The sequence below is a fragment of the Narcine bancroftii genome, chromosome 10 (assembly GCF_036971445.1).
Source record: "Narcine bancroftii isolate sNarBan1 chromosome 10, sNarBan1.hap1, whole genome shotgun sequence".
In the NCBI taxonomy this organism is placed as follows: Eukaryota; Metazoa; Chordata; class Chondrichthyes; order Torpediniformes; family Narcinidae; genus Narcine; species Narcine bancroftii.
In genome coordinates this window covers 77,429,603-77,568,884 of record NC_091478.1, presented here as the reverse complement: position 1 = coordinate 77,568,884, position 139,282 = coordinate 77,429,603, and the positions used below count along the sequence as shown (strand labels likewise).

The 139,282-nt window shown below is 40.8% G+C and overlaps 1 protein-coding gene and 1 long non-coding RNA gene across 4 annotated transcripts; one reads left to right on the top strand and one right to left on the bottom strand.

Annotated features, from left to right (window-relative positions):
- Window positions 1-1,137: 1,137 nt before the first annotated feature.
- LOC138744804 (uncharacterized) lies at window positions 1,138-4,712 on the bottom strand. Its single transcript, XR_011345768.1, has 2 exons — window positions 4,305-4,712; window positions 1,138-1,515 (listed from the first exon to the last, which is right to left on the bottom strand). It is a non-coding gene; the product is annotated as an uncharacterized lncRNA (long non-coding RNA).
- Window positions 4,713-19,106: 14,394 nt separating this feature from the next.
- On the top strand, window positions 19,107-96,485 carry pard6a (par-6 family cell polarity regulator alpha). Of its 3 annotated transcripts, none has more exons than XM_069901495.1 (4): window positions 19,107-19,328; window positions 19,941-20,163; window positions 82,455-82,478; window positions 93,522-96,485. In XM_069901495.1, the coding sequence occupies exons 1-4, from the start codon at window positions 19,128-19,130 to the stop codon at window positions 94,355-94,357; spliced, it is 1,284 nt and encodes a 427-aa protein (XP_069757596.1). In that variant the 5' UTR covers window positions 19,107-19,127; the 3' UTR covers window positions 94,358-96,485. The 3 variants fall into 3 exon arrangements, with proteins under 3 accessions (XP_069757596.1, XP_069757597.1, XP_069757598.1); XM_069901497.1 differs by lacking the exon at window positions 19,107-19,328 and adding an exon at window positions 19,483-19,575; XM_069901496.1 differs by lacking the exon at window positions 82,455-82,478 and having other exon boundaries at window positions 19,109-19,328.
- The last annotated feature ends 42,797 nt before the right edge of the window (window positions 96,486-139,282 follow it).

The window sequence follows — 139,282 nt, the reverse complement described above, 5'->3', positions numbered from 1 at the left end:
CCATTGGAAAAAGTAACGTATAGTTTACGGGTTTAAAATTGTGAATTCTGCGGCCATGCTGTGGTGGTGTTGTCCATGGTATTTAATTAATTATGTTTTTTTGTGGCTTGTACCTCCTTTCTTTCTTTCTTCTTTTTTTTCTTCTTTCTTTCTTGGGGGTTAGGTCTGGGTGGGAGGACAAGGATAGGGATGGGGGATGGGTAGGGGGGGGTGGTTAGAGGGTTAGGGTGGTAAGGGGAGATTTAAATATCATGTATTTTTATTATGTTTGTAATGCTTATCTCTTTGATTGTATGTATCATGGTTTTTATATTTTAAATAAAATATTCAAAATAAAATCCTTAAGTTTCAAAATGCCATCTCAGGCACAAGCTCACAATCATGGCAAAAAAACTGTAACCGTGAAGTATTAGCACATTGGTATTGAATGATTGCTAGAAATATGCATTGTTGCCATATTATGATATGAATAGCAATGCCGTTCCCCAACACACACATTTGACCATGCATTCAGAAGCAGCCAGGACATTCAGCAACCCCTATGGTAGTTACTGGCTTGTTTCTTTTTGCTGTTTTCAAGTTTTTGGTTCCTTCTAGAGCTGTGTCAGGGAGTAATAATATGACAGGTGTTGAAGAATCCTTTGCCGATTATTCTGCTTGATTTGTTGTAAAAAAATTGGTTGGACTCTTGGAGGATCATTAGACATGTTGTGAGGTACAGCCAGTGTGATTTTGATAAGAATTATGTTTGTTGTCCCAAGATCAATGCAAAGCTTGAGAAAAATCACTGTAGTTTCCACTGTGGAAAGAGAAACAGTAAATGTTTCAGATTTGAGACTCTTAGTCAAAACTGCTCTGATAAAGATGCAGGTTGCAAACTGAATAGGGGTATGAATGAATGAACAAATGAGTGGGTGGATGAATCATCCTTTAGATAACACAATTTTTGCTTTGAGAATTGATATAATATTGAATGTCGGCATGTGATTACCACTAGTCATACAGTTTCTAAAGCCACTATTTACTTCTCTTGCTGTCTGGTTGGATGAGGCTCTTTCTTGGAAAAAGTACAGCATAATGGTAGTTAAAACACAAAAATGTTGGAGGAAAGCAGTAGGTCTCGCAAGGTCCAGAGAATCAGAGCCAGAATCAGAATTTATTGTCATGAACAAGTCACGAAATGTGTTATATTGCAGCAGCTGTAAATCAAAATAGTGCACGAAAAGGCAGAGTCTTTGGTTCATTGATCATTCAGGAATCTGATGGCGGCGGGAAAGAAGCTGTCGTTGTGCTGCTGGGAGCTCGTCTTCAGGCTCTTGTACCATTTTCCTGATGGTAACAGAGTGAAGAGGGTGTGGCCTGGGTGGTGGTGGGGGGGGGGGGGGGTGCGTTCCTGCTTTTCTACAGACACCGCCTCTTGTAGATGTCCTCGATGGAGTGAAATTTGGTGGCCGGATGTTGCAGGCCAAGTTAATAACCCTCTGTAGCTTTTCCTTGTCCTGAGCTTTGGCACCTCTGTACCAAACAGTGATAAAGATAAAGGGTAAGGAGGTAAAGATTTTTTTTAACCAAAAATAGACTTCATTCATAATAAAATATTTACAAAGAAAAATATTCAAAGTCTCTTCCCAAGCTTAGTTTCATATCCATACATTTCCATCATTGAACATTGTTACATTAATTTCTATTTACACCATTGCCACCTTGTCATGACTCCTCCCACTGTTGTTAGAGGGGCTTCACCTCAGGTTCACCCCCTCGATGACGGCAACAAAAGATTCCAGACCAGTCATTCCCAAAGGGAATAACACCTTGGGGAGGGTTAAAAAAACATTGGGGGGGGCACAGACTGAAATCGTGAAATAATGTTTTTTATGTAGAAGGTAGGAGAGAAGTATGAAATAAACCAACTAAACTTATTTGCTTCACAGGGGAGGCCCATAAAGTTCTAAAGGGTCCAAGCCTAAAAAAGTTGAGAACAGCTGCTCTAGACTGTGGTCCTTCCCCACAGCACCCTCATGTTAGCTGCCCCAAGCCTCAGTGTGTCCCTCAGCATACATTCCTGCAGCCTGGAATGAGCAAGCCAGCAGCATTCCTGCACTGATATTTCTCTCCAGAATGAAGGACCATCACCTTCCCAAGATCATGTTCTATTGCGAGCTCTCCACTGGCCACCGAGACAGAGGTGCACCAAAGAAGAGGTACAAGGACTGCCTAAAGAAATCTCTTGGTGCCTGCCACATTGACCACCACCAGTGGGTTGATATCGCCTCCAATCGTGCATCTTGGCGCCTCACAGTTCGGCGGGCAGCAACCTCCTTTGAAGAAGACCGCAGAGCCCACCTCACTGACAAAAGACAAAGGAGGAAAAACCCAACACCCAACCCCAACCCACCAATTTTCCCTTGCAACTGCTGGAACCGTGTCTGCCTGTCCCGCATCGGACTTGTCAGCCACAAACGAGTCTGCAGCTGACGTGGACATTACCCCTCCATAAATCTTCATCCGCGAAGCCAAGCCAAAGAAAGAAGAGCCACAGGTTTCGGGCAGACTAAAGTGCATCTTCCAGCAGTTTTGGATGTCTGACCAACATTTCAGGCCTTAGCCCTTCATCAAGATGTGAGTAAAAAGTAGGCAAGGGGAGGGGTGTGGCTCTGTGAATCCAGAGCTAGAGGAAAGGAGACAGAAGGAAAGGGAGAGAGAGAATGAGAACTAGAGGGAAGGAGACAAAGAGGTGAAACACTAAAGTCTGCAGATGCTGTGTAGTAAAACACACACAAAATGCTAGAGAAACTCAGCCTATCTTACAGCATCCATAGGAGATAAAGCTATATTACTGACATTTTGGGCTCGAGCACTTCCTCAAGGGAAAGACAGAGATGGGGGGTGGGCAAATGGAAACTAAAGAAGTCAATGTTAATGCCATCTGGTTGGAGAGCACTCAGGGTGGAAAATGAGGTGTTCCTCCAATTTTTGGGTTGTCTCAGACTGGCAGTGAATGAGACTATGGATAAAGATGTTGGGAAGGGAATGCAGTGGAGAATTGAAATGGGTGGCCACTGGGAGATCCACACTATTGTTATGTACAGACTGAAAGTGTTCAGTGAAGTGATCTCCCAGTCTGTGTCCAGTCTCTCTGATGTAGAGGAGAGCACAACAGGAACACTAGCTGCAGTAGATGATCACTACCAATTTGACATTTGCCAGCTGGAACAGAAGTTATTGAGATGAGGTATTTTCCTTCAACAAACAAAACTTGTCCTCACCCTCAATAACTTCTCCTTTGACTCATCCCACTTCCTCTAAGTCAAAGTGGTAGCCATAGGTACCCACATGGCTCCCAGCTATACTTGCCTATTTGCTGGCTACAACCCTACACAGGCAAGGCTCCTCAACTCTTCCTCTGCTCCACTGACGACTACATAGGTACTGCCTCATGTATCCATGAGGAGCTTGTCAATTTTATCCATTTTGCTGCCAACTTTAACCCAATCTCAAATTCACTTGGTCCATCTCTAGCAATGTTCGGCTATTTCCAGATCTCTGTCTCCATCCCCAGATATCCACCAATACCCTCATATCTGCTCTGGCACCCTCCACCCCCATGCACAACAAGGACAGGATTCTCCTTGTCCCCACTAGCCTCCGAATCTAATATATCATCCTCCGTAATTTCCGCCACCTAATACACGATCCCACCACAGACACTTCTTCCCTTCTCCTCCCCTCTTTGCCTACCACAGGGACCACTCCTTCCTTCCCTCCAACTGCTCCCTTGGCACCTGCCCCTGTGACCACAGGAAATGCCCTCACGTGCTCCCTCACCACCATTTGGGGCCCCAAATAGTCCTTCCAAGTGAAGCAACTATACACTTGTAAATCTGAAAGGGTCATCAACTGCATTTGGTGCTCCCATTGTGATCTCCTCTACATCGGAGAAATTGGACACAGACTGGGAGATTGCTTTGCTGATGACCTTTGCTCGGTCTGCTGCAATAGCATGGATTTCCAAGTGGGAATACATTTCAATTCTCTGTCCCATTCACATGCTGACATCTCTGTCCATGGTCTCCTGCACTGCCAGACTGAGACCACATGAAAAATGGAGGAACAACACATCATATTCTGTCTGGGCACCCTCCAACCAGATGACATTAACATTGACTTCTCCAATTCCTGTTAGCCCCCTCTCCCCCATTTCTTTCCTTTCCTCCTTTCCTCTAGCTCTCTTTAGGCACTTTCAAGCAGAGAAAACACCCGTCTGTAAAGGCGGAGGTTCTTCACCCTTACACCTAAAGACTTACCTCTCTCAATGCACCATGGCCGACTCCGAGGCACGGATTCCAACCCTTCTCGGAGGAAGGATATAGGTGGCTGGTTAGGGGCGGGTTGATGATGCCGTCAGCCCGTGACCCATCTCCCCACTCACTCCTCTCCCTCCATGACCCCCTCAAAGCAGGGGCAACGGGTGTCAGGCAGCAGGGAACAGCGGGAGCCAGCAGGGCAGCGGGGGCCGGTGGGAGCCGTTGGGGCAGTGGGGGCTGATGGAAGCAGTCGGGGAGGTCGGTGTGGGCTGTGACAGCTTCACCGGGTTGCTTCGGTCTTCGCAGGGCCACTCTCTGCGGTTGAAAATGCAGCAGTCCAATGGGCATCTTTCCTACCCATAATCCCCCATGCAGCTGGAACTGTTCTGAGAAACACAGAGCAATTGCTCTGCCATATATTTATGATAGGTGGCACTACGTCACCAGTCGCCCCGCCTCTAAGTTTCCAATCCACTCTTGTAGCCGGCCTCCAGACGGAGGACTGACATGAAATGCCTTTAATATCTCTCTCTCTCTCTCTCTCTCTCTCTCTCTCTCCCTCTCCCTCTCTCCACCCCCCCTCCCCCACCCCTTTCCCTCTGTCTCCTTCCCTCCAGCTTTGCATTCACAGAGATGCTCCTTCCCTGTTAAAGTTGTGCTTCAGTCAGGGTACAAAAAGGTACAATAACAAACCACAAAGTCCAAAACACAGTCTTTATTGAAGTCACGCCAGCAGGAACGAGGGGTACCAGTGGTGGGTAGTCAGAGTCACCTCATTAGTACTGTTTGGTCTCATTCAAAGAATAGTCACAGAGTGCAATATTTAAGACATTTTCCTACATACAAATTGGATAACATTCCTTTGAAGGTATTGCTACAGATTATGTTTTACATTTTGCATATCCTCTTCCTAAAGACAGGGAAATGATTTGTTGTTGGACATTTAATCTCATGTACCAGTTATAATTAAGATCATCCTTCTGGTATACAAAAAAGTCAACAGAAGTCTGGAAGGGTCACTCACAGTACATATCAGTATCTCCCTGATTTCTGGTTTTCAATTTACTCATGTAAATGGCTAGTTTCAAAGTAATCTTAGATTCTTGAAGTTGACAATGGTAACCAAAACTTCAGCACTGAACCAATGCCATTCAGGGACTGAGTGGTTCTGGACACTTATTGCAGTCTTTAGATCTCGTCTAACAGGTAACAGTCAGTTAGCACTATTGGGTTAAAGAGATCAGACAGAGGCATTAGGATATAGCTCAGTGGAAGAGGTGAGAATGGATTCCTGTCTGGAATGTCCTTGGTTACTCTCTCTCTCTCTCTCTCTCTCTCTCTCTCTCTCTCTCTCTCCTCTCTCTCTCTCTCTCTCTCCCAGCTTACTGGCAAAGTCCATGTGGTGGTTTCTTCATCATAATTCCCGAACTAGATATTCTGTAACTAATATTCTACATTCTCTCCTTTTTATCTTGACCATGATAACAAAAAAGGTCTTTGGAGAAAACTTGGACAGCATTAAAACAGTAAATCTACAAGGGTAGCTAGGTAGCTGGGAGCATGTTTTTTTAATCCATTGCTAAAGCACTGTGCAAAAGGATAGGTGTAGCAGTCAGGCATTTCACTCCAATTTTATGTAAGTACTCTTTTTGCATGTGGTTCACCCATTTAGTGATGTTGTCAGACCTCTACGTACAGGAGCCTTGCTTGACCTATAATTTTAAGGTCTCCCCACGACCAGCAGGAATAAAATCAAGGTCCATTGTCACAGTACGGATGGCAACCATCTCTGCTGACAGCTGAAAAACCACCTTCCCAGCTACTTGAGAGTCCATTAGCCGTTTCATTAGCCAATAGCCCCCCCCAATGCTGAGTCGGCAAATCAGCTCTTAGGATGCCTTTGTTGTACCATCCCAGGGGAACAAAATCATAAAGACCTGTTCCATCCTAGAGATACCTCTCTTCGTTCTGAACATGGTTACCTCTGGCCAATCAGAGTATTAGTGTAGCTTCTGTACGTGAGCCATAAGGGGAACCACATAACCTAATTGTCAATTGGTAGTCAGCCGTGGATATGTCCTATGTCAAAACATTGTATACAGTGGTTTGCCATCAACTTTGGTATGGTTATGTATCTGTCGGTCCCAAAAGATGTCCTGTTACTCAGCTGTCCTCCACATGTTTGTCCTGACTTTGACTTGTCTGTGCTCTGTTTAGTCTTAAAAATCCATTATCATTCACCCCAAATTTCTCTTTCAGTCATGACTCCAATTTTCTGTTCACATATCAAGACAACAAAAAGTCACAACAGTAAAGTTCTTATGTTAGAATAAAAAGTCTTTAGGTTTTAGCTGGGTCATTTTTCTTCAGTCTGTTTGGCATATCCAGTGAGGGAGTCCTTCAAGCTTTACTGCAGTCAGTGTTGTTTAACAGTACCTGCAATGGCCATTCCTCACTGAATTCTCAATTTCCTCTGATCCCATTTCCTCATGAGGATGTAATTTTCAGATTCGACGTTAGGATATTCACCACTTTGATTCTGTTGGATTACCCTCCTTTAGGTGGACTTGATGTACCTGTGAATGCACCACTTGAAGAAGTCTTAGTCAGAATACTCGAATATTTTCTCATGTTATCGCCTAATGATAATAAATTCATCCGCATTGGTGGTGCTGGCTTCGCTCCCCAAAGTGTCTGTGGACCATCTCTGCAGCAGATAGCCCCAACTTAACTGGTAGTGTCACTCGCATTTTAGCCAATTTTAGCCCTGTTTCTTTAGTCATTTTTCCCCTTTTAATTTTTAATGTTCTATTCGCACATTCCACTATTCCTGCTGCCTGGGTTTGATGGGAGTAGTGGAATTATTGCAGGTTCCCCAATTCCTTATTTAATTCTTTATTTATCTCAGTTACAAAGTGAGGACTATTATCTGTGTTTAGTACTTAATGTAATCCATAGCAAGGAATTATTTCCCTTGATAAATTTTAAACTAATTGTGAAAGCACTATCATTTTACCGATTAAAGCAACAAAATTTACAGCAATATACTCTCAATAATTCAGTAAACTCAGATTATAAACACAAAAAAAAGGGCCTCACGACAAGAGGAACATCTCTTCTGGCATAGTGTCCCTTTATCGACATTGTTTTATTGGCATGCAGCATTTTTTGTTATTTTTTTCCATCTGCTTCACTAAAATTTTGGAAGCTACCATGTCTGTAGTGATGTATTTACAGTAATAATTATCATTCCCTCCTTGCCAATGTGGGTCTAATTGTTCATATAAGCAAGGAGCAAAGATATCAGGTACTGTACACATGTTTGGCTGGCATAATTTATAATCGAATATCGGGATGTGGGGGCACAAGCCCTCTATTCCCATGGTAGGTTCTTAGTGGCAGAGGCGCCCCTCTGCTGTAAGAAAGCAGCTTTTAATTTTCTAACTGTCCCAGTTGTCCAGAAACTTGCTGTCTGCCTACTCACTTGGGTATCTTTGTCTCTGTTAGTGAGTTGCTGCATTTCAATGGGATGGAAATTTTTAGGCATTCTCTGTTAATTTTCAATTTAACCAATTATTGATTGATTTTCCTTTCAGTTTGTAGAAATACTAGGTTAATTTATGATTGAGATTAAAGAGTCCTCAGCTTAAAGTGAATTGGAGTGTTTAAAGGATGGTTTGAAAATGAATATTCTGAGTTAAAAAGATAACAGTAAAAATGTAAACTGCAGTAAGAATTTTGAAGCGCTGTCACACATATATGGCTCATTCCAAACCACTTGTTAATATCCTTTATTTGGGATATAATTTGCCTCTAAGGTATTTCCTGAAAGGCTTTTGAACCATCAAATGCTACAGCATGCAGTTAGATATGAAATGAAAAAAGAACCAAGTTTAAGTTGTCCTCAATGGTGTCCAGTCAGAAGATGGGGTGTGTTCTGATTTGCAGGTGACCTTTTTCAGCTGCTTCGCTCACTTCCCTTTAACATCATTCATGGAATAGCGCAGCACAGGACAGTCTAATTCCACTTAGCAGGAAAAATTTAGGGTAAGATACCGAAGTATCCTATTCCGAATAGTCAAGTATTGTTATTGAATGGGGTGAAACACCATTTCCGAATAGGTTAAATAGACCAGGTTGGTTACACAACCCATTGCCCAAAATGATACTCAAATGTCAGAACGTAACCTTCCACTACCAGCCTCTGAGATATTTGTGTGGGCCAAACCTTCCACAGCAGTTGTAAGGTATCTTTTTCATCTGCGTACTGACATTCGCAGTTGGCAGGACAGGATTATAGACTATCCCTGTCGTCAACCCCATAGTCAATGGTCAGGCATCATAATTTAGGAACCTCCTCCTGTTCAAATAGGTTAAATAGACCAGTTGATGCAACAACCAATTGCTCAAAAATTATACCCAAGTGTAGGTGATAGCCTTGCACGTATACTTGCAATCGGCAGAACAGTTTGCTCTCAAATCACAATCACAATTCTTCTTAATTTAACACTGTGTCTTGGACTATGTGTGTGGTTCTTTTTCTCTTAGCAGGGAAACAGATCAACCTTGTATGAGGGACCACAATGCTATCCTGGGTCAGTGAAGGAATTCGGGCTCAAGGGTCCCGAAGGTGCACTGCTGCTCCGTCTGATGTCCCAGTGCCCTTACAACATATGTGGTGATCTTCCCAGTGAGAGATTGCCGACTATGCTCATGTTGAAGTCACGCTTCTGTCAGGGTACAAAAATGTACAGTAACAAACCACAAAGTCCAAAACACAGTCTTTATTGAGTCACGCCAGCGGGAATGAGGGGTAGCAGTGGTGGGTAGACGGAATCACCTCACTAGTACTAGTTGAATCTCATTCATAGAACACAGTCACATGATATAATATTTAAGGAATATTTTTGCATACAAATTGGATAACATTTCTTTGAAGGTATTGCTACAGCTTATGTTTTACAATTTGCATATCCTCTTCCTAAAGACAGGGAAATGATTTGTTGTTGGTCATTTAATCTCATGTACCAGTTATAATTAATACAAAAAAGTCAACAGAAGTCTGGAAGGGTCACTCACAGTACATATCAGTATCTCCCTGATTTCTGGTTTTCAATTTACTCATGTAAATGGCTAGTTTCATAGTAATCTTAGATTCTTGAAGTTGACAATGGTAACCAAAACTTCAGCACTGAACCAATGCCATTCAGGGACTGAGTGGTTCTGGACACTTATTGCAGTCTTTAGATCTCGTCTAACAGGTAACAGTCAGTTAGCACTATTGGGTTAAAGAGATCAGACAGGCATTAGGATATAGCTCAGTAGAAGAGGTGAGAATTGATTCCTGTCTGGAATGTCCTTGATTACTCTCTCTCTCCCAGCTTACTGGCAAAGTCCGTGTAATGGTTCCTTCATCATAATTCCCATGACTAGATATTCTATAGCTAATATTCTACATCCCCAATTAATTCCTACCTTTCCTCTCCTGTCCTATCCATGTCCAATTCTCGCCTTTTGCCTGTTTGCCGGTGCTCCTCCTCCCCCAGCCCTTTTATTCAGATGCCCACCTGCTTTTTGCTCATACCAGGCCCAAAATGTTGGTTATATATCCTTACCTCCTATGGATGTTGCAAGACCTGCTGAGTTCCTTGGCATTATAGTGTTTTTATTGCAATCACAGCATCTGCAGACTTTGGTGTTTCACACAAAGCATTTTGATGATCATCTTTTGTTTGAATGAGAAGGGTAAAAACAATGGTGCCTTTGAGAGACATTAAATGGTTGTGATTGAAAATGTTTTTAGTACTTCCTTTAAATCACACTTCCTCAAAAGTTGCAGTACTATATAGAATTTGACAGAGTCAAATATATATTCAGGCCATTACTCTGAATCCATAAATGCAATATATCTGTCTGTCTGGATTATTGGTGTTCTAGACAAATGAAAAGAATTGTCACTGGGCTGGAATTATTGCTTGGCTTTTAATCTCCTGCCATCATAATGCCATTAGCTCTGTCAATGCCCAATTAGTTAACAGCAGCCTATTCATCTGCTAGCTTCAATTCTTTCTTCTGGACCTCAGGCAGCAAACAGGATTAATGGTCCTTTGGAAAGGCAGCAACTGACTAATCAGTCTTGATAAAGGGTTCAAACCCAAAACAAAACGATTTCTATCTGTGGATGCCCTATCTACAGCAATTCTTTGGCTGCTTCACATTCCTGCATCTGCAGCGTTTGTGTTTCACCAACTCACCAGAGCTGGCTAGATCAGCTTTGACAAGGCAGACCTTGTCTGGCCAATTTGATTGAATTTTTTGGAGGTTATGACGTATATAGATAAGGGCAGTGTACGAGATGTGATGTACATGGATGTCAATGAGGTCTTTGACGAGACTGGTCCAAAAGGTTAGGACCGATTGGATCCAAAAATGGCTTTGTGAAAAGAGATGGGGAGCGATAGTGAGGATTGTTTTTGTGATTGGATGGCTGGTGTTCCATAAGGATTAGTGGCGGGATATTTGCTGTTTGTAATATACAGAAATGGTGGAGACATAATTAGTTAGTTCACAGATGATGTGAAGATTGGTGGAGTTGTTGATAGCATAGAGGACAGTCTTAGGTTACATCATGATATTTATGTGTTGGTGAAATAGCCTGAGAAATGTCAAATGGAATTTTAATTCAAATAAATCTGAGGTAATGCAGTTTGAGGATTTATTAATGAGGCTAAGACATATATAATAAATAGTAGGGTCTGAAGGAATACTGAGGAACAGAAGGACCTTGGTGCATCCATGAAGATGCCAGCACCATTAGACAATGTGAATAAAACAATATTAGTCAGGGCATTGAATACAGGAACAGGTAGGTTATGTTTCAACTTCAGCTGAAGTACTGGTCCCCATACAATCAGAAAGATATGATAGAAGTGGAGAGGACGAAGATTTGCCAGGATGGAGCATTTCACCCATAAGGAGAATTTGGAGAGACTCGGTCTGCTTTCCCTGGAGCGGAGGGGAAATGATTAATCTATGTAAAGTTCTGAGGTGTATAAATTCAGTAGACTGCAGGAAGCTTATCCCCATACCAGAGGTAGAAGAAACTAGAGGACATAGATTAATGCATTTGGACATAGACAATGGGGTAGAGATTTAGAAGGAATTGATCACCCCAGAATATGTTGAGTGCTTTGAATGCACTGTGGGGCAAGAGATGGAAGCAGAACTGCTAATGGCTGTCTATGACATGTAATTTGCCAAGGCATGGAAAGCTACAGGCCAAGTGCTGGAATATAAGATTAATATAGATGGTTGACCATTGGTAGGCATGGATGTGATGGGCCAAATGGCCTTTTGTCATGCTGTTTATCTCTATTACAATGATTAAACACTTGCAAGATGAATGAGATCAGAAACTCAAAGTCCAGAAACTCAGTGGAATTTATACCTTGTTCAATATTTACAGGCGAGGGCGTGTGTTGGGATAGAACCAGAACCATTTGTTAACTTTTCAGTTTTTATTCAGTGAGTCTGATAATGGTGAATGTGGTCTATTTTTAAAGCAATTATACAGCACCTTTCACAAGATCAGCATGACCCAAAATAAACTTGTACTTTTGAAGTGGATGCGTTACTTTTCTCTTCTGCAGTTCCATGGGGTCAAAGATGACTTGCATCCACTCACATTCTATAGGTTCCAAGGCCACAGACTCTGCCATTCTTTTCCTGAATAGCAGGTGTTTGTGAATGATCTTTGCTGTGCTCTTGTCTCTAAGACACAAAGCACTTAATGCCTTCCTTTTTAACTTCGCTGGCCAAGGATTTCAGTTGGGTGGCAACGGAGACTTCGAGCTTATCCTTGAAGCATTTTCTCCATGCTGGAACTCCACCGCTGAAGAGAGCTGGGTCTCTGGTAGGGCAGGTGATGTCACAGCTCACCAATGAAGTAAGTTGACGTTGCTGAGAGCCTCTATGTTGGGGATTTTTTTTAGACACACTGCACGGTAACAGGCCCTTTTAGCCCACGAACCCATGCCACCCAATTACACCCATTTGACCACGACACCGGTACATTTTGAATGGTGGGAAGAAACTGGAGCCCCCAGAGGAAACCCATGCAGAAACAATGAGAACATACAAACTCTTTGCAGACTTCATGGAATTCAAAACCCAGTGCCAATCGCTGGCAGTGTAACAGTATTGCGCTACCGCTATGACAACCCCCCTGTAAAAATTTCTTTCACTAATTTGGCTTTCCTGTTGATGGGTTTGGCAGATTTTATGAAGACAGTGATGGTGTAATTTCTCCAGTTACCTTCATATCTCTGCTGCAAATTATCAACGTTTCAAAAACCTAGAGAATCAGGGATCACAACTGCTGATTACATCATGAACTTTCTGATGGGTTGGAGGTCTTTATTCACTGCATTTTTCAGTCAGCTGAGGGTTGTTCTAGCTCAATGCAAATGGAAAATGGTGGTGGATTTCAGCATTTGCCTTTACCAAATGATGGTTTTCGAGAATGATACGTTTTCTGAGGATTGAGAACAGAATTTTGCAAAGGGATCAGATTGCTACAAGGCATTTTTCTTTTAACTGTTTGCTGTAAGTCCCATCATTTGTACATTTCATGAGCGGCACAGTTAGGATAATGGTTAGCGCAACACTATCACAGCGCTAACGACCCGAATTTGAATCTAACACTGTTGGTAAGGTGTTTCTAAGTTCTCCCTGAGTCTGTGTGGGGTTTCCTCCGGTTTCCTCCCACCCTTCAAAATGTACAGGGGTTGTAGGTTGATTGGTGTATTGGAAGGGGCACAGGAAGGACCTGTTATTCAGTGCTGTACATCTAATTAAAGAAAAATAGAGTCAAAATCATGACGTGCATCAGATTTGCTATGTGCAAATACCCAGACATTATCTGTGTACCATGACGCAATGGCTGGCATGGGGTGATCTTAGCCTGGTGGAGATATCAAAGATATTAATCTGTAGATTAACTCCACTCCAGTGGGAAGCTATAGCAGTATTGCAGTAAGGAAGACTGAGAAGAGGATTGGAGCAGTGATCCCAGGCTGCACTGGAACTGGACCTCACCCAGAGCCCAGCAGATGAAGGGAAGGGACAAGCACTCCCAAGTCCCTCTGCACAACAGAACGCTGCAATCTTTCACCATTTAATTAATAATCTAATCCACCATTTTTTTCTTCAAAGGTGAATAATTTTGCAGATACAAACATTTATAATACACCTGCCAGACCCTTGCCCAATTATTTCACCTGCGGACTCTCGTCATCCTCTGTGCAATTTGGTTTTCCTCTAAATTTAGGGTCATCAGCAAACTTAGATAAACTACACGATCCCCTCTTCCATATCAGTAATGTATATCTTGAACAATTGCAGTCCCAGCACCAAACCCTGTGGCACTCTGCTCACCACTGGTTGCCAACCAGAGAAATACCTATTTATCCCAACTCTTTGCCTTGATTTGGTTAACCAATCCTCTATAGATGTTAATACTTTACCCCAAAATCTATGCATCTTAATCTTATGGATATCTTTTATGTGGCATCTTACTGAATGCCTTCAGGAAATCCAAGTATAAAACATGTACCTGTTCCCCTCTATCCACAATCCACTCATTAGTTCTTCAAAGATCTCCAGTAAATTTGTGAAATATGACCTGCATTTCGTGAATCCATGCTCTGTCTATCCAGATATCTTGCTATTTTGTCCTTGCTATTTTAAGAATTTTCCCAACTACAGACATTAAGCTAACTGGCTTAAGACTACATCTTTACCTGCCTTCTGCCTCCATCTGTTGTTAAGTGGTGGCGTGACATCTGCTGTCTTTCAATCTGCCAGGACCTCCGCAGACTCCAGATAATTTTTGTAAATTACCACAAGGGCATCAACTTTCGACATACCTTTCAGTCCACTGGGCTGCATTCCATCAGGACCAAGGGACCTACCTACCTTCAGATCCACTAATTTGCTCAGAACTACTCTTTAGTTATAGTGATTGTATCGAGGTCCCCACCTCCCATTGCATCCCCAACACCACTAAGGCACATTAGAGTTGTTTCCACTGTGAATACTATAAGTATTAATTCAATGCCTCAGCCATTACTACATTACCTAACTTTTTTTTTGTAATGCTTTATTGTACTATGAACCATATCAACCAATATATTTACAGATGGATCTCTTTAAATATTCACAATGACATTTTCTCTTTTCCCCCCATCCCTCCCTTCCCACCTCCCTCCAAAAACAGTAAATATTGAACATATAAAATACAATAAAATAATATCTTTATACAAAAGGAATACAAACAAAAAAGACATTTCATCTACTTATACACATTAAATCTGATCATGTTTATCTTCTTATCATTTTTGGTGGTGGTGGTCCGAGGCCTGCTCTTTCTGTTATGTTCCATATGTGGTTCCCAGGTTTTTTCAAACATTGCAACTTTGTCTTTTAAATTATATGTGAATTTTTTTTCCAATGGGATACACTTAAACTTGGTTATATATTCCGTTAATGTTTATAATCATATAGTCCAATGTGGCCATTTTATATCTTTATTTTCACTTCTTTTCCACCTCTTCACCACCTCCATCCCCTTTTTTTCCATTACTATTTTTAAGTTTTCCTTTTTAATCTCAATATATGACAACGCACTTATGACATGAAATACCCCAACAATCCCCACAAGCAATAACCCTTTAACCCCAAATGAACCTCCCCTCCTTGGATTGCCCCTTGTCCCTTGACAGCAACCACAACTCCCCTTTCCATTCGGTTTGTGAACTTACTCGCAAGCGTCAACCGATTTCGCTGTGACCATTATTCTCCCCCCGAGAAAACTATTTTCCTATACATATAACAAAGCTCTCTCTTTTTTTATTCCCCTTCTCTTATCCATCTTTAATTCTTTATATATACATAATCTTTACTTTATATTTTTGTATATTTTCTTGCTGGTCTTCCTTCTTGTCACTCTTCCTTCTCTCTTCTCCTGTCCTGCAAATGTTCAGCAAATTCTTGGGCTTTCTTTGGGTCCAAGAACAGTCTATTCCATTCCCCAGGAATAAATACTTTGAGTACTGCTGGATGTCTTAATATAAAGTTATAACCTTTCTTCCATAAGATTGTTTTCGCCGTGTTGAATTCCTTCCTCTTCTTTAAAAGTTCGAAGCTTATGACCGGGTAAAAAAATATTTTTTGTCCCTTATATTCCAACGGCTTATTGTCTTCTCTAACCTTCTTTCTTGCATGCTCCAGTATGTTTTCTCTTGTCGTATATCTTAGAAGTTTTACCAATATGGATCTCGGTTTTGATGTGCTGGCGCTTTTGGTACTAGTGCTCTATGCGCCCTTTCAATTTCTATTTCTTCATGTGAATCTGTCATTCCCAGCACCTTCGGGATCCACTCTTTTATAAATTGCTTCGTATCTGACCCTTCTTTGCCTTCTTTCAGTCCCACTATTTTTATGTGGTTTCACCTACTGTAATTTTCCAATACGTCAATTTTTTGTGGCAATAAATTTTGTCTCTCTTTAATTTTTTTTCACTCTCTTCCAACTTCCCTCTTAAATCATTTATCTCCATTTCTACAGCAGCTTCTCATTCCTCCACATTTTGTACTCTTTTCCCTATTTCAGTCATGACCAACTCTAAGCTTTGGATTCTGTCTTCAGCTCTTTTCATTTTTCTTTTGATTGAAAATGTTTGATTGAACTAAATTCTAATGATAGCCATTCTTTTAATGACCTCATTTGTTCTTTGAAAAAGGTTTTATCTAAACTTTGTCCTTCTATTTTACCTTCTTCTTTCCTTTGAAATTCTTGGTCTTCTTCCTCCTCTTCTTCTGTGTCTGTATCTATGTCTGTGTCAAATTCTTCTCTTCTCTGTATCTGTATATCTTCATCCTTCTCTGGTGAGCTGCTTCTGTATCCTTGCTGGACCTCCAGCTGCTGTGTCTCCTGCTGTTGGGCCTCCTGCTGCAGGTTGACCTGTTGTTGGGCCTCCCACTGCAGGTTGACCCGCTGCTGGGCCTCCTGCCACAGGTTGTCCCCCTGCCGGTTGCCCCGTTGCCGCTCACCTTCTTCCAGCTCTTCATTCTCTTTCTCACCACTCTTCTTTTCTTTTTTTCTTGCTTACTTCCCCCAGCCGAACGCCCCGATACTGGGCGTCTCTCAGCTGGCTGCTCCGCAGCTGGCCACTCTTCAGCTGAGTCCCCCTCCCGCTGGCATTAACCTTTTCTTTTACATGCGCAGTTGCCCACCTCTTCTTGGCTCTGAAAGCCATTTTTGAAGTCTGCCGGTCGGGAGGTCACCGCACCTTTGGGGACTCACCAACATCAGAGATCAGCCACTCCTCTCCATGGTGGTTCTCTGCTCCGACGTCAGGTAAGGCCTTTTTCTTTCTTCTCCAGTGATTTTCCTTCTTCCCTTTTCTCTGTTATTCTTACTTTTTCTCTTTTAGGTGCCATCTTATGTCTCTTCTCTTCCTGTATTTTATGTTTATTGAGCTCTGTTTTTTCAAACTATTTTTTTCTTTTCTCTGGAGAGGGCTGGTTCCACTCGACCAGCCACTACTCCATCACGTGCCTCCCCCCCCCCCCCCCCACATTACCTAATATTTATGAAAAATCTTCCTGGGGACCCATGTTTACCTTAGGTATCCTTTTCCACTTCATATAATTATAAAATCTTTTACTATCTGTTTTTATATGTTATATTAGTTTAGTTTCATAATTTATCTTACCTTTAATGTTGCTTCATGGTTCTTTGTTGCTTTTTAAAGTTTTTCCAATTTTCCAATCATCCATTTTCCCACTACTCTTGCCGACTTTGCACCCATGAGCTTTTATTTTAATGGTGTCCTTTTTTAAAAAAAATTATCCAAGACTGGCTCTCCCTACCCTTGCTGTCCTTATTTTTTAACTGGAGTATACTTTTATTCAACACTGTGAAAAATCTCTTTGAAAGACTTCCACTGTTTTTCAACCTGCCTTATAACCTGTGTTCCCAGTCTCTGCTAGCTAACTCCTCTCTCATTCCATTGTCATCTTCTTTGTTTTGGCAATAAACACTGGTTTTAGATCATACTGTTGCACCATCCATCAGTGTGAGAAACTCCTCGTACTTTTCAGTCAGAACGTATTTCAAAGAGGACCCACCTGGTAGAGGATGGCACACAGACTGGAAAAAGAGAAGTGCTTGGATATCATATTCTCCTCAGCTATTCATTAGCCATCTTTCTACCTGAATCTTGATGAGAAACAACATTAGACATCTATATTTCAGTAACGACATCCTCACTGGATTTGTAGCCCAGCTCCAACCACAATTTAAAACTTACTGCAAAACAGAGACCACTTTGCCAGTAACTATCAAGGTCAATGTGACCACAAGGACTCTGGACGTTTTCAAGGTAGTGACGGCTTTTTAGTATTTCTGACCTTCCCTAGAAGTATTTCAAAATTATTACAAATGAAATATACCATTATAAACTATAAAACATTCCACACATAAATAAATACCTTGCACACGATTTAAGAGCAGATTGCCATGTGTAAATGGCAGGGAATCGAAGTGAGTTCCTAATCCACCACTGCGCTGTGCAAATTTCCATGCAACATTGTGCTGGATATTTTCATGTATATTTACATTGTGCACCTTATGTTGACCCCAACTCTTTAAAAAAAAAGTTCTGTGTGGTACAGTAAATGAACGTTTGGTACCATCCAGATTGTTAGAGATATTTGGTGGGATGACAATTGAAGATAATTTCAGATCTCAGCTTGCGACTGAGTCAATTGAATTTCTTGCGGAACTACATCCAGTTGCTCAGGGTCCGATCTTTGAAATTGAACTCCTCAGATATCTCCTCCCACTGTCTTTAAGATGTGACGCTGGAGGGTTCCCTAACCCTCTGTTGATACTGGATGCATCATCTCTCCACCTCCCTCCAAGGAGGGCTCCAGGCAGCAGCATGGAATTTTTTGTCTTCTCGACAATAAACCTCCACCTTCTGCAACCATACTAAATCTTTATTTTTATTATAACTTTTCGGTTGGAAGTGCTACTAGAAGTTTAAGAAATATCAGCGAGTTTCAAATAATATTGGTCACTCATGGAATTGGACCCTGTCAAGTCGTGAGGCTAACAGCAGGTCCGTTAACTCTGATTAATACAACCTACAGGCTGCACGGTTTGGTTTTGAAATCGAAGGGGCACAGATAGGTTCATGGGTGAGGGTGGTGGTATGATTAACTCTTAGTGCCTTAATAACATTGCTCTTTGAAGCTAGTTGTTTTGTGCAGACATGGTGATGAATTTTGCTTGAACAAGTCTCTGGTTTGCATGTTGGTCATTGTGCACGGTTTTTATTTTCCACTGCCAATAGGCGGTAATTCTACCTCGCCTGCAGGAAAAAAGAATCCGGAGGTTGTATGTGATGTCATATTTGTACTCTGACAATAAATCTGAAATTTGTACGTTAAGTAGTTTGAAATGCTTCAGAAGGGCGTGACGAAATTACATCAATGCAATTTTCCTTTTGATGATTATTGAAGGGCGAAGTAAAATGATCTGAACCTGTTCTCCGTTCTTTACGCGTACCTGGAGGACGACTGAGATGCAATTCATTCTTTCCAAATGATACAATAATCGCGTTCCACTGTTCACTGTTGCCATCGTTACTGACAGCAACATTCCAGATGACATCACGGTGACACCTGTCTCGATCCCGCCCCCGCTGCCACCAGCAGCCATTCATTAATTTCAAGAGGCGGGAGTCGTCAATGGCGTATGACGTCGCAGGGAACGGTGGGTCAGTGTTGTTCTTGCAGGAGTCAGTCCTGGGCTGGAATAGTGCAGATACCTGCAGTGGAGTTTCGGTGGTACATGGTTCACTATTACAGCGGGGAGCACAGAGAGAGGGAGACCATGTCCAAGCACCACAGGACGCCCGCCAGAAATATGGACAATCTTATCGAAGTAAAAAGCAAGGTAGAGTTTATGAATTGCTTTACATATTATATAACTTGGTTTCCTTCTATGCTGTTATAAAGCCCCATCTTATCCCTGAGGGTTTCGTTGCCATAAACGTGAGATGGTTTGGATTATGTAACAATGCAACAAAACGGCTCCAGGTTCAAAGCATTGCTCGCTGTTTTGGATGTTGTCCAGACACTGCGTGTGTTATCTCCGTAAATGCGTACGGATTACGGTTGCCTGCGCCGCACTGTTCCTTGGGGTGAATTGATCCGTTATTGATGGAAACAACCCTCACCTTGTTTTTAAAAAAAACATTCAAGGCGTTTAAAATGTGGCGGATTTTGTGACTGCGGCTCTTTTTACATTTGTATCCATTTCCTTTCGGCACCCGAAGCGCGATGCCTGCTTCTCGGCATCATAATTCTGATTATTGGCTGTTAATATTGGAGCCATATTTAATGATATTACGTGTTACAAGGAATTTAGAAGGTCGCTTCTGGGATAAGAGATTTTTATAACCTACCTTTTTATAAAACTATAATTTTAATACACTGGAAGCTAGTCTGGCTACGTATGTTCAAAAATACAGGTGATGCAAACTCTTCATTTTCCCCCCCAACGCAGTTCGATGCTGAATTCCGAAGATTTGCTCTGAAGCGTTCCAACATTGGAGGTTTTCAGGAATTTTACCAGCTGATTCAAGCCGTCCATCAGATCCCGTACGTGGACGTCTTGTTGGGATATACCGACATCCACGGGGATCTGCTGCCCATCAACAACGATGACAATTATCACAAAGCGCTCTCGTCTGCCAACCCTTTGCTGCGAGTCATCATTCAGAGACGGGGTAAGTGCAAACCACGACGAGGAGCAGACCTTTTCACATCCCGTAACGATCACTCCAAGCTGCGAATGACGCAGAGCCCGATAATGCTTTGGCATTTTTAACGCGAGTTCTCAAACCGCGTGAGTAGTCGCGGTTCTCCAAGTGCTCGGTACTGTAATGCGACATAACCACTTTAGTCGAAATGGACCTTGCCATCCAACTCACGTCCCCACTCTGCAAGCAATCCGATTAATCTACGCATTTTCCCGGATAAATGAATGGCGTTGGCGCGGAGTCACTTATAATGAGTGGTGTTTTGAGCAAAATATTTCTCCATTATTCATGTCACCTTTTTCAAATCTATATTTAGCAGAAACAAGGCACAGTGACTCATCGCTACTGGTGCCAGAAATGGAAGCTTAATGGCTGTAAATTACAGACTGAGCAATTAATTTAAGGCTGATTCTAGTTTGATTTGCATTGATTAGATATTGTGGTCCACACTATTTTCTTAGAAACGCCATTGATTGGCTAGATTAACTGTCCTAAAGATTGCCCACATTCAAACTATTGAATTCTCAACCCACATTTAAAGTACTGGACTTCATAAAGCCTAAGTTGTCAATCTTGGGGTGGGGGGGGGGGGGGGGGTGGGTGGATGGGTGAAGAAATAAAATTAGAATAAGATGGACAGTTCTGAAAATGGGTGGTACAAAAGCTTTTTGAAATTTACATCGGCAAAGAGACCTTTTTGGCAGATTTGCAATGCACTGATTATACCCTCCCCTGGATTGCAGAGGATGGAGGAAATGATAACACTCCACAGAAACCAATTTTCGTGTGGGGAAGCAAACTTGTGAAACAACTAACAGAACCCCCAACCAGATCTTCTCTTCTTCCCCCCTTTCTCCTCGTCTTCCCCCCTTTCTCCTCGTCTTCCCCCCTTTCTCCTCGTCTTCCCCCCTTTCTCCTCGTCTTCCCCCCTTTCTCCTCGTCTTCCCCCCTTTCTCCTCGTCTTCCCCCCTTTCTCCTCGTCTTCCCCCCTTTCTCCTCGTCTTCCCCCCTTTCTCCTCGTCTTCCCCCCTTTCTCCTCGTCTTCCCCCCTTCTCCTCGTCTTCCCCCCTTTCTCCTCGTCTTCCCCCCTTTCTCCTCGTCTTCCCCCCTTTCTCCTCGTCTTCCCCCCTTTCTCCTCGTCTTCCCCCCTTTCTCCTCGTCTTCCCCCCTTTCTCCTCGTCTTCCCCCCTTTCTCCTCGTCTTCCCCCCTTTCTCCTCGTCTTCCCCCCTTTCTCCTCGTCTTCCCCCCTTTCTCCTCGTCTTCCCCCCTTTCTCCTCGTCTTCCCCCCTTTCTCCTCGTCTTCCCCCCTTTCTCCTCGTCTTCCCCCCTTTCTCCTCGTCTTCCCCCCTTTCTCCTCGTCTTCCCCCCTTTCTCCTCGTCTTCCCCCCTTTCTCCTCGTCTTCCCCCCTTTCTCCTCGTCTTCCCCCCTTTCTCCTCGTCTTCCCCCCTTTCTCCTCGTCTTCCCCCCTTTCTCCTCGTCTTCCCCCCTTTCTCCTCGTCTTCCCCCCTTTCTCCTCGTCTTCCCCCCTTTCTCCTCGTCTTCCCCCCTTTCTCCTCGTCTTCCCCCCTTTCTCCTCGTCTTCCCCCCTTTCTCCTCGTCTTCCCCCCTTTCTCCTCGTCTTCCCCCCTTTCTCCTCGTCTTCCCCCCTTTCTCCTCGTCTTCCCCCTTTCTCCTCGTCTTCCCCCCTTTCTCCTCGTCTTCCCCCCTTTCTCCTCGTCTTCCCCCCTTTCTCCTCGTCTTCCCCCCTTTCTCCTCGTCTTCCCCCCTTTCTCCTCGTCTTCCCCCCTTTCTCCTCGTCTTCCCCCCTTTCTCCTCGTCTTCCCCCCTTTCTCCTCGTCTTCCCCCCTTTCTCCTCGTCTTCCCCCCTTTCTCCTCGTCTTCCCCCCTTTCTCCTCGTCTTCCCCCCTTTCTCCTCGTCTTCCCCCCTTTCTCCTCGTCTTCCCCCCTTTCTCCTCGTCTTCCCCCCTTTCTCCTCGTCTTCCCCCCTTTCTCCTCGTCTTCCCCCCTTTCTCCTCGTCTTCCCCCCTTTCTCCTCGTCTTCCCCCCTTTCTCCTCGTCTTCCCCCTTTCTCCTCGTCTTCCCCCCTTTCTCCTCGTCTTCCCCCCTTTCTCCTCGTCTTCCCCCCTTTCTCCTCGTCTTCCCCCCTTTCTCCTCGTCTTCCCCCCTTTCTCCTCGTCTTCCCCCCTTTCTCCTCGTCTTCCCCCCTTTCTCCTCGTCTTCCCCCCTTTCTCCTCGTCTTCCCCCCTTTCTCCTCGTCTTCCCCCCTTTCTCCTCGTCTTCCCCCCTTTCTCCTCGTCTTCCCCCCTTTCTCCTCGTCTTCCCCCCTTTCTCCTCGTCTTCCCCCCTTTCTCCTCGTCTTCCCCCCTTTCTCCTCGTCTTCCCCCCTTTCTCCTCGTCTTCCCCCCTTTCTCCTCGTCTTCCCCCCTTTCTCCTCGTCTTCCCCCCTTTCTCCTCGTCTTCCCCCCTTTCTCCTCGTCTTCCCCCCTTTCTCCTCGTCTTCCCCCCTTTCTCCTCGTCTTCCCCCCTTTCTCCTCGTCTTCCCCCTTTCTCCTCGTCTTCCCCCCTTTCTCCTCGTCTTCCCCCCTTTCTCCTCGTCTTCCCCCCTTTCTCCTCGTCTTCCCCCCTTTCTCCTCGTCTTCCCCCCTTTCTCCTCGTCTTCCCCCCTTTCTCCTCGTCTTCCCCCCTTTCTCCTCGTCTTCCCCCCTTTCTCCTCGTCTTCCCCCCTTTCTCCTCGTCTTCCCCCCTTTCTCCTCGTCTTCCCCCCTTTCTCCTCGTCTTCCCCCCTTTCTCCTCGTCTTCCCCCCTTTCTCCTCGTCTTCCCCCCTTTCTCCTCGTCTTCCCCCCTTTCTCCTCGTCTTCCCCCCTTTCTCCTCGTCTTCCCCCCTTTCTCCTCGTCTTCCCCCCTTTCTCCTCGTCTTCCCCCCCCTTTCTCCTCGTCTTCCCCCCCCTTTCTCCTCGTCTTCCCCCCCCTTTCTCCTCGTCTTCCCCCCCTTTCTCCTCGTCTTCCCCCCCTTTCTCCTCGTCTTCCCCCCCTTTCTCCTCGTCTTCCCCCCCCTTTCTCCTCGTCTTCCCCCCCCTTTCTCCTCGTCTTCCCCCCCCTTTCTCCTCGTCTTCCCCCCCTTTCTCCTCGTCTTCCCCCCCTTTCTCCTCGTCTTCCCCCCCCTTTCTCCTCGTCTTCCCCCCCCTTTCTCCTCGTCTTCCCCCCCCTTTCTCCTCGTCTTCCCCCCCCTTTCTCCTCGTCTTCCCCCCCCTTTCTCCTCGTCTTCCCCCCCCTTTCTCCTCGTCTTCCCCCCCCTTTCTCCTCGTCTTCCCCCCCCTTTCTCCTCGTCTTCCCCCCCCTTTCTCCTCGTCTTCCCCCCCCTTTCTCCTCGTCTTCCCCCCCCTTCTCCTCGTCTTCCCCCCCTTCTCCTCGTCTTCCCCCCCTTTCTCCTCGTCTTCCCCCCCTTTCTCCTCGTCTTCCCCCCCTTTCTCCTCGTCTTCCCCCCCTTTCTCCTCGTCTTCCCCCCCTTCGGGACGGGCACGCCGAAATGTAAAATGCTTCGCAGCTTGCTAAGTCATAGTAAGCTGAAGAAATGAATCTGAGTTCATTAGTGTATTGTGCATTGAATCAATGGTTTTTATACTTTCTTTCCACTCACATACCACTTTAAGTAATCCTATGGCATTGCATTAAATGATTTGGGATATTTCTCTTTTGAAATGTGCTGTAGGTGTTGTGTTACTCCTGGGGTGGGCAATTAATTGCATGAGGTGCACTGGTGAGTGTAGTTCATCTTTCAAATTGTAAGTGATCAAGTGCAATGTTTGCTGATTATGCAAGGAGTCACAAGCTTGCTAACTTCTGACCTTTTAAAAGCCAAATGCACTCTGTCTTCAAGTAATTCAATTAGCTAATGTAGCAACACAGTAGACATAAAATTAGTCGGGAGGAATGATTTATTGTGTATGACTGAATTTCTTGATGGTTTCCAGATTAAATGCACTCTTCTCCTTCCCCACTTTGCACCAATTTGCAAAAGCTGAATGGCAGACAGTATAAAATGTCCAAAGTAGGAATGGGTCCACAGGCCTAAAAATCATACCTTGTGTTCTTTTTACAATATTTTTATTGAGTTTAACAAAAACCCTTTACACAAGCTATATTATCGATAACATGTATCATATGCATATCACATCAATTGTAAATTAGTAACGTTACTAATTATTATATGTTCAGGACATCTAATTCTATAATTATTAAAGTTAAATCGTAACTTGTGCTATGTCCAAAAATAATATTGAATCCAAAAATTATACAAATAATACATGTAAAATTCCCTTGTATGTGATATTTTGTACTTCTCTGTGATCACGTTGTTCTGTAATTTAAACCTTTTATTTATTAGTCTTAATATTTGCCTTGTGCTCTAAATGTCATCAGAGTTTGTTTTTAGAAATGGACCAAATTAGAAATGAATAGACTAGAAAATCTTGTGGGGAACCAAAAAATTAGATCTATTTCTGGCATACATCCACAACAGGGAAACAAAAGATGTTGTGAAGGTTAATATGAAGTACATCCATTATGGGAAAAACTCCACAAGCGGTGGATCCCTTGTTGGTTTTAAATGTTTATTTGGATTAATGGATCTGTCATTGAGGGTTAGCCCACCTTGATGTGATTCCTTTTAGTTATCCACCGACAGATTTCCAATCTTTTGTCATTGGTTTGCACATAAAACTCTGGTAAGGAGTCAGTTTAAAATACTGTAATCAATGTAAAACTCTCATTGCCACATGGGAAACTTGAAACTACAAAATTTAGCTGCACTGACCTGACAATTGGATTTAGATGATCTCATATGTAGACTGTCCAGTGAACAATTGTTTATCTGAATTATCCATGACATCAATATAATTTCCCAGTCTGGTCTGTATTTCTGGCTTTTGTGGCTCAGTTGTTCACCAAATAAACTCATTGATGTGTCGATTTGTATTTTCATACAGTATTACCACTTTTCCTATAGACTATCAGTATTTCTTGAATGTAGGATGTCAGTTTAGCTCTAGAATTGGGTGTTCATGGATGTATCTGTTAAACATAAGAATGTCCCCATGAGAGCTTTTTACAAAACAGGGTTTTCCCCAAATGGTGCCTTTAATAGGCCTGAAAGGCAGGGACAAGTAATCACTATCATGAAACAAGAAATCTATTGGCCAAAGAACATGGTAAAATGTCACATTCAGCACATTATTGGCCAGATAAGTGATAATTTGATAACTAATTTGCTTTTCCTTTTAAAACAGTATGGGAATTTGGCTGAGGCAGGATGGATTTTAGTTTCACATTTATCCAAAAATGATTCCTCCACTAATACATTTGTATTTCTTAATGTTGAGGTTGTAAATTCTTAGGTCAGGTACTTTTCTGTTTGAGAATGGGGTTAAGGCATTCCAGACTTGAGATGCTTATGCATAGCCGGTGGTAGTTTTGCAAATACAAGGTGATAACTTTTTAAAAAAAAAAATGCAAGCAGTTTTTTTTCCTTGAATCTTGGTGATGTCATCAACAATACAACAAAAAAGGTTGCTGCTCTTTATATTTGATTGCACTACTTCTTGGTTTGTGAAGTGATGTTCATTAGATTAAGTGACCTCTGTTAACGTGTCTCAAACCTGACCTTGTGACATTCGAAAAAATTCCTTGTGGCATATAACAGAATTCCTGGAAATTTTTACTTGTCCGGTTACTATTCAGTCAGTGCCATATAATTTGCATCATTCAATTGTTTATTGTCTTGTATATGAGATGCAGGAAAAACTTGTTTGTATGTTATCCAAGCAAGTCAACCTATGCAGAATACAATTGGTAGTGCAAGAATAAAACCAAAAGTGTATGGATAGTGTTACAGTAAAACAAAGGTGCAGGTGTTAAAGTAGAAAATACAGTTAAATAGTATGAGGCACGGATCCAAGATGGTAGAATTGGTTACAATGAAAGTAAGGAGAGGATCTGCTAGGAGGAACTTGCATAAAGTTGTCTTACTCTGGCACCATCAGTTATTTTAATCTTGGCACTAATAGGACACTCTTTTTGGATTCTATTTAGCAATAGAACTCCCAAGGAATCTATTTGTAGGAATGCTGGTGTAATTATTTTCGCTTGCAAATCAAATTGGAGGCTTCAGAATAAGATGCTTCATGTTAAATGATGAAAATTACTAGTGGCAAAGTGAAGAATAATGGCACATTTGTAAATTTTGTTCAAATGTGGTTCGTTCATTGAGCAGAATATTTTCTGCATCTTCATGTTGGCAACAGTAAAACCCCATCTAAATGGGGTAGGAGCTTGCCATTTTTGCTATTCACACTGGACCAATGTTGACTGGTTTTCTGCACCAGGTGGTGAGTGCTGAGAATTAAATTGAGCAATTCTATTATCATCAAAATGGCAAGGGAACTATTATGCTTTTTTAAATTTTTCTGGTTACAACATTTAGAGAGGTAGAAATAATTAGTGGAGTAAGAGCCTGACAAGCAGTGTGAAATTTGGAAGTGAAATAGTTTCCAGGTTCAGTTCCAGCAAAATAAGGCTCACAACTTAGCAAGATTTCAGTGGTCACATTGACTATCTACTGCATGGGCTAATTCTGTACAAAATGCAACTTGAAATATCACAGTGTGGAGTAATTTGGCATGACTTTTGAAAAACAATTCAAAGCTATTTTGGAGACACACAGGAGAATGTAGATACTGGACTCTGAAGCCAAATATACTCCACTCAAGTCACTGAGCGGCTAAAGCAGCAGCAGTGGGAGAAAAATGATTGGTGGCTTTTTTCTTCTCTCCCCTGCGCACCCCCCACCCTCCAGAGCAGTGCCAATAAAGGGGTTTGGCTTGAAAGGTTGACATTTCTTTTTCTCCCACTGGTACTTGACATGCTGAGTTCTAACAGCAGAGCTATTTTTGTTTCTGATATTGTATATCTTCACTGTGGGGCAAAGGAAACGTTGCATGGCTGATTGAATGTCATGCATATCTTGTGTAACACATTGATTTGCTTGACCATTATTTGCAAAGAGTGTGTGGAGAAGGATACAATAGCTTTGTCACAGTTCATCCCAATGGCAGCAAGACAGGACACTCTAATTTATGGGCTGTATCTGGGTTGAGTCTGAAATCCAGAATTGTTGGAAGACCATCAATTTGGTGAAAGACTTACATTAGTCTGCCCAAAACCTGCTGGTCTTTCGGCACCGAGATCTTGGTGAGTGAATGTTGCCAACTGGGTCCTTCCAGGCTGAAGGAATACGTGCTGAGGGATGCACTGGGGCTTGGCACAGCCAACGTGAAGGTGTTGTGGGGTAGGACCATAGTTTAGAGTCCTCCCATTACCAGGCATTGAGGGGCTGAGACCCAAGGGAAGTCCCTGAACCAACAGAGGGGAGAAATGACAAGGTGCAACAGTGGTGGTCATGGGGCATTGAGAGAACAAATGTAACAATGTACATTGATTAGAATGTATAGATATGATTGACATTGTGAGTGTAAAAAGATGAACTCTTTTATTGTTTGTAATTTTTTTTACTAGACAAGGCAAGTCTATAAAATGTGTATAAATTACAAGATGCCATGGGGTGGTAACAGGGTATTTGAGAGAACAATGTAAAGGAATGTATCGATATGACTGACACTACAAACAGTACAATGTAAAAAGTCTTGAATGGTTTTCTTTTGTAAATAATTTATTGTGAATAATAATACTTTTTGGGTGGGGGGGGGGGTTAAGATAATATCCACGCACTAAAACAAGTCTTGATCCATGGGGGAAGAGGAATAAATCCATGTTCAAGTGGGGGCTGATTTAGATTTGTGAAGCAAGTAAACCCTTTTGCTTAAGCTTGCAAGTACAAGTCACAAGATTGTTCTTGGTATCTCCAAGTTTGTTTTACAGAGCTAATTTTTTTTAGACCTTGATGGGAAGGGAATGGGAAACAAATATAACCACCTGAACAGAACATAATGCACTTCCACAGTAAATGTATTTGTACATGTGGAATGAACAATATTTCACAAGACCTGTCTGTTTTAATTTTAGGCAACAAACACCAGAAGATCTATTCTTGCTCTTCTGTAATTTTGTATTCAATGCAAGAAAGACATCTCTGGAACAGCCATTATCAATGGGGGACCTGGGGAGGGGGTGGGGTGGGGGGGGGGGAAGCACACTTGAGTAAAAGCTTTGTTTTCTTTTTCACCTCCCATTACATTTTTTTGTGTGGTTGATGGGATAGAAGTATGGAAGAAACCAAAACTTGACTGCTTCACAAGGAAAGGGGGCCCATAAACTGACCACCGTAGTAAGGGGGCCATTGCCAAAAAAAAGTTTGGGAATGGCTGCTCTAGAGCTATTAATTACAAGACGGTCTTTGTCGCTGCAAAGTTTGAATGAAAATCTGGTGGAATGTGGTTTGTGCTTGGGATTTGTTTTTGACCAAGTTAATGGCAAACCGACTAGTTCATAAAGTTCTCTTCCATTTAGTTATCTGAATATGCCTTGCATCAATATTTGCTTTCCTTGATTGTTAAGGGGCAACCCAGCTTGTGTGTTCTAAAATTTACCATGGATGCAGGGTTACTGATAGAATGGGAGGCACCTTGCTTGTCTTCTAATGGGCTATAATGTTAATCCTTTCTGTGGCAGAATTGTTGCTCTGTAAGCAGTGGTCAAGCCACATTCCATTAATCTTCATGGATGTGGCTGATAGTCCTCTCACTTGAGGCAGACTGGATGTTTCTGTTCCACAGTGCAATACCCGATAATTAACCACCAATCTATTGAATGCAGTACTGATGTAGCGTTGCCAATGTATACATTAACCTGTGGGTTTATTGAGCATTGCATGGATATAAGATCCCTTGGCATTGTTTTGAAGAACTAATGTCTTGCCCAACGTGATTATAAAATAAGTGTAAACACAAGTGCTGGAGAAACTCAGCAGATCAAGCAGCATTCATAGGAAACAAAAGAGAACCTTCATATTGAACTGCCAATTTACTGGTTAGCCAATTATCTGATTCAAAATGCCATTTTTGCTATTCACACTGGACCAATGTTGACTGGTTTTCTGCACCCTTTCACACTCACCACCTGGCATCACAGAGCAAAGGGGGCGAATATCCCCACTAATTGGACCTGCCATCTCCCCTGTCCCTTTCACACTAGGCGAACTGGAACGGCAATTCAAAACAAATTGGTGATGATACACTCTTCCTAGGTGGTTCATCCCTGGGGCAATCTGTCGCCTGCATGCTGGTTTGCACGTTAACCAGTAGATTGGTGGTTAATTATCGGGTTAAAGTGCCAGCGTGAATGGGGATAATGTTTTGGCCTTGTGCCAGCCTTCGTCCAGTGGGGAAAGAAAAACTGGTAAACACCTGAATAAAAAGGTGAGGTTGGGCAAGGAGGGAGAAGCACGGTTTAACCAGAAGAGGTAATAAGTTGAACCATTTAGGAGGGTAGAAACTGAGCAAAGTAGGGGGAGAATGCAGAGGTCTAAGAAGGGTAGTTCTCTGATGGAAAGGAAGAGGGGGTGCGGAAATTGGAGAAATCGTAGGAGAAGAAAGACTGGAAAGGGGCCAGGGTTAATGGAAATTGGATAGTTGATATTGATGCCTTTCTAGTTGGAGACCATGGAGATTGAATTATATAAGGCATTGGTCCTGCAATTTATGGGTGGCCTTGATTGGCCAGATGCAAGTGTGTCATTGGTGTGGAGAATTGTAATGATTGACTATTGGGAAGCGCTTGCTATTGCAGAGGCAGAGCAAAGATACTTAAACAATTTCTCAGTCTCCCAGATGGAGAGTGAGCTGCAGTGGAAGCCCTGGATGCAGTGAATGACCCCTCCAGATTTGCAAGTGAAGTGTGGCTTTGCTGGGAAGGACTGTTTGGGCCCCTAAATAGAGACAAGGGAGGAGGTGTAGGTGCAAGTGTACACTTGGGGTAACAGGGATAGGTAACGAGGGGGTGTTTGGTGGGGAGGGGTGACTGGATGAGGGAATCCCAGAAGGAGCAATCCCTTCCAGAGGCCATAATTGGGTGATTTTTTTTTTAAATGCCTCTTCAAAATTGCGAATGCAGATATTCCCCCAAAATGTTGAGTGAACTATTGACTTTCAGAGGAAAGACATTAAAAAATGTTTATTGACTGTCATACTTAAATTTATCTCAAGAAGTTTAAAAATAATTTTAATTGGATCTGTAATAGTGTTTATTCAGCCTTGAGTCTGATCATTCTACCATTGGTAACTGGCTCAGATTACTAAAGCTCCTGCCTTCTAATCTATTTGCACATTTTAAAGTGTTCAACTCTTTGGTCATCTGCCATATTTCCTGTTGATTCAGTGTTTACACTGCTGAGAAAGGCCTTGAGGCATTCTATATTAAGGGCACAAAGTAACCAAGGTGCACAATATGGTCAATTGTTACATACAGATCTGTACTGAGTTTTGCATTAACTTTTTTTCGTGTCATGTACAGTATAAGATCAGCATTGTCTGCAGGGATGCTCCCAGTTGATCTAAAATTTCAACCTATTCTTGTCACTCATAACTCTTTTCTCCTTTTGCCCTCTGTCCAATTGTTGTCCCACCGATATTTGATTCTGCTGATGCCCTCTGAAGATTTCAACAAGGTTATCTTGGCTGCAGCAAGTTTGCTTTCATCATAGTGTCCATTCCCTGTACATATTCATTCACATAGTATGGCCTGTGAAATCTTTCCTAATTCATTGAATGAGCCAAGCCAATCATTGCCTTGAGTCTTTGGAGGAGACACAGAATATCCTCTCTGTCATAGTCTATTCTTTCTGTGGCCTTCCTCCCAATTTCCACCTGGAAGGTTTTTTTTCTAGTGGTCCATTGCTGGACTCATCCCTTTTTAAATGTCTCTATCTTGGATCCTGAGGAGTATGTTAACAAATAGAATCTGCTATAAGCCCACAGATGCTCACTGGTACCTTGACTACACCAGCATTCTGAATACTACATTCATTTATCTCTTTATCACAACTGTTCTAAGGATGCCTCCAATATGTGTGCCTTTGATTTCTCTTCATTTTTCCCATCTCCATTGTTGGCTGGTGTCTTAACCACACCTGTATCCTTCTGTGGGTGGGAAGAGAAGTACTGAGAGTAAGGTTAAATACAAGGTTGGGAAAATTCTATTCTATCAACCTCCTTCTACAGAGTGGTTAAGTCACCTGGAACTAGACATTTTTGCTCTTGGTGTAAGATCCTTGACCTGAAGAGTATCTTTAGCTTCAAAGATACTGCCTTGAGTATTTTGTGCATTTACTTGAAATCGATTAAAATACTTGTAGTTTTGAATTCTGATGAGTATTTCTGCTGTATACAAACACAGTAAATTTTTGACTGCTGAACTATCTGAACCTTGTCTTTTTTTTAATGAGTACTTCCTGTGGAAGCCCCTCCTCTCCTTAGTGACTATTGGGGAGATTGTATTTTGCTCCATCCGATGTATTTAATCTGTCTGCTACAATGGTGGAACACTGAGCTAGAAGATGAGGGTTGAATGTACTTCAAATGTCCCTTACTGTTGTTGCCAGCTACCATTGTTAAGAGTTTGTTCATTGGCTTGTATGGGAGTCACTGGCCTAGAGTAACAAGGCAATTTTATATATTAACATTCTCATTCCCTTACTTAAGGTTTGAATTATTTAAATATTCCTGATCATCAGACATTTTAAACTGCTCAAAGGCCTTTTCTCTCTGAATGTCCTTTTCTCTCTGACTAGTCAGGGTAATCTGCAGTGGTGTCATGTGTAGCATGTCTCAACCTGCTCTTTCATGAGATTACTCTTTGTGGGGATGTCTAGTATGTTTGCTGTGCCCCTGTTACCAGATCAGTGAGCATGGCAGCATGTTTGGACAGTGGTCTGAATTAATTACAATCTGGCCAATAGAGTCAAGGCTGCCACTTCTTTTTCAGGGACTAACTGCACCAGCTACAAAGCCAGGGGATGAGAAAATTTGGCAGCCTTACAAAAATTAATGCCATGGAATTTTTGATTGTTCCTGGGGTAGATGAAGGTTTGGTTTAACATCTTCTCTGAAAGGGTGTTGAAACCTTGGTGTCAAATCTCTGGAGTGGAATTTGAACCCTTAGCTCGAAGTCTGTGGCATGAGTTATGCAGAATCCCAAGAGGTTCATTTTCCTTTCAATTAAAAACCAATTATACTGTTTTGTAAAGATTTGTGATAGTACAGACCTATCACCAATGTATACAGTTACAGTATCTAGAGTGTAATGACTGTGCTTACAGCGATTGGCTGAGAGCTTAGCCACGCCTACTGTCTGGGCCTTAAAGGGTTGTGTCCCTAGCCAGGTCGGATCATTCCGGACTGGTCGGCCACCTTTTGCTAATAAAAGCCTTGGTTTGGATCAACAAATCTTTGGTTCTTTCGACGAGCTCTATAAGATTGCAGTGGTTTTTTCTTTCCCCCCCAGCCAGTTTTTTTGGTTCCTTCCAGCACAAGTCACATTTGCATCTATTTGGCCACCAAACTCCAAAGATGTCCACCATCCTAATTTGCATCTGCAAATTTGCTGTAACTTCAAATCTTGTGGAATAATCCAATTCATTTTTAAAAATAAAGAGAGATTTAGTGGCTTGAAGAATAAAGGCAGATTGAGAAACAATGCCCTAGAAGGATTTGATCAGTTTAAAACTATTGTCCAGCAAATTGTCCATGTATGAGGGTGATAAATAAAAACCTGCCTTTTTGAACTGTGTTTTGTTGGCCATTTAAAAATTTCTATAAAATTATAAAATACTTCTTGGTACTGTAGTTAACTATTCATGTTTGTTACACAAGTAACAATATAATAAATAATGTTATTATTCAAAACTTGTTTTTTTATTTTCTGGGGTGACTTCATGAATCTGCTTGCCACAAGAAGCAAAATATTAATTACTGTAAAACCTGTTACCCGGAATTCAAGCCACCGGCCACCTCGAGCAAATGGCAAAAAAAGTGGAAAGTAAATAAATATTTATTTAAAAATAAACAAGAATAAATAAAAGTTTAGAATTGTAAATGTTCTCCGAAGTAACACAAACCTTTGGCAAACGTTCTGCCAGTGGAGTGCCCTGGTTGCTCCCTGCCCGCAGCAGATGCCTGAACAAAGTTACCCAATGTAGGCAGTGTAGAAGTGGTGAACATATGAAATTTAGAGGGTGTAAAATGGGATGAAGGAAAGGAGTATGTGATTGCATTAAAAACTGATAGCAGTACTATATCAATACAAATACTGCTGAAATTGAATTTAGTTCTTCCCAGGGTGACGATAGCAAATACCAGAAGACATCTGTTTAATGTGAATGGAGGAAAGTCTAAGGGAGATGCCAGAGGTATTTTTTGTTTATAATGGAGTGTGGTGGATGTCTGGAATGCATTGCTGGAGGTGGTGGAGGAGGCTGGTACAATAGAGACCATCAAAGTATCTTGCACATATGGAGCAAAATGGAGGTTATGGGTGTGAGGTAGGGAAAATTGTTGTGGAGTAGGTTAACCTTGTGGGCTGAAATGCCTTGCTGTAATGTTCTAGGAGTTGGAGAACTGGAGAAGGTAATGGCTATTTTGACTTTGTTCAGTTTGGGCTTTAGTCCTTTTTTTGTAAGATTTTAACTTGGTGCCAAGTTAAATTCTTGTTATAATTTTCTCTTAAAAGATGCCATTTTAAGAGTTTCTATTATTTAACCCAGTGACAACTCAAGTTTTCATTGCAAAGAAAGCAATGTTTTTAAATTGTTTGGACACAAATAGATTTGTAAAGACATTTTTGGGTGGAGTTTAAACTAGTAACTCAAATTGCCATGAACTCTGAATTGATTATTGTACTGAATGTGACTTGTCTCTACTGACTCATTCCTTGGGCAGTTGATGTGTGCATTCTACTGCATCATAGCTCTTGTAGTTCCGTCACTGTTTAAAAAAAAATGCACGCCACAAGAAGGTGTGGTCTGTTCCTAATTTTAGCTGGCAAATGATTGCTTGTTTATGACTGTATATTGAGCAACAGCATTGTTTTAGATATTTCTAAAGTTGCTGCTCTGACTAGTACATTTAGGAATGGAAATTCCAGAAGTTCTTGTATTCGGGTATGTGTGTGGGTGGGAAGGGGGGGGGGGGGGGAGGATGGCAAGTTAATAGAATAAAAAGGATTAAGAAAGAATATTAACTGAATCCAGTCAAGTGCGCTGCCTAAATATTAGGACGTTGATTTTTAGTTTGTTTATTGAAGTTTTTTTTTGTTGCTTGTATCCCAGTGGACTGGGTCGAAGTCACCTGTGGCTGGGAATTCCCTGCTCTTGTGGGCTTAACTTCACTCTACAAACTGAAGTGTGGTCACTTGTGCTCAACTAGAGACTTTTTTAAAATCTGGCAAATCCCACTCATTTTAATGGGATTAGTGATCTTGACAAGAGAAAAATGGGCTTGTTTTTCTTAAATACAGGAAAATATGTTCTCCGATGTGGCAATTCTATGCCAGGGCTTCAACACCATGTTTCCTCATCTGGAATGTTGGATGTTAGATCAAACTTCTACATGAGCACGGTGGAAAGGAAAGTACACTAGTTTAGTGCCAGCCTGGTTCGGCAATTCAAGTGCCTCACAATGTAGAAGTTAGCAAACGTAGCCAGGACCTCTGGCTTTACCTCAGGAAGGCAGCCGACATTATAAAGCCCACCCAACATGTGGTCTTGGCCTCTTCCCCCTGCTACCTTCTGGTATAAGATGCAGAGGCCTGAAAACTTCCACCTCTGGGCTTTAAGAACAGTTTCTTTCCAACATCTGTCAGACTTTTGAGCCTCTCCTTAATGCACAAATCATAGTCTGGTCTGACCACACCAAAGGACTGTCTGGACTATTGCAAGTCACTTTTTTTTGCACTTGCGTTATTGCAAATATTTATTACCAATGTGTGCATTTATTGTCTCTTAATTTATTTCATTTCACTTACCATTGTAGGTTTTTCTTTACAAGTACCTGTTTGGCTGCAGCAAGTAAGAATTTTTGTGATCCATGTACATTGCACAATGTGTATTCTGACAAAATTGTCATTTGAATAATATTTCCAAGTGTGTCCCTAGGGTTGGTGTCTCAGGTTGCTGGTTGTGGCTTGTTCTACTTTTGTGAGATGTCTCACTGTGGTAGGGAATGTTGGCTCAGTGGACTGAATGTACAAGATCCAGCCAGCTGTGTAAAAGATGAATTTTCCATTGGCTGATCAAATGAAATGTTGGCAAAATCTAATTTTTCCCCTTTTTTCTCCCATCAACCTTTGCATGTGATGGGGGAAAAAGTGATTATTTTTGGTTTTCAAGCCAATGTGAGTGTCCTATACAATCTCATGTTGTTAATTGTGTATAACACTTTAAAACAAAAAAATAAGCTTTTTGTCAGTCCTTTTAAGCTGTTTCAGGAAAAAACCATAATCAGTAGGTAACAAACCTCCATCTCGCCTTACTTTTTAATTCTGTTCTACCTCTAGTAACATTTAAAGCAAAAGTTGTACACCTGTTGTCATTGCTTATTTTTATATATCTACAATCTACTTTGGTGTAGATTCTTTACTGTTAGATTAAATTACTTTGTTTTATCCAATCTCTCAATAAAAGGAATTTCTTGCAGTCTGAAGTGTATTGGAAGCCATTACCACTGTTTCCTCCAGGTTTAGATGTAGTGACTGTTCTCGAGCTCAGTTTATTGACTGAAGTGTATGGGTTAGACTAGACTAATTTAATAATCCAGACTCTGCACAAAGCATGACTTCAACAGCTGGGTTGTCAAGGGCCACCAAATGAATAATAAGAGCACGAAGCCCAGACAATATCTGTTCTGGAAGTTTTATTGTTTAGACGCAAATGTACATTGTCCTTTCTAACTGTAATAGGTTTGATATTGTGTTTGTAGCATCTATGTGGGGGGGGGGGGGAGGAATTTTTTTGAAAGCATCATTGGTGAGGAAGAAAATAAAGCTTAAGAACCATAGTCCATGGTGGTGATGTTGAGAAGATTGATCAAGTGTTTGGTCAGAGGGGTTTTTCAGAGGAATTGGAAGCCTGGGGGAAATTCCAAAGTGTTAAAAGTGTGTCTAGTAGTAATGGTTAAAAAGAAATGGCTACTCACATGAATCAAAGGGTGCAGGCCACATAGTGGTTAAGTTAACTGATGGAAGTCTGGATCTTAATTCAGAGACGAGAGATTGAAACAGGAAGATGGAGAATATTTATTCAAGTAATTAAAAAAACAACATAACTATGAAACTATTGAATAGTTTTTAAAAAAAAAAAAAATCTGCTTCTCTAAGTGTACTTCAGGAAAGAAATCTGCCATCTTTACAAAATCTGGCCTGACTAGAGTATCCCCCGCATCTGTCCAAATCAATATAGTCAGGCGGCGTTGACTTGGATTGATACAGGAGATGCTCCAGGTAGGAAATGTCAGTAGAGAAAGAAAATAAGTTTAATAATTCTGGCTAGCAACTCTTCAGCATAAGATTTCATCTTCACCTTAACTGCTTCAGTTTTGGATCAATTTGAAATGGAGAATAAAAGCCACCATTCTAGTAATATTCACCTGTCAAAAGATGCCAAAGCATTGGGATGGAGACTTGGATTTTAATTTAAGGATGACCGTGGGAAGGCAAAGCTCTTGGAGAGAATTGAAATTGCACCATATAGATTTTCTAAGATTGAAGTGTGGCAGAATCTGGAATTTATTAAACAGAGATGGAATAGTTTGCTTTTTGCAGGGAAGAAGCTTAGGATGATATTTGACTGGCAGATGAGATTGTAAGTGACAGAAAATGGCACTGTTGTGGATAGATATGACAGGATTGAAGTTGAGCTGTAATGGTTTGTATTGTGATAGAGGAAATGCGGACAGTCCCCTCTCCTGGCCAAATAAACATTTTGCTAGTTTTCCACTGCATAAGCTGGTTACAAGCTCGATCACAGTGGATGCTCACCATGGTCGCTAACAAAATGTGCATGCAGATGAAAAAGGTGACCATAATACCCAAGTCTTAAACATTATCTGCACATGAACCAAAATGACCCACGTTAATGTTGACTACAAAATAGGAAAACAGATTTAAAAGAAACTTTGCATTTGAACTTTTTTGTGACGATTGAGATATCGTGTCCTGATAATTTATCTACTTGATCCTTGAAATTGATGTTTATCCTAAAGCTGAATGAGATTAAGTCCCAAAATATTTTTTCGGGATGTAAAAGTTTTGAATGTTTTTATTTTGAACCCCCCCCCCCCCCAAACCTTTTTTAATTTTAATACAAGTTCCTGTCCTTCTATTTGTATGAGTCTTACTAGCTGAGCATACAAAATACAACCTGGCAACATCCTTGGGTCACATAGCTTCTGAGCAGACCAACAGTGATCTCTGAAGGAACATTTGTGGCCATAGTATAATTTCTGGTTTTTCAGCAATTACAATTATCTCAAGTAGAATAAATTATTATGAATATCAAAAGTTGCTTGATGGTTACCTGTGAAAGTTCTATTTATGGGGAAGGAACAGGCCATTGTAACTTGGAAGTGGAAAGTCACTATGGGGTGGGGGGGGGGGGAATGACTAAAAATGTTTTCTTAGTGGCCAGTTATCAACCTATTTGTGTTTGGGATATGGGAAGAAATCTGAGCCCCCGAGGAAACCCAAGTATTAATGGAGAACTCTGCACAGATAGCACCCCGCATTCAGAATTGAATATGGGGTGCTGTAATTCTAGGGCAGCAGGTCTAACTACTGTGCCCTAAAAAAGAATATAGTAAATCTGGGGTGGTGTGATTTTATTTTTTGATACTCTGGAATTCCGAGATGAAGTTTACCTATATTTAGCTGCGCTTGGTGGGTCACGTCTCCAGAATGGGGGACTATCGCCTTCCCAAGATCATGTTATATGGTGAGCTCTCCACTGGCCATCGAGACAGAGGTGCACCAAAGAAGAGGTACAAGGACTGCTTAAAGAAATCTCTTGGTGCCTGGCACATTGACCACCACCAGTGGGCTGATGTCGCCTCCAACCGTGCATCTTGGCGCCTCACAGTTCGGCGGGCAGCAACCTCCTATGAAGAAGACCGCAGAGCCCACCTCACTGACAAAAGACAAAGGAGGAAAAACCCAACACCCAACCCCAACCCACCAATTTTCCCTTGCAACCGCAGCAACTGTGCCTGGCTGTCCCGCATCAGACTTGTCAGTCACCAACGAGCCTGCAGCAGACGTGGAGATACCCCTCCATAAATCTTCGTCCGCGAAGCCAAGCCAAAGATATTTAGTACATGATGCTGGAACTTCCTTGAATATGGAAGACCTGAAATGCTTGTGAAAGCTTTAACCCAATTATGTTCCCATTTAATCAAAGGAGGATTGTTTGCAGGTATAATGTTTTTAACACTTCGTTGGCTTAAAGCAGTGGTACTCGACCTTTTTTCCCCACTCACATATCACTTTAAGTAATCCCATACTAACCACAGAACACTGATGGCAGAATCACTGCTGTAGGTCTCATTTTCACACATTGTTTACATGCCAAACAATTGTACACAATGATTGATTTTTGATGCCGATTCATTTAATTATCTTTCTGTTATTAATAGTATGTCTAATGAATTTTATTTTCTGACAACTTGACTGCCTGAGAAACTGTCAGTATATAACTTTGTCTTCTGTGCAGTTGTCTCTTCACTATTGGCTTCAACCATGGACTAGTCTGGTTAATGGGTAAAGGCAAGGAGCACTGCTAAATGCTAGACTTCTGCCAGCAAGCTGTGTTTAACTTTGTGATCTGGAAAAATGCCATTGCAATCTTGTTGGTAAGATAACTAGCTTTATTGGAAAGATAATTTTTCATGCAAATATTTAGAATTCCTTCGTTGTACTTGAAGTATTTGGGTTGAAAATCCTGAATGCTGGAGTGTACTATTGTTCCATTTTAAAAACTCTTGCTATATTTTAAATATCTTTATTGCAGACAAAGACTAAAATAAATTGGAAAGTGTATATAAAGTTGGTAAAAATGCAACCTATAACAAATGAGCATTACTTTTTGGTATATTAATTTTTTTTGTTTTTTGGAAACTAGGACCGTGTGTTGTTTAGAAGAAGAGTATCAGGGTTTAGAAGCCAATCAAGTTGTGTCATTGTTGGAAAACTGCTTGAAAGAATTTGGGTAGTTAAATCTTGTTCAAGGAAAGGCATGAGAATTTGACAGCAGAGCAGTAGGGACTGGAGATGAAGATGCCTTGTTGATGAATACCGAAAATTCCTTTGCTTCTGGACATTTTCAATTATAAAAATATTCTATTGTGTTTTGTGTCCAATTTGGACGTCTTCATATTGCCTCAGTCGAACCCCATCCAAATATTTTTTGTCCCAATAATTAACTTTTTTGTTGTGTATACATACACCTGAATAGACAACACTGCATTACATTAATTGAGTATGAGTATATTGGCTGCTTGAGACACCATCCTTGCTTCTGAGGTGTTTGGCTCTTGCCTCTCGATCATGTGTCATGGGTAGGTCGCAAAAATTAATTATGGAGGGGATGAGATTTTAAAAATTATCTTGTGAATCTTTCATTTGTAATTTCAAGTCAAAGACAATGTTCCGATAGGATAGGGTATCCTATCATTAATGATTCCTCTAATATAATAGGATTGGTTGGACTTGCTTGCAAATCACCATGCTTGCCTTTTGTGAGCTGAGACTTGTTCAGGATCTTGAGATTCCAGAAACGTGCTTACTGTTAAGCAGACAAAACCTCTTTAGCCTTCCTAAAATGTCCTATTCCCTAGTACAGTTCCAGGATGTAGAGAACCTGTAGCATCCGCAACTTCCTCATTTCTTTTCATGGCTCTGAAGACTTGAGTGATGAAAATCTTAATAAATCATTATCATCCTCTCGTGCTTCTGAAGAATGCTTGCAAAAACATTTTAAATAGTTTGTTTTTCTTTTGGTCTGGTGAAGGGTGCTTTTATTGTGTTGTTTCTTTTTAAATACAAACTCAATCCATTAGTTTTCATGCTTACTATGAGCCACCTTCATCTAATGCAATTTTCCTGCCTCACTTTCTCTGTATTGCCTACATCACACCATCATTTATTTGCTTCCTTTGGTGATTTGTGCATTAGCTACTTGGAATACTTCCTATACTGAACTAGCTTTGCTGTGGTTAATTAACTTCTCATTCCTTCAGAGTTATCTTAATTAACACTGACTCTGGTGCAACTCCTCTCTGATGTGGTATTGGGTGTTAAATACCTAAAAGGGAAAAGGTCAGGCTAGGATATATATTGGTCTTGGAATACGATTTGTTATCTCAAGGCGGTCTAATTCTAGTTTATTACTCATCGCTAAATTTGACGTAGTTTGTAGTATTATTAATAATGGGTCAATCAAGCTCTTCAACATGTTTGACAAATTAATTGGCGTTGCAGCTCAATCTGTTCTGGATCTCAAAAGTAAAATATTATGTGTATACTGATTATTTCTTCCTTCTCTGTTATTGTATATTAGCAATTCCTTTGAGTCCTGTACCTTGTGATATGACATTTCCAGTGCTTCATCACCAGTTTAAGTTTATTATCATCTGACTGTACCAGACAGTGTTTCTCTGGACCACTTTGTACACCAACTTAATAATCGCAGATATACATAAAGATAATTTAAAATGAATATAGAAATATCTTGGATGATGTGACTTGCATAAATCACTAAAGCCTGCAGGAAGAAGCTATTTCCCAGCCTGGCAGTCCTGTTTTTGATGCTCCTGCATCACTTTCTTCATGATAGTGAGTCAAGATGCTGTGTGCTGAATGGAAAAGGTTCTTTCCATCTTTCTCAACCATGTCTCACATCACGTGTCAGTCACAAAGATTGATTATTTTGGGGAAGTTTTTTGTTTCAATCATCTGATGTGGATCCTTTAGCTCTGGTTTTGTTTTCTTGGCAAAGTGAAAAGGCTCATGGTAGAACCAACACTTCATGGGTGAAACATTAACTTGCCTTTTGGTTTCTCTTCTGTCTACATGTTTATTCTGTTGATAGTTAGTGGTTTTGTTTTCTTGGCAAAGTGAAAAGGCTCATGGTAGAACCAACACTTCAAGGGTGAAACATTAACTTGCCTTTTGGTTTCTCTTCTGTCTATATGTTTATTTTGTTGATAGTTTAGTGTATGTAAATGGATGCATTGAAACTCCTGGATAAAATATGCCTGAGATGATGGTGTTCTGCTTGGGTCATTAGTTTTGACTCACTTGAAGAAGGGCTCTATTTATTAAAATCAATTTAAGGTTATCATTTGAATTCTTCAGTTCAGTCTTTGAACTTTTTGTAAATTTCATTTTGGGGAAGAAATGTGAACAATTTCTGCTTCCACGTTATTTGATGTATTTACAAACATTTCAATGCAGGACATGCTGATCATTGCTGTTTAATTTCTGTGCATAAATTGTGTACCTAATGGGATTTTTTGAGTCCACTTCCTTTTTGTTCAGTAAGTGCAATATTGTACATTTTGGCCAATTAAAGAGCAAATACACCTGTTAGACTACTGTTGTTGCAACCTCCTGGTAAATCGCTGATGTTTTTAATTATCATGTGCTGCAAGATGTGCTTCATTGGTCTGCTGTCTTAGAGAAACCTTTGCGCAAATGGAAAACATTATCCATTTAAACAGGCAAGATTTGAGTGAACTTCATAATATGCAGCTGTGATCTTCCTGTAGTGGAACAGATGTGATTTCATGTTATGGGGTTGAGACTAGTTTTCAATTTGAGACACCAAAGGTGCTTTTTTTTTTCAGCTGTGAGGAAATCTGTTTTTAATATAACTCTGGCCTTTATACTATGCCTTAGTTAAATCAATTTAGTATTTATTAATTGGTATAATTGGAATATGGTGAGTGAAGGATTTGGGGCACTGATTTCACAAATCCTAATCTCTTGGTGAATTTCTACATCTCTGGTATTGTGGCATAGCCCAGGTCTGGTGATGGTCAGTGAATGCCATATAATGTTGGTTTACACAACAGCAAAACCAGCAGTTTTGAGGATGTTTAAGGGATGTAGGAAGATTGTCCAATCTCATCAAATGGGATTATTTATGGTCACTTAAGAGTATGGGTAGGATTTCATGTCTGCTCTAAATAATTGAAGTAACCATCTGGATTTTGTATCTAATTCTATACTGACTTGTATTTTTTTAAAATCATAATTGTATCAGAACAGGAAGAGGCTATTAATTTCCACTAGATGCCTGCAAGAGCAAACCATGCAGCCCCACCTGGCCTTTTGGAGAATTTTAAGTATTAATCGAGACCCCTTTTTTCAAATTGACATTTAAATTTGCTTCCACCATCCTGTGAGGGAGCTTTAATTTCAAAATATTTGCAGAAATTACGGCATGATCAGCTAATGTTCTTTACCTTTTTATTGTACCATCAGGTCAGTACATGGGTCATGTTATAAACCAATGCATTACTTATAAAGTACCAATGACATTCAAGTGGCCTCTCTTGAACAGTGCACCCATAGTGTTTGAAAAGTTGTCGTAGCCAGACATGCAATTTTTATTTAAATGGAAAGATAATACCCCATCTACACGTGCACAGGGGCTAAACGATATTACTGTCTTAAATCTAGAAAAAAATTATATATGCTATCGAGGATTCAAATAGTAAATTCCAAAAGGCTTGGGGCTCATTTATGATCGTAATCTTAAGATTTCGTGTTGTTCTGGATTTTTGCGCTGTGTCCCTCTCCAAGATTCATACATGTCAATTTGAACCTTTTTGAAATTTTTTTTGGTGGTATTAAGAATGTTCCTTGCATTTCTTAATTATATCCCATTTCTAATTTTGTTGTACATTGTATAATTGTTCCATTCAATTGTTTACGCTTTAAATAACAATAAAAATATTTGAAAAAGAAAATCTGTTGTGTAGGGCTCAGCACCTCAATATCAGAACCATACTCTTCAAAGTTCTCATGTTAACTGCTCTCTGCTTCAATGTATTTGTATAGCCTGCAATGTGCCAGTTGACAGCATTCACTTATTGGCTTCTTGATAATCCAGTTTTGTCTGATCAAAGAGCAGTGGCAGATAACTACCACCTGGAACCCAGGCTGAACTTTGGTAAGGCCCCCCAATCTTGCCAAACCACCCCCACCACCCCTCGCACATTCTAAATTTATCCTGCGGGTATGTACTTGGGATGTGTATGTTATGCTCACCGATGGCAGGGTAGAATTGATGGGCTGGGTGGCAATAGCCTAGTAGAGAGGGATGCAGTTGAAGGGGAGGGGTTGGTCCGGTAATGGAATTCCTTGGTGCTGGCACCTCATTGCCAGGCTCTGACACTGATGGCCACCCATGTAACCAGTTCGGCCATGTTGGCATTTTATTCTCTGAGCCTTCTGGATCGTGTTCGGAGAAATAACTGGAGACTAGAAACAGCTGGGTACAAATCAGGCATTGGCGAATTTTTAAGATGCAATCTTTTATATAATCTTTTATTAAACTTGTATTTCTATTTCCTCATGATTCCGTGGCCTTGCCTTTCCTCTAATTAACATCAAATAAAAGAGAACGCTCTGTCTAAGGTACGCTTTTGGTCGTGCCTTGACAACACAATTGAAAGCTGCTCAGTCGATTGATTCAGATTTATTGAATCATAACTTCCACACTGAAAATACAGATGTATTTCTGTTTTGTTGGGAGACTTGCAAGAATAAGGTTATTTTTATGAAGCATGTTAACTTGGGACACTGCTGGGATGTAAGAGGCTCTTGGGGAATAGTGAGGTGACTGCATTTTGCATTGAAAGGTGATGACTTTACCCCTGTCTTTGTGACAAAACGTAGACTGAGACAGTCGTGAAATTCAAGTTGTCCCCTTCCTCTGGTCTCTTCCCCCCCCATGCCCTTGGGACACAAACTCAGCCTATTCGCTATTGGCCTCTCAGTCAATAACCCAACTCCACCCACTAGACCCACCTTCCTACCAAACTTTTAGATTTTTAATGTCTCTCTGACTGAATTGGATGTTTAAATATCTAAAAGTTTGGTGGGAAGGTGGAGGATTGCACACACTGCCAATCTTTATGCCACCATGAGCATCAACCCAGCAATGGTGAGACGTTGACTCTGGCTCACAGTCCCTGTTTCAGCCGTATAGCAAGTAAACAATAAACTGAGGTGAGGCTACCCTTTACTGAGTAGACAGGAGCCTGGGGGCTTGGGTCCCTTTACCCTCTGGGCCCCGAAGCTTCAGCATCCTCGGCCTAATGGTTAATCCGCTACTGTCAAAGGGAACCTTTTGCTTTGATGATCATCCAGAAACAATTGATATAAAGGAATAAACTGGCATCCTCTGACTTTGAGACATAAATGGCCCTGCTTGTGAAACGAAATTTCATTCTCTTGGCATTGACCCACAGATCACACAAACGGTGAAATCATATGGATAGAGACACAAACTGCAGCTCTTGAATCTTGAGCAAACGGAGACGTTGGAATGATTCGGTGGGTCGAGCAGTCTCCATGGAGAGAAATGGACAGTCAATGTTTTTATTAAAACTCGAGAAGAAACTTGACCCCAAACGTTGTCCAGTTCTCTTTGTAGATACAGCCTGATCTGCTCAGTCTCTCCAGGTTCTCTTTGCTTGTGCAAGTAGTAACCAGGAATAATTGTTCTTGGAGGCTGATTTGAAAGACTGGCCAGAAGAATTTCCTGCAGCTTTTCAGATGAAGCTATGGATTATTTCCCTCTGTGTAAGTCATTGTATAAAAGTCCCATTATGGCAGATTGATTGTAACACTTCAGCACTGCAGTGAAGTAAAAGATTAATATTTCTGCTAGTCTGCAGTACTTACAACTTGGCTGTTTAAACAAAAATGCTACTACTGCATGGTGATGGTGCTCACAATTGATTAAAGACTAAGAAGATTAAAACGAGGGGGAGGGGAGGGAGAAAGAATTTTCTTTGGGTAAAGAAACAACCATTCAAGTGGCTATGCATTCATCCCAGAAGAAACCTAGTGATCTTTTTCATGTAGACTTGTAAGGTGCATAAGATTTCTGCAAGTGTAGTGACGATCTTTCAAACAACTGGATTATTTTGTACTTGCAATTATTTACTAAAACGAGATGTTGAGTAATTTAAAGTACTTGGCGGCATTCATATGCTTAATAAAATAAACTAGTTTGTCAAAGCCCTTGGAAGAACCACTTTCCTGAGTCCAAGCAGAATATTAACCCAGAGTATGTCATCGGTGACCGAGCATTAGCCGACTCCAAGATCTTGTGATCGGAGAGCCCTGCCCCTTTTCCCCAATGTACATTGTTGCTGAAGTTCTGTTCAAGAGTATTCGTGTGCATAATTAACTTGACATCACAATTGCAGAGTGGCCAATCACCTTAAAGAACTGAATGCAGGGAAAAAATCTTCATACTCAAAAGATTGACATATTTAATAACGTGCTTAAGGTAAAAGCTATAAACCAATGTCCCTTTGAATGATGTGCAGTGTGTTTTATTTCTTAAAACACTTCTGAAAATTTGTGTGACTCCATGTAGCATAGGCTGAGGTTTTCGGCTTGGTAGAAGATGAAATTGAGCTGACAAATGTAAGTGACTTATTTGCGGTGGTGAATTAAACACCAATAGTTTCGCTTCTCACCGCAGAGCCTGGGCCATAGCCTTTTTAAGTCGTGCTGTTTTAGAGTCGAGCCAGGCTTATCATCTGATTGTTCAAGTACAACCCAACGAAACCGTGTTCTCCAGTTCTCAAGGTAAAACACTCAGATACAACCAGACGTAACTTGCATACAGACAAACTACATATGCAGGACAAGTATTTCATTTGGACAAATAAATGTTGTTTCGTGAATGTGAGAGTCTCAGATGGTTAGTGTGGAGCAGTTCCTTGGGTCCTTCACCATTCTCACTGCCTGTGAGAAGAAGCTGTTCTTCAGCCTGGTGGTGCTGGCTTTGATCCTCCTGTATCTCTTCTCTGAGGGGAAGGGGTCCTCGATTTTTGTGTGCCCACTTCAAACAATGAAAACTGGTCATTCTGCCCAATGCTCACCTTAACCAAAAAGTACCCCCCACACTTGTCTCATCTGCCAGCATTTGGCCCATAGTCCTCTAATCCTATCCTATCCATGTATCTTTTTAAGCATTGCAATATATCTGCCTCAATCACCACCAAGCCATTCCATGCACCAACCATTCTCTATGCAAAAACAAAAATTACTCAAGTTCCTGTACAATCTCTCCTCACCTCCCTCCTCCCCACACCCTCCACCTTTTTCCTGTTCTCGGGTTACCAATTTTTCCTACTCTGGGCAAAGGGCTCTCTGTTTTTATCTGATCTATTCCCTTCAGGATTTTGTATACCTCTAGGATATCACCCCTTGCACTCCAAGGAATGAAGCATTAACTTGTTCAACCTTTCCCTGTAGCTTGGACCCCTGAGTCCTGGCAGCATTCTTCAATCTTCTCTGCACCCTTTCCAGCATAATTCCATCTTTCCTATAGCCTGGTAACCAAAACTGAACACTATACTCCAAATGGGACCCCACTAACGTCTAGTGCAGTCACAGCATAATCTCCCAACTTAATACCCTGACTGATGAATTTTGATTTCTCTTTTAAAGAGGTGACCAAGAGGATGTTCAAGGGCAGACTGGTAGACTTTGTCTATGAGGACATTTGTAAAGCGTTTGATCAAGTCCATGTGGTTGGCTGTAGGGAAAGTTTCAAGCATTTGTGCTTCAGAGTGAGATAGCCAATAGGATACAAAATTGGCCTGGTGAGGGGAGGTAGATTGTGGTAGTACAGGGTTAATTTTCTTATTGGAATTTGATCAGTGGTGTCCTGCAGGAATCGGTGCTAGGTCCCCATTTGAGAATTTGGATTGCATGATTGAGGTTACCTGATGACACCAAAATTGGGAACATATTTGGTAGTTTATACATCTTGGTGTAACCAAAGGAAACTTTTTTTTAATCAACTGAAAAAGTGGACAAAGGAATAATATTGGACTCTGAACACTATTTAATCTCATTTCAAATAAATAACAAGTCCCTGGGGAATGTTATTGGAGACCATTCCCTGAAAGGTGGGAACATTGGGTGGTGAGTCAGCATTGTGATGTACTTGCCTGTATTGGCCAAAACATTGAGTACAAGAATTGGGATGACCAGTTACAGATGTACAAAACATTGGTCAGACGGCACGTGTGCATTGTAATGTGTATAGTTCTTGTCGCATGCCACAAAACTGATTAATCTTGATGGGGTGCAGAAAAAATTAACAAAGATGTTAAGTGAACTTGTGTTGTAGATCCATATGATCAACTGGGTGAGTTTTTTTTTCTGGAGTAAATGAGGCTAAGAAATGGACTGATAGAGTTGCATAAAATTATGAGGCATGGGTAGGGTATATAGCCAGTCTAAACCAGAGGCTGTAGGTTTGAGGTGATAGATAGGAAGTTCAAAGAGGATCTGAGAGATAAAAATCTTAACATAGAACAATACAACACAGTACAGGCTCTTTGGCCCTCGATGTTGTTTCAACCCATATATTCTTAAAGGACTAAACCCTCCATATCCCATAGTTAATCCATGTGTCTGTCTAAAGCCCCTTGAGGCACCAATACCTTTTTCCTGGTGGAAAACAGAACAGATCATGTGCTGAGTGGTGTGAATCCTTGATGATTGCTGCTGTTCTATGATGGCAGTGTTCCATTTAGATTTTCTTGTTGGTAGGGAGAGATTTGCCTGTGATGTACTAGGCAGTGTCCACTAGCTTTGCATGGTTTCTGCTCAGATATTGGTGCCCCCAATCCAGGTTGTGTGATGCAGCTGGTCACCACACTTTCCACTAAATATCTGTAGAAATTTGCCAAGGTTTTCCATGACATACTGAACCTCCCTAAATTCCTGAGAAAGTAGAGGTGATGGTATTCTTTCGTCACTGACATTGGTATATTGGGTCCAAGAAAGATGCTCTGAATTATTGACTCCCAGGTATTTAAATTTGCTCACCTCTGATTTTCCCTCCTCCCCAACTGATCACTGGATTGTACACCTCTGGTTTTCCCTTCCTAAGTCTACAATCGGCTCCTTGATTTTGGAAACATTGGTGCAAGGTTGTTGTTGTTGTTGATGCACCATCCATCCAAGTTTTCAATCTCCCTCCTGTCTGCTGACTCGTCTCCCCTTTTCATCAGCAAATTTGTAAGTGTTGTCATTACCAACCCATGTAGTCATAGGTATAGAGCAAAGGGCTAAGGTCATGTTGTCATTACCAACCCATGTAGTCATAGGTGTAGAGCAAAGGGCTAAGGTCATGTTGTCATTACCAACCCATGTAGTCATAGGTGTAGAGCAAAGGGCTAAGGTCATGTTGTCATTACCAACCCATGTAGTCATAGGTGTAGAGCAAAGGGCTAAGGTCATGTTGTCATTACCAACCCATGTAGTCATAGGTGTAGAGCAAAGGGCTAAGGTCATGTTGTCATTACCAACCCATGTAGTCATAGGTGTAGAGCAAAGGGCTAAGGTCATGTTGTCATTACCAACCCATGTAGTCATAGGTGTAGAGCAAAGGGCTAAGGTCATGTTGTCATTACCAACCCATGTAGTCATAGGTGTAGAGCAAAGGGCTAAGGTCATGTTGTCATTACCAACCCATGTAGTCATAGGTGTAGAGCAAAGGGCTAAGGTCACGTTGTCATTACCAACCCATGTAGTCATAGGTGTAGAGCAAAGGGCTAAGGTCACGTTGTCATTACCAACCCATGTAGTCATAGGTGTAGAGCAAAGGGCTAAGGTCACGTTGTCATTACCAACCCATGCAGTCATAGGTGTAGAGCAAAGGGCTAAGGTCGTGTTGTCATTACCAACCCATGCATTCATAGGTGTAGAGCAAAGGACTAAGGTCGTGTTGTCATTACCAACCCATGCAGTCATAGGTGTAGAGCAAAGGACTAAGGTCGTGTTGTCATTACCAACCCATGCAGTCATAGGTGTAGAGCAAAGGGCTAAGGTCGTGTTGTCATTACCAACCCATGTAGTCATAGGTGTAGAGCAAAGGACTAAGGTCGTGTTGTCATTACCAACCCATGCAGTCATAGGTATAGAGCAAACAGCTAAGGTCACAACCCTGTGGTACTCTAGTACTGATGGATTGTACAGGAGATGTTCTCCTCAATCCTCACTGATTGTGGTCTGGAGATGATGAAATCCACGATCCAATTACACTGTAGTAAGGAGGCCCAGACTTGGAGTTTGCTGATCAGTTTTCAGGGGATGATGGTGTTGAATGCTGACCTGAAGCATCCTGATGTATGTGTCTTTGCTTTCCAGGTGTTCCAAGGTTTTGTGTAGAGCCAGAGAGATGGTGCCTGCCATTGACCTGTCACTGCTTAGAAAAGAGCTGATGTGCTTCAACACCAGCCTCTCAAAACACTTCATTGTTTAATGGTCTTTAGGCAGGTTACCACACTCTTCTTGGGCACCAGTACAATTGACATGTTTAAAACAAGTGAGTACCACACCTTGCCAGAGTAAGGTGTTGAAGATATCTGTGAATACATCGACAAGTTGGTCAGCACAAGTTTTTAATACTTGACTGGGTATGGTGTCCGGACTGGATGTTTTCCTTGGATTCACTTATCTGAAGGCAGCCTGCGCATCATTCTTGGATACTGACCGGTTAGGATCATTGGGGATATGATGGTGCACAATGGTTCTACCTTATTCTGGTGGTCAAATCAGGTGTAGAAAGAATTGTTCATCTGGGGGTGAACCTTGCCTGTCTCTGGATTTGGCTTTGTAGCAGGTTGTGTCATTTCAGCCCTGCAGGAGCTGTCTGGTATCCTTTGATGGAAACTTGAGGTCAGTATTAATGCCATCTGGTTAGAGAGCAGGAGTGGTCTTCCAATTTACAGGTGGCCCCACTCCTGTGCTGACATGTCTCCCTCTGGCCTTGTGCACTGCAAAATTGGAGGAGCAACACCTAATGTGTATTCCATCTGGGCACTCTTCAATGGAAGAACATTAATATAGACTTCTCCAGTTTCTGTTAGGCCTATCCCTCTTTCCCCATCTCTTTCCTCTAGCTTTCCCCCACTTCCCTCTCCATTGAGAGCTATCCCTTTCACTTCTCAGCATTTATCTTGTTTTCTCTCACCCATATCCACCTATGACCTCTTGCCCATGCTCCTCCCCCTGCCCCTCTCACCACCATATTATTTGGCCCCCTGCCTACATTTTGATTACACCTTGATGAAGGGCTTCAAGCCCAAAACGTTAGTTATCTATCTTTGCTAGATAAAGAATGCTGGGTAATTTGCTAAACTAAATGCCTGTGATCTGTTGGATTGTTAATGTATGGAATGTGGAAGTACGCCATTAGGCAGGCGAACTGGCCCCACTTGTCATGCCCGCGGTGGGGCAGCCGGCCAAAATGGCACCATCAGGGGTTTCCTCCCGACCTCTGCACCGGGCTCAGAAGCCTGCGTTTGGGGACCCACGTGATGCCCTGGTGACATCGGGGCCCCCAGCATGGTTCTCAGCCGGGTCCGGCTGGGACTATAAGACCAGCCAGGCAACCTGCAATAAATCAATTTTTGCTCACTGAACTCAACCTGTCTGGTTGTGTGATCCTTCAGTTAGCAGTGTAGCTGCTGCTACAGGAACTCCTATATGCTTGAACAACATTGCAGATGAGAGCAAATAACTGAAATAGTGTCTTGCATTGACTTTGCTCATTTCTGATTTCTTCTGCTGCAAAAGACCCTTGAGACTCCTGTAATTTTCATGCACATACGGTGAAGGCATCCCATTAATTATGGCTGTTGGCAGCAGCTGCCCTGTAAACAGTTCTTCATGATTTAATAAATAGTCCATTTCTAGTTTGAATAAATTGAGTGATATTTTCATGCACATGAGCTGCAAGTTACCACTGGATTGGTCTCCAGCAACTAGAAACACCAAACTGTGAGCAAGCATAATTTTGTCAGGATGTGTCTGGTGGCAGTTATAATCTTCCTTTTCATGTCTTTGAACTTTTTAAAAAAAGTGATAAATCAGGATGACCAATTTGACAATTTTGTTTGAAATAATGGTGGGTTGCTCATATTTTGTTGTCTAGGGCTGAAATGGCATTTGCTGTCATACTGTCACCAGATGTTTGATTTAGCAGAACCCCTCCACAGGGATCTTGTGGGTTGAGCAAATTAGAATAAATCTTCCGAATTTTAAAGCAAACATTAGAGAATAGGGGAAAGAAGATGGGATGAAGAATTGGCATTGGCTAAAGGGCAGACATTTGAACTTTTCCCCTCTTCCTGAAGGCAGATCTCTACGAGAATGCAATGGCATGGATACAAGCTGCATTCTTTAACCTTGCCAAATGCTTTTCACTGGCAGGCACTGATTATACTTTGCAACAGCCCAGTCTTGTCCTCTGTCATTCACAAATACATCCCTTTTGAGATGACCAACAATCAGAAGCATGGAGCAAAATTCAAAAGTGCTGTTTGGTACCATTGGATCTATGTGCTTGTACCAAACCAGGAATGCTCGTAAGCCACCTCTTTGGAATGAATAATAATCTGCTTTTACTTTGTTGCACTGGTTAATGGTGAATACTTCAGTATACAAAATTTATTCAGCTATTACTTTTGGTTTTTTAAATTATAAATTTAGACATACAGCACAGTAACAGGCCTTTTCAGCCCACAAGTCCATGCTGCCCAATTGCACACAATTGACCTACAACCCCTGTATATTTTGAAGGGTTGGAGGAAACTGGAGCCCCTGGGGAAAACCAATGCAGGCATGGAGAGATCGTACAAACTCCTTAGATAAAGTAAGGAATTTCTAGCATTGTGTTCCCCACATTACAAAATTGCAAGCTGTACTGTGCAAATAAAATCTGATGGTTTAAAATGTAACTTTGTTTTAGATGGGAATGTGTTCCCATTACAGATTTGAGCCTCTGACAAACACCACTGATGGGTACAAATATCAGGACTTTCAGGGCTTTGTGCCAGATAGCAGATTGACAGCTACTCATTTTCCAGGAGCCCTTCCATGTGTTCCAAATCTGTCTTGTTGCTCCATATACTAATCTGCTTTGTGATTTCAGATGGGTACTGGAAGATTTTTTTTAATTGGAGTTGAGGGAGGGGAGTAACCTCCTCCTTCAAAATCAATAGATGTACAAATATGTCCACATCCTTTTTCCTCCCACTGTTCTGCAAGAACTTGAGAGGCCCTGCTTATTTTGAAGCCTACCACTCCGATCCAGTGGATCGGATAGCCATTGCAACATTATCTCACTTCTCAGCATAATGAGACAAAGTTAAATTATTTAGAGCCTAACATGATCTGGAGTTGTTCATCTTCATAAATCATGCACAAGAGGTCTTGGACATGCAAGTTTATAAAGAATTGGAAATCTCCAGTATCATGGCTGAGATCAAATTTTTAATTCTATTAGAATGAGAAATGGGTTAATTGGATTGAGTGGTTAATTAGAGGTAATGTAGGCAGATGGCTGTTTTATCAAAATGTTAAGTTCAGTGACTTGTGGCTATCCACTTTATTATTTGCAATAAATATTCGTGTGCGGTGTCTCTTGTTCTAATTCTCTCCAGCCTATAACCCATCTTTGGATTCTGAATGGGCTGGCCCAAAGACAGCAGATGAAGGTAATGAACGGAGCTTATTTGACTGAAGTTTAGTGACTAGTGGTGTTTGGCAGGTATCTTCTCTGGGACTCGTGCCCTTTGATCTTTATAAATGACCAATGAGGAAGCAGAAGAGTAGATTACTATGTTTTCAGATAACCCAAAGTTTGGATGTTTTGTGGATAGCGTAGAGGGTTATCATTAGGCTACAACATGATGTAGACTTCGGTAAGGAAGTGTAGATGGGTTTCTATTTGGAAAAGAATGAAATATTACACTTGAGAAGATTGAATCTGAAAGCAGGGTACAAGGGTAATGGCAGAAATCTTTGTGTGGTGGAACAGGAGCATCTTGGGGTCCAAGTGCATAGTCCTCAAAGTTGCTGTGTAAGTTGATAGGGTGGCTAGGAAGGTGTATGATGTGTTGGCCTTCTTGAGTTAGGGGATTGAATTCAAGAGTCACAAGGTAATGTTGCAGCTCTATAAAACTCTTGTTAGACCGCACACAGCATTGTGTTTGGTTCTGATCGCCTCATTATTGGAAGAATGTGGAAGTTTTAGGAAAGATGCAGAGGAGATTTACAGGATGTTGCCATGATTAGAGAGCATGACTTGTGAGGAAAGGTTGAGTGAGCTAGAGCTTTTCTTTTGGGGCTATGGAGGATGAGAGATGACTTTAGAGGTGTATAAGATTTCCTTCCCCCCCCCCCCCAACCCCAACTACTGGTGACAATGGCCAATATCAGTGGAAGTGTGTTTTAAAGTGAAAGTTTAGAGGAAATGTCAGAGGTAGGTTGGGTTGTTTTTTTTTTTAAGTGGTGGGTACCTGGAATTAGCTGCTGAGTGTAGTAGGTGAGGCTGATAAAATAGGGATATTTAAGAAATGTAAGAAAAGTGGGGGGTTATGGACTGTGGAAGAGTCATAGGTAGGTTTATATAGGACAGCTCAATCTTGTTGGGGGGAGGGAAGCGTGTACTATGCTATACTGTTCTATGACAATATTTCAACATGCATTTAAAAGTGCAGTAATAAAGTGAATGGGTCCTTCCTGTTTGCTCTCTCAGCCCATAATTTTATATACTAATTAAGTCTCCCCATGGCTTACTTGTTCAAAGGTAAACAACTCTAATTATTTCAATGTTTCTCTGTTGCGATAATTTTTCACTACTGTCAACAAGTTTGTAAATTTCCCCTGTGCCATACCCTTTAATGTAGTTATATCTGTCCTATAATATGGTGACTAAATATATTTCTGGCTGTATCCTAATCTCCCTGCTCTTATTTATAAAAATGATCAAGCATTAGTGGGACACAGCCCGGATCTTCCTCGTGGCTTTTTAAACCACTTTTCATATAAACCTGTCTTTTAAGAACCTGTGGACATGAGCTCCAAGACTCCTCACTTTACACCATTCAGTAATTTGCTGTATCTTTTTCCCCTGGTGCACCTCCCAAAAGCATTAGTTTATTTTGTCCAATTGATCAGATAGCCTAAATATTTCTTCAATATCAAATATGTGGTCATTTTTAAAAAAAAATATATCCCTGGAAACAGAGGCTCTGATAGCATTTGTCTTGAAAACCAGTTTGTCCCTCGCTGGGACCTCATTTCTTTTGAGGGGTGTGGGGCAAAGTGGCGACTCTGTCTTCCTTGTGGTAGTTAAAGAATTTCATGCATGTTGCATTCCAAATGTAGTATTATGTGACAACAGAGATATTTAAAATTGAGGGTGCTAAACAGAGTAAATGTAGGTAGGCTTTTTCCACTGAGGGTAGGTGAGATGCAAACCAGAGGACCTGGGTTCAGGGTGAAAAGGGGAAAAGTTTAGAGGGAACATGGGAAACTTCTTCACACAGAGAGTGGTGGGAGTGTGGATCGAGCTGCCAGCTGAAGCAGTGAATGTGGGCACAATTTTAAAGAATTTGGACAGGTACAATACATGGGAAAGGTATGGAGAGCTATGGACTGGGTGTAAGTCGGTGGGACTAGGGAGAATAATAGTCCAGCACGGTCTAGAAAAGCGGAAGGAACTTTCTGTGCTGTATGGTTCTAATCTGGAACTTTCCACATGAAAGTTTTTGTAGTGTACCTTGGAATGAATCTTAGTTTTGGTTGAATAATTCTCATTCATTGGCTGAAATTCTTGGAATTTTTTTTGGGCATTGGGATTAGCTACGCTCCTGATCTTTGTCTGTGAAATTCACTCAACAACAAATACAGCACTTTTCTTGGTAATGCTTTGTTTAAAATCAGTCTTTTGGAGCACGAGCTAAGCCAGGAAAAATAATGACCATGAATAGTAATGAATTGTTTAAAATCCCAACTGACCCATTAATCCACTGAAGAAAAATCTTGCATCTACCAGATTATGGTCTCTGGTGGCCCTCTGTTCCATGCTTATTGCTACCTGATGCCACCTCAGATGCTGGAGAGTGAACAGGATGTTTCACACTTACAAGACTTTTCTCTTTCTGGCTTGTAACAAAAGCATGTTCTGTCTTCATCTTGATCTCCTTGGGTTTCATTTTTGGTGTTTGTTTTTAATTCTCCCCACTCAACCTTCCAGCTTTTTTCAGGACATCATCACAGCATTTTCTTGCTTTGGGTTGATTCTCGCCTTCCCATATCAGCTCTTTGCTTTTAATCATTTTTTTCCTTTTTTCTCCTCAGCCACTTTCATTTGAGTTGTAAACGTTTGATAGATTCCATTTACAGAATTAGCTTTTATGTAGGAATGTACTTGATTAAAATGTGTTGATTCTAGAGTTTTTACTGAACCTGCTTTTTAATCTCTTGAAGAAATAACCTTTTGGTACTAAATCAGTTATGTATCTCAATCTTTACAACATAGTACACCGTCTGACCTGCTGAGTTTTTCCAGCGTTGCATTTTTACTTCATGGTGTCTGCAAACTTTCATGTTTTATTATTTGCTGCATGGTATCTATTATAAACTGCACACTTGCCATTAGTGGGATTTTCCTGAAAGCATTTAGTGGGATTTTCCTGAAAGCATTTAGTGGGATTTTCCTGAAAGCATTTAGTGGGATTTTCCTGAAAGCATTTAGTGGGATTTTCCTGAAAGCATTTAGTGGGATTTTCCTGAAAGCATTTAGTGGGATTTTCCTGAAAGCATTTAGTGGGATTTTCCTGAAAGCATTTCTTTGCATACATTTTTAGTCTTCTAAAGTAATTCCCTTGGTGTCAGTGCTGCATAATTGCTCAGCAAAAGGAGGTGTAAGGTGCTCCTTCTCTCCGATAGCCTATAGGTCACCCTTGGGCAAGGTGTAGGACCTGTTTGAGGGCCACAAACTGGAATTTGTGGTTGTAAAAATAAAAACAGTGGGCAAATGCATCTACTGGATTTTCTATCCTGATTGGACACTGTAACTGAAGGTGTCGGGAAACCACTTCAGCATTTTTTCCCTCATGTATAATCATGAACTCCATATCGACTACGGTCTCAGCTCAATAAAGGATCCTTCACCGAAGGGGAACAGGGCAGGCAACAACTACAATTCGGAAAGTCAGATTGTGAGCGATGGAAAGACATAATCGCCCATACTGAACGGCAAGGCACCTGAAATGTAAGTAATTCCAAAGCCTTGTAAGTAGCTGTATGTTGCTGCTTATCATGTCTGCCGAGCCCTTCAAGGTATGAGCAAAATATGGGTAGGCAACATAAACCAACATTTCAGCCTCGAGTCCTTCAAGGTATGAGCAAAATGTAGACAGGTGCCCGAACCTCTGGCTACATAGAGTACATTGTTTGACCTGCTGAGTTTCTCCAGCAATGAGTTCTTACTTCAATCACGGTGTCTGCAGATTTTTGTTTTACCTGGGTCAATACAGTAGAATAATACAGTACAGAAACAGGCCCCTTGGCCTTTCTAGGCTGTGTCAGTTGTTATTTTCATTTTGGGGCTACCAGTGTAGATTTTTTAATCTGTCAATGACCCTGTTAGTGAAAGACAGCAATATAGTGGCATATTGAAAATATAGAGAAAATACAAATGCGATATCATCCTAATTTCCAGAGCTTTCAAAATTTGATCCACCCAAATGGAAAATTCTGAATTAGAACATAATAAAATGAATGTATTTTTTTTTAAACCTGAATTAAAACTATTGAGCAAAACAAGAATTACTAATGTGAACTACCCAAGTATTGTGGGGAACATTTAAAGATGGGTAACCATTTGCATTCCTCTCAATCTTGTATATCTCTGAAGATGCAAGACATCTCTCAATTGCTTGGAAGTAATTTTATCTTGGAGGATCTGGGCTCAAATTCCATTCATGCATTAATCAAGTGGGGTTTTGAACAAATTTATTGAGTGGCCCAGTTTGTGATTTGTGGGTGTTCATCAAGAATTGTCAGAATATACTGCTGGACATGCATTTTATTTTGGCTTTGGCATGCAGAATCTAAGGCAATAATAAGCTGCTATTAATGCAGCTGTGTTCCATCTCCAGTGACCTGGGATTGATTCAGACCTTGGTGTTTTAATGTTCTTGTTGATAGGTTAATTGGGACAAATTGGCCATAGTTGTACAGGAACATTTGATAATGTAGGTCTCAGGAAATAAGCAAGAGAAGGTGATTAGGATTACACTGAGAACCAGCATGGACTCTGGGCTGAATCGTGGCCTCATTTGTCAAAATATGAGGGGCAGGAAAATAAAAATAATGGATTTCTCACTTAGTTTTGCTCATCCATTACTTCTCCTTGCTGTGCTTGGACATACCCGCAATCTGTGAAATTCAGTTTGTATCTGCAAGAAATGTTCCTGCACCTGTTATTGAAACTCTTGCAAGATGTGTGAAGATTAACTAGCTGAAACAAGATTTTTCCAATTCCATCAATGCTGCAGTAAGTAATCAGGAGGATGATTTTGGGCCACTGCCAATCCTCCATAATGCTCACTAGTGCAACTGTTGGAATTGATGTGAAGATGAAGGACTGCAGTTCTGTATGAATAGAGAATCCCCATTAAACTCTGTGTGCAATTGTCCACCAGCAGAATCAGCCAATACAACCTCTGAAAGCAATGGGTTCCTCTATCCATTTACAGGCTCTTGCACTCTGTACCACTCTCGTGTACCATATTGCTGCTGTACAACCTTCAGTTTCTTGTCAGTGAATCCAAATCTCATATTTGCAGCACAAAATTTTAAGAAAAGACATAATTCCTGAAGAAACAGAGATCAAGAGTATCTTCTTGAATAAGGTTGTTGAGTTGGAAATCTGTCTGTTCTCAATGGATGTACACATTTCTGGCTCATGCAGATGAGCATTGACTACACATGGCCAATAAATGACCCTGAACAAACTTTTCAAAGTAAAATGAGAAAATGGAGTTCCAATTTGCAACACTTTTTAAAAGAGATGCAAAAGTGAGCAGTTCAAAATGTACCTGTTCTCCTATTTGCTTCTCTCTTCACACAGTTGATCCCTGTGTGGATATAGTGGGATATCCCAATATAAGATGCATTGGAGGTTGATGTATTCTCCTGCAACATCAGATGGTTCTGACTGGAGAAAGAAACTGATGAGGTGTTGGAAACTTGCTTTAACAAAAAAATTAGATTCAGGAAGAATTACAACCTTGTAATCCATTTAAGCTTCGATTGTGGTTGTTATCTACACAAGTGTATCTGTTCCAATGCTTTGCAGGAACTTTATCATTGCTGGGGAAGATACCAGTCCAGCCAATACCAGTTTTATTGGAATAGTGATCTGAGGAATTTTTTAAAGTGACATTCAAGCCAACAGTATGTACCTGGAAATGTGTTTAAACTGCACAAAATATTTCAAACATGTATTAAACAGTTGATATGTAAAACAAAATTAACCCACGTGTGGACTGCTTTATTAAAGTATTAAGCATCTTTAACTTACTGAGCTTTGGTTACAGATTATACCAGGAAACCACTAAACATCAATTTTTAATCTCAATTGAATTACATTTTTATGAAGCAGTCAGTCTCATTTTGTAATCTAGTTTTGGTCATCTTTTCTATTCTTGTCTCACAGTTCAAGTTTTCTTAGTCTGCAGTCTGTCCTCAAGTAGTTGTCTTTTGGATTTTCTGGCTTCCAAACCTTATTGGGGAAACTTTTGACCTCTTTGCTCATATTTGGGCCTAGCCAAGGTTGCACCATAGTGGATGCAGATGATCATTTGATTAAACCAACTCTGGTTTATTGTAAAAACACAATGCTGGAGAATGTCTGGTCAAACAGTACTTTGTATACCATTGTTTCGGGTTTGACCCTTCAAGGTATGAGTAAAATGTAGGCAGGTGCCTGAAGATAAAGATGCATAACCAATGTTTTGGGCCTGTGGCTGGCACATTTTGCTCATATCTTGATGAAGGGCTTAAGCCTGAAATGGTTATGTATCTTTGTTTCCTCTATGAAGTACTGTACATTGTTTGACCTACTGAGTTTCTCCTCTCCAACATTGTTTTTACTTCAATCGGTGTCTGCAGACGTTCATGTTTTACTTTTGTGGTTTGTTGACTTCTTATCACATCTATCTCCATTATTATTGAAGACAAATGATTAACGCGTTCCTACTATTGAGATCCAAGACCTGTATTCGCATGGCTATCATATCCTGCTGGTGTTCATTCTTCCTGTCAACTCTTAAATTTTTTAACCATTTGATTTTAAAATGTTACCTAGATTTTGGTTTTGTAGTAGGATAATCATGGGGAAAAGAAAGTGGATCTTTAGTTGCCAAGGACATTTGGCATTTGAGGCAGTCATACCTCACACCTACTAGTCCATGCAGACCAAATTGGCATTCTTGGCTAATCCCATTAGCCTGCATCCTATCCTTCTAAAGCTTTCCTATCCATATTTGTCCAAATTGCTTTTGAATCTTGCAATTGTACCAATTTCTATAATTTCATCTGGCAGCTTGTTCCAGATGCAGGCTGTCCTCTGAGTGGAAAAAGTTGACCCTTGGATCCCTCTTTTTAATTGTTCTCCTCTTGCCATAAACCTATGCCTTCTACAATGTGGGGAGAGGGGGAGGGAAACACTGAGCATTCACTTTATTCATGCTGCTCATTAAATTATAAGCCTTTTGAGGTCACCCCTGTGCTCCAGGGAATAACAATCCACCCTCTCCCATTACTCAACCCTCCAGTCATTGTCATTCTGCACAGTGCCTGTCTGTATCCATCATCAAATGCCTGTTTGTATTCATTCCATTTTATCCTCCTGATTTTTTTTCAAATTCAAATCCACTTCCCGTAGAGTCTGCCATTTACAGTAGCTAAAGAGCCTACCAACCTTCACAGCTTTCGGACATGGGAGGAAACCGTACAAACCCGAGTTGGTCAGAAGAAAAATATACCAACCTCTACAGATCAGAATTGAACTGGGTCACTGGAGCTGTGAGATTGGATCAGAGTAAATGACAGTTCAATAAGTAACAATTGTATTTGCCCTCTCGTTTGAGGGGCTATTTTGTGGTTTATATTCATTTTTAATTTGAATATTATTGGTATTAAATATGACTTTTTTATCTTCTGGATTTCTTGATGTCTGATTGAAATTTTGTTTTTAAAAATCCCCTTGAAGGAATTATTTTGATTTTTGGGAAGGAGAATCACACAGAATGTGCTGCGCTGAATCAATTGCTGGTAATCTGCACCCAAGTGACTAACTTCCCAAATAAAACTCGTAAGTCTGCAGACACCATAGCTGAAGTAAAAACACAATGCTGGAGAAACTCAGCAGGGTCCAACTGAGTACTTCATACTGCAAAGATAAAAATACATAACCAGCATTTTAGGCTTGAGCCCTTCATCAAGGTGTGAGCAAAACCTTTCCATCATCTGCAGACTTCGTCAAGAATATGATGAAATAGTTTCCACTTTTCTGAAAAAGGGCAGCTTTTAACAATGTAACACTGCCATCCAAAATGGCTCAGCCTGTGGAATTGTTCACACCTCAAAGATCCTCTCTGTCCAGGACTGTTCCTGGGATCTGAGGTGATTTTTCTTCAACTCTAATTCAGAGGGGACCAATCAGGAAAATCCACCCCTTTACCCCACAGGTGGGGCGGGGGGGTGGGGGGGTGTTGGAGCAGGTGGAGGTAGTGAGCTCCTTCCATGGTTTTCACAGGGCTTGTGTGCTGCCACCATATGGATTGAAGGTTCTTGATGCCATTCCGAAAGCTGCTCTTGCACCTTGAGCAACAGCGGACCAGAGAATCCCAGGAGGCAGTGGGGCTGCTGCAATTCATTTAGAATCTTTCAGCACATTCTTAAATTTTTTCCTGATTGCCTGGCTATCTTTTGCCAAAACCGAGCTCAGGATAGTAAATCTGTCTTGGATGTATGGTTATGGACATGGTTACAACATGGCCTGCCCACCATAAATTGTGTAACTAGGGCTCACCACGCATTGTACCACCATAGTCACCGTTTCTTATAAATCTCAGCACTGATAGCCTTTCCTTCCAATCACCATCTTCACACTGTGGGACTTGGTCTTTCTCCGCATCACCCCCTCCACCTGACCCCTCTCCCGCTCTGCGGTGTGAGACTCTTCTTCCTCCACCTGACCCCTCTCCCGCTCTGCGCTGTGAGACTCTTCTTCCTCCACCTGACCCCTCTCCCGCTCTGTGCTCTGGGACTCGTCTTCCTCCACCTGACCCCTTTGTTTTCCTTGCCCCTCTCTCTGTTTTTCTGGCATCTGCCAATCTGCTGCCTCTGTGCTTTCCCATATGCCTTGTTCACCAGTCCCACATGGGGTCCTGTCCTCTTTACATTAGTTCCTGTTCAGCTCCGAATCATGGGTCCTCTACTGGCATCACCTACGGCTCCTAGAACGCTTCCACCAGCGTTGTCTCCACTCCATCCTCAACATTCATTGGAGCGACTTCATCCCTAACATCGAAGTACTCGAGATGGCAGAGGCCGACAGCATCGAATCCACGCTGCTGAAGATCCAACTGCGCTGGGTAGGTCACGTCTCCAGAATGGAAGAACATCGCCTTCCAAAGATCGTGTTATATGGCAAGCTCTCCACTGGCCACCGTGACAGAGGTGCACCAAAGAAGAGGTACAAGGACTGCCTAAAGAAATCTCTTGGTGCCTGCCACATTGACCAATGCCAGTGGGCTGATATCGCCTCAAACTGTGCATCTTGGCGCCTCACAGTTCGGCGGGCAGCAACCTCCTTTGAAGAAGACCGCAGAGCCCACCTCACTGACAAAAGACAAAGGAGGAAAACCCAACCCCAACCAACCAATTTTCCCATGCAACTGCTGCAACCGTGTCTGCCTGTCCCACATCGGACTTGTCAGCCACAAACGAGCCTGCAGCTGACGTGGACATTTACCCCTCCATAAATCTTCGTCTGCGAAGCCAAGCCAAAGAAAGAAAGAAAGAGAGAATATCACCAGTCTTGATAAGGGGTGTTGACCATTCATTTTTGATACTGCTTGACCTGCTGAATTCTTACAGCACACTGCATTTAGCATTGTTTTTTTTTATTTCTGGATCCAGCAGATGGAGTGATCTTTTGGCTTCTTGGGAGTTGCTTTTGGGTTTTTTTTTGTACCCTGTTCCACAACCAAACTGCCAGTGAGGCAGACGTTCCAACCTTGAATGTTTTGTTTAGATACCTACTGGTTGAACTTCCATATCACATTATTTCTTTCAATTCAAGACCTCTCCTTTAATGTGTGAAACATTAGGAATGTTGAGGTTATTTTTTGGGGAGGATAGAAACATTTGTTCCTGGTCACCAGACTGAATAGACTGGTGTTATTTTTTTAACTGACCTTTTGATGCTTCCTAATATCCATTCCCATTGATTCCAGTAAAAATCTTTTGCTTCTGGCTCTGGAGGGACTCTCATTTGCTTCTCTTTCCCCTATTATTAACAGTGGTGGGCAATGTTCCTGGCTACTCTTTCTTTGCCTTGAGGCAGGCAAAAGTTCAAAGTATATTTTTAATGTATTTTTATGTGACAATAAAAGGAATCTCAAACCTTGGATCTAGCAGTATTTCATTTATCCGAGTGGGATCATTGACTTGCATGAAAATTGTAAATGGTTTAGTTTTTCAATTGATCACAAACCATTTTTACAAGAATTGATTTTAATATTTAAACCATTTCCCATATCCAATCAGACCTATTTTGGAAATAGTTGGAAAGACTTCCTGATGCCACAAAAGGTCATCTGGGTGGTCATGAATTTGATCTCATCTGCTGTCTGTGGACTGGCCTAACTCGTGGAGTGGCTGTGGCAGCGATGCCTCCAACTTCCTCTCCCCTGCAGAGCTGTGACGTGTTAATGCAGCCCTGGGCATCATGTGAAATGCAGATTGTGTTGGGCACATTTTGTCCCCAATTATTGGGAAGGAAAGTGTGAATGTCTAAACTTGAAACTGGATTCCCTTGAAGATTTCCTTTTTGAATTTGCTCACTATTAGGAAGGAAATAATATCTTGGAATGGGGAAAACGCAGGAGTGGCATTACGGATACTTTAGATTATTTTGCCCAATTTTGATAAAACAGCTACCATTTGGACTGGAGCCTTGGCAGGATTAAAATCTGGCAGAGGGTTTCAGTGCACTAACAAGTAGTATATTGGATTATTTGTTCTCTGAGACAGGGAGTGCATCAATTCCAAATATTCAGTTGGTAAATCAAAAGGTATTGCTGGAATGAATAATTCCAACCAGTCATTCCTCATTCTTTACTACCTGAATGCCTTTTTGTAAATTTATTCTTTTCATTATTACTGGGTAATGTACCTGCCTGATTGCTCATGACAAATGATGCACTGATAATTGGATCAAGTGATCCATCGCTCTGTATTGAATGGAATGTGGTGTCAGGTTCCACAAGTTGTACATCCTGTAACGACACTGGTTACCTTGCAATAGCTGGATTCTTTGTCAAAAGTTGTTTACTTTCACACTGCCTCCATTCTCATCTCTATCAATTGTCTCTGACAATACTGTACGTGGAATGATTGTTTATTAAGAGTTTAAAATAGAATTAGAATTATAGAGATGTGCAAAAAAAAAACAAATTAGAGGGCTGAACTCAAGAACCAGCCACCTCTCCAAGGGTTGTTTTTAACTATTAAAATTGTGTAGTAATTACAGGTGTCTGGAAATATTTGGAACTTGCTGTCAAATGTCCAATGTATCACTGCAAGGTATTGTTTCCCAATAGACATTTCCCAACTGACCCTGAGGCAGTGGTGATGGGCTTGCATGGCTTGAGCGGGTTTTTCTGATGAAGGTACTCCAGAATGGAGTCTGCATTTTCCATACCAGATGGTTAATTTTTGGGGGGGGGTCCTTGCTCAAAAAAATCATTGCTTTGGAACCTACTGGTGTGCAACCATGGAGTTGTCACTGTGCATCAAATGGGCACGACATATCTGCAAATGATATATTGATGCTGAGTGAATAAATGTACCAATGAAATGGGCTGCTTGGATGGCATCAAGTTTGTGCTCCCTGGTTGAGCGCAGCCTCGTGTTTGAATGGCTATTAGACTTCTGAGTCTTTTGGTGCAATATAATGACTCCTGCTATGACCTTAATGGAGGAGATCTCAGTGACGAAGCTGACAATAGTTGATTTGACCTGATGAACTGTAGTGAATGGAGTTAACTTTCATATAAGTATTTTCAGTATTAATGGAGAGTTTTTTTCCTCTATCTCAATAACTTCTGCTTTACCAGGACTACTTGAAGCCACATCTGATCAAATGCGGCTTTCATGTCAGATAATCACTCTTTTCACCTCTGGAATTCTGTTCCTGTCCATGTTCCAACTAAGGATGTAAAGGGATCGGGAGCATGGCAGATCTCAACAGAGTATAATTTGGTAGATGACTAAATTCACATTCATTGACAACTCTTTTCATTACTTCATTATATCGATAGGACTGCATTGGATTTATAAAGATTTAATATCTATGCAGAGTGGAATATACCTTTGTCTCCTATGGACGTTGAAAGAATGGCTGAGTTTCTCCAGCATCACGGTGTGTCTTTATTAAAATCTTCTAGTCAGTGTACTTTATTTTGCTTTTACGATATTTAAGATGTTCAATGGAGCTGCATCTGGTTTCCTTGCCAGATTTGATGTTGTCCTCAAACTACATGTAATAGTTTAAACTGAGGTCCTCTGCTGTTGGATCTGGACTGTAGCACTGACGTTAAGAGCTAGTCACATCTTGACCCAGGTCATTCCAGAACAAGGCCAGCTGTGATATTTGTCTATTAATGTTGAAAGTTGTCCACAACTGTGCTGCTTAGTCCATAGCAAATGAGATAGAAAATAGCAGCCTTTGTGAGGAAGGAGCCTAGGGAACTGATTGTACTTGCAGTTGTTAAGTAAGTAAACTGTTAACCTGATTAATGTGGTGCAGCACTTTGATTTACTACGTAGGTTTCCATTCAGAATGGCAGGGTGGACATTTGATATGTTATCTGGTACCTAGACTGACCCAATGTCATGTGTCTAGTTTTGAGTTCTGATGTGATTAGTTATGATTAGATAACTTTTAGATGGTTTAAAAATAGACTTGTAGATGTGTTGTTCCATGTGGGTTGGAGTGGGTAAAGATAGATCACTTTTTTAAGAAGAATACAAGTGGCCTTAATGAACTGTGTAGCAATATAGCAGTACCATGATCACCATTAATTTTCATAGGTTTTCATCCTGGATTGCTTTATTAACAGCATTTTAAGTTCTGTCTTTATCTTGATTGTAAATTTGTCTATCTATGTTACCTCCCAGTAACCATGGATCTAGCTAATGATCTGATTTATATTTGATCGGAGTCGGTACTAGATTTTTTTCATTAAGCATCTGACACCTGTTTTGCTTGAGCAAATTGGAAAGACTAGCAGAAGGGTCCTAGGTAGTTAGGGTTGGGATGAAAGTCTGCTCTGACTCTGTACATTGCCCTTTCCATTGCAATTAATGTTTTAATTGTTTATCATTGTTGCATGTACCAAGAATGCAGTGAAAACTTGCTATCCAGTCAAGTTGGCCCATTCTTTTTGGCAAGTAATGCAATGATATAACAAAATTCACAATGTAGTGTTAAAATAAGTCAAAGTATAACCTTACAAAGATAACGCACAGGTATATAGAAAAGTACACTTAAACAGTGCAAGAGCGCCATCTTTGACCAATGAGAGGTCCATTGAAAAGTCTGATAATGGGGGAAAAAAATTGTCCTTGAAGCTGGAGGCTTGATTTCAAGCTTGTTTCTGCTGTTGTACACAAGAAGGGAGAAAAGGTATGCCCAGAATGGGACAGGACTTTCAAAATGTTCATTGCTTTCTTGAGTCAGTCGGAGGTGTAGTTAGTCAGTGGAAGGGATGATGGTTTGTGTGATGGCCTGATCTGCTTTCTCATTTCTTTGCTGCTTCTTGCCATCTTGAGCTGAGCAATTCCTGTACCATGTGGTGATGCAACTAGAAATATTTTTAATTTTTTTTTAATCTATTACACCATGAATCGTATCAATAACAATATTTACAAGTGTTCATTATTAAAATATACACCGTGACATTTCCTTTTTTAAATTAGAAATAATTTTGGTGATAAGCAGACTGTGAGCTATTTAATACATCTTAAGGAATTTTTAATTCACTTTTTCATTTGTGAACATGTGAAAAAGAATAGTCAAACAATGTTACCGTCACCTGAATATTCCAAGAAAAAGGAATAATTGCACTGACCATGTGCCAGATAGGAATATAGTTAGTCCTAATTGGGGGAGAACTCCTTTGCATATATTTAAGAAATTCTTGCAGTTTTATCATTTAATTGGTGCAGTTTTGCTGTGATTCCCGGCATGATAAAGAAAAGTTATCAAAAAGAGGTCTAATGTGATTCTATTTATTTTGGATAGTATCTGGGACTATGGGTAGTTCGGTTTTCTCCATGGCTTAATGGGTTCAGTGTAATCCTGCTCTCAGAAGGCTTTTAATAACAGGATTGAAATTTGTGTAGTGATTGCTTTTGGATATTGGCATTATGTACATTTTTTTTGTCGTCTTTTCAAGAAAGCATTATTGTCTTCAACAGAGCTGAGAATCCAGGATGATCTGGTTTTGTAGGTCATAAGGTGACTGAGGCCAATGCCTAAACTATAAATGTCCCCCTGTGGTAGCTAATGTAGTGGGTGGGAATTTAGTTTGAGGTGGTTTTCTTTCTACTTCTGTGTGCTCTTCATGTGTAGCATAGTATTTTGTCATCCTGAATGATCAGTTTTAAACAGGTCATTTAATTAATTTCTCTCTGTGTAGTAATCTTCCACAGGAGAAATGCCTTTGTATTGGAAGTGGCATGCCAATCAGTGAAGCCACCTGAGTGATTTAGGGCCTCGACGTTGGCCCGTGAGAATGCTAGTGTTGGATTGTTTATTCCAATGAATTTGGAGGATCTTGCAGTGAATGCTGATTATTCCAGTTCCTTGAGATGCCTGCTTCAGGTAATCCAAGTCTCCAAAGATCACTGCTACCTGAGCCCTATGCCCTACCCAATTGACCAAAGACTCAGCTAGTGCATTGAAAGCATTGGTAAATTTCATTGATACCTACCTTTACAGACAGGTGCTTCTGAGTCTCTGGGGAAATGGTCCACATTTTCCACTGTTCTGTTGTGAACATTTTGTCGGTGGGCAATGTGATGCTTGGTGCTGCAGGAGTAAAAACAATGCATCAGGCTGTCTGAATTTTAAGCTATGTGAATTTATAGTCACTGCAAACAACCTTCCTGACAAAACGCATCTTCCTAATTAAACTAATCCGTTGAAGAAAAAGTAATTCCCATGACATCTATTAGCTGATGGAGACTTGTAATGTGGTATCAGCAGGTGATAAAACTGACCTTTTTTTTTTTGGATCTAGAGTCCAAAATTGTAAAAGATCTCATTTAATGTTTGTGATAGTACAGATTCTATCACCAATGTGTATATGTACAGATGGTCGTGTAGGATGACTGTGATTGGCTGAGAGTGTAGCCATACCTACTGGCAGGTCTTAAAGGATTGCTCCAAGTCAGACCAGGACATTCTGGACTGGTCGACCTACTTGTGATGTGTTCCAGTCTTTTAGTTAATAAAAGCCTTGGTTTGGATTAATAAAAGCCTTGGTTTGGATCAACAAGATTTTGGTTCTTTCGACACGCACTACCATGTTGTTTTTCCTGCGTGCGCTGCTTGCTGTCTTACAGCAAGAAGCAAGCCAAAAGTGACATTCTCAAATAGCTGCTGTGATTTGTTCTTTTAGACTGACACTAGGGACAACATTTACATGAGCCAAAGTTGTAATTTGCTTTTCCCAGAAAAGAATAAAGCTTCAGAAGGAAAAAAATTGCCTTTGAAATTAAAGACCAGCAATTGAGATTCTCTGAAGGCTCTGCAGGTGAATTCTTGAGGGGGTGGTGAAGTAGAAGAATGCCTGGGAAATTCCAGAACAACCAAGCTGTCTGCTAGCAGCCGTAGAAGAAAGAGAGTAAGGAACATGCTAGCAACTGTTTGGGAGACCATAGTGTTGGATTTTCATCAGGGCGATGGGTCAGGCTAAATTGTGTGGCTTGGCCTAGGATGATAGCAACAGAAAGGAATTGACTTGTTGTCTGGAAGTGTTGGTTAGGCCTTTCCAATGAAGGTTTTGTGCTCAGTCAATTCCTTGATGTTAGCTGAACATTTTGAGATTATTGTCATATACATAAGTACATTGTACAGATGCTCCAAAATTCCTCATTTGCTACAGGCAAATGGTAGGATTCACCAAATACAATGGTATAAATTGAACTACCACAATATCTCAAGGCAAAAGGACAATCCCTGGTATCTAGAATTTGAGCAACCAACAAAATAATTATGCAAAGTAAATAGGTAAAAAAAATACCAAAGTCTAAAATTGGCGCAGCTCACTGTTTGCCAATCACACAACACATAATCTCTAGCAACTGGAAAATTCACTTATCCAGCATCTACTAGTCCCCATGGGTGGCCAATACCTGGAGTTTTACTTTAAATATAAAAGGAGATATGAAAATTTATAGTTGCATTAGTGCAAGAAAAAAAGTGTCATTTCAATAATACAAGTCTTTTGGTGGTTCCAGAGTAATTGTGGTTAGGAAGTATGGAAAGATTCAAGAACCTAATGGCTGTGGGGAAAGTTCTTAAACTTGGATGTTCTTGGCTTCCTACGTTTATAGCTTCTGTCTGGAGGTAGCGGGGAGGAGAAATTGTGATCATGTTGATTGAGGGTCCTTTATGATGTTGGCTGTCTCCTTGAGGCTGGGTCTTGCATAAATGTCTGGGTCAGTGTCTGTGATGGACTTAGCTGGGTTTCGTAGTTTGTGGCTTCTGTATTCCTGGGCATTTCAGTCTCCAAAACAGACTGTAATGCAACCAGTCAGTATACTTTCCACAGTTAACTATAGAAATCTGATGGTTTATTTGTTGATTTCCAAATATCCTCAAATTTAAAGTTGAGGCATTAGTGTGCTGCGTTCATGGTGACCTCGGTGCTGTCTCCAGGTGAGGTCCTCCAATATGTTGACTCCCAGGAACTAACCCCTGTCTCCTGCCATCCTGTGAATAAAGATGGGCATGTGTTTGCTTGGCCATTCCTTCAAGACATCAATAAGTTTCTGGGTCTTGCAGATGTTGAGAGCAAGATTGTTCTGACAACTCAGCCAGAGTTCCTCTCAATCTTCTTCCTATATTCTGACTTGTTACCTGTTATTTTACCGACAGATATGGCGTTGTCAGTGAATTTATAGATTGTGTCCTAACAATCCCTGTGACTCTCTGTGCAAGAATGTTCTGTGACTTTTTACTTTGAAGACTCCAGCAACAAATTTTAGCCATGAGTGGATCTTCAAGATCACAAGAAATAGTAGGAGGAGTAGGCGTTTCAGCCCATCAAGCCTGTTCAGACATTCAATGTGATCATGGTTGATCATATAGGCTCATCTCCACCTACCTACTTTTTTTTCCCCCCGTATTCTTCAATTTCCCTACTATGTAAAAATCTATCCAGTCTTGTCTTAAATATATTTACTGAGGTTGCCCTCCACTGCTTCAATGGGCAGCAAATTCCATAGATTCACCATGCTCTGGGAAAAGCAGTTCCTCCTCCTCTCAGTCCTAAATCTCCTCCCCTGAATCTTGAGGCTATGTCCCCCTAGTTCTCATCTCCCCTACCAATGAAAACAACTTGCCTAACTCTATCTCTCTTTTCTACACCTTACATAACTTTGTTTCTATAAGATCCCTCTCATTCTTCTAAATTCCAGTGAGTACAGTCCCAGATGACTCGATCTCTCCTCATCAGCTAACCCCTTCATTGCTGCAATCAACCTGTTGAACCTCCTCTGCACCACTTTCAAAGCCAGTACTTCTATTCTCCAGTAAGGAAACCAGAACTGTATGCAGTATTCCAGATGTGGCCTCACCAGTACAGTTGCAACATAACCTATAAGGATGTAATAGCGGAGCATATGACTAGCAGAGAAGGGATCGGACAGAGTCAACATGGATTTACAAAAGGTAAATCGTGCTTGACGAATCTATTGGAATTCTTTGAGATGGTGACAGGTAAAATAGATGGGGGAGAGCCAATGGATGTGGTGTACCTGACCTTCCAAAAGGCCTTCGATAAGGTCCCGCATAAACGACAGGCTTACAAAATCAAGGCTCATGGGATTGGGGGCAAAGTATTGATGTGGATTGAGAACTGGCTGGCAGGTAGAAGACAGAGAGTTGGGATAAATGGCTCGTTTTCTGAGTGGCAGGCGGTGACCAGTGGGGTGCCACAGGGATCTGTACTGGGACCCCAGCTGTTCACAATTTACATTAATGATCTGGATGAGGGGATTGGATGTAATATCTCCAAATTTGCAGATGACACTAAGCTAGGAGGGGTTGTGTGCACGGAAGAGGGGGTCAGGAAGCTCCAGTGTGATTTGGATAAATTGAGGGACTGGGCAGATACATGGCAAATGTGCTACAATGTGGATAAATGTGAGGTTATCCACTTTGGTAATACAAACCGGAGGGCAGCTTACTATTTGAATGGCAATAGATTAAGAGATGGGGAAGTGCAGAGAGACCTAGGGGTACTTGTACACCAGTCTCTGAAGGCGAGCATGCAGGTACAGCAGGTGGTTAAAAAGGCAAATGGTATGTTGGCCTTCATATCAAGAGGGTTTGAGTATAGGAACAAGGATACCTTACTGCAGCTGTACAGGACCTTGGTGAGTCCCCACCTGGAGTATTGTGTGCAGTTTTGGTCTCCTTATCTAAGGAAGGATGTTCTTGCGATGGAGGGAGTGCAGAGGCGATTCACCAGGCTGATACCTGGAATGGCAGGAATGACTTATGAGGAAAGATTGCGCAAATTGGGATTGTACTCGCTGGAGTTTAGAAGATTGAGAGGGGATCTCATAGAGACATATAAAATTCTGGCAGGACTGGACAGAATGGATGCAGATGGAATGTTTCCAAGGATGGGAAAATCCAGAACCCGGGGCCATTGTTTGAGGATAATAGGCAAACCATTTAGGACCGAGATGAGGAGGAATTTTTTGACCCAGAGGGTGGTGAATCTGTGGAATTCATTGCCACAGAGGGCAGTAGAGGCAGGTTCATTAAATATATTTAAGAGGGAATTGGATCTATTTCTTCAGTATAAGGGTATTAAAGGTTACGGAGAGAAGGTGGGGACGGGGTACTGAACTTTAAGATCAGCCATGATCTCGTTGAATGGCGGAGCAGGCTCGAAGGGTCAAATGACCTACTCCTGCTCCTATCTTCTATGTTTCTATGTTTACCTGCTCTTAAATTCAATTCAAGCAATAAAGGCCATTTTCCATTTTGGTAGAGCCTGCTGCACCTGCAAGGGGTCTGTGTGGGTCTTTACCAGGGGCTTCGGTTTCATCCCACTGTTCAAAACATACCAGGGGTTGTAGGTTAATTGGGTGTGAATTTGGCGGCACATGCTCATGGGCTGAAATGGCCTGTTACTGTGCTGTATGTCGAAATTTTAAAAAATTTAAATATTCTGATCTTCCACTTTTACTTCTGAAGTGGATAACCTCACATTTGCCAACGTTGTACTCCATTTGCCAGACCCTTACCACTCACTTTACCTAGCTATATCTCTCTGCAGACTCTCTGTATCCTCTGCCCAATTTGCTTTGCCACTCAATTTAGTGTTATCAGTAAACTTGGATTCACTGTACTTTGTCCCCTCTTCCAGATCGTTTGTGTATAGTGAACAGTCGTGGGCCCAGTACCGACCACCTCGCTCACCACCGTTTGCCAACCAGAAAAATACCCCTGTACTCCAACACTGCTTTCTTTTGGTTAACCAATCCTCTATCCATGCTAATACATCACCTCCAACTCTATACATCCTTATCTTCTGAATAAGTCTTTTATGCAGCAAAGACCAGTGAAGAAGATTTTTCAAATGAATAATAAAGTAGCAAAAGAGCTGTACTATGAATCCAGATTGCATGTGTGTAATTTTTCAAATACCATCAGGGCTGGTGCAGTAGCTTGTGACCTGGTATCTAAGCAACTGTATCTTAATTTGACTATAACCTTGCATTGTAACCTATCAACAGAATTTGAGTTGTGGGGGGGGGGGGGGGAGCAAAGAATGTATGTTTTTTTATTTTGGCTGTTTCCAAATCGGCTCTGTCCACTTTAATATACAGGACTTGAGTTTATCATCAGGCTATACTTTATATTAAAAAAACATTTAACAGCATACTGAGTGATTTTTTTTTTAATTGAAAAAAAATCTATGGCTTAATTATGCTTTCTGTAAATTTAATTCTCAACTAATCTGTCCACTTGAGAGGCTCAAGATATAGGAACCTACTTATGTAACTATGACAATGTAGAGTGTTTAAATTCCAAGAAATTTTCTTTCACAAGTCTGTCTTATAGCTAACTAGTACCTGAGAGCAAGGAATCACTGACATGGTTACCAGATTAAATTTTAACTTGTCCTTTGGAATTCCAGAAGGGTGCATTAAGATCATTATAATTGGGGAATTTGCTTGATTTGCTGTCAGATCATGGATTTGAGCTTCATTTGTGAAGGCCTTGAATTTGACCTAGACTGATCAATGTAGTACTGTCTGAGGTGTTATTCTCGAATTAAATATCTGTTGTTTGTCTCCTTTGCAAATCAAGTGATTGTTTCTATTTACCAATGTACGAATGGATTTCAGTATTTCCAGGTAGCAAAGTTTATGGTCTGTGACAACACTTCTGAGAGCAAAATTTACAAATGTGGGAAGCAGACATTCAAATTTTTATAGAATTTTAAAGTAAGTTGCAACATTTGCTGGCAGTTTATTTGTGCATCTTGCTTTGTGACTTGGTTTACAAGTGGCAAATTTAAAGTTCAATGAAATGAACATTTTGTATTGATTACAGAACAGTAAGAATCTTGGGGGGGGGGGTGGGTGTTGTAGGAACCCACATTCTCACGCTGTGGTGTTAACGTTTTTAAATATGACCTGATGATAAACCCTCACTAATACTTGGCAGATGTCTTAAAGCAAATTCCTTGTTGAGATCTATATGCAAATACCAGTCACCACTGATTTCCATTCTCCTCTTCTGACACCAACCAATTTCCAATTACTGAGTACTTGAAAGGGGAAAATTGTCCCAGGCACGCTACAAGAGTTTGTGATTTTTATTCCTGCAGTGTGCATTTCAAACATGTTGTGATTTTTATCCCTGCAGTGTTAACAAATTGTACAATTCTGAAATTGGAGATACTGACTCTTCCTTTTTTTTAAAAAAAAAATGGCATGGGGGATGCTGGGATTTGGAAATGTACTAGATAAAAAATGTATCTACAAAATTAACTGATCTCAGACATAATAGGTAAAATGGCAGATTCTTGCATATGTGAAATGTGTTTAAAGTTGTATAAGAAAATAGTTATAAAAATCTTATTGCAAAGGACATTGCAGCTGGTCTCTCTCTGAACTAAATTTCTTGGATAATGGTGTAGCAGTTAGCGCAATGCCTTTACAGCACTAGCGATTGAGTTTAAATCCCGCACTGTCTAAGGATTTTGTACGTTCTCCCAGTGTCTGCGAGGGTTTCAGTGTCTCCAGTTTCCTTCCATTGTTCAAAACCTTCCAAGGGTGTAGGTTAATTGGGTGTAAATTTGCAGCACAATCTTGTGGACCGAAATGGCCTGTTACTGGGCTGTCTTTTTTTTACAAAGTGTCAATGTAGCAGAGAGCTGAGGAAATGGGGGAGATGCTCAAAACCTTGTTGAAGATTTTGATGAAGACCTAGAGACAGGTTTAGAAGGAATTCTAGAACTTGTCCATGGTGTTTGTGACAAGCTGTTTAAAATTGGAGATTGACATGGGCAGAATTTGGAAAAAAAAAGTAAATATCTTGGGCTGTTGGGAATGGAGGTAGTTGGGAAAAGGGAATGATAAGGATGTAGAGGGATTTGATTAGGACATGATGACAGGAAAAGAGGATTTAAGAATGAAAGGCTAAAAGTAAACAAGTGAGCACATAGCAACCGAAGTTGCATTCCCTTGGTTATGTAGAAGTAACGTATGTTCCCTAGTAATAAATGAGGACAAGATGTGGGATGGGACAAAGGCCAGAGTTTGGTCAAGGAATGTGGTTCATGGGATAGGTTGTTGATATGATGCAGTTGGTGTGATTGAGAGCAAATGATCCAGGAGCCCTTCAGAGCACGACAGATGATTGGAGAATGTGCTAGATTCAAGGTTCCTATTATTCTCATGTAATAATACATTAAAAATGTGGCATACATGATAAATTCAGCCTGACCTGTACACATTTCCATCATTTTCTCTATCTACAGAAGGATAGACAGTTGACATGTTAGAATGAAGACCCGACCCTCCCCGCTGGCCGACCCCTCCCCTCCCCGCCGGACGGCCCCTCCCTGCTGCGGTTTGGCCACCCCTGCTCTATACTGTCGGGTATTTCTATCCAGAGTAGTTGGCAAGATGGGATAATCTTTGGAAATCGAACTATTGCAGAGATCCATTTCTTCACCCTCTCCATTGTAAGACAACTCCATTGCAAAGTTAATAGAATGGGGAGATCAGAATTAGCAGTGTTGTGGATGAGTCTTGATTTTTTTTTTTAAAATGTAGGCAGATTAGAAATACCAATACCTGCAGTTACTCAGGTAGCCAAGTGAGGAAATGTCTTCCAAGAAAGCCCAGGAATTTTAGTAAGGGTTCACAGCAAGTTAAAGAGCAGGGAACAGGTGTGGCCGTGTGATAAATTGTGAAATACCCAATGCTAAAGATAGGGTAACTTGAACAAAGATAACCAAAGATGAGTGCTTTTAAAGGAAACGATCCCTCAGTTTGCTAGCCCAGGATTCCCCCTCGGGAAGGACAGAATAGTAATAGCTGTTGTTTTAATTGTATAATCATTCACAGTGCTATACATGTCAACTATGAATCATTTTTTTAAAAATACTACATTGAAGCAGAAACTTCAACCACTTTTTGCTGAAAAGGTAATTTTTTTTTTACAGAGAAATGGAAAATTCCTTCCTACTGATTACCAATGCACATGCAGGAGCGTTCTGATTTGAGAAAGCTGTCTGGCTTTGATGTTTTTAAAGTTTTTTTTTGCAGGTCACATTTGTGATCCATTATTTTTTTTTAAAAAGTAGCTACCAGATGGAGTTGGTTATTATTTGGATCACTGGTGCCCCGAGTGCTGCTGTTAAGAGGTGACCGGCTGAAACTAGATGCAAAGTCTAGTAGTAAATTACAAGATTGTGAGAATAATTTGTAGATTTTACTGTTTTGAAGAGAACATTGAGCTTGCATGCTGATTAAAATATTATAAGTTTTGATTGAACACTATAGAGTAATATTGCATCCTATCTGGTTCGTGATGCTACCATTGCTGGTCCCAATTTTTTTAGGCTTTAAACAAATTTCCTTGAGGATTCTCGTCACCAACACTTGAGGTTAACTCTTGGCTCAGGTTAGATTATGTCTTGTATAATAATGCCAGAGATTTACTGTGCAGTCTGCTGCTTGAGACTAATTATTGCTACTGAGATTGTAGGCTTTTATAGTATAATATTTGCAACTGCATAACGGTAAAACACCATTTGAAAAGTAGCCATCCTTGAGATGGGAAAATTGAACTTCAGGGGTGGAATTTCAAAAAGGAAGGTTTTTTTTCACGTTATGTTGAGCCTGCAGCACAAAGGGTATCAAAAGCAGCCCAAATGCTGCATTTTCTATTCAATAAAACCATCTGCAATCATTTAAATTATTGTCAGTACTTGACGTTGAGCGGCTGTCTTCAGTCTGCTTTCCACTTTGCACACCAGCAGTTGTAAAAAGAGATGTTAGGTAATTGTCTTTTAGTGTTGATACCTAATACATAATTGATGTTAGTTTATGCACTTAAATGAAACTGAGAAACCAGGTAAGATCAGCAGGTAAGGTCTGTTAATACCTGTTGGGCGATTTTTGTGCATATTTGTTCTAATAATTGCCACTGAGTTCAGTTTGTATTTGAGGATGCCTGAAAGAAGCTACAAATTTTAAAATGTAACTTCCATTTCCGTTATAACACAATCTAAGGTGGCTAGGCCAAACTTGCTGAAAGTAAGAGCCACATATGATAAAACTTTAGATGTTCGATAGGCTTAAGACATGAAAAAAAATCACATACATATTTATACTCTGAGATGCGCATTTTGTTATAATTTTTATTTAAATATGAAGAAATGCATGTATGTAATATTTATGTTTTTAAACTGTTAATTTGTATTTCAATAATCAAAAATATGCCTATTGTACATGTACAATTTTGTGGACCAATTTTTTGGGTGAAATTTAGGGGGTTGACTATGACATGCGTACTACTTTTGACCCCGATAAGTTCCTGTGTCATTTTGGGCTTCAGGAGCTCAGATGGGCGGGCAGGTGGCTGGGAAGGGGTGGTAAGTCCACGGTTGAGCACTGTCTGGTACGATTTCTGTCTCGATCAACATATTTCTGCGAGTCAGCACATTTTATGTCCAAAGAGCTACATGTGGTTCGCGAGCCGCAATTTCGCCACCTCTGATCTAAGGAGTAATCCTTCTGCAGTGCATCTGGATAAGCCTAGAATTGATTTCCCTTAATACAACACGGTAATTATGGCTGTAAGTGAAATGTAAAAATTTAATTCAAACATATTCGGAATGATGGCTAAAAATGGAGCATCTTGATCACTACAAAATAATTATGCACAAGGAACCGGCGCAAACAATATCCAACCCTCCCTGCCCCAGTCCACTGAAATGTACTCTGCCCCACGTAGCACAGTCTGCATGGGATTCTTTAGTGTCCACAATCATGGAGTAGAAGGAAATCTAGCTCCACCCAAAGGAATTGCTTAATATGAATTCCTCACACTGTCAGCACTAAACTGTCATTGCATTGTTTTTGATATATTATTGCATGCAAAATATTTGCAACGCTTTGACTGAAATTAAAGTGCATGCATTTTTAACATCACTTGGTTTCAAAGGTGCTAGAAAGAAATGCAAATTGGTCATGTCTGGTAAATTGCTGAAAATTTTACTTTTTGTTTGAGCTAAGGACTCCGACCTGCTCGCTTTTGAACAAGCGTCTTTAGGAATTTTTTGGTAGAGGTGGTGCTAAGTTTCCTTGTCCTAGGTAACTCAACATGTCTTTGATAAACACAGAACAGATCTTGTATAAATTGCACATAAAAATCAACCTACAGAAGTTGTAACAATGATCAAATTTGTACTCTGGGCATGTCTCTGCAGTAGGACTTGTCGCTACAGGTTCTCGTGTGTGCACATGCCAAAATTGTTTATTGGTAAATGGGGAAACAATGGATTTCAAAATATTGAATTCTCTCCCAATGAAAAGGACTGTTGCGTTAGAGCTGATAACCTAATTGTCCAAAACTTGTAGTTTAACATTGAACCTGTAGATACTTTTGCATATTGCTTTCCTATTTAGGCAACAATCATTGTTCTTCAAATGTATCCTGAACAACACATTTGCCAAACCGCAACAGCTTTTACATCCCAGAGATTAGTTTTAAATCCCTTGCTACATTGTTCAAACGGCAACTAGATTTTTTGTTTCTTCCATGTCCTATTTTAAGTCTATGTTCTATTTATTCTGTTCATTTTGTACTTGTGTGGGTACATAATTTCATCCAAAAATGTATTGTCCACTTGCATAAGCTGTACAACTGTTCTGCCACTTTGCGACATCCTTTTTTTGTGGAATATGTTTTTTAAACCGAGACTAACATTTTGTGCCCTTTCAGATTTATTGTCAGAGTACATACATGACATACAACCTGAGATTCTTTTTCGGTGGGCAAGGCAGAATTACCACATATTGGTAGGGCAAAAAAACTGTACACAGTATTACACACCGATCAAGAACTGTAAACAGATAATGAATGTAAACAAACTGACTGCACTACAGAGAGAATTTTAAAAAATCAACATAGAGCAGAAGTAAGAGTCCTTAAATGAGTCCCTAATTGAGTTTGTTTTGAGGGGTCTGATGGTGGAGGGGTAGCAGCTGAGCCTGGTGGTGTGAGTCTTGTGGCACCTATAACTCTTTCCTGATGTCAGCAGCGAGAACAGAGCATGCGCTGAGTGATGTGGATCCTTGATTGTTGCTGCTGCTCTCCGACGGCAGCATTCCCTGTAGATATTCTTGATAATGGGGAGGTTTTTTTATCCTGTGATGTCCTGGGCTTCATCCACTCCCTTTTGCAGAGCTTTGTGCTTGGGTATTGGTGTCCCCATATCAGACCGTGATGCAGCTGGTCAGCGCACTTTCCACCACACAACTGTAAAAATTTGCCGATGTTTCCAAAGTCATACCAAACCTCTACAAACTCCCGAGTGAGTAGAGGCACTGACGTGCTTTCTTCACGATGCCATTGGTGTGTTTGGGGGAAAAAAAACCTTGGTGACTCCCAAGAACTTAAACTTGCTCACCCTCCCCACCTCTTTCCCCCCGCCCCCCCAATGATCATTGAATTATAAACATCAGGCTTTCCCTTCCTGAAATCGACAATCAGCTATTTGGTTTTGGTGGCATTGAGTGCAAGGTTGCTGTTAGGTGCACCATTCAGCCAATCTCACTCCTGAATGTTGATTCCTTGCCTTTCTTTCTACAACCCTAATAGCCTTTATACAATTCTTAATGGCCTTCATCAAGCTGCGATCTTTGCTTGAAGGTTTCAGTCATAGTTCTACAGCTTTGAAGCAGACCCTTGAGCCCAACTTGTTTGCTGATTATGCTAATCTCATTTAGTCCATATCCCTCCAAATCGTTCTGATCCAAGTACCTGTCTGAATGGTTTCTTTAAGCATTAACATTGAACCTGCATCTGCCACATCCTCATTCTCTGCACCTACTACCCTGTATGAGAAGCAGGAGCCCTCCCACTTCATTTAAAAAAAAACAATGAATTCTCTCACTGAATCCATGCCCTCCAGTTTTAGATTCCTCTATCCTGGGGGGGGGGGGGGGGGGGGGGAAAGGGGTGGAAAGACTATTTAACCTTATCTACGTCCCTATGATTTTAAAAACTTCAAACTCCTCTACACCAGGGAGAAAGGTCCCAGGCCTGGCAACATTCTCGAATCCTTCTGCACCTTTTCCAGCTAAATAGTATTTACATAGCTGGGTCACCAGAACTGCACACAATATTCCAAGTGCAGTCTCCTCCTTGTCTCATGTGGTTGTAACATGGTGTCCTTGCTCCTGACCAATGAAGGTGAACATGAGAAATGCCATCACTGCTGTCACCCTGTTGCCACTTCCATGGAACAAAGTATCTGTTCGCTGAGGTCTCTGTTTGGCAGGGCCCTGGAACAGGTCATTCAGCCTGTAAATCCTGCCCTGGTTTAACCTATCAAAGTGCGCTTGTACTTGTCCCACTGTCCCCATTCACCCAGATCAGTGGTTTTCAAACTGCCCCGCTAAACTCACATTCCACTTTAAGTAATCCCTATGCCATAGGCGCTCTGTGATTAGTAAGGGATTACTTAAGGTGGTATGTGAGCAGAAAGGAAAAACCACTGTTTTAATCATACCTGATAGACTTATGTGCACGATTTCTTAACTCCAAAAGAAATGGGCAAAATATTTCAGTAACAATAGAGTCAATGGTTCTCAACCTTTTCTTCCACCCCACCCCCACTCACATTCCACTTTTTGAGCAATCCCTTTCTAATCACAGAGCACTTGAGGCATAGGGATTGCTTAAGGTGGAATGTGAGTTTAGGGGGCAGTTTGAAAACCTTGATCTGGATCCTGTGTAATATTGGATAACCTTCACTGTCCACTATACCAGCAATTTTGCTGTCAACTGCAAACTTACTAACCATGCTAACTACTTGTCATCCAACAGGTTTATAAATGATAAACAGTGAACCCAATACCTATCCCTGCAGCACCCCACTTGTCATAGAGTTAGAGATGGGAGGCTGTGGAAGATTGTTATTCTATCATTAAGCCAATTCCATACCAAATTGGCCAGCTCGCCCTAGATCCCATGCAATCTGGCCTTGCAGACCAGCTTAAACTGTGGAGTCAACTGCATCGATTGTCTTGGTGACCTTTTCAATTAAATTAGTCCCAATTTCCCACACACCTAGTTTTCCAGACTATTCACAAATTACTGCCTCTTAGGTCCATGTCCTGAGATTCCTAATCAACTATACAGATACTTATTGAATGATCTGGAGAACTTTTCCAAGCTAGATTTTGGGAAGTGCTGCCTGAAAGCATGCTGAGGTTGAAGTGCAATGTAGAGCAGAGAGATGAGGTTTAGGTTGGTAGAAAGGATGCCACTCAAACTATCCTGGATGATTTAGAGCTGTGACCATCCAATTTGGGGTATCGTGGAGCATCACTCTTGAGCTTTATGGTAGCAAAATAGCTGAAAGAAAAATCAACAGAACACTTGTCTCTGACCTACCAACATCAGTTACTGGAGGGGATTCTGAAGGACAGGATCTACATTTGGAAAAGTGAGACCTGATTAGGGATGCAATTCCAAAATCTTGGACGGACACTTTTAAATATTTTTTTTAAAAAAGCATGTTTACCGTAGTGGTTAGCTTAACACATTTGCAGCGCCAGTGATCAGGACCGGACCTGAGTTTGAATCCTGCACTGTCTGTAAGGAGTTTGTACATTCTCCCAGGGTCTGTACAGGTTTTCTCCGGAGGCTCTGGTTGCCTCCTATTCTTCAAAGACATACCATAGTGTAGGTTAGTTGGGTGTCATTTAGACAGCACAAGACTCATAGGGCCAAATTGGCCTGTTACAGAGCTGTATGTCTAATTTTAAAATGGTGATGCATTTTAAGTTCTGCTTGCATGTCTCTAATATAAAAGTCCTTGCATTCCAGTTTTTAAAGGATGCCTCTTTGGGTTTGAATACCATCCTCTGACATTGAGTTTACATTACTCTTGAAGACTATGAAACAAGTCCATGTTCTTGAAAGGAAGTGTAACTGTTAAACTTCAGATTGGTACGAGGTAGAGTAGTTGTTGGAAGAGAAAATTTGACTGGTAGAAACAAAGTAATACCCAAGTCCACCAGAACAAATGGCTGCAAAATTTTTAAATGATGGCTTTTGACCACTAGATGTTATGCTGTGATACAGCTTTCACAAGTGAGGCTCCATTGAACCAGCGAGTTGATATTAGACCTAATACAATTAAAAAAAGTGGAAACTTGCTGTGGACAAATAAACTATAAAGTACAGATACCCCATCTCACAGACCCAAGAAGAAAAGCTAAATGAAATGCAAAGCTATAGAATCCACCCAGGTTAACTGAAAAATTAATTTATAACAAAAGCTCATGAGGAAAGTCCCCAAATTGCCACTGGATCCATCTATGGAATCTGAAAAGTTGTATGGAGTTCAGATAGAGTCACATGATTAAAACTCCTCTTTCCGGCCTCTTGCACGCTAACTGTCCTTTCAAAAGACATCGTTGCCCCACCCATCCAGAAACATTGCAATTTCCCTAGGGAAGGAAAAAAGCCAGGCCTGTTTGGGAAATTCTTGATCCTCAAGTCAACAAACAAAAAGGGCCCAGATCAGCAAAATCCTGAATTCCTCAAGTACCTTCCTGTTGGTTAATTTTCTCATTAAGATTTAAAATGCATGGCAAGAGATGTACAGTAGAAGTTTTCTGATAGTTAAACTTGGCAGCAACTTGAAGTAATCTAAAGTATCGATGATATCCCAGTTGCCAAGAAATTGTTGTTTGAATGGGAAAATATTTCCCATACATTACTGTTAGCAAATTGCCAGTTCACAAGATTATTAATAACTTTACTGTTATTCTTTTAGCAGCTGGAGTCTGGTTCCTCACATGTAAGCAATAACTTGCATTTCTAGATCATCTCTCGTACCAAAACCTTGGGGTAGTGGAGCTTTTTTGTTTTACCTGGTAATAGTGGAAATGTAGCAGTCAAATTTATCTTAGTAGGTTCTCACAAATGATATGAACAATATTTTTGATTTTTGGATAAGGTGAAGGCACCTTTTAATGCCACATTTTGACAATCCATCTGACAGCTTCTATTCAATGGTCCTTCCAGAAGACTGCATCTATCAGCATAAAATAATAAAAGCAGAAATCGACCAATGATCATGTTTCTGTGGCAATCCATAATCTCTTAATTCTCCAACCAGTTTTTAATTAAAAAAAAAATGTCAAAATTGCTCAGCAACTTAGCTGCCACAGTCCTCTGGGGTAAAGAATTGCAAAGATTCACTACCTCTTAGTTCAAAATGTACCGGGGATTGTAGGTCAATTAGGTGTAATTGGGCAGCACAGCCTGTTACTGTGCTATATGTCTAAATTTAGTGTAGCCATTTCTTCTAGTCTCCCCTGAATGGCTGATCCCTTATTTTGAGACTGAAACCCATGAGGCTGTGTATCTTTCTTAAACTACACAGCATGCTTGAATGTTTGTGTTTAAATGTCTAGAGTAGGATTTTAGAAATTCCAGAGCTGAAAAACCTGCTAGGTTAATCCTGATTGTTTGCAGAAAGTAAAAATTTTGGAACTTCAAAAGAAAATGTGTACTTGATTAGCAACCCATGTGTACATCTTAATGAAAAATCCCTTTGCTGTTTTCTCAAATTGTAGTTGTGTCAAATTTCAATATATGATGGCATGGGTTGTTTGAGAGTTGTGTCCAGTGAATTGTGTAATGTTAGCAGAAAATTCATGGCACTTTCCTTACTGAGTTCAGGGAAAGGTTTTACTTTTAAACTCAGGAAATGGTTAAGAACGTGGACTGACAGGTATTCAAAAGGGAGGTGGTTAAGTACCTTAAAGGAAATCATGGGCAGGACACTTGGGCGAAACAATATGGACAACAGGCCCAGTGGGCTTTCCATGTAGGAAGGAAGAAATAATATAAATAGTGAAAATAGTGAAAAGTTGCAGAATGCTTTTGTGCAGCAAGATCAGGGAGGGCTCCATATGTATTGCAAAACTAAAGGTAATCTAGAAGATGTATTGCCTTTCATTGCTAGAGGGATTGAATTTAAGTCCAGGGAAGTTCTGCTGCACGTAGAGTACTGTGTGCAATTCTGGCCTCCTTATTCAGAGGGTATCCTGGCATTGGAGGTGGTGCAGAAGAGGTTCACCAGGTTGATTACAGAAATGAGGAGTCCACTTATGAAGAGCAATTGAATAGCCTGAAACTAGAGTTGGAGTTTAAAAGGAGGAGGGAGAATTTTCTTGAGACCTATGCAAGAGGTTCTTATTGAGTCGTGAAGGGCATAGATAGAAGGGTGGATACTTCCACTTGAGGTGATTCTAGAATGGGGGATTTAAGCTTCAGAGAGTAGCTTTAAGACTGATTTATAAAAAAAAAAGGAGCTGCTTTTCACAGAATTGTGAACCTGTGGAATTCTTTTCCCAATGAAGTCGTCGAAGCCACCTTATTAAATGTATTTAAGATGCAAATTGTTGAATAATGAGGGTGATGGGGTGCAGGCGAGTGATAGATCTGAGGGCACACCATTTCAGCTATAATCTTGTTTAATGGTGAAGGCTCCTAATTCTTTGTCCCTGAAAAATAACATTTTTTTAGTGCTCCAGTTTGTATTGGTCTCCTAATAATTATCAAGGCTACTTTTATCTTGTGTTAAATACTTTGCAGGTAGCATCAGTATCTGTTGCAGCCAGAAAGCTTCCTGCTTCTGATTATCTGAAGTCAGGCCTGTGTATTTACTCAAGAACCGTGTTGAACCGCACTTGCCTGGAAGGATTGCTGCAGGTGTGGATTTTAAGTGCAATGCTGGTGTACTTTGTACAATGAAAAGTGCCTGGTTTGATTCTCAAACATCTATAGTGTCTCTTACTTACATCATTATTCTCCCCTATTGTATTCGTGTGCCAAGATAAATTCCTTTGAGATTAACAACAGAAATTTTAAACTATTGTTAACCACAGATATTTTCCTACTGTGTAGCTTCCATTTTTGCTTCAGCTATCCTCTGCTGGCAATGTAAAACTGGATGCCTCACCAAGTATTTATAGACTTTGACATTTCTAATTTAAAATGGCTCCCTATAACACAGCACAATACTTTCAGAGGGTTAATTCAGGCTAATGGAAGCCAGTGTGGTCTAAGCTTTGAATGATGATGGGAAGAAATTGTGATGGATCTTGCGCCAGCTTCTTTCCTGCCCTCCCTGCCCATCCTCTTTGGCTTTTGATGGATCCAGAGGTCTGGATGTTATAGGTGTATCAGGAGACAAAGCAAGTTGTGATTGGGCCTTTCACAATGGATTTGGTCAAATCCCAACAATGAGCACCCTGATGGCTTTTGGACAGTGTTCCACTGTCAAATGCCTTCTAGATGTTGTATTGTCTATGATAGAGATTTTGAAATTGGATGTAAACTTGCCTAAATCCTTAAATGAAAAAAGTAAAAGCCCATGTTTTCAATGAAGATTGATAACCTCAATTAGTAGAATGGCGATCATAGACATAGAAACATAGAAACATAGAAGATAGGAGCAGGAGTAGGTCATTCGACCCTTCGAGCCTGCTCCGCCATTCAACGAGATCATGGCTGATCTTAAAGTTCAGTACCCCGTCCCTGCCTTCTCTCCGTAACCTTTAATACCCTTATACTGAAGAAATATATCTAATTCCCTCTTAAATATATTTAATGAACCTGCCTCCACTGCCCTCTGTAGCAATGAATTCCACAGATTCACCACCATCTGGGTATAGAAATTCCTCCTCATCTCGGTCCTAAATGGTTTGCCTATTATCCTCAAACCATGGCCCCGGGTTCAGGATTTTCCCATCATTGGAAACGTCCCATCTGCATCCATTCTGTCCAGTCCTGTCAGAATTTTATATGTCTCTATGAGATCCCCTCTCAATCTTCTAAACTCCAGGGAGTACAATCCCAATTTGCGCAATCTTTCCTCATAAGTCATTCCAGGTATCAGCCTGGTGAATCGCCTCTGCACTCCCTCCATCGCAAGAACATCCTTCCTTAGATAAGGAGACCAAAACTGCACACAATACTCCAGGTGTGGTCTCACCAAGGCCCTGTACAGCTGCAGTAAGGTATCCTTGTTCCTATACTCAAACCCTCTTGATATGAAGGCCAACATACCATTTGCCTTTTTTACCGCATGCTGTACCTGCATGCTCTCCTTCAGAGACTGATGTACAAGTACCCCTTGGTCTCTCTGCACTTCCCCATCTCTTAATCTATTGCCATTCAAATAGTAAGCTGCCCTCCAATTTGTATTACCAAAGTGGATAACCTCACATTTATCCACATTGTAGTGCATTTGCCATGTATCTGCCCAGTCCCTCAATTTATCCAAATCACACTGGAGCTTCCTGACCCCCTCTTCCGTGCACACAACCCCTCCTAGCTTAGTGTCATCTGCAAATTTGGAGATATTACATCCAATCCCCTCATCCAGATCATTAATGTAAATTGTGAACAGCTGGGGTCCCAGTACAGATCCCTGTGGCACCCCACTGGTCACCGCCTGCCACTCAGAAAATAAGCCATTTATCCCAACTCTCTGTCTTCTACCTGCCAGCCAGTTCTCAATCCACATCAATACTTTGCCCCCAATCCCATGAGCCTTGATTTTGTAAGCCAGTCGTTTATGCGGGACCTTATCGAAGGCCTTTTGGAAGTCCAGGTACACCACATCCACTGGCTCTCCCCCTGTCACCATCTCAAAGAATTCCAATAGATTTGTCAAGCACGATTTACCTTTTGTAAATCCATGTTGACACCGTCCGATCCCTTCTCTGCTAGTCATATGCTCCGCTATTACATCCTTAGTAATGGATTCCATCATTTTGCCCACTACTGATGTAAGGCTCACCAGCCGATAATTCCCCGCTTTTTCTCTACCCCCCTTTTTAAATTGTGGGGTAACATTAGCTACCCTCCAATCCATGGGTACTGATCCTGAGTCTATTGAGTTCTGGAAAATAATTCTTAAAGCATCTGCTATCTGAATGGCCACTTCCTTGAGTACCCTAGGATGCAGATTATCAGGCCCTTGGGATTTATCTGCCTTCAATCCCATCAATTTCCCCAAGACCATGTCCTTAGAGATACTGATTTCTTTCAGTTCCTCCCTTGCATTAGTCTCTGTTTCCCAACATCCTTGGGAGGTTATTTGTATCCTCTCTTGTAAAAACAGAACTAAAGTAAGAATTTAATTGGTCTGCCATTTCCTTATTCCCCATTATATATTCCCCTGATTCTGTCTGCAAAGGATCTACTCTGGATTTCACCAATCTTTTCCTCTTGACATATTTATAAAAGCTTTTGCAGTCGGTTTTTATATTTGCCGCAAGCTTACTTTCGTAATTTATTTTTGCTCTCTTGATTAATCCCTTTGTCCTCCTTTGCTGAATCTTGAACTGCTCCCAGTCTTCGGTTGTGGTACTTTTTTTGGCCAATTGATATGCTCTCTCTTTGGACCTAATGCTGTCTCTAATTTCCCTTGTTATCCACGGTTGAGACACCTTTTTTGGTTTATTTTTATGCCAAACCGGTAGAAACGATTTTTGCAATTTCTTCATTAGACCTGTGAATGCTTTCCATTGTCTATCCACAGTCAACTCCCCCATAAACACCACCCAATCAATCTTACTCAACTCCCATCTCATACCATCATAATTCCCTTTATTTAAATTCAGGACCTTAGTCTCGGTTTTAATTTCATCACTCTCCATGTTGAGTGAGAATTTGATCATATTGTGATCGCTCCTACCCAAAGGGCCTCGCACAACAAGATTGCTGATTAGCCCCTTATCATTGCATAATACCCAATCTAAAATGGCCTGCTCCCGAGTTGGTTCCTTGACATATTGGTCTAGATAACCATCCCGTAAGCATTCAAGGAATTCCTCCTCCTCTGTATTTTTACCAATTTGACTAGTCCAATCTATATGCAAATTAAAGTCTCCCATGATGACAGCTGTTCCCTTATTGCATGCTTTTCTAATTTCTCTTTTAATGCCTTCCCCCACCTCTACACTACTATTTGGCACAGTATTCCTTTGCCTGGTAGGATGCACTTCAGTCTGATCTGCACTGAAATAAGAAATTGGGGACCACCTCATCTGTAAGGAGGTTGGTTACTTTCTACAGAAATACTGGCCAGAGACCAGTACATTTACCCCAACAGGTACCTACTGTTTTATGAAATCTATGAAACTTTGTTTCTTAAGCTTGGCGACATTCCTGGCACTTGCTTGAACTGTAGACTTGCAATTAAGTACATTGTGGAAGATCTGGAGTCACTTAAGTTATGCAAGCCCACGCCTATGTGGGTGCAAGAGGTTTCTTTCCCACGGAATTTGCAACCGAGCTGCCAACGTGTGTGGTTGTACTGCTCCCTACAAGCACTGGAACCAACAGGAAGGTACTTGAGGAATTCAGGATTTTGCTGATCTGGGCCCTTTTTGTTTGTGGACTTGAGGATCAAGAATTTCCCAAACAGGCCTGGCTTTTTTCCTTCCCTAGGGAAATTGCAATGTTTCTGGATGGGTGGGGCAACGATGTCTTTTGAAAGGACAGTTAGCGTGCAAGAGGCCGGAAAGAGGAGTTTTAATCATGTGACTCTATCTGAACTCCATACAACTTTTCAGATTCCATAGATGGATCCAGTGGCAATTTGGGGACTTTCCTCATGAGCTTTTGTTATAAATTAATTTTTCAGTTAACCTGGGTGGATTCTATAGCTTTGCATTTCATTTAGTTTTTCTTCTTGGGTCTGTGAGATGGGGTATCTGTACTTTATAGTTTATTTGTCCACAGCAAGTTTCCACTTTTTTTAATTGAATTAGGTCTAATATCAACTCGCTGGTTCAATGGAGCCTCACTTGTGAAAGCTGTATCACAGCATAACATCTGTTTGGCACAGCTTTGTAAGGCACTAAATTTATGTACATATTGGCGAATGGATTTGTATGGTAATACTTTGATTCCTACTGTGCGAAATTTGTCATGATGCCAATCTTGGCTAGAACCTCCATTTTACAAAGGGCCAACTTCAGTTTCAAATTAATAGCCTGCATTTATGCACACTTGCATACGTTCTACTCCTCCCATACTCTCATTAGTGTTTGTAGCTGCGATCCTGAGGCACAAAGGTTGTCATCTCTACTGTGCACATCCTGATTGCTTTTTGTTAAAAAAAATTGGTATTAGAGGTTAAACAAATGGTGTGGAGTGAATTGGATACCTTTCAAAGAGAAGAATGTGCAAGAAGTTTATCATTCTTCCTTTAGAATTGAAGTGAATCTGTAATCTTAGCCAAGGACTAAATTTGTTGTGATGAAAGGTTTCGTTAATCAAATATTTTGTTTGCCTTGTCTCTTCCAAATTGGAAGGCAAATTTTGCTGTTTTTCTCCAAACTGACACAATGGACCATTAGTTTAAAATTTTAATTTGTTTTTTCAATTTTTTTTATCTGAGTTGACCAGCTTTACAAAAGTGCAGGTAGTGTAACATGTGCTCAAGCAACTCTTTCACCATCTGGAGTCTGAGACAGCCCTTCCACATGAGACAAAGATTTGCATAGACCCCATCTACATCATTTGGTGCTCCCAATGCAGTCTCTACATTGGTAACACCAACTTGGGGGTCATTTCACAGAGCATCTGCGCTTTGTCCTTGGTGGCCATCCTGAGTTTCTAGATGCACACCATTTTGATTTCCCTTCCATTCCCATACCAACCTGTCTACCTTGGGGCTTCACTGCCAGAAAATGCCCCACAAACACTGGGGGAGCAGCTCCTTGTATTCTTCCTAAGTAATATTGGGTAATGATTTCCCCTCTCTTCCCACTTCTGCTCTCCCCTTTCCAACCTACCCTGCACTCCTATCTAGTCTTTCTATATTACCATTCTCATGTCGGAACTGGCAGCCTTGGTCTTCTGATCACCCACTCCACCCTGTATGGCTCATCTTCCCCTGCCTGATTCCTTATTTTGGCTCTCTCCCTTTGTCTGGCATTTGCCAATCTACTGCCCCTGTCCATCATGTTTCGCTTGTTTACCATTCCCACATTATGATTTAAATTTGAACCACAATGAGCCAATGTAATAAAAGGCAATTGCCTCTGAGTGAGTAAAAGTTGATGTGCTTTTTTTAAATTAAAAAAAAAATCTCCTTTGAGAGATCCTCGAAGGGTTGAGCCAAAAAGTCACTGCAGTGGTGACACTTTTTGGAATTGATCAAATACAAGCAAGTTTCAGCTCGTCGGAGGGAGCAGCACAAGCCACTTGAGCAGATATGGTGGAACGCTGTTGAACATTTGGTTTGAGGTGACCAAATAATTTGGAAATCCCAAAGCCTGGTAGACCTTGAAGAAGAATCTTTTGGAACTGCCTGCAGTCTACTTGTTCATTGCCATCAATCCCCTCCACAGTAAATCGACAATTAAGATTCAGTGCTCCCTTTGGCAAGGACACTTTGCTGACCTGTGTAGTTAAGCTTTGATCCATGAATGAGTGCAATGGTGAGATATTTTCATATTTCCTGAGCAACTAAAGTAGGGCATTGAGGAGGCCACCAATGATGCAGGGACTGAAGCAAGTGGTTTTAAATTTTTGGAAAGCCTTTCTGTCTGTGGACTGGGCACTCAAGGTGACTTGACATTTTAAAGGAGTAATTTTCACCTGGAAGTATTTTCTAGCCTGGGAAGAAGAGGAGAATTGGAGACTTCGTACAGAAACATGACATCTGTAGTCTCTGGAAAAGAAGCAACAAATCAATCCCATTTGCCTCTAGCTCATAGCTCTTTAAATCTTTTCTCACCAATTCTATCTAAATGTCTTTTAAACTTTGTATTGTAACCACCCCTACCACTTCTTCTGGCAATTCATTCCTCCACCCTCTGCATGGAAGAATGTTTCCCCCCCCCTCCCCCCCCGATCCCTTTTTAAAGTTTTCCCTTCTCGCCTTAAATGGGTGCCCTTTAGATTAAGACTTTCCTACCCTGGGATAAAGATCGTAACCATTCACTGTATTACGTCCCTCATCATTTTGTGCACCACCCTACCGCCTCCTACACTCAAGAAAACAAAATCCCAGTCTGCCCTTGTAACTAGAGCCTTCCGGTCCCAGTAACATCCTGATGAATCTCATCTGCACCATTTATGGGTTAGTTGCCTCCTTTCTCTTGCTAAGTGACCTGAACTGTGTACAATGCACCAGGTGTCTTCTCACCAATGTCTTATAACATGTGCCCGCTCTAAAATTCAGAGTCCTGACAGAGGTAAGACACAAGAGCTTGATAACCGGCCCTTTGGGAAAACTCATTCAGTTCTGCTCAAATCTGGAAGAACAATGATAACTTGGAGGGGTTGTGCTAAAGTAAACAAAGACTTGACAGTTGTATGGATTGTTGATTTAACTTAAATAAAGGAGGTTTTTTTTATATACTCATGAGAGTTTTAATTTTTTTTGAGAGTTTGAATTTTTTTGACCTGATCAAATTGTCATAAAAAGACGAAGGCATGAAGATTGAAATTTTTAAAAATTTTAAACAAGTGCTATATTCTGGGTGAATGAGAAGATCTGCTCCTGGAGTAGAAGTGTTAAATTTTAATCCTCCCTCTATAATTTTGTAATTAAAAAAACATGGTTTTCACTTCCAATGAAGGAAGGGGGGGGGGGGGGGGAAATCCCTGTTTGGTGAAGGTTGCCTTTAACTTGATGTTTTAATATGAAATGGAGCAGATTGTTTTTCTGTCCTGCAGTGCAGTGAATCTGAAGGATGGTGATGTGATGACTATAAATAAGGGCTGCTTTAAAGAGATTAATTGAAATTTAAATGGTCTTCTACAGTGCTGTCAATAAATAATATCCTATTATGTCATCAGTAAGGTTGACCACGAGAAGTGGATACTTTATGCATTTCAAGTACTAGATCTGATGTAACCTGAATTCTAATGGTCTTCTATGATGAGCAGTTAATTTGTGAAATGAAACAAGTCATGTCTGTGAGAAGAATCTTAAATCTAAATGCATGCTTCAGTTAGCTAACCAGCTCAAATTCTGGAATTTACAACAGCAGTAGACATTTTGATGATTTGAACAGAAATAAAATGTTTTTTTCTCAATTTGCCATCTAAATTGTGAGCTATTGCATTAGCAATTCTAACCATTAATATCATTTGACACTTCTTACAAAGTTGTAAAGCCCCTTTCACACTGGCAACCCACTAAATAGGCAAGTAAGCAATCAGTGTTGCAGTACCGGGTGAGTTGTTCACACTGGACCACAAATTCCCTGGTTCAAGTGAATCTAAAGGCAGGGTGAGGGGGGGCAACAACCTCCAGTTGTGATGTCCTGAGTGATATTTTACATACTCGCGGGGCAGTGAAATTGAAGTGAGAATAAAGCACATACAGGCTCATTGTATATAAGACTGTGGGGAAAATCTACAGTGTGCTTCAGACTGTTCACCTTGGGTCAAACTCATAGACCAGCTTGTGATTATTCCCTTTTTTTAAAAAAAGTACAACTATTTACATAGCAATTACATTGTTCTGGTGTTGTAAGTAATCTTGAGGTGTTTTCAAGCACAGGTACCCGTTGATGGCCCCATCAGCTGCCCTGTGACATTTAATTGCACTGATGTTAAAACTTTCAGACTGACGCAGGTACTAATGATACCTAGTTGAGCGGGTTAATCGTTCACACAGCAGCCAAGTCATCTTGGCTGGGCTCTGATGCAACCCTCTATCAAGTATCAGAGCCTGGTTGATTTTTACTCCCCCTGCCCGGTTGGGTGCATTCACACTGCCAGGTGACCTGCTAAATATCCACTAAATTGCACAGTTAAACCCATGTTATTTGGCAATTCTGGTTTGGCAGAGAAGTAGTTAATAATTTGTTCACAGTTGTGTTTAACAACGAGTTAACAACTACTTCAATCTGGTAAAGCAGTTTTTCAGCCCAAAGTTCCTCTGGTACAAGTTGACCTATAATATGGAAGTGTAATTGTTGATCCCATCAGATGAGTTTCTAGGGAGAAAATAGCAGCTGAAAAGTGATCTCAACAGCAGAGTCATTTTTTTAATGCCTCAAAATATTTTAAATGGAATCTAAATTGTGCTTTTGCACAAATTCTTTGTGCATTTTGAGTTGCCCTTGGATTGGGAATTGTGTGCTTATTCAGGAGGGAGGGATGGAGATAAGAGAATATATGGACCTACAATTGGGGACCTTGTTACTTGTGTACATGATGTCTTGGAGATCTTACCATCCTAAGTTATTTTCCTGTGTATTTAGGATGGTAGTTCTCTTAAAATGTCATATTCCATTTGAATGAGGACAAATATTTCTGAAAATCTTGGAATCTAATTTGAAGGTGTAAGAAAGACATGGGAAATGAATTCTGCTTTCATTCCTTTTTTGGTTAGTTCTCCATGGATTTGTCAAGGTGATGTGATTCACTTCTTTCAATCATTTTCATACATCCACAACTCAATGAAATTAAGATGTCAGATTTATTGTCAGTACCATGCATGACGTCACATACAACCCTGCAAGCAAGGGAGAATTACCACTTGTAGGGAAAGCAAAAATGCAATTGGTAACCTGCAATAACAAATTTAATCTTCACTTTTCATGAATTCACTTCTGCAAAGAAAACCAACATCCCTTATTGCACATGATAATACACTAACTGCAACATTCTTTGGAACTGCTGGGTTTTAAATTTTTTTTAACATCAGCTAAAAATGTGGCAAAATGTTTATTCTCTCTCTGACTCTGACCTGGATGGGAGAACTGCTGAATACCTTTTGATTGGATTAACTTTATAAGAAAACTCAAATGTTGCTTTGTAAAGCTAACCAAATATTTTCATCTTTCTGCAGCTGAAGGTGACTGTGGAGCATTTGGAACCAATTCTCTCTTGCGGAAGAAGAAAGGTCTTCATGTCCTGCGTCCTGTCCATCACAAGTCAAAGCCTCACATCTTGATTGGAATGCCCCAGGATTTCCGGCAGATCTCTTCCATTATCGATGTTGACATCCTGCCAGAAACTCATCGCAGAGTCCGTCTTCACAAACATGGCTCTGACAAGCCACTTGGATTTTATATTCGCGATGGGGTGAGTGTGCGGGTAGCCCCTCAAGGAGTGGAGAAAGTCCCAGGGATCTTCATCTCACGGCTTGTCCGAGGTGGCTTGGCAGAGAGCACGGGCTTGCTTGCAGTGAATGATGAAATACTGGAGGTGAATGGAATCGACGTTGCTGGGAAGTCACTGGACCAAGTTACTGACATGATGGTGGCAAACAGTCACAATCTCATCATTACCGTGAAGCCAGCCAATCAACGCAATAATGTCATTCGCAATAGCAGGGCGTCTGGTAGCTCAGTTGTTTCAACAGACAGTAGTCCAAGCCAGCATCACGTAATGACCACTTCACAGTATGCTAACCACTACAGTACCGCAGGAGAGAGTGAAGATGAAGGAGATATAATAATTGAAAATGACATGCCATCGTACATTCCAAAAACTACATTCCCAAATGTCAATGGAAATCTAAAAAAGCTGCAACAAAACATCTCCCTAAACAGTCCACTGTTAGACAAAGAAAGCAAATACAAAGGGTCTTTAAACTCTTTGAATACACACAAAGATAGTCCCAGCAAAATAAATTCAAGCCATGTAAACATGCGAGAAGATGGAACAATGATAACGCTATAGACAATTTTCCTTTTTTAATTCTGTTTTATATATAGTAAAGCATTCAGAACAACATTTCCAGGTCAATTCATTGTTGAATCCAGCTGGAGCCTTGTTAAGGAGGTTGGAATCCAGTTGATTTTCACACAAAAATACTTGATGCAAATGGTGAGTTCAGAGGATGGAAGTATTTATGAAAGCAAGAGTAAAACCATAATCCCTCCCGTGAAGGATCTTTTGAGCAAATTTATACTGTATATTTATCTTTCAATTGCAATTAAATTTTCAAGATTGAGTTTGGAAGCCAACCTCCTGAACTACTTCTTTTTTAAGAAAACTTTAAAAAGCTGCATTTGAACAGGTATAACCTGCAGCGGGAGACAGATGTACCTTGTGAACTTGCAATACAATTTTTTTTAAAAATGCAGGTAACTAACTTTGTATCACGGTGGCCACCTCTCACATCAGTGACCTCAATGTTACAAATGTACCCTTGCATAAGAGTTATCCAGCATTGTTCCATGATCTGATTCGAGAGCAGGAGCCCTTTTTTCCTATGGAAAACAATTGTGATACTGATGAACTGTGGACAGAAATTTCCAAGGAGCACAATTTCTTTCATGAAATAGCTGCTCGGCTCCCTCAAATAATATTTTAAGCTTTGCAATTTTTGATCTTGTGGATTTCCTGCTGTAGAGCAGATTCATTTCTTTCCATTTTTGATGATATTAAGGTGTCATGTATTTTTTTTATTAAAAGCCTATCTGCATCTTAAATTTTACAACACCCTGCTGGCTTCAGTGCCCTCTTACCAGCTGCTCGGCGTTCCTTTTGTATTGCATACATTTGGTACTGTCCCCTGATCAGAGCACTAATCAACATAGAGATGAAAAGCCTTCAAGAATACACTAACCCCAGTGATCACAGAAATTTTTTTTTTAAAGTTTAAAAAAAAAAGCCCAATGGTTTCTAAAGTTAACTTGTCTTCAGGCTAGAAATTAACAAGTTAATAGTTGATCGAAAGTTTGATTTTTAAATGTAAACTCACTGGCAAGCCTGAGGTCCAATTTAAAAATTGTCATAACGGAATTTGTGCATCAACTGCAATTGGTGTTTAACCCTTTTTAAATTGAATGGAACCACGTGAGTGAATTTGGCGGGGGGGGAGGGATGAGAAATTCATTGAATTTTTAACCGTAGTCTTGAAGTTCTGTGGCAGTCTAAACTTGCTTGCCACTCGCAGTTCCATTTTCACAGCTTCACTTAACATTTAAAATGTAGGGATATTAAATATCAGCTCCTTTTATGTGCACCTTGCAGATGATATTGGTAAGATGTGAACTTTAATAATACAAATGAGGATTATTAGTAAAGCACAAATCAAGGTGCAGCATTTCTAATTGTATTGTAGTCTTCCTGACTGGTTTCACAGCTTAATCCATTCCTTTAAACGTAGAGACTATTCACTGCCAGATTTATCACTAACAAATTTGCCCCTCTGCACACTATAGAGAACAAAGCACAATGACCCTCCATTTTTCATAAGCTTCCTGCAGAATGAGCGGCTTTTAGTTTCTTACAAAAATAAAATTGGGACTGCCAAAACCTCTGAAATAATATTTCCTCTACTTAATGGTTTGTAAATGAGGATGAAATCTAATGTGAAAATTCTTTTGGGAATTGTAACTTATCATCTAATAGCGTAGTCGGAAGAATTCTGCTGTTCGGCCATTTTAACTGCATTGATTGCTTTTTTTCCTGCTGCACACCACCATATTTCCGAGGTGGTTGTCGTTATTCTGAACCAGCAGAGCTCAATGATGAGGGAGGACTTGGCTGAATTTTTTTAGACCATGTATGTAGTTTTGATTTGTTATGCATCAAATCTGTTGTGTAAAGATATGACAGCAATTTTATCTAATGGGATATTTTGTAATTTTTTTATGAAATAAGGGCAGTATTTTTCTTACTTTTTGTATTTGACCCCACTCAAACCTTGGTCTCCATCTGGCTTCCCTTTAAACTATACTACCTTGTATTTATCTTATTTAACAAACAACAGTCTTTAATATTTGAGACTGCAAAGCATTGTGAATGTTCCATAGATGTATGCTGGTTATTCAAATAAAAGTTCTAAAATGTGTCAAAAGGTGTTTCCTTAAACCTGAACCAATATTCTGTTATAATTTGTACTACCAGTGACGTATTAAACCAATCCCTCTGCATTGGCATGAAACGTTTTTGAGCCAGGAACAAGAAGATTGGAAGATTAGTTTTGAGAAGTGGAGAATCTAAGGCATTTGGGGAAGAAATTCTGCAGAGTAAAACCCAGATGCATGAACCCAGAGTGACTATAATTAACTAAAATGAAGAGTGTTCATTGAACCAAGAACATAAACTTTTTTTTTAGTTAAATTTTTTTAGTTAAATTTAGACATGTAATTGGAGGAATTTTTGGGGGAAACACTAGCTAACAAGGACCACTGGTGTTTATAGGGGTCCAACAGTTCCAGCAATCCTTCAATTCTGACCTGCGGAGCTTTGCAGTCTGCATGTTCTTCCTTTGATGTCATCTCCTTTCCCAGATGCCTGGGTGTTTTCTCCAAAATCCTATAGATGGGCTGGTTGGTTGATTAATTAGCTGCTGCAGATTAAAATTGTATCTAATGTGGATGACTGAGGGAGGGGTTTGTCAATGGATATGTATGAGAAATTAAGTTTCTGGGGTTTATTATTTCTTTGAGCCAGCATTGGCTTCATCACAAGGAAAGTGGCATGATTGGTATAGCAGTTAGCACAACGTTGTTACTGCACCAGTGATTGGGGCCGGAGTTAGAATCCCACACTGTCTAAGAGTTTGTACATTCTCCCCATGTCTGGTCCGGAGCCTCCAGTTTACTCCCACCATTCAAAACGTCAAGGGATTGTAGGTTGATTAGGTGTAAATTGGCAGCACAGGCTCATGGGCCAAGAGGACCTGTTACTGTGCTGTATGTCTACATTTAAATTATATTTTAATTACCAAAGTAAAATATGGGACAACATATCAGCAGGAAACACTTGGTTGATGTTTGGGTTTTGAAGATTGGTTCATGTCAAGTATTCAGGTGGTAAATTTGGAGAAGACCATTGTAATCAGTGGTCAGGCTGCAGAGGTGAAAACAAAATGCTATACAGGCAGTCCTTGGGTTCTTAAGTCTGTCTTTAAGTTGAATTTGTAGGCAAGTCAGACAGGTACATGCAGTTCTTATTTCATGTCAGTCATGTATATAGATAATATTATACCTTTCCATGATTATAAAACTACTGGAGTCAATTTCTTTAAGTTGGCACACTCGAGTGTTTCTTATTAAAACATTTTTATTAATTTTAATAGAGATTATAATACTAAATCAATATAATGATATGGATAGTTACACATAATTAAAAAACAATCAGTATATCAAAATCAAATGTAAATCATAAAACATACCCATAATTTATAGTCCAAATAATTTTTTTAAGAAAAGAAAATTAATAATAGAAAAAAAGAAATGGAGAAAAACAAATGAGAGTAAAAAAGGAAAAACTTCATGCTCCTCCCTAACAGCATTGCCAGATGCTTAACATTATGATTAACATTAAAGGAAAAACAAAGGGAAATTTGTTACGCAACCACTGAACATGAGTAGGTGGGGCAGCATCCTTCCATTTAAGTAAGACTGCTCACCTCACCAAAGGAGGCAAAAGAGATAGCACAAATCTGAACAGGGGACAAAGAAGAATCATTCCTTAACTCTGACATAACTTCCCTGTAGATGATCATCTGCTTCATAATGTCAGGAAAGTAATCTTCCACGATTCCAAATTGTGTACCTTGACGATGAGTTTCATGGATCAGCAGTTCCTTTGTTTTATAGCAGTGTAGGTGTATAACCACAACATGATTTTTCCCACGATTTAGGTTTAGGCCATAGTGAACAATGCGCTCTATCAAGCTCCGGTGGTGTGAGGAACATCTCTTCCCCAAACGTTGTTACCAATAAGTCAGAGAAAAATTTAGTAAACGCGCCAGTTTCAGAATCTGCAGCCAAGCCCACGATACGCAGATTGTGCCATCTGCTTCAACTTTCCAAATTGATAAGTCTTGCCATTAACTTCTCATTATCATCTTCCAGGTGACAGACCCGGTTCCTCAAATCCTTTAAAGTAGATTCTGCTGAAGTCAAACGCTTGCCTTGTTCTTCTGTAGAACGACAGGCCTGTGCAAGTTGATTTTCCAATTTCAAAAACCTACCATTTAGAACTTTAAATTCTGCAGTGATAAATACTTTGACCTGCTCAAGCTCAGTAGTTGGGTTTGCCAGTGGATTAGTCAGAGTTTCCTGTTTCAATTTTTTCCGACCTTGCCACTTGTATCCATTTCAACTTATCTAAGAGCACAAAATATGAAATTTGACACCTCTTTGAAAGTTTAAAAAAAGGTTAAGGGGAGAAAGAAATACTGAAAATACAGAGCTTATATAGAGGCGGATATTCCATTATCACGCCTTAATGGAAAGTCATCCTCAACAGAGTGTTAATGGCAACGTGATGATCTGACTCAAAATGGTGGATGGCATTCTTCTTACTGCACTGGAAGCTGCGTGCAGTCCATTCGGATGTACGAGTTGTCCATAAGTTGGATGATCATAACCTAGCGACTGCCTGTATTTGAGGTTAGAATATCAACTCTGACTTAGACAGAATGATGATTGACCATAGAACACTACAGCATGAAAATGGCCCCTTTGACCCTTCTACTCTGTGCCAAACCATTTTTTTTTGCCTATTCTCACTGACCTGCACCCAGCCCATAGTCCTCCATACCTGTCTCAGACTATGGCTGGACTGGCACAGTTTGTGGGACCTGAGTTTCAATAATTTTTCAAATGCAAGTAGGAAGAAAGTTGCTACCAATCTGAAGCTAGTTAATGGAGGTTTGTAAAAACCCAAAATGCTGGAGAAGCTCAGCTGGTCAAACAGGGTCTTTTATGTAGCAAAGGTAAAAATGTATAACTGATGTTTCAGGCCTGAGGCCTTCATCAAGGTAAGAGAGCATGCTGGCAGACATCTGAAGGTAGGGGGATGGGGTGAAAAAAGCAGGAGATGATATGTGGAGAATGGAGGGAAGGGACAGCAGCAATGAGGGGGAGGAGGAATGGCTGGGTGGGTGGAGGTGGAAGGGAAGGGAGAACTGGAAAGACCGGAAAGGGGAGAGGAAAGAAAAGGCGAGCAAGTTTAGCAGAGAAGTTAATGTTAATGCCATCTGGCTGGAGAGTTCCCAGACAGAAAATAAGATGTTGTTTCTCCAATCTACGGGTGGGATAGTACTTTCCCCTCCCTCTTTCCTGTCTTTCCAGTTCACCCCTCCCTTCCTCCTCACCCACCCAGCCATTCCCCATCCCCCTCATTGCTGCTGTCCACTCCATCCTTTCTCCACCCATCATTTCCTGCCTTTGCCACCCTCCCTCCCCAAAAACCTTTTTGTTTGGACTCCTGCCTGCATTATCTCATACCATATGTATTTTTACCTTTGCTACATAAGGACACTGTTTGACCTGCTGAGCCTCTCTAGCATTTTGTGTTTTTACTTCAACCGCGGTGTCCACAGGTTTTCGTGATTTACTTAATGAAAGTTGGCCTCCTGCCTCAAAGGTAACTACTAGGAGCAACCAATCAGCTTTGACACTGGACATGTATATGAATTAAATTGTTTGGACATAGTTATGTAAATGAGATTTGACACTGGATATATACAAATGAAATTGTTTGGACCCCTGCTGCTAATCTACTGCTACTGTTTTAATTCCACTGTGTAGATTTCTGATAAACCACATAACTTCATTTTTTTTTAGGGCAGTGTTTCTCAACTGTTTTCTTTCCTCTCACATACCACTTTAAGTAGTCTCTATGCCATAGATGCTCTGTGATTAGTAAGGGATTGCTTAAGGTGATTTGTGGGTGTAAAGAAAAAGTTTGAAAACCACTGTTTTAATCGTACCTAATTGACTCATTATGTGCATGGTTTCATAACTCCAAAGGAAATGGGCCAATGACAATTGTTCTCAAGCAAAATATTTCAGTAACAATTGGGTCTAGAGCAATGATTCTCAATCTTCCCTTCCCACCCACGCACCACCTTAAGCAATCCTTTACTAATCACAGAGCACTGATGGTATAGGGATTACGTAAAGTGGTATGTGAGTGGAAAAAGGTTGAGAACCACTGATTTAGGGGAAATAAAACCAGAATGGTCTTGAGAAGAAGGTTGGTGGAGCCAAAATCTCTGAAATGTACTGACAGAAAAACCAGTGATCTAATTGGGGAAACTGACTGTAAAATTTGTTGCTCTAGATCTTAAATTAGATAATTCTATTAACCCAGTTTGTCTGTTCAATAAGCGCTCACAGCAATAGAAGTTGCATTTTGATTTAAAAGAAAAATTTGAGTCCTTCAATGTTTAAGATGGACTGTATTTCCCTGAGTCTCTTGCAGGGTTCATTACATTAAATTTACTTCACTTAAGCCAACCTGAAGATACTTTGCTCCACACCAAACTTCCTTCACCCTGCTTCATGCAAAATAAATCCATAGCATGGTCTTCTCTTTGATACCTGTGCTGAGCAGTGTACTGCAAGGGGTTGCAGACTCCAAGGGGAGCAGCGGACCAGCGCAGGGCACCAGAAACAAGGAGAACACACTTTCCCCACCCCCCAAATTAAGAAAGAGAAGCATTGGAGGTATTCCCACAGGACAGTGACCATGGCAGCAGACCACCAAGGTGTTCAATGGCTGAAGTACCCACACAGGCTGCTGGAGACTGGTTCATGGTATCCACATATCTGAACTGGGATTAGAGAGGGTGCCAAGGGGAAAGATGGGATCCCGAAGGCCCTTGAGCACTGGAAGCCTCCTGATCATATGGGAGGTTTGGATCTGGAGCTCGGGTTGTCGATGGTTTGAACTGGAGTCTGTGCGGCTGCAGAGGCTGTGGGAGCGCTGGAGGCGAATCCACGGTCACGCTGACTCTGAAGGGACTCTTTTGCTTCTCTTTCTCCTGTTGTTAGGGGCAGTGAGCATTGCTCACAGCAACTCTTCTTTTGCCTTACACAGACAAAAGCTGATGTATATCATATATATTAGATTTTTTAATGTGTTATTAAATGACAATAAAAAGAACTTCTTCAACACAAGTTAATCCTATTGTCAGGTTTTTGTGTTTTGTTTTATTTGCAGCTTCTTACATTCCCAACCCTTTTTGAAACTTTTGGTTACCTCTCCACCATCTGCCAGACTTTATGATCTGTTTCTTCTGTGGACCTACATGAATTTAAATGCTCAGTGTTTCCAAAATGAGAACCTCTTGTATCTAAAGATGGGGAGATGATTGATCTGTGTCTGAGACAAAAAGCGAGACGGATATGCTGACGTCTGTTTGAAGTGTCGTGGGCAGTTGTTGCCAGTTACCAAATGCTTACTTGATCATACGGAGGATTTTAATTGGACATTTGAGTTGACATGAAAATTGAGACTTTCTACGAAGGTTAACTGAAGTGCAACATCAAAGTCAGGTTGAAAATTTACCCAACTGTGTGTCGGTGCACAGCAGAATAGTCTTCTCTCTTATTTTGGAGTTGCATGCAGAGATCTTTCACTCGAGATCTGACTTGAAAGATGGGAAGATGTAAACAAACATTTGTGCAGCAAGTCTGTCAAATGGATATGCAGTATCACACATTTTCCTTTAGAGATTTACATTACCTGTACTTTCTGGAATGTTGAAATTAAAAACACCCCATTCTTTCTCATTTTCATTACAGACTGTGGTTAATGGAGCTGAATAGTCTATTGTTTTGCCAAGGTGACTGATTACTCAATTTTCAATAAGGTGTGATGCAACCAAAGTTTTTTTTAAATTTTACCTGAAACATGAATCTAGTCTCTAAGCACACAATTGTGCAGGATGAAACATTACTTGATTATTTATTGAAACCCAGGCTAATTTGTATTTGCAAAAGATGAATGCAGCTCAGCAGAAGAACTAATAGTGATATCGAGGAATCTTTTGAGATGAGAGAAAGGTAAATAATACTTTGATATTTGCCAAATAAAAGCACAATTGTGTGGGGAAAGAGGTGGGAATAGTTTTTGGTCAAATTGTAAGATATTGGCGCACCTTTTTCTACAGGGGTTAAGGAATTTTTTTTTAAATTAGGTGCTGTATTACAAAGACTTTGTAGTTCAAGCAAGGATATAGCAAAAGGACAAAGAGTTTTGTGTCACTTTCTTTTAATAGTGTACCAAAGATGGTATTGTTTTCTCCCTGGAACAGAGAGTCGGCAATACTGTAACGTTTCATTGTGACTTGATAACAAACAGTACTGGGAACAATGAACAAAGAACTTGTATTACAAAAAACATGATGATATGAGCCCCACCTTTCTATCTAATATACTGGATTTATCAAGTTGGGAGAGGAGGCTTTAAGTTATGCAATCATTCCTACAGCTGAATGTAACTGATAACAAATACAACAACTGATCTTTTGACGACGAGCAAAATTTTAAATTAGCAAATGAATGTGAGCATCCATGCACACACAGGTTTAATGCTCCCAATGCTATTTGTCTGTTAAAGATGTACTTCCCACAGTTTAACATTTTATATGGTCAACAGATGACCAACGTCTTAATTAGTGAGCGGCATAAAAACCCAAACGTTGGCTAATTGAATAGAAATGAGAATCCTACTGAAAAATGAACAAATGTTGAAGTTGGTGCAGACTTGGTGGCTGAGGGGCCTCTTTGAGGTCTGGATAACTTCAAAAAGTAAGATAAAGGCCAAATAAGTTAAATATTTAAATATTATTTTACAGTAAAATAAATTAATAAGTAATACCTGCTGAATTGTATTGACTAACAGTCAGTGCTTCTGGAGGGAAATATCAGACAGTGTAGAGGCTGTAAGTTATACACATAATTAAAACACACTTACTCATTCTTCAGTACCAAAATGTTGTTAACCTTTAGTCTTCTCAGCACAATGGTTTCTTTTTCCCATCAAACATCACCCAGCCAGGACCTCCTGCCCCCTTCATTGGCTCTCTGCCATGTGGGTGACCGCACACACGTGCGCGATTCATCACGGTGTACGCAACCTCCGTTCTGACCCGCGCATGAGCATTACTACTCTTGCATGTCGCTCTGGATACATCACCAGCGACGATCAGCTCCACTCTCGATTCATGTAAGTAAGCGACCCTGCCCAGCCAAATACGGTTGTTCAAAATGACTTGTGCTGTCAGATGCTGATGAGCACACCCGACCTCCTACTCTACTGCTTGAATCGTCCTAGTAGATGATGGGGGAGCTCAGGTGGAGCAAATGAGGGAAGTCTGATGCACGTCGAAGCTTTGCACCAGAGCTGGTTGGTGTCCAGATGGCAACTCATCCATTTGAATAGAATCTTTGACCCCTGCAGGTAGGTGTAGGTAAACGTTTGAATTATTTTACACGAAGCATTTTGTGGTGTATTTACTTCTTAATATGTCTTTTTAAGACATTGTTCCTGACATCCCATCCTAAAACTGAGAGTCAGCTTGTTTGCCCTGCAGAAGATACATTACACACACAGACAGGCATTAAGGGCCAGGAGGCTGATTCCACTTGTTAATCTATAAACTGAAAAAAAAATCCTTAGTGTTGATTTTTTTTAAAAATCTCTCTTTTCGATTGATATGATGAATTATAACTGATAATTTCCAGCACCCAACTCCTGCCATGGAACATAGAAATCTACAGCACAGTAAAGGCCCTTCAGCCCACCCTGTTTTTAAAATATTTTATTAAAATTTTCCATGCAAGAATTTATGTCAAAATACAACATATAAAAATCATATAGTTATATCAATTCCATTATACCTGATCATCTTATAACCCCAGCAAAAACAAATAGAAAATAAAAACCCCACCAACCCCTCCCCCTCAATAAGGATAGGAAAGGAAGAAAGAAAGAAAAAAGAAGACGACCTGGTTGTCAAGGGATCACCACCTGTCATTCGACTCTAACCTTTTTCAGTTTTATTTGTTTATTTATTCCAAGCAGTTAACAAGGTTTCATGAAGTTTAGGGAAAGCCATTTACAAAGTTATACCGATACTCTGTAAATATGGGCACCAAATTTTCAAAAATGTATTATATTTATTTCTTAAGATGTACCTTCTCAAGAGGTACACAGCTATGAATTTCCGTGTGCCATCTTTCCAAGCCTAAATGTGAATCCGATTTCCATGTCTCTGCTATACATTTTCTTGCAACTGCTAATGCAATTTTTACAAATCTTTTTGGATACAACTTCAGTTTCAATTTTGGTCTTATCCCTGAAATATTTTCCAGTAAAAACATTGGATCCTGTGAAAATTTAACTCTTGGGACTTGTTCCAAAAAGTTCCTAACTCTATCCAAAATGTTCTAAGTTTTAGACCTAACCATGTTGGCCCACAGTATGGTGCTGACCTAATAACCTGCTATGACAAATGCCTGGAAATTCCCTACTGCAAACCCCTCCATTTTTCTCAGTTCCTTGGTCGTACAAGTAAACGAATAATTACAAAGTAACAATAGGGAATGAATAAACTAGAAAAATAATCCAGAGCAAAATAAAACTGGAAACGCCACAAAACCAACAATGAATCACTTAATGTCTCAGAGGGGCTGGCAGGTGGTGTGTTGAAAAATAAATTTGTGAGTTAATATTTATTTTAAGGCTTTGGAGTGAAGAGCCTTTGGGAAGTCAGAATGCAAAGTATTTGTAGTTTCTAACCTCTTCTTCCAGCCATTGTATTTATGAGGCAGGTTGAGTAGATTTTTTTTTTTAATGACTGTGCTCTACAGATTATTGATCTGACCAGGCTCGGACAAAGTCATTGAATGTCATGGATAGTGATAACCTGCAGCTAAGTTGGTTGGCCCTCAGTGATACAGTTATCTCTAGCTCACCAATATCTGGCTCACTCAACATCTCACTTGTCAGGAAGGTGCAACAGTAACTACACTTCCTGGGAAGACTGAAGCGGACAAGGCTACCGGCCTTGTTAGGATCTCTATCAAGAGTGACCTGGCTGGCTGAATCATAGTGGGGTATGATTGCTGCAGAGAAATGGGTTGGAGGTCAGTCTACAGGACCAAAAGAGACCCATCTGAGCTCCCAAGGCCTTGACCGCCGATCCTTGCCTCATCCGCACATCCATCCTAGCTCCAAAACCTCCCCCAAACCATGGACTTACCACCCACCCCTGGCCATCGAAGCTTCTGATACCTTGAACAATGCAGGTTGTTACAGCAGTCAAAGGTTTGACCCATGTAAAAGGTGACCCCCCCCCCCCCACACCCAATTTGACCAAAAAAAGAAGTCCAAAAAATTTGACGATTATATGAGTGTATAGGATAAGATGAACCTGCTTGCATTTATTGGCAAGGTAGGTTTTAGATCTAACAGTCCAAATCAAAAATCTGGGGGAGGGGGGGAGTGGGGGGAGGTGCAGCAGCACCAGTGAAGGTAAGGCCAGTGTTAATGTTTTGGATTGAGACCCTGCATCAGGACTGAGTGCAGAGAGAAGTTGGCCAGTAAACAAAGGTTAGAGGGAGGGATAAGAGAAAGGCTGGTAGATGACGAGTGGAAGTGGGATGGTGTGGTTAGCACAACGCTGTTACAGTACCAGCGATCCTGACTGGGGTTCGAATCCCGCGCTGTCTGTAAGGAGTTTGCACATTCTCCTCATTTCTGCATGGGTTTTCCCCGGGGGCTCCGGTTTCTTCCCACCCTTCAAAAATGTACTGGGGGTTGAAGGTCAATTGGGTGTAATTGGGCGGCACGGGCTCTTTGGACGAAAGGGCCTGTTACTGTTCTATATGTCTAGATTTAAATTTAAGAATAAAAACATCTGGTAGATGGAGCCAGGTGAGGGAGGGTCTAATTGTTCCTACATTCTATGATCTTATGTAATTATCCTCATGTCAGTTGAAACAATCTTTCTCTATTTAGAAACACGACAATTTTATGCATGTTGCAAAATAACTTTACCAACAAATGCCATTGTAAACCATGTTAGAAAGTCTGCAGATTTTCACTTGACAGCATGAATTCTGAGGTTGTAACTGAATACTGGGTCGATGACTGCATTCAATTCCACCAGGAACATGCAGTAAATCTGAAAGCACACAAGCAAATGTAGAATGGAAATGCTTGCATTTTTCAGGTTTTCCACTTGAATTCTGCCAGTGGATCTGTATTCTTGCCACATTTTTGTTGTCACCACACCCTCCTTTTAGGTTACAGTTGGGTAAATTCCTGCCACACCGTAGAAAAGGATGGATGTGGATTCTATCTGATAATGTATTTGGGCTTCTAATTTGGTCACGGAAAATATTACATTTGGGATGGCACGGTTGGCATAGCGGTTAGTGCAATACCTTTTACAGCACCAACAATCGGGACTGGGGTTCGAAACCCTCACTGTCTGTAAAGAGTTTAATACATTCTCCCCGTGCCTGCATGGGTTTCCCCAGGGGCTCTGGTTTCTTCCCACCGTTCAAAACAAACTGGAGGTTAATTGGGTGGCACAGGCTCATGGGCCAAAAATGGCTGTATGTCTAAATTGAAATTTACATTTTATTTCTTGTATTTACTAAACAGCCAATTGCAATCAAAGTTAAGCAATGTCTTCAAGCACCATTCCAGACCTCGTTCTTTAATGCAGTTTTGAGGGGATGCGGCACTCTTGGAAGGGCCATCTTTCTGATAAAGTTCTATGTGTATCAGGTGGATGTAAAAAATTTCAATCAATATATTTGGAAGAAGGCAACGGGAAACCACTTCAGTATTTTTCCCTTGTGTAATCATGAACTCAACATTGGCTACAGACTCAGCTCAAGGATGGAGAAGATTCTTACGAAGAAGAACAGGGGAATCTACAGCTATAATTCAGAGGGTCAGAGATCATGGAGAGAGATGATCACCCACACCAAACGGCAAGGCACCTGAATGAATGATATTTGGGAAAAGAGCACAAGACTTCTATCTTTCTAACCATGTATACTTCACCAACAAATGCCATTCTGAATCAGACAATGCTATTATATAGGCTGTGTTTAACCAATCTTATAGAGTTTTTCGAGGAGGTTACCAGGAAAGTTGATTTAAAGGATGGCTGTGATGTTGTCTGCATGGACTTTACTAAGGACTTTGACAAGGTTCCACATGGGAGGTTAGTCAGGAAGGTTCATACGTTAGCTATTCATGGTGAAGTAGTGAACTAGATTCTATGATAGCTGGGTGGGAGAAGCCAGAGAGTAGGTGTGGATGATTGCTTCTCAGACTGGAAGCCCATAATTAGTGGTGTGCCTCAGGGATCGGCGCTGGGACCATTGTTGTTTGTCATCTATATCAATGATCTGGAGGATAATGTGGTAAATTGGATCAGCAAGTTTGCAGATGACACTAAGATTGGAGGCGTTGTGGACAGCAAAAAAAGTTTTCAAAGCTTGCAGAGGGATCCAGACCAGCTGGAAAAATGGGCTGAAAAATGCCGTGGAATTTAATACAGATAAATATGAGGTGTTGCATTTTGGAAGGACAAACCAAGAAAAAATGTACAGGGTGAATGGTAGGCCACTGAGGAGTGCAGTAGAATAGAGAGACCTGGGAATACTGGTACATAATTCCCTGAAAGTGGTGTCACAGGTGGATACACCCAACTACAGGTGGGACTGGGTGCAGGTCAGTGGAACTAGACGAAAAATAAAATGGTTCTGCACAGACTAGAAGGGCCAAAGGAACCTTTATCTGGCTGTAGTATTCTACAGTTCTATATAATACACTATCTTTTAGCAATTAAAACCACCTCTGCAAATGGCATAATAAAGACAATCAACAGGAAACAGGCAGTTCTGTCACTGGTGCAGACCCGGGGGAGTGGAGACACACTGCTGCTCTGCAGGGTCATGCCGCCCAGTCCTAATAGTGATGGCACTGTACAAGCTTTAAATGGCTTGTGTCCAAGATGGTGCTGCTTCTGCTGGGCAACATATGGCAAGGGGTTGCAGATTCCGGTGGAGCAGTGGACTTGCGCAGGGCACCAGGAAGACGGAGAAACACCCCTGTTGAGAAGGAGAGGATGGAAGATGACCCTACAAGATGGTGACCACAGCAGCGGACCAGCAAGGGGCTCAGCGGCTGAAGGACCCACACAGCCAACAGGCGATTTGTAGTCAAGGGACTCACACAGGCTGCAGGTTGCTGGAGAGTGGCTCATGGGAATAAGGTATTGGAACTGGGATTTGAGATGGTGCTGAGGGCAAGAAGGCCTCCCAAAGGGCCTCAGTGCTGAATGCTTCCTGATCATGTCAGATTTCGATCTGGAGGCGTTTGGCGTTTCTGATTTTACTTCTCTTTCTCCTATCAATGCTCACGGCGACTTTCTTTTTTGCCTTACAGCAGACAAAAGTTGAAGTAAAAACACAACGCTGGCGAAACCCAGCTGGGCAAACAGTGTCTTTTATCAAGCAAAGATAAAAATCATTTTGGGCTTGAACCCTTCATCAAGGTTTGGAAAAACGTCGGCAGCCGTCCGAATGAAAGGGAGTATGGTCGCAAAGGCAGGAGGTAGTAGGTAGAGAAGGGAGGGAGGGCACAGCAGCGAGCAGGGGGAGGGATGACTCGGTGAATAGAGAGGGAAGGGAGTGGAGAGCTGAGGGAAAGATGAAGGGTGAAAATGGAAAAAAAATCTACGTTAATGCCATCTGGCTGGAGAGTGCCCGTTTCCAGACAAAAGTTAAAGTATATCATGTACATTACATTTTTAATGTATTATGTGACAATAAAAGGAACTTTTGAACCTTTCAACCTTTAACAATGTGAATTTTTCTGGTCCCTCCTGATTGTGGTAAGGAAGGGTCTAAGGGAAATTCTTGCACTCGTTAGCCATTCTTGCTGCTACTTGTTCCCACTCTCCAGGCGGCCTTGTTTTAGACTCCATCCTGCTGTAATACTTGAAACAATTAGTTTGCAGCATTTCCTGCCAACATTTTCATCTGCTTTGTCATCTTTTTTACAAAGTATTTTATAGAATGGAGACTGGAAGGCAAGATTAAATTAGACTACATTTGTCATCAATTGCCAGTTAACAAACTTTAAAAAAACGTAACATTTGGGTTATGCATTCCCCAGAGAGATTTTGGAAGCATAGGAAAAATGAGCAAATGTTATGTATAATGTGGGAGATGCACTTAAGTGACTGCATATCATGCCATCTTTGTACCATTGTATTTTTAATAGAAATAATACACATGAAGTGAATACTCAGCATGTCTCCAGCAGCCATGGAGAAAGAAACAGCGCTAACACCCAGCTCACAAAAGATCATTGAATGCCAAAGGTGTTAATCTCCCCCAAAAATAGCCAGTTCCATCACAATCTGAAATGTTAGCTGTTTCCCTCGTGACATACGCTGCCTGACCTCCTGAGTGTATCCAGCATTTTTTACATTTATTTCATTTTTTACATTTATTTCAGATTTACAGCATTTGCAAACTTTAGCATTTTGACATTTAGTGCGGTCCGCAATTTGAAATTTCAACAAGAACATTTGCTGTCACTATGAGGGCTGCATTGGTCAAGGTTTGAATGGAGCTGTTATTTAATTAGTGTGTTTGTATTCCATTACTGGCAGCTAAGAAGCTGACTGAACAGTGGCAATGTTTCCTGTGATCTCACTAGAGTGGTACATTTACAGATTCATCCAGCCTACTCTTCAGCTTGTCTACGCTGCTCCCTCCTGGTCTGGAAATTGATCCTTTTTCATGAAAGTAGCAAGAACATAATTGAATATAAATTAATTCTAATCATAATCCTTGGAAAGTTGCAATATATTTGACTCACTGAGTCCAACCTGTTCTCTGCAAGAGTAGTTCAGCATGTCCCCACTGTCTTCTGCTATTTTCTTTTCATTTCAAGTCCCCATCTATTCATTTCCGAACACCAGGAATAAATAGGACTTTACTAGCAACTTGGATTCTTTACCTAATTTCCTCTATTCTGCATTCTCTGATTGTATTTATCAGTAGGCTTCCTTCAAATCAGGACAGTTTGACTTTAAAGCCCTTTATTAGACCCCTCGCAATCTCTTCTGTTCCTGAAACAATCCATCGACTTCAGTCCAACTGCACAACAAAAGTCTCCCACCCATGGAATATATCGTGACCAAAAAGCCTCTCCTGCTTGTATTTGGCTCATATCCCTCTAAACCCATCCTATTTATGTTTCTGTCCAATTTACTGCTTGAACACTGCAGTAGTACTGATCTCAACCACCACTCCATGCACCCACTCTCTGTGGAAAGAAGTTACCCCTTAGGTTCCTACTAAATCTCTTCTCCCCCCCCCCCCCTCCCCTCCAATGCCCTCACTTTAAACCCATTCTTCTGGTTGCCAATTCCCCTATTCTGGGCAAAAGACTCTGTGTTCACCTGATCATCATTTTGTATACCTTGTGCTGTGAGCAGGACCCAAAATTCCACTTGTGAATGACCCAGTGTTTTTATAAAGTCATCATGACTTTCTGTCTCTTGCACATTATGCCTCTATTTTTAACTCCTTTCTTAATCTGCTGTCACTTTCAGCAATTGATGCACATATACACCCAGATCCCACATAGTATTGTGGCCTCTATTTCATATTGCCTCTCCACATTCTTCCTACCAACATACTACACCTAACACTTTTCTGCAGTAAATTTCTTCTGCAAATGTCTGCTCTTTTCATCCGTGTATGTTCATTTTGAAGTCAAACACCAACTTCTGCACAGTTCACCAAGCTTTGAAAGTTGAATATGATTTGCATTCTGTACACGAGGGCCCACGATAATAATATAAGAACATCAGTGTCCCCAGCCCTGAGCTCTGGGAAGCATTCCTGCATTTCATCCAAACACTCGGCACTATGCTTTGTCTCCTACTATTTAAACTATTTTCAATTCATGTTGCCACTACTCCTCCATCCTCAACCCCCCTCCCCCCCTCAACTACCACCCCCATGGTCTTTAATCTTGATTACAAGCCTATTCATCAGGTTCCATTTGCAATTGCATGTATGCTACATTAATCCTGCTCCTTTTTTGCCACAGTTTTAGGTGGTTACATTTCCCCATGGCTAACATTTGATGGTAGAAGCCATGGAAGGTGCAGTTGGAGTAGCCTGGGTGAGTAAATGAAGGCATTTTGTGCATGGCTTTTACCAGTTGAGGATTTGAACATTTAAGGTGGTTCAGGGGGTAACAATCAACTGTGCTGATAATTTCTGGATGATGTCAAACTACTTGAACAGTTGGAGCTACCCTCATCCATGTACGAGGAGCAATGCATCCTGCTCTTGGTTTGTTTCTTCTGGACCAGTGGTTTTCAAACTTTTTTCTTTCCACTCACATCCCACTTGAAGTAATCCCTATGCCATTGGTGCTCTGTGATTAGTAAGGGATTACTTCAGGTGGGATGTGAGTGGGAAGGGAAGGTTGAGAATCACCCAATATTTTGCTTGAGAAAAATGGTCATTGGCCCATTTCCTTTGGAGTTAGGAAACCATGCATATAACGAGTCAATTAGGTACAATTAAACCAGTGGTTTTCAAACTTTCTTTCCACTCACATCCCACCTTAAGCAATCCCTTACTAATCACAGAACACTTATGGCGGAGGGATTGCTTATGGTGGGATGTGAGTTTCGGGGGCAATTTGAAAACCACTGCATTAAATTATATGGGGAGGTAGTTTAATGGACTGGAGATGGTCCTTGTCTGGGATTTCAGTGGCACAATAAATCAGCCCATACCTGAATCCTCATCTTGCTGCATGTAAGAGTGGGTTGCTTCATTCGCTGAGGTGACGTGAATGGGCAAAAGATCTGCAAACATTCCCAATGCTGATCTTCTGATGTTGGGAAGATTGTTGGTTCGCCCATGACACTTGCCCCAATGTCCAGGGGCTGCGATGTTTCACCTTTGGCATGGGCAACCATCTTTCTTTGTGTTTGATAAGACTCCAACTGACTAGAAGTTTCCTTTGTAAGGTTTACTGGGTGCTTTGGTCAAATGCAGCAAGTTCTCCCTCTCACTTTGCCTCGAATTCTAGAAAGCATTTTACATTTCTTTCCCATATATCTTGTTCTTTAACATCATATATTTTTCTTTTCCTATTCTAACATGGGGTCTTCAATGTAAAAGTTAACAGTTTCTCTTTCCTGCGGACTATTTCCAGCATTTTCTGCTTTTGTTTTGGTTTTCCAGCATTTGTAGTATTTTAATTTTTTTTTTGTCCCAGCTGCTGCACTGGCTTCAGAGCCTGTGTTCATTTATTTCTAGTCAATCGTATTGAATAGACAATAGGAACCTGTTCCTCTAGAGACGTATCTGGTTCCTTTAAGGAAGCTGGCAAAATCAGTATACTGTCTACCGCAGGATTGCTGGATGAAAGTTGTATTTAACACTAGTATTTTAAATTTAGACATACAGCATGGTAACAGGCCATTTCAGCCCCACTAGACTGTACCGCCAAATTTAGACCCCATTAATCTACACTCCTTGTACGATTTGAATGGTGGGAGGAAACCGGAGCCCCTGGAGAAAACGCATGCAGACATACGGTGAATGTACAAACTCCTTACAGATTCAAATCCTGGTCTGGTCCCAATTGTTGGTGCTGTAAAAGGTGTTGCGCTAACCACTACACCAACCATGCCATCCCTCCTAGTAGATTCAAGCTTTTTTACTAAGCCGTATCTTTGAATTTTTATCATGGAGTTTCTTTTAAACCAATTATACTGGACAACAAAGATTTTCTTCCTGAACACTTTTGGGTGTATTTTATTTATTTTGGGCTGCTGATCACAAAATTCACCTTAAAAATTTCCTATTATATACTTTTTTTTAGATTTAACCTATTTTTGTGATTTCCTGTTAAGTCTACCTCAAGTCTACAAAACCGTGTCACTGAAAATTCATTTTCTGCATTCACACTTGGACGTCTTCCCTGCTGATCTTGGTACAGCCTTTGACGAACACAGTGAAAGGTTTCACCAGGATATTGTGACCATGGAAAAGCAGTATCAGGGTCATTGGAATCAATCAATGCTGGCTGACTATTGTTGGACACTGACATGAGAGGCATCAGATGCCGAGTACAAAAGAAAATCAGTGGCAAAATATTTTTCGGTCAGTTGAACTAACACAATGTGTCAGCATCATTATGTGATTAAACCTGCTAAATTCAATCAAAGTTAATTTAAATTCCTCTCCAACTTTCTACATGATATAATAAATCTGAAATTATCTTTGTGTTCATCTTGAAGTTGTCTATAATAATCCCCAATTTTTTTTCCAGGAAACAAACCTTTTGAAAAGATTTGTTGTCCAGTGTAATTTACCTACTTTTCACTTCCTCTCCTGGTGGTTAAGCTTCTTCTGATGTGCTGTTCCCCCGCCCACAGTAACTTTCTAGTAGCAATTCTTCATGTGCAAGGCTAATAAGAAGAAATTGTGATTTTTTTTTTTACAATCCGCTTCAAGCTTTAATTAAATGATCAGATGGTATCTATTCCCTGGACATCATGAATGGTAATTTACACCACTAATAGATGCATTATTATGAGCAGCTGATGTTTCCTATAAATGATTATTCCCCACCCCCATCAGAAGCCTGAATATTTAGCTAACTATTCGGTTTCTCTGAGATTTTCTATGTTAATTCAGAAGAGAGGTTTTATATTTGCATTCAAAGACAAAAATGTAACTTCCGATGCCTGGATCATGAGCTAATTTATTACTTAATGCAAACACCATTATCCAGGAACATTCAATTGTATTTTGGGATACATCCAAAATAAGTTGTCCAAGAAATCTGGACTTCGAAGCAATTGGGAGATTAAAAACTGGTGGTGGTGTGAGTTTAGAAATTCTCTTTTAATTTAATTTTAAATTAAATTGAAGAGCCTGTAAAATATGACCATGTGGCAGGTATCATGTTTCAAATTAACATAGCTGTACCAGAGGTAAACAGAATTAAAGTATCCATCTAGTATGAACATGATTCCCATATAAAATTATCACAAATGATAATGTTCCTATTATGAGCTTTCCTGGTTTCCTTTGAAGGTACTTCGGATACGTGCCAAAATTTGGTTTTATAAATAACTATACTAACTTGAGGTAAAAATTTAATGTGTGTTTAAATCTTTCAATTCAAATGAAAAGTGATAAAACTACACAAGAATACATTGATTCTAGTAACTATCACTGCTAGGATGTTAATTTTTGGGTAAATCATTAAAAGAAAAAGATTGTCACCTGATCACCACAGCAATGTCTCTTTAAGCTAAACACCAAGCCATATTGATGAGCGCAACACTTTGCAGTGGTGTCAAAAGAGAAATGCAACTTTGCTGGATTCTTCTTTTCCTTCTTAGGTGGTTTCTCGGGACCAAAGCTGACTTGCTTTGTGAGTTTTGAGGTAACTGATGAGACCTACAGTATGTTAAGAGTATTCTGCTGAGGAGATGGGCGGAGCCTGATTGAGCAGGTGAGTGGGTAGTTTATAACATGGTATTTTTCTTCTGGTTTGTGGGAGCTCCTGACGCATTGACCCAAGCTTCTCAATGTGGGTTCTATCGGTCCTCCACTCTGAGCAGTCATGCACCAGGGAATCCCAAGTGTCCGTGGGGATGAGTGCCCCCTTGAATCTTTTCCTCTGTCTGCAAGCTAAGTATTTCCCTTGAAAGAGCTGAGAATTGTGCCTGTTTCAGAAGTCTGGTGCTGGGCATTGCAATGCAGCCTGTTCAGTCTGGCTGGCTGAGTGTAATTAGGGCCTACAGTGATCCAAGGTCAAGAGCTGAAGAAAGTGAAATGAGCTGATGTCTGCAGCAACATGCAGACTTGTCATTTATACAGCATGGAGCAGCAGGGAGTTCCCAAAATACTGGATTGAATATGGAGAGAAAAGTTTTACCTCAGAATTTAAAATCTTAGACTAGATACCTGGTGGAGTGGAAATAAAATCCGGAACACACTTTTTCATCCCTCTGAGACTGTTCTTGATGAATTTGAATTGCAAAAGTATGGCTCAAGCAATTAGAAGCACTGGTGCTCAGCCATATTTTCTCTCTAGAGTAGCTTATTTACTGATTTCCGAGATCAGGACATTAAGTGAATAAGGACCAGGCAATTGCAAACGAGGTTTTGATAACCAATGCTGAACAAGCCTTTGTTGCAGACAATACAGCATGGAAACAGGCCCCAGCTCAACTTGACCATGCCAACCATTATGTCCCACTCGCACATCCCATCTGCCTGGCTTTGGCCCATATCTCTCTCTAAACCTGTCCTATCCATGCATCTAACAAACTTTTTTTTGGTTAAACATTGCACAGGTACCTGCCTCAACATCCACCCAATCTATTCCTCATGATGTTCTACACCTCCAGATCACCCCTCATCCTCCTGAACTCCAAGGAATAAATCCCCAATCTGCTCAACCTCTCTCTGAAGCTCAGGCCTTCAGAGTCCTGGCAACATCTTCATAAATCCTCTCCGCACCCTCTCCAGCTTGACAACATCCTTCCTATAGCACAGTGACCAAAATTGAACACAATACTCCAAACGGGACCTCGCCAACATCTTGTAGAACTGCAAACTTCTAATCTAAACTCTGACTGATTGTCCTTTTTGACAACTTTAACTACCTGAAACTCCATTTTCAAGATACTATGTTGAGCTGTGGAGAATATAGAACAATACAGCACAGTACAGACCATTCAGCCCTTAATGTTGTGCCAACCCATATATTCCTTCCTTAAGAAAATATACTAAACCCTCCCTACCCCATAACCCTCTATTTTTATTTCATCCATGTGTCTAAGAGTCTCTTAAATGCCCCCATTGTTTCAGACTCCACCACCATCCCTGGCAAGGCATTCCAGGCACCCACAACTCTCTATGTGTAAAATAAAACGTAACTTACTCCTAATATCTCCCCTAAACTTCCCTTCCTTCACTTTGTACATATGTCCTCTGGTGTTTGCTGATCCTGCTCTAGGAACAGGTGCTGATTGTCCACCTATTTTTGTCTCTCATAATCTTATAGACCTCTATTAAGTCTGCTCTCATCCTTCTTTGCTCCAAAGTGAAAAGTTCCAGCTGTGCTAACCTTGCCTTATAAGACTGGTTTCCCAATCCAGGCAACATCCTGGTAAATCTCCTCTGCACCCTCTCCATAGCTTCCACATCCTTCCTATAATGAGATGACCAGAACTGAACACAATATGGTCTTACCAAAGATTTGTAGAGTTGTAACATGACCTCTCTACTCCTGAATTCAATCCCCCTATTAATGACTCCCAGCATCCCATAGGCCTTCTTAACTTTCCTATCAACCTCTGTGGCAACCTTGAAAAATGTGTGGATTTGCACCACTCTTAAGTAATTGACCATTAACCCGGTACTTAGCCTTCTGATAAGTCCTTCCAAAATGCCTCACCTCACACTTATCCAGATTGAAATCCAGCTGCCACTTTTGTGCCCAACTCTGCATCCTGTCTATATCCTTGCTTCTTTTTTGCCACTGTGCAAAAAAGAAGCAAGGATATAGACAGGACTTCTATATCCCAGAACTTTTCTCAACAGGAAAAGCTTCTCTCCATCTACCTTTCATGACTTTAAAATATTTTGTCAGATCTCCTCGCATCTTATCCTGTAACAAGGATAACCCCAGGTGGGTAACATTGGGTGTGGATCTTCAGGCTCCTGGACCTCTTCATTGTAATGGTAGCAGTGAGAAAAGGTCATGGCTTGAGTGTTGAGGGTCCTGGATGATAAAGGCTTTCTTGAGACACCGCTTCTTAAAGAGGTCTTTAATGCAATGGAGACTGAATGGCCATGATGGCACTGGCCGAGTTTACAACCCTCTGTCCTGTGCCCCTCCATACTAGGCAGTGATGTAACCAGTTAGAATGCTCTTTGAGAAGGTAGCTACCCCTCCACCATTAGACTCCTCAATGACAAACTCAATCAGAGACTCATTTAAGGTTTCTTACTTGTGCACTTTATTGATTTTCTTTTTTATTCTCTCTGAATTGCAGTTAATTTGTTTACTTTCATTATCTGTTTACAGTTCTTTGTTTAAATGTATACACTATGTAGTTTTTTTTTTGCACTACCAATTAGGGGTAATTCTGCTGCACCCATAGAACAAAGAATTTCAGGATTGTATGTGGTGTCATGTATGTACCCTGACAACAAATCTGAAATCTGTGCTACCTTCTTGAACTGCTCCAGCAGAGGTGCTCCTGCATCAAAGTTAGAGAGGGAGCACCACGATTTAGAGCCAGGGAGACAGTGATACACTTTTAAATTAAGATGGTGTTGAACCTGCATGTGGTGGGGTTCCAATGCACTCGTGTTTGAGAGGTGCAGTCGGAATAGTCTGGGTATTGCAGTGATTTTGGATATGGTACATACTGCAGATACAGTGCATTGCTTGTGTTTTAGAATGAGGTTTTTCACTTTGTTTAAAAAAAAATTGTTTATTATCTTCAGTGAAATATCTTTCTAAATGAGCATGTTTGAAAATGGATAAAAGTATCATGTTAATTGAATATAATGTGTCATAACAAGCATCTTAGTTAATAGCAGTTATAAAATTACAATTTTTTGTTAATTGTCAAATGTATACATCTTCAACAACCACACTTGCAAAACTCAGTGGTAATGTAAAACAGAAACACAGGAGATTTACTGTGAGTATTGATAATTCATCAAAAGCAATCTGAACGGCCTAAGAACTGTGAACAGTACTCCCTCTCCTTTATGATTTATACAAGGAAAATGGCTCCTATGAGAATGGATAACCTCTCTCCCTGTTTTGATCTATGGCAGTGCTATTGTCATCAATACTGAGATGGAACTATTAAGGATGTGATGTAGGAATGATTTATCTGACAACTGTCCATTCCAACTAATGAAAAACTAGATTAACACAGAGTTAAAGCAATAAACACTGCACTTTGCAGAACTCTGGAAATCTTCAGTCAGTGAGTCTGCTAAAAACTGTATTACCACTATGGTGTGATTTATCTGATCTTCTAGAAATTATTAGAGGTGTATTTATATTTCCGATTAACTATTTGCTCATAGATTTCTATGTTAGATATATTATGATAACAAACCAGGCTTTGGTCTAAAGGAGAATGTGCTAAAATTCAGATTTGATAAAGTCATTCCAAGCTCAATTTTAGCCTGACTTTTCACCTTCCAGATACTGAAACCTGGTTGCTAATTTTTCCTTAATTTGTTGTTGTTGCTGCATGGAATATATGTTAGTCAAATTCAAGATGGAGTTTATGCAGAAAATTAATTGAATAAACTGACAGTTTAATTTGGGGTGGCACGGTTAATGTTACACTTAGTACAACACCAGCAGTCAGGACTGGGGTTCAAATCTGGCACTGTCTGTAAGGAGTTTGTACCTTCTCCCTGTGATTCATGGGTTTTTCCCAGGGGCACTGATTTCCTCCCACCGTTCAAAACATACTGGGGGTTATAGATTAATTGGGTACAATTGGGTGGCACAGGCTCATGGGCCAAATGGACTGTTACTGTGCTGTTTGTCTAAAACCTGAATTAATTATAGAAAGGACTTGCACTTTCTGATTAAACCAATAATTATTTTAAAAGCCTACAATTCCAGCTGAAAGATTTTGTTTGCAAATAAAACTGGTGTTGGGTGATATAAAGTGTACTTTACAAATATATCATTCCCTTAAGAATATAGCTATCAAAATAAGGGCATGATGTGGCTCTGAATGCAGCTGCTCACAGCTCCATGTTCAATCCTGATGTGGTTGCCTTTGCAAACTAAGTACATTCTCACTGTGATAGCGAGTTGTCAGATAAACGTGTACCGTTGGGTTAATTGCCTCCTGTGAATTACCCCTTAGTTAATTGCAAAAATGAGTCAAAGGGGAATTTGATAGGCATTTGTGTGAGAAAGTACAGGAAGTAAAGAGGGGAATGGGATTAATGGGTTTGCTCGCTGGGAGCTGCAATGGATTCAGCAGAATGGCCTCCTTCAGTATCGTTATAAATAAGGTAAAAGGTAGTGGAACAAATGTGTGTGATTGCTTATCCCTGTGCCATAGGTACTCTGATTAGTAAGGGATTAGTTAAGGTGATATGTGAGTGGGAAGAAAAGGTTTGAAAACCTCTATTTTAATTGTACCTCATTCATTCGTTATGTGCACAGTTTCATAACTCCAAAGGAAATGGGCCAAAGACAATTTTTCTCAAGCAAAATATTTCAGTAAGACTTGAGTCTAGAGCAGTGATTCTCAACCTTTTTTCTCCCCACTTAAGTAAACCCTTACTAATCACAGAGCACTGAAGGCATAGGGATTACTTAAGGTGGTATATGAGTGGAAAAAGGTTGAGAACCACTGGCTTAACAGAATATGCTATCTTCGACACAGCTGAGTAAATAACAGAAAATGTACAAGAACATTAAAAAAAATGACGTCAATGTGCAAGCAATTTATTACGTAAAATATTCATGAGAAAATTATGTCAGATATTAAGAATTTAATACTGCAGAAAGGGCCATAGGAATATGGAAAGTGGATTGGCAAAATTCAAAGGATAATAAAACCAAAAGTACCTTGAGGTAAAATGATAATCATTTGGATATGTTTCACGACCACAGAGGAAGAAGAGAACTGAGGAGTGAGCAAGGTGTTTTATGGACCATAACTGTTACCTGTACGAGGAGGCAAAGGGATGCAGACAGGCTTCTTCCGGAATACTAGGCCGCTAGAAAATTCTCCAACACATACTCTTTTTGCCGGGCTTGACGTTTGAGTTGTTCAGGATTAAACTGTTGCTGCGGTAATGACTATTCACCCATCTTATCACCCCCAACCTAGCCAGAGAATAGACTCTTAAGAGATTGCAAGATGAGGAAATAAGCAGATGCTTGTCTCCCAAATCAAACGTGAGTTGACAGAGAGCAATATATTTCTACCTATCTCAGTAACTTTTGTTTTGGTGCAAGTGTGAACATTTTTGAAAATTGTTTAACTGGGGTACTGAAATACACAAATTCAGGAAGACTTTACTCGACGTGCATACGGCTGAAAAAGTGAAGAGGAAAGCAGGCTTTCTGGTTACTTTAAAAGAAATAAAATATAATGACCTGGAGGATGTACAATTACTGCTCAGTCTGCAACAATTGCAAAAGTAATCCTCTAGTTACACAATTACTTAATATTCTTTTAATTTCAATTTAAAGATTTGCAGCTTAATGTCAAAAAACAAATTTTAACCATTTGCTTTGAATATTGTTGTCTTTCAAATACTGTGTGGATTGGGCTGCTCTGCCCACGATGAGATAGAATGTTGTCACACAGAAACAAATGCCATGTGGCAGCTCCATAAAACTCTGGTCGGACCACACTGGAATATAGTCTTCAGTTCTGTTTGCTTCATTAGAGGAAGGATATGGAGAGGGTGCAGAGGAGATTTACCAGGATGCAGCATGGATTGGAGGCAAAGTTAGCAGTCCTGGGGCTTTTCTCTTTGGAGTTAAGAAGGATGAGAAGTTGCTCTTGTGTCTTAGTGTGAGCTTGCAGGCGCCTCAGATTGAAGAGACTGCCATCCGTGCGGTACCAGATGTAAACAGCGTCTTCATTGTTGAGGTCTTTCATGGCTTGTTTCAGCATCATGCTGAAGAAGATTGAAAAGAGGGTTGGTGCGAGAACGCAGCCTTGCTTCACGCCATTGTTAATGGAGAAGGATTCAGAGAGCTCATTGCTGTATCTGACCCAACCTTGTTGGTTTTCGTGCAGTTGGATAACCATGTTGAGGAACTTTGGGGGGCATCCGAGGCGCTCTAGTATTTGCCAAAGCCCTTTCCTGCTCACGGTGTCGAAGGCTTTGGTGAGGTCAACAAAGGTGATGTAGAGTCCTTTGTTTTGTTCTCTGCACTTTTGAGTGCACTGACTGAGGGCAAAGACCAAGTCAGTAGTTCCTCTGTTTGCGCGAAAGCCGCACTATGATTCTGGGAGAACATTCTCGGCGACACTAGGTATTATTCTATTTAGGAGAATCCTAGCGAAGATTTTGCCTGCAATGGAGAGCAGCGTGATTCCCCTGTAGTTTGAGCAGTCTGATTTCTCGCCTTTGTTTTTGTACAGGGTGATGATGATGGCATCACGAAATGTCCTGAGGCAGCTTTCCTTGGTCCCAGCAGAGCTTGAAAAACTCATGCAGTTTGGCATGCAGAGTTTTGCCACCAGCCTTCCAGACCTCTGGGGGGATTCCATCCATACCTGCTGCTTTGCCACTTTTCAGTTGTTCAATTGCCTCATATGTCTCTTCCCGGGTGAGGACCTCATCCAGTTCTAGCCTTAGGGGCTGTTGAGGGAGCTGGAGCAGGGTGGATTCTTGGACTGAGCAGTTGGCACTGAAAAGAGATTGCAAGTGTTCTGACCATTGGTTGAGGATGGAGATCTTGTCGCTGAGGAAGACTTTGCCGTCTGAGCTGTGCAGCGGGCTTTGGACCTGGGGTGAGGGGCCGTACTCAGCCTTTAGAGCCTTGTGAAAACCCCTGAAGTCACCAATGTCCGCGCTGAGCTGGATTCGTTTGGCGAGGCTAGTCCACCACTCATTTTGGATCTCCCGGAGTTTGCGCTGAAGATGGCTGCATGCGCGACGGAAGGCTTGTTTCTTCTCTGGCCGGGACGGCTTTGCAAGGTGAGCCTGGTGGGCAGCTCCTGGATTTCCTGGTTGTTTTCGTCAAACCAGTCCTTGTTTTTCCTGGAGGAGAAGCCCAGTACCTCTTCAGTATGATAGTCTTCAGACGATCCCAGAGGGTTTCAGGGGACGAGTCCGTGAGGCGAATTGCATCCTTGAGCTTTGCTTTGAGGTTTAGTTGCCCATTCAGAGCCAGCTCTTCAGCGCTTGACGTCCTGTTTTGCGGAAACTGCCAAAATGTTTGGCCTGGAAGTCAGCCTGAAGAAAACTGAGGTCCTCCATCAGCCAGCTCCCCACCATGACTACCAGCCCCCCCACATCTCCATCGGGCAAACAAAACGGTCAGCCAGTTTACCTATCTCGGCTGCACCATTTCATCGGATGCAGGGATCGACAACGAGATAGACAAGAGACTCGCCAAGGCAAATAGTGCCTTTGGAAGACTACACAAAAGAGTCTGGAAAAACAACCAACTGAAAAACCTCACAAAGATTAGCGTATACAGAGCCGTTGTCATACCCACACTCCTGTTCGGCTCCGAATCATGGGTCCTCTACAGGCATCACCTACGGCTCCTAGAAAGCTTCCACCAGCGTTGTCTCCGCTCCATCCTCAACATTCATTGGAGCGACTTCATCCCTAACATTGAAGTACTCGAGATGGCAGAGACCGACAGCATAGAATCCACGCTGCTGAAGATCCAACTGCGCTGGGTAAGTCACGTCTCCAGAATGGAGGACCATCGCCTTCCCAAGATCGTGTTATATGGCGAGCTCTCCACTGGCCACCGTGACAGAGGTGCACCAAAGAAGAGGTACAAGGACTACCTAAAGAAATCTCTTGGTGCCTGCCACATTGACCACCGCCTGATATCGCCTCAAACCGTGCATTTTGGCACCTCACAGTTCGGCGGGCAGCAACCTCCTTTGAAGAAGACCGCAGAGCCCACCTCACCGACAAAAGACAAAGGAGGAAAAACCCAACACCCAACCCCAACCAACCAATTTTCCCTTGCAACCGCTGCAACCGTGCCTGCCTGTCCCGCATCGGACTTGTCAGCCACAAACGAGCCTGCAGCTGACGTGGACATTACCCCTCCATAAATCTTCATCCGCAAAGCCAAGCCAAAGAAGAAGACAAGATTATGAGAGGCATAGGTAGGGAGGACAGCCTGCACCTTTTACCTGGGGTGAGAGAAGCAAACACCAGGGTTCACCTGTACAAAGGTGAGGGGAGATGACAAAGGTGTTTTGTTTTAGATACACAGAGTAGTAGGTGCCATTGTCATTATTGTGGATTGTTAGTGGTGGTGTGAAACTATAGGGGCATGTAAAGACTCTCCGACACATGGATGAAAGAAAAATAGAGGGTTATGGGTATGAGGGAGGGAATGTAAATTTTGTTAAGTAGGTTGGTACAATTTCTTGGGCCTAAGGCCTTGTACTGTTCTATGTAAATAAGTGCCACTTAGGTTAGAGAAAAAGGAGTCATCACCAACTTAGCAATAGTATTATTCAGTTTTAAAAACTGAAAATGGGCTGTACCAACAGATGACTGTAACAATGGTTCAGTGGAACAGAAATATAAACAGTGCAGGAGGATTTGTCCCTGCATCTCAGACAAAGATTCAAATGCTCAAGAGTTGGTACAATCTTTACACCACGTGACAAAGTCAGAGTTTTTGGATTTCTGAGTCTATGCTGATTGTCACGCACCCAGCTTTACACTCATTGTACCTCAATTTTATTTTTCCCACATTCCCTTCAACTGCACACCAGATTTTATCATTCATCTGTACATGAACAACAATTTACAATGGCCAATTAACCTACCAACCCATGTCTTGGGAGAAACTGAAGCATCCACAGAGTCCAGGTTGCTGGATCCATGAGCAGTTGCTCCACCGTGTTTCCCCGGCTACATCGCCGCCGTGTTGCCCTGCCAACAGCAAGTCATTCACATCAGCTGAAAGGAACCCATCATTCGTAAAAGTGGGCTGACTGCACAAAATGAAGTCAAATAGTTGCGGAGGAAAACATTAGAGATAGGAACAGGAAAAAGACCAGACAGCTTCCTAAACCTACCCCACAATTCATATAATTGCAGATGTAATGTAATGATCAACCTACAACTTTTGATTTGCTTACAGTCCAAAAATATCTGTGACTTGGTCTTTAACACTGCTCTGTGAAATGGAAAGTTTCTGATTGATGGGCTTCGGAAAGAAATTTCTCATTCCATTATTAATGAGATGAAACCCTTATTCTCTATTACCCCACTTAAACCCCCTCAGAATTCTAAACCTTTCAAAGTGATTTTCTAAACTCCAGAGAAAAGGACCATTCTACTCAACCTCCCCGCTTTGGTTAAATCCTACATCTCCAGATTCACTTGATAAAGCTGCACTTTATCTATGGCAATTATGTTCCCCTTTAAATAAAGAAACAAAACTTGTATCCTATAGTCCAATTGGAATCATACTCTGGTCCTGTACAAATGTTGGAAGGCTTCCTTACTCTTGTACTCCACTTCTTTTCATTAAAGACCAACATTTTTGCTGTACTCTAATTTTATCTTCCCATGCAAGGTTAGTAATATAATAAATCAAATCAGTTTCTGCTTCATTACTCATGATACCACTTTGCATTAAGGAAAATTGCAATTTTCACCATTTTTATGCACGCAAAACTCCCTGCAATGCAGGGGTTGCCTGAAGTTTAATCTGAATCAAGGGTGTTAAATCTAAGCAAAAGGAAATTATGAAGATTTGAGGGGAGAGAAGATTGTGGATAGATAGAATGACAGACAATACCCAAAATTTTTTTTTTAAATGAACAATTTAAAATTTATCCCCTTCAGGCACAGGGCAATATGTCTTTCCCACTGACTACAAAATCCTAAACTGCTTTCTAGTCATTTCATTTGAAGGGACAGATTTTGGGTAAGAGACTGGGGAACTTTACAATAATGCCTTGAGATCCAGGACCAAATAGAATTTCACTGACACCTGGGAGATAGCAGCATTTCCTCAGTACTATCCCCTACGGTGAATAGTTGTAAAGATGTTCTGTGTCTGAAAGCAAAAAGAGATAGTGTTAAATCCAAGAGGCTTTTAGAGTTGTCAGATATAGCTGCGGGTTGTAAGAGTCTGTATACAGATTCAAAAAGGAAAAGATTAGTGAGGGCGAAGGTAGGTCCTTTGCTGCGATGGGGAGTATGGAAATGGCAAAGGAATTAACAAATTCTTTGTCAGCTTTTTGTATCTTAAAGTAACTATGTAACAAAAGTAGTTCAAAATATTGTAAAAAAAACACTAAAATGGTAACCTTCAACTCAAGAGGCTGGATTACAATGGGGCAGAAGTTGTATTGTCATTCCTTGGGCAGATAACATCTGGAAGAAACAGAGTCCAACTTCCATTCAATACAATTATTGCTTTTCCCCTCTTTCAGTGTCAGATTTTTCTGGCTGCAGACTTATTTATCTCTTTTTTTTAAACTTTATTTAAGATTTTATAACATGAATAAAATAGAAGATTACATTTAAAAAAAATAGAAATAAGATAATAAAATTACAGTACCACATCGGTAAACTAAATAAACTAACCCCCCCCCCAATGATTATTACACAACATTAATAACCTAACTTAAAATTAGTCTAACCCCCCCAAAATAAAGAGTGAAGAGTTAATAAAATGAACAATATTATATAAGAAAAAAAAAGCCCACTTACAAAAAAAAAGATAAAACATAACAAGTAAAGATACTAACAAAAAAAAGTTATCAATACTAAAATATCACACTTAAAAACATATTTAAAGCAAACTTAAATGCATATATTTAACAAACGGAGTCCACTTTAACCTATAAAAAGACACCCTATCCTGAATTGAAAAAGATATCCTTTCCATGGTCAAACAGGATTTCATCTCCAAATGCCACCTATCTAAAGTTAATATATTTCTATCTTTCCAAGTAAGTGCTATACATTTCTTGGCCACAGCTAAAGCTAAATAGATAAAGGAAATCTGATAATCCTTTAAACCTAAAAGACTTATTTATCTCCTTAATTCTTAACTCTCTGAGAAAATAATTTTCTCCTTTCACACTTAAATTATATTCCAGATCCTGACGCCCTGATGCTGGACTCCTCCACCAAGGGAGTTATCTTCACTTCATCCAGTCTATCGAGCCCTGTCATGTTTCAATGGCACCTTCTCTCCTCCTACACTCAAATGAACAGAGATCTAGTTCACCCTATTGGTCCACCTGCAGCAGAATCACTGTCCCAGAAAATTAGTCTGGCAAACTTTCACAGTCCTCTCTCTCTCTCAAGCAACTCTATCCTCTTTCATTGGTCATCTAAGGCAATACAGTCTAGGAGGGATATAATAGGATATATGCACACAGTCACATGCAAACTCCACACAGACAGCTTTCAATTTCAGGTGGAATGCAGATCACGAACACTATTGAAAGCACAAGATTTACAAAAGGTATTTATCCTCTTTGCAACTGCCTTACTTCCCACAGTGACTTTTATTTAAGTTGTTACTGGTGTAGTATTGCATCAGGAAAGATCAAGTGCTCAATGACCTGGATGATAAACAGATGGAAAATTGCCATAGTCCAGATGTGGTTGACAAACTGATGCATTCTGCTGCTATCTCCAGACCCGGGATCAAAGTACCTCAAACATCCTCAACACAAACAACCATTCTCTTTGAGATATAAACAAAAACACTTGCTAATCCATACTATAAACTTTATTGTTTTTATTTACCACCTGAACCTATATAAATAGATGATAAATTTTAATTTCTGTCAACTATTTCCCGATCACTCACTCTTCACTGATAATAATCTGATGGGAATATTGATCATCATGTTGCATTTTTCATTACTAATCCTACAGGAGCAGGGAGTAAACAGTAATTCTCATATGTTTCTCTCTAATATACAGGAAATTATCCACAGCCATTTGAAATTCTTGGATTAAGATGATATTTTGAACTCCACTGCAGAGGAAAAGTCCATGGCAATGAAAATTTCTGCTATTAAATGATGCTACTCACTCCATCGAGGACATCTACAAGAGGTGATGTCTAAAGAAAACAGCCTCCATCATAAAGGACCGGTCCATGCCCTCTTCTCACTGCTACCATCAGGAAGGAGGTAGAGGAGCCTGAAGATGAACACCCAACAGTACAAAAACAGCTTCTTCCCCTCTGCCATCAGATTACTGAATGGACAATGAACCCCAGAAACGACCTCTCTTTCTCTCTTCTTTTGCACTATTTATTTTTAAAAGTGTAATTTCTAGCAATTTTTCCACAAGTAATGCTGTTCATGACAATAAATTCTGATTTAATTCATGAGAAAATTTAATAGCTTTAGTCATGATCAATTCAATTCCATATTTTTCTTATGTCATTAATTTTGTATTGCTTAAATTTTCCAGATGCAATTATAATCACTAAAAGTAAACTAACCATTGTGATTGATATTAATGGCAGCTTCTGAATTGATTGTGATATCTTTTCTCATTTATATTTTAGACATACAGTATGGTTAAATATTTTACCTGAAACAATTAAAATAAGACCTCTTTTCTGCTCTGGTCAAACTTACTTGGTTGTCCTTTTGAATAGATCTGTGACTTTGAATGTTTTTAGACATCAGATTCCTTTCACTCGTGGTTGTCAGACATCCCTCTTCACGATGCTAAACAGTATTCAGTATTCCCCTGTTCACTCTGTAATGATGTGGTTGGTGTCGTACCAAGCCACGCAGATAACAGATGGCCCAGATTTCATCCTCAGTGCTGAACAAGCACTGTTGGTTATAATCTCAGTACATGACATTTTCAACACAACTCAGAAATGAAAAACCTAAACATGAGCTTATCTTCACATGGTGGAGACAAAGCTAGCTGGGAGTCAAAGACCAGCAATGGAACTAAATCTCAATTAACACTCAGTTTACTTCACCACTTGAGGTCAGCCACAAGGAATATCCTTTTTAAATGAGGCAGATCATATGGAAGTGGTCATTGGAGCACATTATGACAATACAAATACTGCCTCCTATCAGCCAACAATAATAGATTCATCAATGGAACAGTAATTAACAACTGATCATTCAAGACAGTACAATAAAAAGTAACTCAGATTTATGTTCCAAACTATTTTAAAAATGTTAAGTCTAACTAGATTTAGATTTAGACATGCAGCATGGTAGCAGGCCATTTTGGCCCACAAGTCTGTGCCGCCCAATTACGTTTTGAACGGTGGGAGGAAATCGGAGCCCCCAGGTAAAACCCACACAGAGCATAAGTACATTGCTCTGTCGGTCGGCCATTGTTATTTGGCCGTAGCAAATGGGATAGGTAGTAGAATGCCAAAGTAAAAAAGGTGACCAATGGTTAGAATGGGCTCAATGAGCCGAAGGGTCTCCTTCACTCTGTAGGACTCCACTTCTGAGCAGTTATTTTTGAACAAAGCTGGAAACCTCTTCTACCATCGATACTGACAAACAAGCTTTTCAGGAAAAAATCCTCATGCTTGAATGCAGGGTTGTAATATGCAAGCTGTCTTCTTCAACACTGCGTCTTTAACTTCACCATGCAAAATAATTATTTATCTACTTTATTCTAACAAAATTGATAGATTAGCACAGGGGCTGAGTTTATCATCAATTTCTCATGCTGCTTATGCATGTAGTGGGGATTCACTAAGGAAAAGAATATTGAGCCAGATGAAGTTAAGAAATATGGTAGGGAGCTCATGGATAATATAAGAATTAATGAGGAGATAGTGTTGGCTATATTGAAAAAGATCAAGGTGGATAAATCTCCAGGTCTTAACAAAATATTCCCTAGCATCTTGAGGGAGGTTAGTGAACAAATAGTGGAGGTCCTGATAGAAATATTTAAAATGTCACTGGCCATGGGGGAAGTGCCAGAGGACTGGTGGGTGGCTCATGTTCTGCTGTTCAAAAAAGGATCCAAAAGTAATTATAGGCCTATAAGTCTGACGTCAGTGGTGGGTAAATTAATGGAAAGTGTTCTTAGGGATGGTATATACAACTATTTGGAAAGACATGGGTTGATTCATAGTCAGCATGGTTTGTACATGATAGATCATGTCTAACAAATCTTAGAGTTTTTCGAAGAGATTACTACAAAAGGTTGATGAGGCAGTGGATATTGTCTATTTGGACTTTAGAAAGGCTTTTGATAAGGTTCCCCATAAGAGGTTAGTAAGGAAGGTGGAAGCATCAAGTATTAAATATGAAGTAATGAGATGGATTCAGCAATGGTTAGATGGGAGATGCCAGAGAGTAGTGGTGGAAAATTGTTTGTCAAATTGGAGGCCGGTGTTGAGCGGAGTGCCTCGGGGATCGGTACTGGGTCCACTGTTGTTTGACATATATATATTAATGATCTAGATGATAGGGTGGCAAATTGGATTAGTAAATTTGCAGATGATACAAAGGTTGGTGGTGTTGTGGACCACGAGGAAGATTATCAAAGCTTACAGGGTGATATAGAACAGTTAGAAGAGTGGGCTGAAAGATGGGCAGATGGAATTTAATACTGATAAATGTGAGGTGCTACATTTTGGTTGGACTAATCAAAATAGGACATATATGTTAAATGGTAGACAATTGAGGAGTGCAGTGGAACAAAGAGATTTAGGAGTCAAGGTACATAATTCTCTGAAAGTTGAATCACATGTGGATAGGATGTTGAAGAAGGCATTTAGTATGTTGGCTTTCATAAATCAGAGTACAGAACACAGGAGTTGGGATGTTATGTTGAAATTTTATAAGGTATTGATGAGGCCAAATTTGGAATATTGCATGCAGTTTTGGTCGCTGAATTACAGGAAGGATATAAACAGTATAGAGAGAATGCAGAGGAGGTTTGTAAGAATGTTGTCAAGGTTTCAGGGTTTGAGTTATAGGGAACATTTGAGCAGGCTGGGACTTTATTCTCTGGAGCGTAGAAGGTTGAGGGGTGATTTGATAGAGGTATCCAAAATTATAAAGGGGACGGATAGAGTCAATATGAATAGGCTTTTTCCACTGAGAGTGGGAGAGATTCAAACAACAGGGCATGGATTTGAAAGGAAAAGGGGAAAAGTTTAAGGGAAACAAAAGGACATTTCTTCATGCCGAGGGTGGTGGGAGTTTGGAATGATCTTCTGGCAGTGGTGGTAGAAGCGAGATCGATGTTAATATTCAAGGATAGATATATGGACAAGAGAAGTGTGGAGGGTTAAGGGCCAAGTGTGGGTCAGTGGGAATAGGTGGGAGATGATGTTCAGCAAGGACTTGTAGAGCCAAACTGGCCTGTTTCTGTGCTGTAAATGGTTATATGGTTAAAAGATTCTTGTAAAGAACAGCACAAGAGTAGGTGATACATGAAATAAAATGCCACACTGTAACAAACCTGAAACATGTATCAACATATCTGTCTCCACAGAAGCTGTCTGAGCTGCTGAGTATTTCTTTCATCTTCATTTCTAGCTGAAGGAATGGGTACTATCATACCAGTCTGACTTAAAATCTGACTTTTTGGCTAGGTAAAAGTTCAAAGTTCAGGGAGTTCGGCTAAACCAGTGGTTTTCAAACTGCCCGCCTAAACTCATTCCACCTTAAGCAATCCCTATGCCATAAGTTATTACTTAAAATGATATGTGAGTGGAAAGAAAAAGGTTTAAATACTACTCTTTTAATCCTACCTAATTGACTCATTATGTGCACAGTTTCATAACTCCAAAGGAAATGGGCCAATGACAATTTTTCTCAAGCAAAACATTTCAGTAACAATTGGGTCTAGAGCAGTGATCTCAACCTTCCCTTTCCACTCATATACCACTTTAAGCAATCCCTTACCAATCACAGAGCACTTATGACGTAGGGATTGCTTAAGGTGGAATGTGAGTTTGAAAACCACTGGGCTAAATGATTAAAACATTCCAGATTGTCAAAGTTTCCCATTGTTGTTATATTCTGCTGCCTGTTGTCCGTGGGTATACATCCACCCCACGGATCCTGAAATCTATCCCATCTCGGCTGTGGATAGTTGAGGAGACGTGACATTTCATTGCAGAATTCTCGGCCCAATTCCCTTGCAGCTGAGTGACGAGGGATTTAAAAAGTGGACTTCAGAAACTAGAGGGACAGGATATTCAGCCCCTTGAGCCTGCTTCTCCTTCCAACAGGATCATGACTGATCCAATATTTCTCAATACCCAGCCCTTTCTCCATAGCCCTCTGCTCCTGGGCATGTTGTCGACCCCTCTGACCCTACTCTTGCCCACACAGCATCTGTACAAATTGAACTATAAAGAATTGGGTGCCGTTAGCTTGTGGGGCAATCATTGGATGAAAAGGTCAATCTATCAATGAAGATGTTAGTTCTCAAACAACATCAATCTTTTTAAACACCACATTTTTTGAAGAACAAAGCCCATGTTTCAAGAACAAATTCTTAACATTCGATGTTCATTTACCCCAAAGGATATTGGCCGTGAAATTCTGAGCTACTTATTCACAATAACCATGGCAAAATTGTCAAGACCCCTTCCCAAAAAAATGGTGGATCCTGGAATCATCATTTATGTGCTCCACTTTCTATCAATAAACCAGTGCACCATATTAATAACCTAAAGAACCACTGAGCTCTCTAGCTCTTTGACAATTGTTTTCCATAAATAACCACTTCTGCAAATCACCACTTTCTGACATTTATTCTCTATTTCACCTGTTACATGCCAAAATGGTTGTTATATTGCCAAGCTAACGAAAACAAACAGATTTCACAAAACATTCTGAATAACTGATCATTGAAGAGTTAAAGCTCACCATTCAGGTAATGCTGATGTACAAATTTCTCATTGGGATTACAGGGTTTTAACTTGTTCCCATTTACCAGTAATCCTCTTTGAACCTTATGCACTTCAGTTTTCAGGCCACAAAGCACATGACAATAAATGCAACCTTGTTCGACCAATTATATCAACATCTCAAAGCAATGGAAGGGTTTCCCACACAGTAGCTCTGTGACAGGACTGGCTGTTTTAGAATTAGTCTATAATCTTTTCCAAGATATTTATAATATAACTTTCATCATTATATTTAACATCCAAGATAAAAAGTAACAATAAGACATTTACTTCTGAGTTAAAATAGTAAAAATACCTTCCCATTTAAAAAACTTCCCCATCTATAAATTGTTCAAGGCAAACCATTTTCTAATTAATATTCTACAAAAGATAGCTGTGCTCAGTCAGCACCTCAATGATAACCACTCCCAGACTATAAGACATGGAACATTGCAGAGAATCCCTGGATTATTTACACAAATCCTCCTATAAACCTTTTGGAACATTTTTTATGCTAACAATAAAATGTTTCATGCTTTTCAATAATAACTGGATGCAGCGTATATTCCATTCGTTCCATGAGGGGTAATTTCTCAAAGAAATGCAAGAATTATAGCAAGTGTATATAGAGCAACAGGATACGTGTTACAGAAGAAAATGCAAGTTTCTGACTTACAGAGAAATCATCTTACGGACTGTTCTCAAGATCAGAAGCTTTATCTAACCCGGGGACTGCTTGTATTAGCATCTGTGATGAGACTCTTGGCTTTGCAAATTTCAGATTTATTGTCAGAGTACATACATGATATCACATACAACTCTGAGATTCTTTTTCCTGCAGGCAGGGCAGAATTACCACGTATAGGTAGTGCAAAAAAAACTGTATTCAACGTACATATGTAAACAAATAAAGAAATGTAAACGAACTGTGGAATACAGAGAGGGGGGGAAAAAATCAAACTGTGAGAGTCCTGAAATGAGGCCCTGATTAAGTTTATTGTTGAGGAGTCTGATGGTAGAGGGGTCTTGTGGCATCTTCCCTGAGAGCAGAGCATGTGCTAGGTGGTGTGGATCCTTGATGATTGCTGCTGCTCTCCGAAGATAGTGTTCCTTGTAGATGTTCTCGATGGTGGGGAGGGTTTTGGCTATGATTTCTTGGGCTATGTCCACTACCTTTTGCAGGGCTTTACACTCGGGTGTATTATACCACCCTGTGATGCTGCTGGCCAGCACACTCCACCACACATCTGTAGAAATCTACCAGAGTTCCTGATGTCATTAGGGCAGCGTGGTGTAGCAGTTAGGGCAATGCTGTTACAGCGCCAGCAATCGGGAATGGGGTTCAAATCCTGCAGTGTCTGTAAGGAGTTTGTACATTCTCCCCAAGTCTAGGTGGGTTTTCCCTGGTTTCCTCTCATAATTTGAAACCTACCAGGGGTCTAGATTAATTGGGTGTAAATTAATTCATGAGTCAAAATGGCCTGTTACTGTGCTGAATGTCTGTATTTAAATTGAAATATACCAAACCTCTGCAAACTCCTGAGGAACTAGAGGCGTGGACGTGCTTTCTTCACGATGCCATTAGTGTTTTAGATCCAAGAAAGATCCTCCAAGAGAGTGACTCCCAAGAACTTAAACTTTGCTCACCCTCTCCACCTCTAATTCCCCAGTGATCACTGGATTGTATATATCTGGTTTTCCCTTCCTGAAGTCAACAATCAGCTCCTTGGTCTTGGTTACACTGAGTGCGAGGTTTGCTGTTTTCTGCCAGAAACATTGAAACTGGTTTGTTGAAATATCCAGCAACTTTCCAACTCATTCACCTGAAGTGATAACTCTGTTTCTCACACACAGATGTGGTGAACCTGCTGAGTGTGACTTGCATTTCATAGGAACTAATTAGTAGTAATCACTGGAAACACCATATTTTAAAGAGAGAAAAATACCTGGAGGAAACGAAGGTCCCACAAAAACTTACAAATTAAACAGACGACAAATGGAAAGAACATTGGTCCAACAACTAATTTTTACAACAACTCCCTCAACTAGAAAGAGGACAGGATCCAAGAGAAGAGGAATCATTGTGGAAATTCCCTGCTGTCTCCCAACGGAAAAACATTTCAAATTCTCTCCTCAATCTTCTCAGTGGCCAATAATCCCTCCCAGAGTTTCCGTGCGGATTCTGTCTATTAAAATGTATTATGGACATGACCTTCACAGTGGTTCAAGTCCAAAACTGTCACGGGGAGTGAGACCAATCAGTGGGAGTAAATGACCTATTTTGACCAGGTAAAACCTTTGACTCCATGAACTGATGGAGTTCTTCTCATGTTTGGCTACCCTCAGAACATGACTGTTCTACATGCAAGCTATGATCTTCACCAGTGGTCCAACACAGACTCAATGTCCAGTATTAGATTTTAGTCAAGCAGGGGATTTATCTTCCCTCTGTAATACTACACCTCACCTTAATGAAGCTTCCTGGAGTTAATCTACAGAACAAATGGGAAGGTGTTAAACGCTGTCTTTTTCAATTACGATCCAAAATCACCTGACTTCCATCAGTATATTACAGTACATAGAACAATGATTGTGCAAGCACACATTCAGAGAATGAGCTCCAAGACGTCACTGATCCTTGCGTTGAAGCACACAAAGGAACTAAATGTTTGGAAAACAAAAGATGCTCCACCAATCCCCACAAAGTGTTTTTTTTTAAATGTTATTTTTCATTTGCACCATTACATACATACAAAATCTTCATCGTATAACAATACAATAAAAATGATATATACATTTTTCTTTTTATCTCCATCCCTCCCCTCCCCCAAAGAAAAAAGAGAAAACACCTGAATTTATTTATCATTCACTATTTGTATATTCCTAACATATTATTCTATCCTGTACATATTAATTGGGAAGAGTGGGTGTTATGGACAATGTGAATGGACCCTTACTAATGAAATCCATATATAGTTTCCAAATCATATAAACATTCTCAGATTGATTCCTTAAATTATAAGTAATCTTTTCCAATGTTATACAATTTTGAATTTCCATATGCCATCTATGCAACCTTATAAAATTATCTAACTTCCATGTTACCTCTATACATTTCTCTGCCACTGCTATTGCTACACTCAAAAATTTTCATTGATATTTGTCGAACTTCAAATTAGTATCAATGTCAAATAAATCACCAAGCAAAAAATATTCTGGGAACTTTTGGTATCTTTATCTTCATAATTTGTCCCAATAATATCTTCCCCAAATTTTCCTACTTTTTCACAAGACCAAACTGCATGTAATAAGGATCTTGTTTCTTTGTTACATCTGAAACATTTGTCAGAACAATTTGAATCAAGTCCATGCAATTTATATGGAGTGTAGTATAATTGGTGTATTTGTACTAGTTACACTCTCCTGGCACAATCTTGACCAGATCTCATCATGAATTTGTATATTCAGCCCACAACATTGATTATTACTTTCCCACTACAGATGTTGTCTGGCCTGCTACATTCCTCCAACAGTTTGCTTTTTTTTTGCACATCATTTCCTGACTCCGAGCCAGGAGTCGAGGTAAGACCACCACAAAGCATGGTCTACAATTTTGGTTGTCCTATCTAAAAAAGTACACAGAGTCAGTCAACCCAATTTTCTTTAACATGGAGCTGTCCGCGAGTTGAGAAATGAGAGTCAGGAAAACAAAAATTTTTTCCCCACATAAATTTCATAAGAGTGATTTTTTAAATATTCTTTATCCCAATCTTTTTGGTAGAGCTTGTGAATTTGTTATGAGCAAATTTCCATAACTCGAACTGCAGTGTGTGGGGGGGGGGGGGGGGGGTCGCCTGTATATGCAAAAGATGGAGCAAAAATTCACAAATTACTTCCTGCAATTATGTGTCAGTCATTTAAGAGGAGAGGATTCAGGGTAGGACTCACTTCTGGCTGTAGATGGGCTACTGAAAATTATCCTGACTGTAGGCAAATTACAAGACAATTTTAGGTGGGGGGTTTATGAGAAAAGGTTACAGGAATAAGGGAAATGGAATAGATGCAATGAGATAAATGGTTTACCACGGCAAAACAAAACTACAAAGTTTCTGGAGATTGGAAGAAAGGTATTGAGGTCAAGGATCAGGCATGATCTTGCTGGATAGTGAGGTCGAGGATCAGGCATGATCTTGCTGGATAGTGAGGTCGAGGATCAGCCGTGATCTTGCTGGATAGTGAGGTCAAAGATCAGCCATGATCTTGCTGAATAGTGAGGTTGAGGATCAGACATGATCTTGCTGAATAGTGCAGAAGCTAACAAAATCCTTACTACCATTTCTTATGGGTTTTTAAATCAAAATCCAGAGCTAAAATGTGGTTTACTTTCCATAACTCAGGAGCGACCTCCCAGTGAAAGCAGGTCTTGAAATTAAAGTTCCTTCCTTCTCCAGTGCATCAGCAGAATCCTCAGCTGAGCAGCTATTTGAAATAAACATGACATCACATCCAGTTCAAGATTGAAAAATCAGCTCTCAACTTCAAAGATATGGTTAACTTGTAGCAAAAGACAACAACTCAAGTCAAGTTTATTGTCGTCTGATTGTACAACCTGATGAAACAGGGGTCTCCGGTCCTCGGTGCAAAACATGCAGACTCACAATCAGACATAACACACATAGATAAATAATACATATGCAGAGCAAGTATTACACACACAAAATAAATAAATAAATAAATAGATAGATAGATGGATGGATATTGTTTCATGAATAAGAGGGTCTTGGCTGGTTCGTTCCTTTGGTTGTTCAGCATTCCCACCGCCCGCTGGAAAAAAGCTGTTCCTCGATGAGGATAGTTGTCTGAAGAGGGCATGCAAAATCATTAAGGACCCCTTCCACAGCTCCTATCGGGGAAGAAATGCAGGAGTATCAGAGCCAGCACTACCAGGTTGAGGAATAGTTTCTTCCCACAGGCAGTGAAGATGCTGGGAGCTGCTCGCACAGACCATCCAAGTCTCTCTTTAGTACAAAACAATATTTATTTATCTAGATGAAATACTTGTTCTGCGTATGTACTGCTTGTCTGTGTGTGTGTTATGTCTGGTGGTAGTGTCACCTACGGCTCCTAGAACGCTTCCACCAGCGTTGTTTCTGCTCCATCCTCAACGTTCATTGGAGCGACTTCATCTCCAACATCAAAGTACTCGAGATGGCAGAGGCCGACAGCATCGAATCCACGCTACTGAAGATCCAACTGCGCTGGGTGGTCACGTCTCCAGAATGGAGGACCATCACCTTCCCAAGATCGTATTATATGGCGAGCTCTCCACTGGCCACCGAGACAGAGGTGCACCAAAGAAGAGGTACAAGGACTGCCTCAAGAAATCTCTTGGTGCCTGCCACATTGACCACCGCCAGTGGGCTGATATTGCCTCAAACCGTGCATCTTGGTGCCTCACAGTTCGGCGGGCAGCAACCTCCTTTGAAGACCACCGCAGAGCCCACCTCACTGACAAAAGACAAAGGAGGAAAAACCCAACACCCAACCCCAACCCACCAATTTTCCCTTGCAACCGCTGCAACCGTGTCTGCCTGACCCGCATCGGACTTGTCAGCCACAAACGAGCCTGCAGCAGACATGGACATTACCCCTCCATTAATCTTTGTCAGTGAAGCCAAGCCAAAGAAGAGTGTCTGCATGTTTTGCACTGAGGACTGGAAAACACTGTTTCGTCAGGTTGTATATACAATCAGATGACAATAAACTTGACTTGAATTAGTGGTTCTCTCTGGGACCTCACATCCCATTAACCTGCCATGGAAATCAGCTATTTGTGACTTGAAGAGACTGCTGTTTATGAAGAGAAAAAAAGCGGGAAAATCTGCTACTTTCTTCATTAGTTCCTGCAGGAATATTTTGGGGATCCTGTAATGAGATTTAAAAAGCAGGATCTAATAGGTAGCAGCATCCAGATTATTCGCGCTAAGTGAATACAAACAATGATAATGCAGATTAAGTGCATTACTGAGGAGATGGTACAAGAGAGGGGGCTTTTGATTCCTTATTTACTGGGGCTAATTCTGGTGGAGGTGGGGCCTGTACATGAATCAGTTTCACCTACATCAGTTCACTATCCATTTCGGGAAGATTTGCCAGTAACATCAGGAAGGGCAGAGGAATGAGAACCCGTGCACAGAATCAGAGAGGCACAGTTGGCTTGTGTACCTTAATTATCATCCTAATGAGAATTACTACATAAACTGGATTACTTTGGCAAAAGCAACAAAAACAGTGCAGCTGTGCTGAGACTTTGATTAATTGTCACAATAGACATCAACGATATTTTTCATTATTATTGAAGAGAGAGCAATTGAAAAAGAAATGTGCAAAATTTATCAAGGGGTGACAGTTCATTGAATTGCAGAACTAATTAGCTACATTGGGCCTCAAACTCATCTTGCATTTTCTGCTGCACATTAGAGACTGAGTATTTACAATTCTCTGGTATATCACTCACTTTCTTGCCTCCACCACCAAACCTGCAGGCTTTGTTTATACAAGGACCCATCTTCTACGCTCCTGATCCCAAATCACTGAAATACATTGCAGAGAGCCTGTCATACCACAGCTGTGACCAGTTAACTCAGCACAACTCTCAGATCAAACCTGTGACCTCCACAGCCTGCATTGCTCAGTGATGCATCAGTCAATGCATTTATTCACTGAGAATGTCTAAAATTTTAATTGCTAGGACACTCTAGTTGGATATCATTGGAATTATTTAAAAGAGAAGTTGCATTGGTACACAATCTCAACTAAAATAATAGAACATACAACACTACAGGACAGTAGGACAGTACAGGCCCCTCAGCCTCAATGTTGTGCCGACCCATATATTCCTCAAAAAAACTATTAAATCCTCCCTACTGCATAACCCTCTATTTTTCTTCTCTCCATGTGCCTGTCTAAGAGTCACTTAAATACTCCTAATGCTTTAGCCTCCACCACCATCCCTGGCAAGGCATTCCAGGCACCCACAACTCTGCATTAAAAAAACTTACCCCTGACGTCTTCCTTAAACTTCCCTCCCTTCACTTTGTACATATGTCCTCTGGTGTTTGCTGTTCCTGCCCTGGGAAACAGGTGCTGGCTGTCTACCCTATCTATGCCTCTCATAATCTTGTAGATGTCTATTAA

What these genes read in the sequence shown, in the direction of transcription:
- pard6a (XM_069901495.1), top strand. Translation starts at nt 19,128, where the DNA reads ATGACGTCGCAGGGAACGGTGGGTCAGTGTTGTTCTTGCAGGAGTCAG. An exon ending in TTATCGAAGTAAAAAGCAAG is followed by an intron (nt 19,329 to 19,940) that starts GTAGAGTTTATG and finishes CCCCCAACGCAG; the next exon opens with TTCGATGCTGAATTCCGAAG. An exon ending in TGGAGTCTGGTTCCTCACAT is followed by an intron (nt 82,479 to 93,521) that starts GTAAGCAATAAC and finishes ATCTTTCTGCAG; the next exon opens with CTGAAGGTGACTGTGGAGCA.